Genomic DNA, 143,013 nt, shown 5'->3' with positions numbered 1-143,013 from the left:
GCTCTCCACGCTTATGAACTAGGAGCAGGGCAAGCCTGCCATGGGTCATGCAGGTGGGACTTCTAGCCATTGTCTTGGGGCACCTATGCAGGTGAGTCCAATTATTTAATAAATAGTAATGCACATAATGCATGTGGGTATTTTCCTCAGTTGTCTAGGGCCAATTTGCTAGCTCAGGACTCAAGAGCAGCTCAGCTGAGGGATTCTGACCCAGGGTCCTTCCCAGTCATTGAAGTCACTCAAGCTGCGGGGCTGCCTGCTGTTACTCCGCTTGGACCAGGGGATTCCCCACTCCCAGCTCCCTCCAGAATGCTGCTCCCTCCATGGGCTGCTGGTAGCGGCCAAGACATCTTGAGATACAGAAGTAGCTCTTCCTGGCAGGTTGCCTGGCCTAAAGGATGCCCAGTCACAGGAAAGGAGAACAGGAGGAAGGGAGCCACGCAGGAAGGAAGGAAGGAAGGAAGGAAGGAAGGAAGGAAGGAAGGAAAGAGGAAAGCAGGGACCAGTAAAGGAGAAGAAGGAGATGTTAACATCTGTTTCAAATTCTTTTTTTTTCTTTTTTTCCTGTTTCAAATTCTACTAATTCACGTAGGGCACCTGTAGCGTAGGGTGCTGAGGTCTGTAAAACAGACTGGGCTAGGGGGCAACTGTGTCCATGTCCTCTATGCTGGGGTCTGTCTGTCTGTAGCCCTGGCTGTCCTGGAGCTCAGAAATCCACCTGCTTCTGCCTCCCAAATGCTGCGACTAAGGCGTGCACCATGCCCAGCTAGGGGGCTGGACTTTTGAGAAGGGCTGATCTATGACCAGGGGATATGGATAGAATGCCCACCCCTTCTCTCTCCTCAGTGGTCAATTCTTCCAAATTACACGGCCAGGAATATGACTTTTCAGGGCCAGAGAAGCCTCCTGTGTCTTTCCAACCAAAAGACCCCGCTATCCTGTGACTCTAAGGTCATTGTCATGCGAGCGGATGGTTTGGGATGCACGGTGCTCGAGCTAAAGGTCACCTTGTAATAGGGAGTGAGGGCAGAACGGTGACTCAAGACAGTCACTAGTTACTGGGAGGACTCCAGGCCTAGAGCCTTAGGCAGGATATACCCCCCAAGAGAGCTGGGCAGTTGACAAACTGGCTCTACCCTTCCCCACAGCTGCCCTCAGGTTCAGCACAAAGCCATTCTGTGGTTTTGGAGACTGTCTCAAACAATTATCGGATAAAAATCCCACATTCTTTTACAAGAGTCCAGTTTCCCAGGTCTTAAACACAAGTGTAGCCACTGAGACTACTGGCTTCAGTTCAGGGAGTTTTCTGATATGTTAGGATACTCACAGCCTTTCCACAGTCCACTGCCTGAAAGAAGCCACAGTTACTCAGGAGTCCAACATCAGAACTCAGGGTACAGGGTCCTGAAAAGCTCTGGGGAGCTTTGTGGATGTGGGGCATCTCCACAGCCCATGCACTCACCCCTCATGAACTATCTACTCCCTCAGTTTGTACAGATCATGTGCCCGAGAGTCTGCTCCTATCCACAGGAGCATCTTATCAGCAAGATGGCAAAGTCTCTCCTCTTCCTCAGCATTCATGGCCTCTGGAATATTGAGCCCTCTGTTCTGCTCCCAAGCCTGCCTCTCCTTCAAGACCGCCCTTAGTATGACTGAGTCTGTTTGCTGAGATGTGCTCTTTACTCAGGAAGTGCACTATGGGACATCTTATGTTGGATGTAGCTGTTACTGCACTGAATGTGGCTATTTTGTTGGTCCTTCTCTCCCTATTGCTTTTTGCCTACCTGGCCCATGACCTTGACTTATAGACTCAGTGTGGAAACTGAAAGCAGCAAACGAGTAACTATTGTCTGAGACCAAGTAAACACTGGAGCTTGATGAAGAGAAGGGTTACTCTCTAGAGTGAGGCCAAGTGATGCCATGGGGACTTGCCTGTGATTGTCACAACGCCGGCCTGAGACTCCAGAGGAAGTTCTCATGGGTTTCCTAGATGAAAGCGGAACTCCTAAGGGAGTGGTTCTCCCAGGATATAAAGAGCAGGGCAGGAAGGGGAGGGGCTATAGCAGAGCTGGGAGATGGTCCTGCATAAAGACCTGAGGCCCCAGATTCTGCTCCAGCTTTGTTGTAAGATCCCCCATGTCCTCTAAATACCAATAGGTCCTCAACGCTTCCAGAACACCAATAATCCTCCATGAGGAATGAAGGCAGAGAAGGCCAGACCGATGGGCAGCAGCAGGTGGAAACCCAGGGCACCAAGGGTATCAAAAGCAGTCCCTAAAGTCAGATAGGTGTAGAAGGCTCCAGAAATCCAGGTGAGTAATAGGGCCTGTGACCTCAGTCTTGGGCCACAGAAGAACTGTCTCCAAGCGATTAATGTTACTAGGGGGCCAAGAAGCCCAGGGTTCAGAACATCTCACCATTATGATGACTGCTTTGAAGGGAGGAGATGAAAGTGTGTGTGTGTGTGTGTGTACACCAGGGGTCAGCCTCAGGTGTCATTTCTCAGGAGCCACCCACTTTGTTTTTTTGAGACACAGCCTCTCAGTTGGCTGGGAGCTCACCATTTAGGCTAGATGGACCAACAAGTGATCCTCCCCAGCACTAAGGTTATAAATGTGTACCACAGTGCCGGGCTTTTCTACACAGACATCAGGTATCTGTGTACCCTCCTGTTTTTAAGGCAACAACTTCATCAAGTAGGCCTCAGATGAAAGTCTCATGCAAACAATATGGTAGTTTTACTATAAAATTGTACATATGCAAACACTGCTCACTCACTTACACACACACACATGCACTCACTCTCACACCGTACACACAGACATGCATACTCGATGTGCACACAGATACACCCTCCAAGCACATACCAGGTCCTATGCACACTAAGGCATGTACACATGGCCATGGCCTTACATGCACAAGCATGCATACATAGGCAAGGATGTGCATATGCTGCCCCCTACTTTTGTCAACTTTTAAGTTCTTTGAATTTGGAAATTAAGTTGTCTGGTAGAGAATCATCCAGGCCTCCTTGGCATAAAAAGTGTGTCTATGAAAGGATCAAGTTTTGGTTCTTCTGTCTGCTCAGCAGGTCTACTCCACCTGGTGCCTGGAGACGAGGCTGTGAGGATCATCAATCATGCTGGGATGTGGGAGGTGACAGCATGTCTGTTGGGGGGCCTTATTCCAAGAAGATAGGAGAAGGGGGTCACAGGATGCATGGGTGGGTGGCTGTGAGGGACCCTCCCATCCTCTGTCACTTTCTTCTTTCCTCAGTTTCTGGTTTTCTTAAAGCAGAAACAGGCAAACTGAAGTTCTCAGTCCCTGATGCCTACACACTGTAGGGACTGGTATGGGTGGATTGATAGATTAGTGGATGGAGATGGGTAGATGAATGGCGAGGAAAAGAGGCAGAGAAAGGGATGTTTATGGCATTGTGGGAACCTCCCAGTCACTGTGAGCTGGAACCGTGTCTTCTAACGCAGTGTGCTCCCACCCCCTCCACAGGACCACACCACACCTCTGCCCGGCAAGAATGACATGACAGTGAGTGTGGGCCTGCAGGGTCCAGGCATATAGACTGAGATCTGCTTGGACGTCTACTTTGTTGAGTTACTTGGAGAAGCACAGCTCTCCTGGAGTAGAGTGCCAGGGCTCCCAGGTTCAGGGTACCTGAGCTCCAGTGAAGACGGGGAAGCAAACCTGGTCTACACTCTTGTCAAGGGGCATAACTGAGCCACAGTGATGTCACATCCCACAAGTGGAGACTCTCCGGTTAGTCAGCCCCACACAGAAACACAGTGGAGCAACGACTCAATTTTTGCCTCAGTTGGCTTCATTTGTTGGTGTCATGGAGACACACACCCAAGAATGGCCTCCAGTCAGAGACTCACACACAAGAATTCCCAAGAAAGGCTCCATTATTCTCATCTCTAGAGACTCTGTGGAGGATATTTGGTCAGTTTTGAGTAGTCATATTTGTGGCCGGAAAAAGACGTTGGGAAGACAGATATCCTGAGGGCCTGAAAGCTGGGTGGTTTTGGCACCAGATGCCACCAAAAGAAATAGAACAATACTCTTATTTATACGCATAAACTATCTCTGGAATAGTGGGAAGCTGCAAGACAGGATAAAGAGGTTGCCATCCTTATGAAGCTCAAGCCAGTAAACGCCTGACACTAATCTTTGTGTGTTTTAACAAACTCTTCAGGTTGGAGAGCCCTTTGTTCTCGGTTCCCAAAGGCAGCCAAGGGAGGCAGAGTTGTCAATCTGAGCTGAAGTTTACTAGAAAGTTCTGAAAGCAGAGACGTTGATTGCTTTCAAAAAATAGCCAACAGTTAAGATGAAAGGTTAAACAGCAGCTTGCTAAATGTTGGGAGGCCCCGGGGTCGACTTCTAGAGGGACGTGCCTTCCTCGTTTAGAAAATTAGAGCCATGGACATTTCATGGGACATGGCGTCTGCAGATGACAATGTTTCATTGTCCAGAGGAAAAAACGACATCGAGCAAGGCCCACACACCCTCATTCCACCGTCTCTCGCAATCCCTTCCCTCGAGACAAAATCACCAGGCATTTACTGGCTCCAGTCGCAGCTGGAAACATGGTTGTTTTTTCTGCTTTGATGAAGAAGTACTGCTTTGCTTTTTTTTCTCTCTCTCTCTCTCTCTTCAGGACTTTGAAGTTTATTTATTGTCGCTAAATTGCATTAATTATTTTTGAAGCTTATACTTTTGTTCACAACTTAAGGGGTTCTAAAGGGTATACCATCCGCATAAACTTGAATAATTTGAAGAAATAGATCCAACAGTTACTTTTAATTGGCAGCAGAGCAAGGCCTCCGATTTATTACAAACTTACACGCTATGGCTTAGAACTAATTTTAGGTTCCCCTTGAAGCTGGAATTCAAAACCTCACCGTGGCTCCACATGGAATTATCTGAGGAGAATGTTTGCTTCATAGTTTGAAATAAGAACCTGGATCTTTTATGAGGCCAATATCATTTCCATATGAGGGCACAGAAATGCAGGAGCCACTGGGTTGAGCTGACATGCTGGGATCCAGTTGGTCCCCAGTCTCCCAGCTGTGGGCCCTGCTGTAGGACCCTAAGGTACAAGTTTCCACAACCCTGTGTCCCTGGTCAGCTAAAACGCCAGCCAGGATCCTGAGGTTTTTGGAACCTTAGGGCCAGGACAGTAACTGGAAACCTTCCCTCCAACCATGTCCTGTAGCCACAGCAGCAGCATGCCCAGCCACAGCAGCAGCAGCAGCAGCAGGCAGGCAGGACCATGGCCTCAGGCTCCACCGTGACCTGCTTTCCACCTGGCCCTTCAGCAAACCAGAGAACCCATGGCCCATCCCACCACATCCTCCTCCATCCCTTCTCTCCTCTTTCTCAGCAACTCCAGCCTTTGGAAGTGAGTGAGATAAGGACCATAAGCCTCAAGAGGCCCCTGTTCCTATGGGAGAAGGGAGATGGAAAATGCTGAGCTGTGGGTGCAGGTCAGAGACATAGAGACTAGCCTCAATTGACCCCAAGACAAGGACTTAATATACAAAGTGGATCTGGGAAGGTGATCCCGGGGAACGGAAGGGAAGGCAGATGGAAAGGGACGTGGGGAGAGGTCTTTGAACTGTCTCACCATGTACAGAACCAGGGGAGTGTTCCACTCAACTTCAGCTTGCGGGGCACTGAGCACACTGCCGTGGCACTAGATACTGCTGTGTAGTGAGAACTGTGAATAGTTCAATGAGCTCTGATGAGACCAGGAGCCTGGTGATAGGAGACTTAACACACAGCAGCACACTCAGTGGGCCTGGAGGGCCGAGGTCAAGGTAGAAAAAGAACCCAGTGAGGCTCAGGGAATCTGGTGGACTCCAGCTCTTCCTGGGAGAGGCTGAAGGTACTGAGCACGTGGGCAAGGAGTGGCCATGTTTGGCCTTCTGTTTAAGACAGCATGCTTGTTCAGGTGTCTCTCTGCTCTGCAAAGGGATACTCCCGGGCTCAGAGGTAAAGGATGCGCTCTGTGGTGCAGCTGCACTGACCACTAGGGGCGCTGGTGGGTTCTATGGCTTTGGAGCCAGCGGATGAGTCACAGCGCAGGAGTGTAGAGCAAGAAATGGGTCAAAAGACTGGCTCTTCTGGATCCCCTCCTGTAGGCAGGTGATGATGGTTCCTAAGAAGGGCAGAACCCCGGAGGTAGGGGGCAGGAGGTGTTTTCTGTGACACTGTGTAAGCATATCACAGGAAAGGTGGGCATGAGACAGCCAGGGTTACAAGCCCTCAGGTAGCTAGCTGGACAGCGCCTTCCCTCGGAACTACAGGCACATTTGCAGGGCAAGTTACAAGACTTGGGAGCAGAGAGGAAAGCTGGGCAGATGAGAGGCAGAATGAAGGGCATCTTGCAAACTCCACGAAGGCCCCGTCCTACACTGGAACCCTTCCCTTCTGAGGTGGTTTCCGTGGGGTCTCCAGGGCCTTGTTCTATCTAGAGGCAATACCAGTCCTGAGCTGAACGCCTCTGTACTTCGCACCGAGTTAATTCTGGTTTGCTCTGCCTTTCTCGCTTCCCTGTTCTTGTGTTCAGTCTCTGGCTGACATGATTGTGAGGCACCCCTGTCCAGACGCGCTTTTGGCCACTCTCCTCCCCACTCCTGCCACCCTTCTGTTAGTCTGGCTGGGGCCCTTGTTTGCGTGTGTGTGGTTTTGGCCGTTTCAAAGTCAACAACAACCTTCATATTGTTTTAATCTTGCTTCCTCCCTTTTCGTGCCTTACATCTTTTTCCTGCGCTCGTTTTTCTTTTCGTTTGGAGGCTTCATTGTGGCTCTGCTGGCAGACCTCCTGAGGCCTTGTGGGAATGTTTTTATTGTGTCTTAAGATAGTTCTTTCTTTTAACTCTTTCACGCCTACTCCCTCTGTCCCCACGTTGGTCTCTTTTCAGAGTACTTTTCTTTTCGTGCTGTTAATTCTTGCCTCGATTTGAGAACTGTGGTGTACATCTTCTGGGCCCTGTGTCCCTCTATCTGAACAGCCACTTCACCTGCCACTGGCTTCTAGTTTGTGCCCATTTATCATGTGATGTTTACATTTCCTGCTGCAGTTTCTTTGACTAAGAGCTCCCCTTGCCCCGTAAGTGTATTTGATGCCCTTTGGAGGGAGATGCATCATCTAAAACGCTGTTTTTGTGGACAGCACTCTAAATGCACACTTTACAGGGAGACCAAATGGCCAAACACTAGGAGGAAATAAGCTTCAGGATGTAAAACTCAATAGAGACAGAGTTCGTATGCTCCAAACATGGTTTTAAATTGTTGTGGTTCATGGAGACACGATATATAATAAAACAGCAATTTCACAGGAGCATTGAAATAACTCTTTAATCAAATCAAAGTGCTAACACTCAAAACATCAGCTGAAATTAACTAGCAGAGCCCCAGACCCAGTGACATCTCTCTGTAATCTGAGTACTGAAGAAGCAGAGAAAGAAAGGTCTCTGGGCATCACTGGGCAACCAGTCTACCCAGCGCGCGCGTGTGTACACACACACACACACACACACAGAGAGAGAGAGAGAGAGAGAGAGAGAGAGAGATCAGAACTAACTTAGCCTGGGACCCAAGATGAGCAGCAAATACTTGACACTACACCATTTGTCTGAGTGCATGGAGAAATGAGGTGATTTTCTTTTTGGTGGCATCTGGCATTCTGGCCTCCATTTAAAAAAAACAAAAAACAAAAAACAAAAACAAAAAAACAAGACAAAAAAAAAAACCCAAACATATGGTGTTTTTGTTTTCTAAGCATCTATCAAGGCTAAACCTTGATGAAAGAGGATGAAAGTCTAAGTCCCTGAGCTGCTCCAGGACTCCCTGACTCCACTGTGACTGGAGACATTTCCTTTAGGGTACTTGTCTAAACAACTTTAGTCTTTTCTGATTGGCTCAGGAGTATCAGAGATCTGTCTGCTTGCTGTGGAATGGCCTAGCCTAAGCTTTTAAATGTTTAATCTTAGCGCTTATAAACTGGGTACCGTGGTGCAGGCATACAATTCCAGTACTCTGGGAAGAAGAGGCAGGAGAATGAGAAACTAAAGCTCCTCCGTAGTTAGATATCAAGTGTGAGTTTAAGGAGAGCCTGGGATATGTGAGGCCTGTCAAAACGAAAAGCAGGGCACTGATTCTCTTCCTCCCTAGGAGGGGAGCATCACCATACCCACTGCGCTTCCTTTGCTGGCCCATGGCGGATACTCAGCTATTCAGAACCCCAGCACAGACCAAGACCCCAGCTCTCCCTTGTCCCAAGCACAGCTTCACCAATCCATCCCCAGTGAAAATCTAGAGTCTTGCCAGGCTTGTGACCACACTCTGTGGCCCAGGCCATCTCTTAATCTCTTAGGGTGTCTTTCAGGTATTATTATTATTATTATTATTATTATTACTATTATTATTATTATTATTATTATTATTATTATTATTATTATTATTATTATTATTATTATTGTTTTTCGAGACAAGGTTTCTCTGTGTAGCCTTGGCTGTCCTGGACTCACTTTGTAGACCAGGCTGGCCTCGAACTCACAGCGATCCACCTGCCTCTGCCTCCCAAGTGCTGGGATTAAAGGCATGCACTACCACCGCCTGCCTGGGGGGGTCCTCATTTTTAGGTTTGAAGGTGTCCACTGCTTCCTGGTGGACAACAGAACTATGAAAATCCACTGTGCAGAGTACACAAGTATGGACTTGGAGTGTGTGTGTGTGTGTGTGTGTGTGTGTGTGTGTGTGTGTGTTTATGGGTATGCATGTGCATGTGTGTGCACCTATGTGAACATTTGCATGCATGTACATGCATGTGGAACTGTGCAGTTGCTGTGATGGTCCTGCAGAAGCATGCTACTTCTTGAACCCTCACTACCACTCAGTCCTCTTTATCTTCTGAGGTTTGGGTGAGACATATACAGTGAGTGGATAGAGGAAAGCGTCAGGTGGGCCTAGGAGTGATTTTGGGGGGGAAGGGGGGGTAGGTTGTGAATGGGAAAGGCCTTGGCAGGAGGCCTGGCCAGAGGACGAGGAGAGAAGCTATGACAAGGCTGCCTGTGGGGTTGAGCCCTAGAAAAGGAGTGAGGGTGGGGTGGGCAGGAGGATGGTTGGGGTTCTGAGTGGTGGCTGAATGTGACTGAGACATGACAGAAAGACATAAGAAGGAAGAAGGAAGAGAAGCCCCTCATCCCAAAGTCCAGTTGATCTTCCTTACCAGCCGGGGGGAGGGGGGGGGGAAAAAAAAATCAAAGAATCCAGCACAATTAGCATTTGCTGTGAAAGGTTTGGTCACACAGACCATATTCCTTTTATCTGCAGATACAATATGCAAAAAAGCAATGACCCAGATTTAAGGCCTGAAGGTACACGCCCTTAGGTGGGATATCACTATTCACTTGTTTACAGTGGAGATAGTCTATCTTCCTGCTTTCCTGTGAGCCACAGTTGGACCATTTCAATTGTAACCTTGTCAGTGCATCCACCCCCCCCCCCCCCCCCCCCCCCGCCCCTAGGAATCATGCTGTGATCTCATTTAGGTTTCTTAGCCATTCTCTCAAGACAAGAGCTCAGGACCCTCCAGCATCCTATACACAACCCTTGTAGAAGCAGCCAAGAGTGACTCTTCCTGGAGAAGCCCACACCCACGCTGTTCTGTGAGCGCCTTCCTCTCTGTTTTCAATCACCTCCAACTTTGCTTATTCCCAAACTCTGGCTTTACCTAGAGATTAAGGAAGCTGTTCCCACTGCTGTGGGCCACAGGATGGAGCCATGTCTCTGCGTCCCCACTGTAATAGGATGCAAGCATTGCAGTGGCTGCAGGCCTTGCTCTGGTACAGTTCTCACGGCTAGCCAATGCTTTGGAGACTTCCTGCGGCTTCAGCAGCAGAGTGGGAGCACACAGGGGAGCTGCGCATAGACTGTAGTTTGTCTTGACTATCTTATTGAGCAATGCCTAAGGGATTAGGAAAGCACATCTCTAGGTATCTGTGGGGGCTGTGGGTTAACCAAAGTAGGGAAAGGCCTGCCTGAATCAGTGTGACTAATCTACAGACTAGAGTCCAGTTAGAGTAAGAGGAGAAAGGAGAAAGCCCGGGAGAGCAGAGCGAGAAGCCTGCACTCGCTCTGCTCTCCCACTCCCATCCCACATGATGGGCTAACACCTCTGAAACTTAGCCAACATAAACCCTTTCTCCCTGCAGTGGCTCCTCTCAGGAATTTTGTCACAATGAAGAAAAAGCTTACTAATACAATGTCTGTCTTTGTCAGTGTTCTACTGCTGTGAAGAGACACCATGGCCATGGTAACTCTTATAAAAGAAAGCATTTAATTGGTGGCTTCCTTATAGTCTTAGAGATCTGGTCCATTAGCATCATGGCGGGGAGTGTGGCAGCACACAGCCAGCAGGAAGAGGGACACAGGGGCCTAGCTTGGGCTTTTGAAACCTCAAAGCCCACCCCCCAGTGACACACTTCCTCTAACAAGGCCACATCTACCCCAATAAGGCCTGATTTCCTAATCTTCTCAGGTAGTGCCATTCCCTGACCACTAAGCATTAGAATATATGAGCCTATGGGGGCCATTTTTACTCAAGCCACCACAACGACCAACAGAACAGGAGAGCAGGAATCGAAACCTGAGCTTTGCCTTTTCTTCCTCTCACTCCCCAAATCCCATGAGGGCAGAGTTACTGACCCAAGAACCCACAGGTACATCTGCGAAGTGTGTCCACAGGAGGCCTAGCTTCTGTCATCCTGCTTCCTGGTGTTCACCACAGCCGTGACTAAGGATGGCCCAGCCAGGGTGCTGAGGGAGGCTGTGTACAGGCTGTTTGGGTTTGTTTGTTTGTTTGTTTGTTTGTTTGCTTGTTTTTTCTTTAGCTGCTTAGGCAAGTTTAGGATACATGAAATGACAGCAGAGAACATGTTCCTAGATGTGGCCTTTGCTTCCTGCCAACATGCATGGCTGCCTTCCTGCAAAGATGAACTGGCTGCCTGCCAATCTGCATCCAGGGTGATGCCAATGTCAAACAGAGAGGCTGGTCTCCTAGCTGCTGGAGATGCCTAAAGGCATCCCCATCCCTGTAGGTCTGTCCCCATTCAGGTCTGTCCTCCCTGCCTCACTCTTAGGGATGTGTGTGTGTGTGTGTGTGTGTGTGTGTGTGTGTGTGTGTGTGTGTATTTTTGTTTTGTTTTGGTTTGGTTTGGTTTGGTTTTTCAAGAGTTGCTTTGTAGACCAAGCTGGCCTCAAACTCATTGCAATCTGCCTGCCTCTGCCTCCCAAGTGCTGGGACTAAAGGCATGCGCCACCATGCCCGGCTCTTTGTTTTTTTTAAGATATATTTGGTTTTGTTCATGTGACCATGTTTTGTCTGTGTTTTTCTCACAGGTGTGTGGGCAGCTGTGGAGGCCAGAAGAAGCCACTGGGCCTCCTGGATGTGGCACTACAAGCACTTGTGAGCCACCACGTGGGTGCTGGGAAATGAGCCTGGTCATCTGCAAGAGGAGCAAGTGTTTTTAACCCCTGAACAGTTTCCCCAGGACTGGCCCCCTCAACCCTGGTCCATCTGTTCCCACATCTCAGGAAGAGCTACCATCTCCCTCCTTTGGCTGCTTCCAGGGTTTTCAGGTATGTACCTCAAGCTTGATACCAGCCTGTCAGTTTCCACTGTGCTGTCAACCAGCAAAGAAGAAAATAGCTTCTCCTGAGAGAAGGGAGGGTCCTTTAGGGGTGACCAGCCAGCCCCCCTTCTTGATTCTTTCTCTCTTCTGGGCTGCCCCCTTTCATCCTGATGTAGAGGGCACTGTAGCTAGCCCACATGCTGTGCTCTCCCATGACCGCCCGGTGTCTCTTGTGTCCACGGCAGAGTAAGGGCTCAGACTCTGCTGCCAGGAGATGGAACCCTGAAGGGTGTGTCAGTAACTATCTCATGTATCACAGAAAGAAGTTCCTTTGATGGTGATAGCATCAGTGTGCCTTCCCTAAGCTGTTTTGGCTGATGGGTACAAGGCCCTAGGGATGGCAGAGGCCTTTCCAGAAGCCTAAGAAGACAGCTGGCCAAGTGCTTTGTCCTTACACACCAACTGTGTCCCTCATGCCCCTTGCCACAGTGAGGAAGACAAGAGCAGTTACCACAGGACAAGTGTGGCATGTTCCCTTTGCCTTTGGAGGGCTGAATTCCTCCCCCACCCCTTAATTCTGATGTTTTCTTGCAGGGAGGAGAGTGCCTTTTTTCCTAGAGGCTTGAGGAGTCTGCGAGACTAGACATAGTCTCTTCCTTCTGTCTCTAATTAACTCCCTTTCAAAGCTGAGCAGGAGAAAGAGCCTCCTGTTTGGGGGCACTGTCCTTGCATCAGCCTCCTGGAGAGCAGCCCTGGGCTGTGAGAGCATAGCCATAGAAAACAAGAGAATCCCAGAGAGAGGGAACAAAAGAAAAACACTTTCCCTCTCCTTCCATTTTTCTTCTCCGTGCCATGTACAGCTTCAAAGTTAGAAAGAAAAAAATTTTTTTTTCCTTTTCGTTATTGACAAGGAAAAAAAACCACTCTCTCCACTACATTTTGCTTAGAAAGGGAGATAGATGTTTCGTGCCTGATGGTTTATGAAGCCACCTAAAAAGCCATTCCCAGAATCTGCCCTGGGGCCCCTTTTCCTCTTCGCTCCAGCTACAGAAGTTCCATGTCCAGGACCAACCCCATTGGTTGTGCCCTGGGAATCCTGCCTTCCCTCTGTGCCTTTAATAAGATCAACTAGCCTTTGGGGTCTGGGTGGGGGCCAAAGAGGAAGAACTGAAGCCTCAAATCCGGCTGTTTGAGGCCAGCTAGGTCCTTTGTTTCCAGTGCTGCAAATGTAATGACATCATATAATTAATTCTTGATTTAAAAAAAAAAAAAAAAAAGGAAATCTGTGTGCTTACTTTATGCATTTAGAGCAAATTGAATGATAAAGGAACATAATCGCAGACATCAAAACTCAGATTCCATAGACTTGTCATCACAGCGTCCGTTTGCCCTCCAGGTTGTAATGTTTCGAATGAGAGTGGCTCCCATGAAGCTCATAATTTCAAATATTTGATATCCAGTTGGTAGAACTGCTTGGGAAGGATTAGGAGGGGTGGCCTTTTTGGAGGAGGTGTGTCACTAGGGGTACTCTTTGAGGTTCAAAAGCCATGCCTTTCTCAGTTAGTTCTCTCTCTCTCTCTCTCTCTCTCTCTCTCTCTCTCTCTCTCTCTCTCTCTCTCTCTCTCTCTCTCTCTCTCCTTGTACTTGTGAATTTGATGTAAGCACCCATCAGTTGCTCCAGAGCTATGTTTGCCTGCCTGCTGACATGCTCCCTGTTGGTGGTTATAGACTACCCTATGGAACCAGAAGCACAAATTAAGCTCTGTCTTTTTTTCTACCATCCTTTGGGAAACAAGGAGCCAGCCTTCTTACCTCTGCACCCAGGCCACTGCCCAAGACTCACAAGCTAGGGCTATGACCAGACTGAGCAAGGCTTGGGGCTCTGCCCAGGGCAACTCCACAGAGTGAGTGGTGTGCTTTGCCATCTGCCTCTTTCAACATTTTTTTTTTCTCTGAGACAGGGTCTCACCATGTAACCCTATCTGGCCTGGCGTGGAATCTGCTATTTAGAGAAGGCTGGCTCTGAACTCACAGAATTTCCCTTGCTTTTGCCTCCCAAGTGCTAGGGCTAAAGATATGTGCCTTTTAAATGGAATTAAACACAACTTTTAGTTTTAATTTTTTGTTTTGTTTTTTGAGACAGGGCTTCTCTGTGTAGCCCTGGCTGTCCTAGACTCACTTTGTAGACCAGGCTAACCTTGAATGGACAGTGATCTGCCTGCCTCTGCCTCTGCCTCCAGAGTGCTGGGATTAAAAGCGTGCACCACCACACCTGACACACAACTTTTAATTTTTAAAGAGATTTTTCTCTTTACCTATTAAAAAGAGGTGTTACTATAACTATAAGATCAGAGCTAAAACAAGTTCTAAAATGAGTAGCTTCCATTAACAGTCAATTGTGCATCTGGACACTGACCACATGGTAGAAAAAATGGTTATTTAAAGTGTAGTGATTTGAATGAAAATGTTCCTGCAAGCCTATAGAATTAAATGCTTAGTCACCACATAGTGGAACTATTTGAGATTATGAGGCATAACATCGTGGGTTGTTTGAAGTTTCAAATAACTATACCAGTCCCAATCTCTCTGTCTCTGTCTCTCTGTGTGTCTGTCTCTCTCCTTACATGTCTCTCTGTCTCTGTCTTTCTCTGTTTTTCTCTGTGTGTGTCTGTCGCTCTCTATCTCTCTGTATGTCTGTCTCTGTGTGTTGTGCATCTCTATCTCTTTGTGTCTCCCTCTGTGTCTCTGTCTGTCTGTCTGTCTGTCTGTCTGTCTGTCTGTCTGTCTCTCTCTCTCTCTCTCTCTCTCTCTCTCTCTCTCTCTCCAGATCAGGATGTATCTTATGGCAGGATATTTGATCCCATTGTGATCACTGAGATTGTGAACTGTAAAAACCTGGCTTTTGTTTGTTGTGGCTGAGCCCTAACACACACCTTTAATCCTAGAATTTTCTGTACACGGGATTTAGTTAAGTCAACCCTAGGTCAAGAGGTGGAGCAAGAAACCAGCTGACAGGGTTTAAAGAGTAGGAGGGGCTTTGAGTTGAGTGGTATTTAAGACAGCCTGGAGAAGTAGAAGGGGCTTTTAGCTTTTAGCTCTTTAGCTCTTCAGCTCCTTGACCTCTGGCTTTTTGGGCCTTGAGTTAGCAAGCATTTGGCCTTGGGTTTCTTTGCCTTTTCCTCTTGGGCTGTCAGCTGACCTAGTGAGCCTTTTTTTCCTTTTCTATCAGGACATGAGCTGAGTAGGAAGGTCAGCTGGGTGCTTTCTCTGCCTCTCAGAGCTGGCAGGTTTTCACCCCAGCATCTGGTTCCTGAGTCTTTATTAGTAAAATAGAATAATTGGGATTTTCATTTAAAACCAACAGGAGCTCTCAACTATTTCTGCACCATACCTTCCATGCCTGCCATACCTGCTGCCAAGTTTCCCACCACAATGGTAATAGACTAAACCTCAGAAACTGTAAGCAATCCCTTAATTAAATGCTTTCTTCTATACGAGTTGCCTTGGTCATGGTGTCTCTTCACAGCAATAGAACAGTGACTAAGACACCAAGTCTTGATCTAGCCATTTCTAAAAAGCTGATTAGTACTCATGCCAGTGACATGATCAGTTCATATTCAACCCCCCCCGCCACAGGTGACCATCTAATGTTCCTAGTGTTTAACTCTGTGCGTAAACCTGGCTACAGTGAGCACACATGACACTTCAGCTCATAAGTTATCTGTTCCAACTCAAATATCCCCACAAACACTCCCAGGAGAAGAAAGCTGCCATTCCTTCCACATCACAGTTTGGTCTGGTGCTAGCCAGAGAGTGGGAGGGATAGCGTGTAGAGGGACAGCAGTAGTAAAGAGATGTGGAGCCTATAGCAGTAGGAAAGAGTGTGGAGCCTATAGCAGTAGGAAAGAGATGTGGAGCCTATAGCAGTAGGAAAGAGTGTGGAGCCTATAGCAGTAGGAAAGAGATGTGGAGCCTATAGCAGTAGGAAAGAGATGGGGAGCCTATAGCAGTAGGAAAGAGATGGGGAGCCTATAGCAGTAGGAAAGAGATGGGGAGCCTATAGCAGTAGGAAAGAGACGTGGAGCCTATAGCAGTAGGAAAGAGATGGGGAGCCTATAGCAGTAGGAAAGAGATGGGGAGCCTATAGCAGTCCACCTATACATTGAGTATAGGTCATCATTTCCAGTTGGTAGACGAGGGACAAGGATGAGGGTGTTGGGTTTTGAGAAGGCAGCGTCCATCTTTTTGTTTTTATTTGCAACTTCTGAAGCTAGTGTTCTCCAATGACTCACAAAACCCTGTTCTCAGGCCAGTGACAGCCCACAAGAAGCTGCCTCAGTCTACAGGAAGATGAATCCCAGTGAACCCCATGAGGCCAAGAGCCTAGTGTAGGGACAGCCCTGGGCTCCAGACCATTCCTGCCCCTCTGCAGGAGACGGCAGCAGGGCTGGCTACTTGCTCTCTGTTTGAGAGTTTTCCTTAAGAGCTGATAAAGGTTGGAGAAGAAATTCATGGACACTCTCCACACAAAGGAGTATCTCTGGCCCTTCCGCTGAACTTGGGGAGGCAGCAGACGTGACTTCCTTCACTTCAGAGCTGGTTAGAGAAAGCCCAGACCTGTTTCCTTGGGCAGTGTAAGGGCATCCAAGGAAGCAAAAGTTGAGGTGGGGAGGGGGAAAGGTGGAGATGTAAAGTCAGAGATAAGGAGGATACAGAGAGGCAACCGAGAAAGACTGAGAGACAGAAAAGGATACAGAAAGACAAAGCGATAGAGAGAGAAGATAGGGTAACAGTCAAAGTCAGGCAGAGAAGGGATACAAGACAGAGAGATGAAAGCATCTTACAGAACAAGAACGGTGGTGGTGGCACAGGCCTTTAATCCCGTTCGGGCAGGTAGAGGTCAGCCTAGCCTACACAGCAGTGGTATGAGGGTTATGGATTGCTATGCACCCCCAGAATCTCAGCATGAAAGCTCATTCAAGGTGAACTGGCTAGAGTGGTTCAGTCTAACATACCAGTGTCTTTATTAAAAGGGGGACTTTAGATGGACTTGCAGGTGGAGAGTGGGCAGTACTTGAAAACTGACAGCAAGGTCTACAATCCAAAGGCCTCAAGGACCGTAAAAGCCTGAGGAGCTGGGAAGGGTGGGGCCAGATGTCCCCAGCCTCCAGGGGACAGACCTGCACACTCCTTTTCTTTGACTTGATGGAAAGATTGTGAGACAATAAATGTTCCTTGTTAGAGCTGCCTTTGTGTTGGTGGCCACAGGAATCCCATTTGCAGAGATCCCCACCCCTGACCACAGGCTCTCACAGGTGGGGCTCCCCACCCCTGACCACAGGCTCTCACAGGTGGGGCTCCCCACCCCTGGCCACAGGAATCACAGCCAGCTCCCCTTTCTTGCGCTCTGGGCTCTGGAAGGTAAGTTGAGGCTGAGTTCATGAACCTATAGTGCATGTGACAAGGTTGGTGAGTCAGGAGCAGTGCTGGCTCCACGCTCAGTCTCTTACCTCACAGTGTAGAGCATAGGCAGTTAGCCTGCCCTTTTGGGGTGGAGGAGGGGGTGTTGAGACAGGGTCTCTCTACATAGTCCTGTTGCTGTCCTGGAGCTATATAGACCAGGCTGCCTCAAACTCACAGAGATCTTACTGCTTCTCTCTAATGCTGGGATTAATGGTGTGTGCTACCCTGCCCAGCTAAATTAGTTTGTCCTTAGTTGGAGCAAATCTGAAATGTAGCTAATTCCATCTACAAGAGACTCTCCCAAACCAAATGCTACCAAAGAGGAGGAAAAATCTAGGAAGAATTGAGCAGGCACATATGAATCACACACACACACACACACACACACACACACACACACACACACACACACAGTGGTTTTAAAAAAAGTCTCAAAAGAAATCAGATGGAACAAGGTAGGCACTGCATACAAGACTCAGGCCAACATGAGGGAAGAACTGAGCTATAAGTAATAAAACATAGCTTTGAAAATATACAATATGAACTAGGACTCATTGACAGATCCATAGCTGGAGATTAACTTGCCACCTTCCATAAACTCATAGTCAGTGAATTAAAACATAATACTAGATGAATTAAATGTGTGGTTATGAATTTTAAAGTATTATCTACATAGAAAGTCAGTTACCCATAAAAACAAAAGTACAAAGTTTTTTAAACACTCATGGAATTTTACCAGTGCTAACAAACAAACAAACAAAATATAGACAGACTAGATAGCACAACACAAAGAGCTTTAACTAGTTAGAAAAAGAAAAAACAAAAAATTCATTCATATACTTAATAGCTATTCTGTTGAGCTGATAAGAAATAAGGATTAGTACATAGGCAAAGTAGAACTTACCCAGAGCATAATCTTTACATACCTACAAATATTGTCAAAGCAGCTCTGAGAGGATTGCACATAACAATATTGTATTCAAGAGACAGAGAGTGACTGAAAACAAGTAGACTAAGCACTATACTTTTAAGGGATAGAGGAAATGACAAAATAAACACAATACAAAGAGAAGGTTTTTACAAACAAAATGTAACTATACCTGATCAATAAAACAGAAAGCTGGTTAAAAAAAAAGCCAAAAGGACAACATAGAAAGACGTTGTGCTCTGCCTGAACATAATTTTCAGCTCAAGTGTTCTAACCCTCTGCCTTAAACACAGTATAGACTATCACTGGGCTCATCCTCCTACCTGAATACTAAAGTATCAGACAAAGTAGATGAAACGATACATTTCCAGATGCAAAGCATGGGACCACAAAGGACAATGACCCTGGAGGGAGAAGACAAGGAAGAGAGCCTGATGTCCTCAGTACACTTTCTACAAGTTTCTAAGCTTCCAGGGAGAGAGCTCAGGCAGAGCTCCAGGGAAGCCTCATTAAGCAAGGAAGGCACTAGAGAAAACAGAAGGCACAGGGGGCCAAAGCTGTTTGAAAGAAGACAGGAGACATGGGTCCCTCAGCAGGACAGTCAGTGGGCCCCACCTTCCAGACCTGCACAGGATAAGCCCAGTTCCCATGTCACCCACCAGTCAGGAGTTTGCCCTACAAGTGCATGGGTTTGCTAGGGCTTACAGTAAAAAGCACAACGGAGCAAATAGTGTAAGTAAAATAAATGATTCAGCCCAGCATTCTGGTATCCAGAGGCTGAGAAGAAGCCCGGGCCAGGCTAGCTCCCCTGGTGATAAGGAGACCTCCCCTCCTGGTCCTCCCCCTGCCCCTAATAGCTTTGGCCCTTGGCCTGCAGGAACACCAGCTGATGCCCTTTGTGTTCTCCAATGTGCATCTGTATCCTAGCTCACATCGCATAGGAACCAACCTAATGACCTCATCCGGACCCTGGTTGTTACAAAGACTCCATTTTCAAATAACAGTCTGACTCGCAGGTCCCATGCATCAGGATTTCAACAAAGGAGTGAGAGGAGATCAAATTCAGACCCCGATAGCAGAGTCCCAGAATTGTCACCAGGCTGAAAACTGTCTGATCCCACTTTGCAGGGCTTCAAAGCAAGAGTAGAAAGAGCCAAACCATTTCCGCGTAACTTTAGCCCAGAGCAAAGCTTAGGGTGTTTACAGAAAATGCCCAGTACCTTAGCAGCACACAGTCCACAATGTCTGAGAGTCAGTCAGAAACTGGCAAGCTGCAAAGCAGCAGGAAAATGTGACTCATAATGTATCTCCAAATGACACAGATTCCACAGACAATGACATCAAAACAATGTGACCACATTTCAAAACACCAGAGGATAGATGGCTTAAACAGGCATGTAGAAACACAGGAGAGTTTTATTGGAGTGGGTGTAAGGGACACAAAACAGATGCCGAAAGAGTAACATCCATGACCTGGAAGCTGTAATGAAGGAATCTGTCCAAAATGGCACAGGTAAAGGAAAACAAGTGAGGGGGGTTGGCGGTGGGGGGAGGCGGGGGTGAATTTAGTATGAAACGCATGGGAAGTTTGAATTTGGAGCGTCCTAAGTGTGCTCCATATAGATGCTACCTTCTGAAGCGAAACATTCTCTCCAAAGCTAAGGAAGCTTACAAGGCAGAGGGAAGCCAGTAAGCTGCCAGGCTCGCAAGGCCCCACCTCAAATAATAACAGCAGCCAATAATTGTCGAGAAGAGGAAACTCCATATTAAGTAGGATTCCCAAAGGATGGGAATATATAAATATTCGAAGTAATAATAGTCTGCTTTTTCAAATTTAATGAAAACTACATACCCAAACATCTGTGATCCTCAACAAACTTCATGCATTAGAAACAAGAAAAGGACAGATTGGTACATCACAGGTACCTGTATGTATGTATGTTTGTCTGTATATCTATCTGTATGTTTGTATATGTGTGTATGTATGTCTATATGTATGTATATATGTATGTATGTATGTATTTTGAGACTGGTTCTCTCTATATAGCCTTGGCTGTCCTAGAATTCTGTAGGTAGCCCAGGCTAGCTTCATATTCACAGAGACCTACCTGCCTCTGCCTCCTGAGTGCTAGCATTAAAGAAACGTGCCACCATGCCTGGCACAGACACCTATTTTTGTTGCAGATGCCTGATTTTGTTCTGTTCATTTATTTGTTGAGACAGGGTCTCTCCATGTAGTCCTGGAGCTTGCTATGCACCTCAAACTCAAAGAGATCGGTTGGTGTACTTTTTAAGCTGTTTTATTGGGTTCTTATATTGACTACCCTTAGCCCCAATTGCTTCCAACACCCCGATATTAGGTAGGTGAGGAAGTAGGTTAAAGGGGAAAGAGGACGTAGATCTCTTCAGACTACTTCCTGCTGATTAGGGGCATTGGGTTCCTTGGGGCAAGTCCAACCTTTGTTGTCAGGACGTCTCCAAGGTCTCATCAAACTGCAGTCACAGCCACCAGGAGCAGCAGGGGGAGCAGCAGCTTCCTACCCCACACCTGGGATTAAAACAAACCCATATTCATATAACATAACTGGGTGTAAAAGTATCTCTTATTCTCCTCACTCAATTGTTGGCTGTGAGGCTAGCTGCATCCTCCTGCTAACCTAGGCCTAATCCTGGAAGCTTCTAGCCTCCATACAATCTAACCTAGGCCTAGAATGTTTTAGACTCGGAGACTTACTGCTGAATGAGCTCACCCTCACTTGTTCTTTCTGAGCTCTGACTGGTTCAGCTGAGCTGTGCTGGCTCAAACTCTTCTCCCAGATGACTTATTCAATCTGGCTTCTCTCTTGGTCCAGAATTGCTCTGCTTGGCCTCAGTCTAACTCAGCTATCTGCTCTAATCTTCTGGCTTCTTCTCATTTTCTGGCTCAGTCCATCTTCACCTGAGTTCTCTCACTGCAACCCATCTCTCTATTCCTGTCCTGGTAAAAACTGCCTCTTAAGTAGCTTCCCTTTCCTCTCTATTCTCGTGATGTTGGGTGTATCCTATTCTGTCAAATCTTCTCTGATTTGTCCCCTTTCCTGCCACTCAATTAGACATCACTTTCAAACACGGGTGCTTCCTTCTACAAACTAACTTTACCTTTGTTTGAGATTACCAGATACTTGCTCTATACCAGGCTGGCCTTGAACTCAGATCTGCTTGCCTCTATCTCCTGGATTAAAGGTGTGCTTGTATTCTAGCCAGATCCCACAGACCTAGAAGATCTTTGGATGTGATCTCTTGCCAGAGCAGCCATGTTCTGAGTTAACATTCCTCTACAACTAGGTTTTTTTGTTTTCTTTTGTTTTTAGGCACGGTTTTTCTGTGTAGCCTTGGCTGTCCTGGACTCAGTTTGTAGACCAGGCGGGCCTCAAACTCACAGTGATCCGCCTGCCTCTGCCTCCCAAGTGCTGGGATTAAAGGCATGCGCCACCATCCCCGGCTACAATTAGGTTTTTAAAGAAACCGAAATTCTCACGGAAGAGATTCCCGTGCTCTGCCTCCTGAGTGCTGGGATCAGATATGTTTAAAGTCAGGAATAAAGAGAAAAGTGTTAGTAGAAACCAGTAAGTCCCATTATGTACAAGAATTCATGTAAAATGACAGCAGGCTTCATGCCCAGAGCTAAGAGACAAAAATGCAAAAATCTTTAAAGTGACAACATTAAGAATCCATCAGTGTTGGGTGTGGTGGCACACTCCTTTAAGCCCAGAACCTGGGAAGCAGAGACAAGTGGATCTCTGAGTTTGAGGCCAGCCTGTCTACCGAACTAGGATAGCCAGGGCTACACTGCCACAGGAAAACACTGCAACAAAAATATATAGATGATAGGTAGATGATAGAGAAATAGATAGATAGATAGATAGATAATAGATAATAAAATATACCAACTAAACCAGTGTGTGGTGCATACCTTTAACCCTAGGCCTCAGGAGACTGAGGCAGGAGGATCTCATGAGTTAAAGGCCAGTCTGGTCTCCATGGAGAGCTCCAGGCTAGCCAAGGCTACTTAGTGAGATCCTGTTTCAAAACAAACACACAAAATATCCATCAGCTAAAACATTTTACCTAATACAAATAACTTGTAAAGCCAAGAGCAGGCACTGGGGAGACGTCTCAGTCAGTAAAGTGCTTGCTATGCAAACATGAGAATCTGAATTCACACGCACACACACACACACACACACACACACACACACACACACACACACACACACGCACGCACGCACACACACATACACACACACCTGGAGAAGGCAGCTCCAGCTTTTACTCCCAGCTCTGGGGAGGTAAAGGCAGGCAAATGGGTCCCTGGAGTTTGCAATCTATCCAAATTGGTAAACTCCAGATTCAGTCAGAGACTCTGAAGACACCAGATGTCAAACTCTGGCCTTCACGTGCGTGTGCACATGTACACACATGAGAGTGCCCATGTACTCCAGCACACACACACACACACACACACACACACACACACACACACACACACACACACGTAGTGATTCCTCAGACATTAAAAACTATGGTAATTCTAAAAGTACATGCATTATGAGGAAGGTTAAAGACGGTCAAGAGGGAGTGTGAACTTAAAGAAGGAGTTGAAGAGCATCAGTGGTTGAGCAAGCGAATTGGAAGGTTCTCACTACATAAACCCTTACAGACAGTTGACCAACAGCCTCCGGCCAAAATGGAAACATTGTAGCTGAGGTTTAGAGCTGTGTAAAACAACAGCAATGCCAACAGGGCAGGAGAGGAGATGCCAGGTAAGGGACCTGTTTTTATACTCATTAGTAAGCCCTGGGTTGCCTAAGGGCAGTCATAGCCCCTGAAGCAAACAAAACAACACAGCAGCTGAAATCTGTTTGCTGCACTGCCTTGCAAGTTCTGCAAGATGATGACTGCACCTGGGAGGCCAGGCCACCTCTGCCATGTCCTTCACAGCCCCTGGTGCTGCCCACCAGCAGCTACTCTGAGCCTATTACCACCTGAACCTTTCCTTCAGCAGGAGCCAACTCGCTAACAATGTTCTTTCTCTATTCAAAGTCCCAAGAGATCTTTATTCTCATGAGGTCAAAGTCACTCCTAACACAGAGGGTTCTTTGTTAGTTACTTTTTTTGTTTGTTTGCTTGCTTGCTTTTTGCTTTGTTGGCTTTTTTTTTTTTTTTAAGCAAAATACGGAATTGAAACAAGAGGAGAGATTTACTGGCTCCCAGTTTCAGAGGGTTGCAGCCCACTATGCATGGAGAAAAGGGTAGAGTGCAGCAGCTCTTGAGGGCAGGAGCCCTCAGCGTGCAACATCATGGTTACAAAGGAATCAGAGCCTTCAGTGAGGAACCAGAACTAGGTGTTGTCTTCAAAGCCCACCTCCACCAGCCAGGATTCTCATTCCAAAGTTCAACAACCTCCCACAACATTGCCACCAGCCAGGGAGCAAGTGTCCAAACATGAGCCTGTAAGGGAACGGGACATGTTATATCCAAACCTCACAGGCATGGCGTGATTTTTTTTTTCCCCTGCCTATTCCTGTCTGGGAAGGTTCTAGTAAGTGATACAGATCAGAGCTGGATTTAGAGGTTCAAGCTTCTGTCTGCTGCACTGCTCTGCAAGTTCTTTGGGATGGTAACTGCCAGGCAAGTGCCATTGCTAGAAACCCAAAGCTAGAAGCGGCTGGAGGCTTCCAGAGCACCTTGGAAAGGGAACTCTGTAGCAGGAGGCAAAAAAGTGAATGGCTATAGTCTATGCTCTTCCTATGCAGCCCAGCCTTGGGTCCATATGCTTCAGAGGACCTGCTGGTACCTGGCCATACCGGTCTACATGCACTTGAGACTCTTTGGTCTTAGTTGATGTCTTCATCTGGACTCAGATGTTCCTAGAATAGCTAGCCCCAGAGGGGAAACTGGGACCCTCTGTCCCCAGTGAAGGACCCTGGCATCTTCTTCCTCCGGGGTTTAGCAGGTCCATATTATTCCAGTAGTAATTGAAAGGAGGTTCTTCTGTAAAATGCTGGAATCCACATGGCGTTCAGAACATAATCACATGTTCTTCCCCTAGTGTCCCCTCCATCCGATTCTGGTTTTACCTATGCTAAAGTACAGACGGGATAGCACCCATAGACCCTAGCCTGAGGAATGGCACTAGACTGAGGCCTAAGGTCCCTAGCAAAGAAAGTACACATGAGCTTAACATGGCTCCTTATGTCAGGAGGCATCCAGTGATGAGGCCTGCCCCAGGGCGATGGTAGCTGCCTAGCAGGCAGGCCACCTGATGCCCAAGCCTCCTCCAAAAGGTTCCAGGTACAGCGTTCATCTGTGAGTCCCTGGAGACAAGTGGCATGTCTTAACATGACCTCTGTGACCCAGGCACAGCATAAGGCCTCGAGAAGAGAGAGCGAGGAAATGGGGTTGAGGTGATCCTGGCAATCACTGACCATCCAGAGCCTCCCCCACCCCCCCACCCCCCACTCTGCACTGGTGTCCAGATAAGGTTAGGTTAGCACCGGGGCAAGGTGGGGCAATGCTGGCTTCCTGCATGTCCTTGCTAATAGTTGCCTTGGTCTATCCTTATAATCAATCTGTTGGCTGGAGAGGTCCGTAATTATGCCTATTACCAAACCACAAAGTGAGGAACCTGCCCAACGTTTCACAACTAAACAGCCCTAAGCCAGACCCCACCCTGACTGTTCACAAGTGCTTTCAGAAACACAGCTGTGTGGGACCTTGCTGACACAAGACCCTAAGTCTGGTTTCCTGGGCAGCCTAGTCTGGGAGTCCCTGGGTAAAAGGAGCCCTAGCCTTTCAGTCCTACATCCTCAACTCTAGGTACCTGATAAGAAGATACAGTTATACCCTACAGTAGTCTGGGAAGGGAAGATGCGCGGGCAGTACCTAGAACCTTACAGATCCTCTGGGGGGTTGGTTTTTTTTTTTTTAACTTAGTGACTTATGTATCTGGAATCCACGTGGAACCTTGGGGATACTGGGAACCTTGCTCAAGGTTACCCACATGGAGTTCTACTAGGTCCTGGCCCTCGGGTAACTGGAGGCTGAGCATGTTCTGGAGCAGGACTGACCAACCTCCTTGGGCACTCCTAGGATATACTCCCAGTTACTGGGAGACTTCCCCATCTCTCTCTCTCTCTCTCTCTCTCTCTCTCTCTCTCTCTCTCTCTCTCTCTCTCTCTCTTTCTCTCTCTCTCTCTCTCTCTCTCTCTCTCTCACCACTGAGGAGATCTAGTATCTCCTTGAACATGTAATGCGACCTCCCACTCACACCTGCCACCCTGCCTTGTGGAGAGCTGACCCGAAACTCGCTGTGGGTAGATGGAGCCCACTTGCACAAGATCCATTCTGGGAAGTCTCTACTGCCCTGCCGGGTAGGGTGGGACCAAGGGGCAGGTGTCAGGGTCCTCAAGTGCTGGATCACATCAGTCCGATGAGAACAAGAACACAGATGTGCATCACCTCATATGGTAGTCTGGAAGAAAACCTGCCAGACCTCTTGCTTGCTGCAGGATCCACCAGATTCCCCCACCCACCGAGGCCAGGCCAGGCCTGCTCCATGCTGTCTCCATCCTGTCTTTGCCAGGCCTCAACCTCCCATTCCACGGGATTGAGCCATGCTACCTCCCTCCTCTCCACAGTGGTCTCAGCGTCTCTGTCTGACATAAGGGGATGGAACGCCCAGAGCTGTGGGAGACAGGCACATAAGAACAAGCACAAGCTTCAGATTTAGTCTGTCTTCCCAGGAAGTAAAGAGAACAGAATCTCAAGCCGGGCGTGGTGGTGCATGCCTTTAATCCCAGCACTTGGGAGGGAGAGGCAGGCAGATCGCTATGAGTACGAGGCCAGCCTGGTCTACAAAGTGAGTCTAGGACAATCAAGGTTACACAGAGAAATCCTGTCTCAGAAAGAAAAGAAGAGAGAGAGAGAGAGAGAGAGAGAGAGAGAGAGAGAGACCAGACTCTCACTACCCTAAGGACAGTCCCCTGCCCAAGTCCTGTCAGCTAAGACTCAGCCTCAGCCCAGACATATTCACACAGGATCACATGCCACACAGAGACTAGTAAGCACCATGTGGTAGCCAGCTGTGTGTGAGTCCTGTGTTATTTTAATCACCAGGACCTTATAACTCTGAACTATGGGATTGGTATGGTTGTAGAGTTACAAGCTCTGGCCATATGGGGCTAATGAGGCTGAGCTAAGTTGCCAGCCCTGAGGACGATGCATCCTGCAGGTGCTACTCTGGTCCCGGAATCCTACCAGGTGGAATCCTGAATTTAGGGCTGAGGTCATCATTTTTCACATGAAGAAAATAACACTTGGACTCTAAGGTCCAGGCTGAACAAATGTAGGGCAGCATAGTCTAGCACAGTCACCTTCTGGGGAAGGCATTCAAATGAGTTTACACATTTATACACACATGCACACATGCATGCACACACACATGTACATGCACACACATGAACACACACTCATGCACACACACATGCACACATGTGTGTATACACTCACATGCTCGCGCGCACACACACACACACATGCATGCATGTTTACCAAAGCAGGTACTGTGTGTACCTGCATAAATATTTAGGGACGAACGAAGAGCAAGGCTATCCCACGTAGTCTTGCTTTGCCATGGTGGGCCCTAGGCACACCCTCACATTGAGGGAATACAGTGAGGGCCACCTTTCAGGACCTACCCCCAAGAATTTATTGAGGCTGTGCAGAGTGCTGGCTATGTGTACCTGGTCGCTAGGAAACAGATGGCCCATGGCCAGGGAACCTTATGAGAAAGTTATATGCTGACACTTCCTTTCTGGCTTGATTCAGGCACAGACTGTGCTCAAGATCACTTCTTGCTAACACCACGTGGATACTCAAGGCTAGTGAGCCCAGTCACCTGGGAGGGGGTAAGCTCTATATGCCCCACAGAGCTCTGACCACCTAGCCAGAGTGTCATCATGCCCCTCCCAACACCACAGCCCCCTGGATCAAAACTGCGCAACCATGTCCCACTGGCCTGGAGAGTTCTAATCTTGGCCTCACGCCTGGCCAGTCTCCTTTTGCAAACCAGGTGTTTTCTAAAGAAACGAGAGCATCTGGGAGAGAGCCTGTGCATAGAAAGAAACCTTGGTGACCTGAGCCTACTCACGTTTCCGCTGAGGAATTTTCTGGACCCTGGCCTCTCTGCCCTGCTCTTCTAGACATTCTTTCTGGAGCCTTCCAGTTCCATTCTGAGCCCCAGATCAGACTGCGAAGTGCTTTGTGGCACAACCTGGTTTCTCTCTGAGCATCTACCTGCCTGCTTGAGGAGCCTGCTGCTGTCCCGCTGACTCAGCCTGTAGCAGGTGCACATGGCGGCCAGATTCTTCAACTCTAGTTTCCACTGGCACAGGGTCAGGAGTCTAGGATAACTGCAACTCTCTCTCTCGTGCAGGGAAACACAAATATTCTAATAATAAACACTCTTAGAATAAACAAGTGGTCAGGCACACACTTGTGACTCCCCACACTCAGGAGGCTAAAGAAGAGGATCACGAATTAAGGTTACCTTGGTTACATAGTGTGGGGGGGGGAGGAATTAAGGCAAACATCTTTTTCTGTAAACACCTCATTTGCCCTTAGGTTTGTTTGCAACTTTAACATAAATGAAAATCTCTCTCCTAAGCATTATGAACATGCAGCGGCAGAGATGTAAGCACAGACCTGCATCTCATATGCCAGCCTCTGCACAGCCAAGACTGAAAGCGCCAGTGACCCACTGCTTGTTCCTCAGTGTCTCAGTCTCCTCAGGTGGTCGAGCATGGGTTGCTGATGTTAACTGGCAAGAGCCTTCTACAGCCTAAGAGGGAAAGCAGTTCTTTCTCCCTCTGGTAAAAGCGCCCTGGAATATTTAGCTAGCCATCCTGAAGGATAGACGGTACGTCAAGTAGACGGGGGGGGGGGGAGCAGTGACACCAAGCCCCGCAAGGTACCAGGAGAGCCAGGCAAGACTGCAACTATGCTACTACACAAGCACAAGAAGGAATAGTGAGGCCGTTCTGATCAAAGTGGAAGCAGTAGCCTGAACTGCAGCTCATTGGAGCCAGTTGGAGAGAGATGGAGTTGGGAGAGCATTGTATTTCCCAGCTGATACTCTTCTGGGCTTCCTGACTTTCCTGCATAGTCGTGCAGAGCTGGTGTTGTAACAGAAGATAATATTTCATCTTTAAAAACCTGGGAAAAGTGACCCTGAGAAACCTGCCTGTGAACACTGGCAACCGTCCTGAGCAGGCAGCGTCCATCACTTTGGATGCTTAAATCTAGGCTAAGGCTTTGGAGTGCTCTCTCAGTGCTGGTCTTGGTGGTCCTAGGCATCGGGTGGTTCTCAGTCCTTCCTATGGAGCTGGATTGTGGGAGAGACACACACCAGGTCTAGGCACAGCCAGCTGTCTCTCAGTCTTTGGCTCTGGGGAATACACTGTCTGGGTGGTACCAGCTCTCTGATCTAGCTGGGCATGGGGGCCTCAAGGCTACCTAAAACTGAGCAGATAACACCTTAACTGACAATGCCAGCATCATGATGTCCAGCACAGAGAGCCTTCTGAGAGAACAGAGCATTTCCCAAGCTTTACTGGGACATAGATAAGACACTATATCCTTTGGGGAGCCTGCTGGAAAGCAATGTGAGAACCCCACTGACCTGAATACATCAGGAAGCATAGCCAGCTACTGAGCCTAGTCTAGAAGTCCAGAGCTCATAGGTTCCATTACCACAGGGAAGGAGCTGTGGTGTGGATGAGGCTGAACAGCTTTTGCTCTAGGGAAGGCCCCTAGGGCTACAGATGACCCTGAGTCTGCAAAAATGAGCCTTCTTCTTGCTCCAACCTGTCTAGCCTCTTCCCTCTATATTCACTTTTCACACAGTATATTCCACAAGGACATTATCTCAAACGCACTCTCCCCAACCTGTGTTTTCTGTAGGAACTGCCTTCCTGTGCCCAATTCTCCTGCTGGCATCTGCACTCTGCCTGGGAACTCTACAGGCCATTTTATGCTCATATCTGTGACTTTCAGAGACACTGGCACTCTCCCATCCAAGTACTTACTAAGCAGGGCCTGAACCTGCTTAGCCTCTAGGATCAGATGAGATGGTAGTTACTGACCTTCTAAAAGATTTGACACAAGTAGCCCCTAAGTTGGGGCGCAGGTCTTTAATCCAAGCACTCAGTAGGTAGAGGCAGGTAGATCTGTGAGCTCCAGGCCAGCCAGCCTGATTTACATAGCAAGCTCAGGCCAGCAAAGACTACAAATGAGACCTGGTTTGGGGGTGGGGGGGAACAGTATGGAATGTATTTCCACAGGTCTAATATATTCTAGGCCCTAGTCTATAGACACTGAGACAGGCTGACAGGCCAATTGGCTAGGGCAATCTTTCTCCACAACCAACTGAACCTGGTGAAGAAAGGCTGTACCTGCTATAAGCACCCACTAGGAACCACACTGTTATCCATTAAGAATGGGTGTTTCCCTGCCTGGAACAGGATCGTAGGTTTAGCAGTGCTTTCCCTAGGCCTCAGGCTTTCCACAGGCTATGGCATCCTGCCTAGCTCTAGCGCTCTGGCTGCCTCCCTGTGCCCTGGTGCTTCCTGGCATGGCTACATATCTCTGTTAGAGGCCACTCCCCAGGCTTTGTCCTTGTTGATCACAGAGCCCAGGCTTGGTTCTGGCTGCTAGAGAAAGGGAGATGAGGAGTGGTCTAGATCGGGAACAGCCTGGAAAGTCCACTTTGCCCTGGCACCTCTTCAGCTCGCTGCCCCAACGCTAGGCAGTGACCCTGTGGTGTCTCCTCCTTAAATCAAGTCGTTTTCTAGATGACAAAGTACTTCCTGTTGTCTCATTACTGTGAATATTTATTTCACTTAGGTACATCCAGATTAAGATAACTTCCTCCTTTAGAGAGAAGAAAGCCTGAGGAAGAGGCAGAACACGCCGGGTGCCACCAGCCACAAAGGACAAGGCTCCCAATTGAGGTGAAAGTCAGAGACAAAACAGGCCACTCCGGCTCCCCCAGAGGCCAGCTGTACAGATCTTCACCCTCAGCCATACACAGGTCTTATTAGACTGTCACCTCCCTAAATAAATAAATACGCTGTCCAAATCTGTTCCAACATCTCTGCAAGATGCCAGCCTCACTACAGGCAGTAGTGGGAGGGAAAACAGAAGGTGAGAGAGTCCCTCAGCTGTTCAGCCTAGAAACCTTGCCTTCTGTGTGACAGAAAACATCCGGGCAGTGCATGGGGCTGTGAGGAGACTCAGCCTTTGCTGCTTTGCAAGTGTTTCAGAGAGTTGGTGGCCTGGGCTGGAAGCCTAGCGGGCTTGGGGGACAAGGCACATCTGACTTGAGCAGTGGTATGAATAACTCCAACAGGAAGGGGTGAATAGCTCCAGCCAGCCACAACAGGGACTCTGTCCATGTCACTCTCTTGTTTCTTGTGTCTTCTTCACACTCTCAGGCCAGGAGAGGGTGCACACAGGATGAGTGCTGTGGTTTCTGTCTTCGCTGTCTGCCTGCCTTGGCCTTGGAGTTCCTCAAAGCAGCTCCATCTGGATCCACTCCTAGTCAGCCTAAAATTTCTGGTCCACAAACTGCCACCATGTGTTCCTTGCCCCAGACACCTCGGGTGCCTGTGTGCAAACGTTCTGTATGTGAAACGCAGTGAGGAGATCTGGGAGGCACAATGTTTGTGAAGTGGTTCGTGTTTGCTCCTGGGTTCCACATCACCCTTGCTGGGATGACGTTGCGCTTCATATCCAGGGGGAAGTGACACAGCACTGCTATGTTCCCACCTCCTGTGTTTGCTGAGGCCTCCTCCTCTGGCAGCAGCCCACTGTCAGTCCATCCTCATCCCATGGTCAGCTCTGTCCAGCACCTGAAACATGGGGCCTGAACTATAATCTGAGAATAACAGGAGTAGCTTGCCCATAGATCTGTATTACCTTCTGATTGGAGTCTTCTCCACGTAAGAGCTGATACAGCCACAGAGAGCAAACCACCTGAACTTCTGTGTGGATGGGAGTAGCATTACAGGTATGCAAGTGGTCAGGCCCTAGCCATTATCTACCGACTCTTAAACCCCCTTCTCAAACATCTGCCAGCCTCATGCACCGCAGACAGGGCAGGCTTTCAGAAGAGAGTGCACGGCGCTCCCATTCACTGCCATATATCTTTCCGAGAGTCATGGCTTTTATATATGCACCTGCCAGTGCATGTTTGCACTTGGGTCTGAGATGGTTCATCCTCCATGACCTCTATTGCTCACTCTACATTCCACATGTCCCTGCTTTACAATCCACAAAGTTTAATTGAGATTAAACTGTCCCCTCTTGGATTTCTTTTTTCTTTTTTGGTTTTCTTTTCCTTTTTTTTGTTTGTTTTGTTTTGTTTTGTTTTGTTTTGTTTTTTTTTGTTTTTTTTTGTTTTTGTTTGTTTTGTTTTTCAAGACAGGGTTTCTCTGTGTAAGCCTTGGCTATCCTGGACTTGCTTTGTAGACCAGGTTGGCCTCGAACTCACATTGATCCTCCTGCCTCTGCCTCCCAAGTGCTGGGATTAAAAGTGTACACTACCACGCCCAGCTATTATTTTGGTTTTTCAAGACAAGGTTGCTCTGTGTAGCCATGGCAGTACTGGACTCTCTTTGTAGACCAGGTTGGCCTCGAACTCACATCGATCCTCCTGCCTCTGCCTCCCGAGTGCTGGGATTAAAGGCATGTGCCACCACGCCTGGCTCCCTCTTGGATTTCTAAATACAATTCTGCGTGAAAGAGTTGTACAAATATTGCTCGACATGGAAAGGTACATCTGCTTCCCATCCATAAAAAAGAGCAATTCAGCCTCTATGAGGAACAGTTCACCTCACTTATTGGGGGTGACTCAGAGTTGGTGCACGCCTTTAATCTCAGCACTCAGGAGGCAGAGGCAGGTGGATCGATGTGAGTTCAAGGCTAGGCTGGTCTACAGCCAAGGCTACACAGAGAAACCCTGACTCAAACAAAACAAAACAAAACAAAACAAACAAAAAGAAAAAGAAGAGAAAGAATTTCCATGTGTAGAAACCTCCAAGCACCCTAAGATAGGGATTTGTTACCTCAAATTCACTTCCCTTTCGCTTTCAGCAGCTGCCACATCAACAATGGCACTGTTCCTCATTTGTGCTCAGGGTAAGCTCTTATGTGGTGATAGTCAGGAGGACACAGCTTGAAATATAAGACACTTGTGTTTTGTGAGTCAGTGTTGCCTTTTCTATCAAGGCCTTAGAAGGATCTGTAGAATACCAGAGCATGTAGGTGGGAAGGGAACAGATGCCTGAGGAGAGCTGCCAGCTAATATTTCACAAACAATCTCCGCTGTAGCAGAACTCTGCATCAGAGGAGAGGCCAGCAGAAAGCACAGGGCTAGCCTGGGGACTGAGGTCATTCTGTACATCAGCCACAACATGGAGCACATACTGGGTGCAGGAAACAGTCTCTCACACTCAGTCTCTGCGTGTGTGTGTGTGTGTGTGTGTGTGTGTGTGTGTGTGTGTGTGTGTGTTATCTTCATTGAAGAGGCTGAAGCGATATACTGGCCTATTCACTCTGACTTTGTCACCTAATGTTTTGTGTTTGTCCCAAAGCAGACCCTGTTTCTTAAGCAAGACCCTCTGGAGGCTGGCCTGCATGCACCCTGGTCTACAATTCCAGCCATTTTCCTGTGTGCTGAGCAGCCTCCAACAGGGCAGGAGCAGTAGTCCTCAGTTCTGGGCCCTAGAGCCACCTTCTACCCAAGGTGCTCTGCTCTGCCCACACACCACACACCACACACCACAGACCTCCATTCACTTCTGAAGAGGGGAGAGTGGTGATTAACAGCAACCACAACAGAGACAACCGCAGAAACAGGACAAGTTGCCTCACTGTACAGTGAGGCACCATGGAATGGCAGCCCATTCAGGTGCCTCAGCTAAGAGGCGGTCCAAGCTGTCTCAGCGAAGAATTCCTCTTTCTGAAGAATTCATGAAGGCAAGTGTTCCCTGCTCCTGCCTGAGACAGACCCAACTAGAGATCACCACCACAGGCAGAAGTGAGACCCCCTCATATGGAGGACCCTCCCTGGAGGCCCCCCCTCATTTAGACTGGGACTCAGCCTTAAGAGCAGAGTCACCCACCCTGCTGCTGGAGATCTTGAGCCTTCGCTGTTGGTGGTGGCACAGCATGGGGCACCAGCATGGACAGACATGAGTGGCTGTAGCTTGGATGCAGAGATGGGCGCCAGGCAGGGCAGCGTCTCTTCATCTTAGAGATAAGGGCACTGCCCTACCCACCTGACAGATAATGACAAAGTGCTTTGAAAAGCTTCAAGCCCACGACTTAATGAGACAGGTGTGGCCACAGCACAGCCTTGCTCTTTGAAAGTTCTGAGAATTGATTTTTATCAACTGATGGACTCTTCCCAGAGCCTCAGGCCTGAGCACTAGGTGTGGGTGCAGGACCCAAGGTGTTAGAGCAAGGATGCAGGATGTCGGGTACTGGGCACAGTTGAGTTCTCATATAGCCAGCCCAATTGTGTTCAACCATCCCACACTGGGCAGCCAGGGGAACAGGGACATTTGGGCAGAGAAATTGCCTCTGCAGCCAGAGGGACCCAAGCTCAGGCTGTTCCAAAAGATGCCAGTGAGAAATGGGAGGTAGAAATAGGCTGAGAAGAAATTAGAGTCTACGGGCAAGAAGAGAACCAGAGAAAGGCCCAGCGAGGGACAGGTCAGGCTGTCTGCATGTAAGGAGGGTGCCAGCTCCACAGGACTTGAGACCAAGCCTCCAGTCCAAATGGGCTTTGCTTTGACACTGGGATTTGCTGTGTAGCATCTCCTCCAGGTTGGAAACGACCACTGCTGTCTTGAATCAGGGCAGCCGTGGCCACCTGCCCTGGATCCTCACTTTATATTACTTTTCCATCATGGAGGGAAGGGGAAGGGTCATGAGGGTCAGGAAACCTTCAGGGAGACCTCCCTAAGCTCCTTCCCTCTCTGATATTATGTAAGAAGCAAAGAGTTGCCAAACATTGGACTACTTGGTGGTGCAGCTGCCTGGCACCCCTGTGAATAAACTAATATGCTCCCTATAAACGAGTTGATTCGCCAAGCTGCACTTGGATGGAACTGTCTTTGGTCTGTCTGTGCTCTCTTTGGGGCAAAACATTTCTTTACATCTCTTCGGGGAGCCACACAACAGTCTTGGTGTTCTGTCTTGACATCAGTACGCTTGGTTCAAAGCTCAGAGAGACCACAGCAGTACTGGGGAGGGGTTGACTTCCAGGGGCAGAGATAGGTCGAACACAGGATCACTAAAGGGAAATTCACTCCTACCTACCTCGTGTTGCTTCCTGGGCTTCAAGTCCTAGCCTCTCCATGAAGCCCAACCTGAGGCTACTGTTAGGTCTCATCTCCTCGGGCCAATGATGTACCTGCCATCGGCTCTGGGAGTGGGGCATGGGTGAGGGTAGGAAGAACAGCCATTTCCTGGAAATTTCCATCCAGGTCTGTCTCCACCAACTGGGAAGCCACTCTGCCTACACCTGAACAGGATGAAGTAGAGGATATAGACCAAGTCAACCTCATCCGGCTTGCCCAAAGGTGAGCCTGGATCGTGGGAGACAGCGGGGCACAGGGAAGCCTGTCCTTGTTGGAACTCCTCACTATGGCTTCAGTGACTGTGACAGCTGTGTGGGCAAACACTCCCCCACAGCTGTGGACACTGATCAGTGAGTCCTTCCTTGGGACTCCTTCCTGCTTCCCCCGTTGCTGGTTGTGCGTAGAACCCTTTCTCGGATAAGGGCGGGTTGAGGCTAGGTGAGTGACCTGGTAGGTAAGGAGTCCATAGTTAGGAGTCCATTCCACTGCTGTCATGACTGTGGCTGTGGCATGGTCCTGTTTAAGGTAGGCAAATTTGCTTTTTTTTTTTTTTTTTTTTTGGCAGTGATGAATCCTCAGTATAAACATTTCCAAAGGACTTCAGAAGTTCAAGGTCATCCTTAGCTAACAGTGAGTTCAAGGCTAGCCTGGACTACAGACTTTGGGGGGGATGGGGGAGGGAGGGGAAGAGGGGGAAGTGGGGAAGGGGGAACGGGGAGGGAGGGAGGGAGAACATAAAAGACCTCACATCAAATGAGTCGATTTGTAGGAAATGCCAGACTAGGGAAATACACAGAAAGAAAGGAGATCTGTGGTTTCCTGGGAGAAGTGTGCTAAAGGTAAGTTCCAGAGCTGACTGTCCTGACACATCTGCAAACTGACAAAGGGCCACTGGGTCATGAACCTTGTGTTTCAGGAGAGTTTTAAGTTATGGGAACCACATCTCAAGAAAGTTGGGGGAAAATGATGTGTTTGTTCCTGGAGCCGTGTATGCTAAGAGGACAGAGCTCTGTGGGTAAAGCAGGGAGCCAAGCAGAGAAACAGCACCAGAACAAGCTGGCGCCCAAGGAAGGGGGGAGAGAGAGCTCTCTGAAGATAAGCAGGACAGAGAACAAGAAAGAACAAGGAAGAAGGGAGACTGAGAGGTTAGCCAGCTACGGAGGAGCTGGTCTGAGCCAGATGGACCAACCACAAGACCAGCAAGGACCCTACCCCAGCCAAAGTCAAAGGGAAGGCTGCAGGGCCAGTCCACACTGATGGGTAGCACTGGTCCTTCATCAGTGTGGGAGGAAAGGAACTTCCAGTGGCCTTCTATCTCCGCACTCCCACCTCCACACACCCAGCCTGTGTCTAAACATGCCCTCTTCCAGCCAAAGGAATCAAGAAGAATCTCTAAGACCTACATGACCCCAGGATTCTCTTCCAGAGGAGGATTCTAACACTGGAATCTCAAGACCAAAGTTTGGTGAGGGGTGGAGGTTGTCCCCTACAAGAAACCTCAGAGAGCAAGAAACCTGGGGTCTACTGCAGGCCATGAATGCACTTGCAGGTTCCCTGTGCTAGTCTCTTTGGCTGCGTGGAGCGTGGTGGAACTCAATCGCGTGGGTTCCCAACCGCCTGCCTAGTAAAGTCCCAGTGTAAAGGAGACGCTCCGGTCCAGTGTATTACGGTCCGCGGCCGCGGGGGGCGCTGCGAGAAGCGATGTTAAAGCCCCGTCGCGGGCGCGCGCGCTCAAAGGGAGCCCGGCCGCTGCCCGCGCCGCTGTCTCCGGCTGCCGGGCCAAGCCTCGCCCGACTGCCCCACCCCGGATCCAGGCTCCACGAGTCGCTCTTGGCGCGCGCTTCACGCGCCCCGGGCTCGAACCTCGGACGTACACCTGAGAGCTCGGCGGGAGGGTGGGTCCAGGCCGGGCGACGACATGGGGAAATTTCAGTCCAAGCACGGTGAGGAGCGGGCCGGGGACGGGAGGCGGGGAGGCGCGGGTGGGCGCCGCCACTCACTGTCCCTTCCCTCTTCCCCGTGTCCTCCCGCCGCGCCGCAGCCGCAGCAGCCTGCAAGAGGAGAGAGAGCCCCGAAGGTGAGTCCGGGCGCGGTCAGGGCGCGAGGCGGCCCCGGGGCCGGATGCGCAGAGCTCCGAGCTTGGGGCGTGCCTTGCCTAGCGCCCTCGGGTGGGACACGCCTTGAGTCTCCGGATGCCCGTAGCCCTGGGGCTCTGGGGACTGACCGGGTGGGCGCCGCGAGGCTGGCTGGACAGAAGCGCACCCTGCGAGGCTCACGGTTTCCTTCCTTCTCCGTGGGTGCCGTGGTTCCCGCCGCGTTTGCGGGCGGGCCACAGGGGACAGCTTCGTGGTGTCTGCGTACCCGAGCGGCCGCAAAGGAACGGAAGAGACCGAACGGCGCGCGGGCGGCGGCGTGGAACATCGCGCACGGGACAAGCAGGTAGGTGGCAGGGAGGTGGGCGGGGTCGCGCAACCACCGGCTTCGTAGTACCAGGAGATATGCCCGAGTTGTGCCTGTTTACCACTGGGAGATGCACAAGGCACGGCTCAGATGGCTGGCCAGGATAGCCTGTCCCTTCCCAGCATCTGGCACCCAGAGGGGGCTGGGTGGAGGCACTGAAATCCCCAAGCCCTAAGTTTGGAGTGGACTGGTGGCTCCACCCCTCAGGCAGGAGGAGCTGGTTAAGTTGAGATGGGGCTCAGCTGGAGGCCATGATCTCAGTATTCCAGACTTGAGGAGTTGAGGGACCACCCCCATCCTTTGGTGAATGCTCCTTGCACAGTGAAGTTGTCAAAAGTTAAGGGCTACCCCTGCCTTACCTCTTTTAGAGAGCTGACCACAGCCCCCGCCCCCAGGACAGATGGGCAGTGGGAAAACTGTGCCCCTAAACTACAAGTGTTACCCAGTGTTCTGAGAGTAGGTTATCCAAGTGTCCTGTGTAAGAGCAGAGAACTGCTCAGGGAGGGCCAAGGCCCCTGGGGTGAGATGTAGTGGAGCTTTGATGAATCGCCCATATATCTACCGTCAAGAGGGTAATTGGTGTTTGCTCTTCTACAACTGGCTCCCCTCTGCTGCCTCTTTAATGGCCAGAGCTCTGTGAGGTTGATAGGAGGAACTTCTGGGTGTTTGTGAATACTTTGTGTGGCCCTGATCTGAGTTTGGATCTGTGCTTCCTGGGATGATCCACTGTGACCCTAAACGTGGGTATGCTGGTGTATTGTGGGTCCAAGTGGAGCTCCAAATAGCTATGTCCCGGCCATTTCTGGGAGAGGAGGCCAGGCCAGGCATCCAGAGCTGCCCAGGTCCATCTTGCTCCCGCTCACATTTGCTGAGGAATTCTTGGTGGCAGCTTAGTTCTCAGATGCATGTTAGCCAGAGATACAAATTTGGGGCTGGTCTCTGGGAACCTGTCTGTGCCATGGGAGAGCATGTAGGCTGGCCCTGCCGCTTAGCTGTCAAGCCTGGGCTCTTTCTCCCTAGCAGCAGGCCTAGGCTCGGCCCTCGGGATCCCCACTTGAGAGCAGTGGTGTTCGTTCGGAATGGGGCACAATTTAGCTGATGAGGATGTGTGTGTCACTGGAGTGTGCGGGCCAGAGCATCTCCCCTAGCGAGTGCACAGCTTCCTGTGTTGTTGTGGAATTACTGAAGTGAAGCTGAGATCTTAGGACTGTGAATACTGCACTTTGGGCCACTTTCTGTTTTGTTCTCATTGTCTGGGCTCTGGCTCTGCATTGTTTCTCTCAGCTTTGTCCTTTTATGATAAGGCCTTTCTAAAGTGGGAAGAGCAGGGTCTCAGGAGGACTGGACCAGCTTAAGTAGCTCTAAGCAACAACACTGGATTTCCTGGGGTTTCCTTATCTAGCTATGGCTCCTGGCCAGCCATCGCCCTCACTAGGGCCAGGTACCTTGAAGCTGCATTGCTGCCTTTGTGCCTGGACGCTTGAGCTGCGCTAGGCAGCTTTTGCCCAGGTCTAGTAGGGACCCTGTCCTCACACTGTTTCTTCTGTCTGGACAGTCAGTGCAGACAGTCAGTGTTGGGTCTGTGTCCTTTCTCAAATCCTTCTTTTCACAGTCCCCAGAGTTCTGTTCAACTTAATGTCCTCCCAGGAGCTGTGTCCTGAGGAAGGCCAGCCCGATCATGCTACACAACACTCCGTACCACCAACCCCCAGTGACTTGTGACAGGTCCGTGGCAGACTTGCTTTTGACTCTGTTGCTGAGCTGTATGGATCTATGCATCTATGTCCGTCTGAACGTCTCCTGGGTACCACTAGAGTCTGCCTCGAGTGGCCATCGTTGCTACTGCCAGCAGCTCTGCTGTGGGTCAGCACCTGTGTGGCTCCTTGCCGGCGGGGATATGGAGGAGGGGTATGGGTTTGTTAGCAATGGCCAAGTGATGGTTTGGAGAGAAGCATGTGACATCAGAACGACTGTGGTCACAGGCTTTGAGACAGTACCGATGGGGTTGTAGTTCAGCCAGCAGTTGTTGGTGGCTTTGCTCAAAGTGGCTGAGGCTCCACACAGGATAGTCTCCTATGTGTGTCACTTCTTCCACCAGACTGTCTTTAATTTCTCCAGCTCCCCCTGAGGCTGGCAGGAAATTACTAAGAAGACAAGAGTCACTGTTTTGTTGTTGTCGTGAATTAAACACAGATTTTCACTGAGCCCGAGGAAGGAGTATGCTGCTCACTCTAATGGTGGGGTTTTACTTGACGCTGAGGGAATCTCCTGTGTGTAAGTTAAGGAGGCCACCAAGAACTGTGTCCATGGCTTTCTGGCCATTCTACAGCTGTCCGTATTTGCAAACAGGAAGGACACGCTGCTTAGCCTGTTGAGGGCTATGTGTGGCTGGCTGTCTTGGGCAAACTGGAACTTCGCAATGGTACTCACCAGCTCCACCCACACTTACATGGCCACTCTCTGTGTGCTGACATGCTATGCCTTTCAGAAAGAAATGGATAACCTTGTAAGATACGCGAGTCCCTATAGTGCCTTTGGGGGCTGAATCCACTGTGCAGACCTTGGCGTCTAGCAAAACCTATCAGCCCTCATCCTCATGTCATCCACAGGTTCCTGAGAAGTGGAAAGCTTGCCCACTCATCCTTTGATTCCTTTTCTCTGGCTAGGATTCTCTGGAGCTGGCTGTCAAGCCTTAGCCCCTTAACTCTGCTGCTCCTGCTGTGGCAGGGATGGGCTGGTCATTTACTGGAGCTGGGCCAGGAGCCGCCTTATCTGCAAATGTACATGCTTCTGTTAGGGAGATGTTAGCCTTTGAGAAACTCATGTTTTTGTCACAGCCTGAATACTGGTTGACACAGAAGCATGGCACATGGACCATAAGACATCTGCAGGGGGGATATGGAGCTCCGGGGCGATGACGGGGACATCATGGTTCCTCCTCAGCTGCTAAGCTCTATAGCCCCCAAGAAGAAGCAATATTTCCCTGGGACTGCCCACAGAGCAGCTGGAAGGGAGGTACCAGACTTAAAGAGGGATAGCTTGCCACCATTGTTATTCCTTATTCTTCCTGTGCCCTCTGTGTTTGGCTTTTGGGACCCAGTCTGACTCTTGAGATGTTGGCACACAAGTGCATAGGGGCTTGGGGGCTCACTCTGATGTAGGAACATCAAGGGGGAACAAGCCTGGGGGACCAGCAACCTCAAGGAGCACTGAGGATCCTCAAGGTCAAGTAGTCAGATGGCACTGACTTCCTGCCCCTTCTATGCTTCTGGATTTGCAGGTGTCTGACTGACCCCCGCATCACCTGTGATGAGTGAGCTGAGTGGTTCTTACCCAAGGGGATTAGAATTAGCAGAGGCCTCAGGGAACCACCTGACTGATTTGCAGGAACTGCCTCTAGGAGAGGGGAGGCAACCTGAGGGAGCTGGGAACCATGTTTTTAGGCACCTCCCAAGATACAGATGGAGCTAAACAGAGGAGGGAAGGGACACACAGACCACTGGGCTATCCCTGTGTTGCAGAGATGTTAGAGTTACCTCAGGGGTGAAGGCCTCAAGGACTAGCCAGGTGCCTTGCAGTCAGTGTATCAGTGACCCAGTCTGGTACTTGTGGGAGGCCTTGAGACTGCTTTGCTATACTCTGCCACTGAGGGACAGTGTATGTTTGGCTAGTATTCTGGTGTCTTATGACAGGAGCTCTGGGACACTGAGCATATGAGGCCACAGTTAGGGTTGTGGCCACAGAGGCTGGAGGGGCAGATTCCTGATTTCTACATTAGGGAATAGGGCTGGCCGGCACAGACTCTCCCTGTGCAATTTGGTCACTGGAGGTTGTTCCTGGGATTCAGCTTCTTTGAGAGGTTCCCAGGAAGATCATCAAATGCTCTCTGCTGGGGGCACCTCTGCACCGGAAAAGCATCACCATATAAAGTCAAAGCTCTGAGAATATGAGGCATTTTTCCCCAGGCTGCCACTGGATTTGGAGGCATTTCACAAACAGCTAGGACTAAGGCTTGGACCCGGGTAGCTTGTCATATCTAGGTTTCTGAGACAGCTTCAAGTCACAGCTGTTCATTTTGCGACTGAGGGAGCTAAAGCTTTGGCTTGCTGGAAGTATTAATAAAAGTGGGGAAGTGGCTTCCCCCTGGCCTTGTGAGCAGATGGGCCACTGTGGCAAATGGCACGACCTCTCCAGAACTCAGGTTATCTCCTTACAGTTCCACTCATGGCTGAGTAATTTATATGTGGAAATTTTGTGCGTTCTGTGTGTGTTTCTGTATCCCTTGCCACTTGCTCTGTAGCCTCGGGGATGGGGGTTGGTGGCCTCTGTTTCTTGGTAAGCCAGAACTAGAAGGTAGAGCCATGATTCCAGTCCCAAGCCTCTCAGTAGTGACATCAGCGGTACCCACTGGTCATCCGCACAGAGGTTGTCGAAATCTTGGTCAGAGCTAGCATTGGGAGGCCCACTCCAGGACCAACTAAAACATGACTTTTTCCCTATGATCAGGAGGCAGCAAACTGGCCCCAGCCTCCATGCTATGCCTTAGCTATGTGGCCAGGCCTTGTGGCCTGCTCCACATGTCTCTGGCACTCAGCTTAGCTTGTTTCCTGTGGCCTTGAGGCCATGTACATCTCATAGTCATATCAGGAGAGATGAAGGGACAGATGTGAGGGTCTAGCATAGGGTGTAGGAGCTTGGCAGAGGCTGTCTCATGTGCTTCATCCTGGCCAGGCCCTGCCAACATGCAGTAGGACCACCCACATGTGGTTAGGAAGCACAGTGGTCAGCCTTGTGCTTAGGAAAGCTGAGCCCTGTGGATATAGACCAGTTCTTCCTACAGTTAAGAGGGGCTCCCAGGAATGTTGCCTGTGTCAGAAAGTCTCTGGGTTATGAGGACAGGCTTGCATCACCTCAGGAGACTATGCAGAAGCTGACCCACAGTGGCTCATGAAGGCCGATGTCCTGACTGGACATGGAGGAGGTCTATAGAGCTGTGTGTGTGTGTCTCTGTGGAGTGTTTGTGGGAAGCCCACGTGGACAGCCCCTGCCTGCATGCTGTACTACTGAGGGTGAGGTTAGCATTGGATGGTGATCTTGTCTGTTCATGGAGCTGCTGTGGGTGATCTTGTGGCCTGCTCTTATGCGGACAGCACTGAATGGTACATGTCCCCATGTCATCTGGCTCCTTCACAAAGGCTCGGCTCTGAGGAGAACTCGAGGCACAGGAAAGCAGCTCAGGACAGTTGTGCCTGGAAGGTTCTGACTTCCATGTCTGCCTTCCCTTTATAGTCTCCTGGTGGAGTTTTCTTCTTGCAAGAGGGGGGTCCTGAACCCGAGATCCCCATCCCTCCCACCCAAACATTTCTGAGAAATCAGTTCTGTGCTTCGGCAGAAGGACCCTGGAAGCAGGCGGAGTGCAAGCCTGTGGGGCAGGCCCCCAGAATCTCTCCTGGATTCTGTGAGAAACTGAACCCCCACCCTGGTATGAAAGGGTGGGATATGCCCTCCTGCTACAAATAATTGTCTGGTCCTACTGGGACACTGTTCATGTGCGTCATCCGTCAAGTACTTGGTAGTCATGCTGACAAGCAGGGCTGGGTGGGGCCCAGGTGGCCATAGATTCAGGAAGAGCATGGGGCTGTGGGATAGCTCCAGTCACTGGAACGTGTGCCTCAAGTTGGGCACCACACACTGGAGGTGGCAAGTGAAAAGGTGATCCACACAGCCCCCGCCCCCTTCCCAGCCCTTTGCTCGGTTAGCTTTCCGTCCTTATCCTTGGGCTGTCAAAACATGAGTGCTCCTCTGTCTACTGTGAACACCCAGCATGGGGCAGAGCAAGTGGGCTCCTCTTGAGCCACCCAGTGGTGATGGTGGGTCATCCTTAGACTTTGTTCTGTTTTATTAACTGAGATTGGTGCCAGGTAGCACGGAAGCCTGGCCTGGAACATGGGCGGCTACTTTCAAAGAGGACAACGTTGTCTCAGGCTATGAGATGTGAGAGTGATAATCCCATGTGCCGGCCTCCTCACCAGGCACACACATATGGCCTGTTGAATGCTCAGGACCATCCTGGGCAGAAGCACAGCACTGGCTGGGGCAAGAGTGGCTTGCTGGAGCTGCTACTTACAGATAAGCCTGTTAGTGATCAAAAAGCCCTTCCTGGCCCCCAACCTGCCTCACAGCAAGCTACACCCACTGCTGGGCTGGCGTGTGCTGTAATCAGCTTTCATGTTGATGGGAGACTTGGCAGCATCCGGCTGGCAGCCCTTCATGCCAACATTGAACAAATTGGGTCTGTTCGATCCTGTTTGCCACGCACAGCTGGAATGCACTGATGGCAACGAAGCCCAGCAGCCAGAAGGGAGGATTTGTTTTACTTTTGTTCCTCAGAATCTTCTCAGTTAGCCGTGGCTAGTTTTGAGCCCTGAAATCAGAGAAGCTAAAAAGCATGTAATATTTTAATACGGAAATTCAAATGGAGATTATTTTAACATACCATTAGGCATCCTGGTGGATCAGTGTCCAGAGCTCTGTGAAGGCTGTTCTGTGTGTTATAAAGCATAACCTTTCTGCTGTTTGTCCCCAGAATCTTAGATTCTGCTAGCCTCTGTCTGGTGGGGAGGGGGGCGGTGGCAAGACCCTCCTAGCTTTTGTTATGCTTGTGATGTGGAGATCCAGAGTTGATGTTGCCACAGAAGTGAAATAAATATTTGTATCTCCTCAAAGTGAAAGCCTGACTGAATCCTGACTGGGGAAAAACCTGCTCAGATACCACACACACCTGGCAACATAGTACTTCTCTCTTGCCACCCTCACTGCAGGGCCCTGCAGTGCTCTCCCAGAGAGACTCAGAGTACAGGTGGACTGGCCAGACCCTTCCCCTCCCTCCTGCTTACCCTGCACAGTGGCACTCACAGCCTTCCTGTCCTGTTTGTGCTCTTGGTAAGGAAGTCCTGGCTGCTCACCCAAAACTCAGTGTCCCCTGCCCACTTAGTCCTCCTTTCCCATGGCTGACTGGGCACCTTAGCTAGACTGTACATCAGTCTCTAAAGCTCCATCCAACCCTGGCCCTTGCCCCTCCTGTTTTGTGTGTGTGTGTGTGTGTGTGTGTGTGTGTGTGTGTGTACATGTGTGTGTACTCTCAGAGCCCTCTATGTACCTTGCCTAGTTCAGGAAGTCATACCCACCGGTCTCCCAGATTAGTGGAGTGTCTGTGGATTTGGCCTGTCCTTCTTTCCTGATGCTCTGTCTCTGTTAGCTGCTACCCCCTTGCCAGCAGGGTCAGCCCTCAGACTCTATAGTGACTTACTAGATGGAGCTGCTGTCTGTTTCCATCAACACTAGGTCAGCCTCACCTTTGCTGGGAGTCCTGGAGCCTAGTTCCCCGGGGCTTGGGAGAGCCAGTTCTGATCTGCAGGTGGCATTGTGTTTCAAGAAAGATTGGCAGGGGGGAAAGAGAAACCACGCTATACTTGCTTTGACAAATTCCTTGGAAAGATGGGGGCAGGGGGGCCACTCCATATGTTTCAGAATTGTGCCCAGGAAGCAGTGGGTTCCAGAAGACCACAACTGGTGAGTGAGCAATAAAGGGAGAAGTGGGTGAGCCCGAGCGGAGCTCCTATAGTGCAGAGTCCAAAAAGATGGGATGACACTACAGAGGGTAGACATAGCTCAACATAAGGTCCTAGAAGGTCCTGGGACACATACAACAGAATAGAAGCTGCAGCAGGCACCATCTAGCAGCCTAACCTGTGTGGACCGGAGTGGAGGTAAGGAAGATGCGAAGAAAGTATTTGGGAGAGAAGCGAAATGTATTCCAAGCAGGTAAGAAAAGCCACATCAGGGTGCATCTGAAGAGAAAAGGTCAAAGGTCAAAGAGGAAAGGTCTTCGGAACGAGGCGAGAAGGAGAGGAGGGTACTCAACCTGGATACAGACCCCATGTGCTTGAGCTTGTTCTGCCCCGAGACCTCTTTAGAAAGGAGGCAACTCAGGGACAGTGGGACTTGGCATTTCACTGAGTCATGCTATATTGAGTCGTGGAGCGTGGACCCTAACCTGTGAAAGGCTCCTGAGGTCCCACCACCCCCACCCCGTCCCCCATATCCCCCTAGCACTCCTGAACTGCTGTTCTGCCCCAGGGTTGCCTACCTGCTCACCTCAGCTATTCCTAGGCTGAAGGAGAAGCCAGACAAGGGCTCCTGCACGGTGCAGAGAGTGTACTAGATGGTTAGGGTACTGCCCTGGTGTGGACATCAGAGGACAGGCAGCCTTGACATCACAGGGGCCCTGACAGTGCAAAGGCGCCCAAGGCAAGAGTAAGCAACACACATTCCAGAAAGAGGGGACGTATATACAGAGAACTGACAGTGGCCTGCCTCCTAGAAGCTATGGTAAACAAAGACGTGTACCAACCTTCCTGTGGCTCCAGGAGGGTACTTACTGTCTAGGACAGACATAACAGCTGGAAGGGTACAGGGAGCCCTTGAGGAGGTTCATTGTCCCCTCCCCCACCCCCCTGCAGCTGGCCTGATGGGGGATTCTGGAACCCACTCCATGGCTGTGGAGCAGGGAGGTGGGATAAACTCTTATCTTTACTTCAGACTTGTTTCAAACAATTTGGGCTTCCTTGAAAACACAGCTGGTGTTGGCTCTGGGAAAATATCCCATTGGTACTTTATCCTCAGTGCGGCTGGCTGGGCTTTGGGCAGTAGCCAGCTGTGGTGGAGTCGGTTGTGGCTGAACATGATCAGAATGAGGAACCAACCCCATCTGATAACCTTAGGGGGCAGAAGTGTCTGTGGGGAGACCCTAGGGACCCCATCCCTCCCAGGCATGGCAAGGCAGCAGGAGCTGGCCACTGGCTTGGCTTTGTATATTCACATCCTGACAGAGAGGGGATCAGTTCATCTGTAGGGAGGAGAAGCTGCCCAGAAGGTTCTTTGGACTTGGTCTCAGGGCTCGTGTTGTTCGTGATGCATAAAGGACTGAACAGGAGCCTCTGCCCCTCTCTCCCTCTCCCCCCCACCCATGTATGTGTGTGTATGTTGGAGCTCCTTAAGCAGTGAGGGGTCAGTGGGTACCCATATCTCTGCCCATGGTTGGTGGGCAAAGTAACCAGGTCAGAGCTCTCATCTCTTCCTGGCCATCTTCAGTCCTGGCAGCCAGAATATCCTCGGCCTGCTAGCCAGTCCCTTGGACCTCATTCATATCCCAGGAGCCCCTGCTATGTCCAGGCTTTTTTCTGTGTCTGGATGACCCTGGGCTTGCTTCCCTTTAGCTCTCCCTGCGGCTGTGCGGCCTTCAGCTGCCTGGAGCTGGTACCATTTCTAAAACAGTATTATTCGTTAAGAGGCCACACTGCAAGTTTGTTAACAGGGACCCCACTAAATTTCCTTAGGGTGGGTTTGGAGGACCAAGGTTTGTCCTTTTTCTCTTTAAGGCCTTCGTGCAGCTGCTGCCAGATAGGGTAGCTATGAGGCCCGCTTTGATCTCCACAGCCCAGCCAGGCAGCAGAGCCAGCGAAGGGTATGTTTCCACAGAGCTCTACAGAGAGCACTTAACAAAAATGAACGCCATTTATTGCTTTTCCTGAGTTGTGAGCTCCCCAGGGGCCTGGCGCCGGTTTTCAGCCTGCTTATCTCGCGTAAGAACACCACATCACACAGTACCCTCTAAAGTAAAACAAAAGCTAACTTAGGGTTCTCTTCCAGCTTTGGAATTAATCTGCCTTTGAAAGGAGAAACATAAAGGAAACAAAGATGTCCGGTGATCTCCTGAGTAAGAGTGGAGGTGGAGAGATCTGTGTGGGGTCTGCGTTAAAAGTCCACAGAGTCCACCTTCATCCAAGCGAGTCTGGCAGATGAGCTGAGCGTGGCTTCCATTTTGTTACTCTGCAACCTCTGTGGCCTGTGACCCATGAGTAGTCAACCATCAGGGAAGGTTGGCCAGCCCTTGGTCATCATTTTCTGTGAAGGACAGTTGTAGTGTCAGCATGCCCAGGTGTAGACCACTGGCAAGGTGACTGTGGAACGCTGAGGTCTAAACCAAAAACAGCCTCAGTGTGCTGAGAGTGAAAACAAGGCAAGTAGTCAGCATGCTTATGGCTATTTAATTCTCCGGGTAAATATGCATGCCTGTGTTCGTGCATGCATATGTGTGCATGCGTATGTGTGCATACCTGTGTGCGTTTGCATGTGCAGTGAGTACAGACATGCTTGTGTACAGGTTTCACACTCATGCATTTAATGCGTGTGCTGACAGTACTGTGTTTCAAGGTGGGTCCTCTGTGGATGTCTTTGTTGGAGATGGATTCTTGGGAGGATGTGGAGCCCCCTTTCTTTGCTGAGGTATGGAGCTGGCAGCACTCTGCTTTCCACTTGTGTGGGTTAATGCAGATGACACAGGTCACCTGAACCCTTCTCTCTGACTGAGAGGTAGAGAGTCTTAGCTGCCAGACTTTATTTTATTTTTTTCCCGTTTTTTGAGACAGGGTTTCTCTGTTTAGCCTTGGCTGTCCTGGACTCGCATTGTGGACCAGGCTGGCCTCGAAGTCACAGGGATGCACCTGCCTCTGCCTCCCGAGTGCTGGGATTACAGGCGTGGGCCACCACCGCCCGGCTAGCTGCCAGACTTTAAAGGAGGCTGCTGACCACTTGCAGATGACCTTCCTGGCAGCATCTCACGCTGCACAAGTTTCTCCAGCAAGTGGTCAAGGCGCATCCTGCAATGCATTCACCAGCGACACATTCACCCTCTCCCTCCTGTCTAGAACTCTGTGCACGGGGACAGTAGATGGCCTGCTCCCCATGGTACGAGTGGCTAATCAATCCCTATAGCAAATGTGAGCCCTTTGAGGGACCATTTTGGGGATCAGTGTATTTTTGGGTGAGTCTTGGGAATGTAGCCCAAGTTATAACTTCTATCATTAATCAAATGGTGGGAATGCTGGGAAACTGGTAGGAACACGAGGAAGACGATAATGGAAAAATTTGTTTTCTCTGGCCTGGAGGAGGACAAAACAGTGCCGTGGAGGATGAGTGTGTGTGTGTGTGTATGTGTGTGTGTGAGGAAACCCTGTTACTCTCCCAGTTACTCATCTTTTATAAATTCCATTTTTTTTTTTTTTTTTTTTTTTTTTTTTTGTTCTAGACTCTCTTCCTCAATTGAAAAAAATGAGTGTGTGGAGTAAAAACGCCCTGCAGATCTTAGAAAGAAGCAAGAAGCCAATGTGCACTTGCTGTTTTCCCTTCTGGGATGGCTTTGGATTCACTATCCGTAAAACAGCTTGTTTTAGATTCAGGCACTCAGGGCTTCATGGCCCTCAGCCCCTGCAGAGGACCCGCCAGGCACCACAGGAACTCCTGGGCCCCTACTGCACATGTGTCGGAATTATTAAGCCCATAAAACTAGATTGTCACATCTGAAACTGCTTAGCTGCTGAAACTGAGACGTGACTTCAAAGCTGGTCAGGCGTTTCCAGACAGACGAGCCGGCCCGCACCTGGAAGTGGAATTCCAGACCCTGGCGGCAGGCAGAGTGGCCTCCTCACCTTTTCCTAAGAAAACATTGTTCCTCAGAGCCTGGTGCTAGATGCCACGCCTGGAAAACTGTGAGAGGAGCAAGGCCCCTGCACTTTAGTACTTTCAAAGCTCTAGTCTCTCCCCGCCCCCACCCCACATCCCCCTCCGGCATCCATTGCTTCCCTGCTCCAAAGATGTCTGCAGCCCACTTTCCTCACTGTCTCCTCCTAGGCTCCTGTTTCCTGCTTCTGGTCCTCGCTCCATCTGGTACCTTCTGCAGCAGAAGAGGCCCTAGCCTTCCTATCTCTACCCTACAGCCTCTTCCTTCATTTCCCTCCTGACCCTACTGGCTCCAGTACTGTGACAGACCTGGCTTCAGACACCGCAGGCCATCACAGCTCTTTGTGGCTCTCCAAGTGTAGTCTGTCTACGGGCGATGCCCTAAACTTGAGATGTGTGATGCCCACATTAATTCCACACCCAGCATGTCAACAGCAGAAGCCCAGGTGTTCTCCCAGCTCCCTATCCTCTTCTGCATAGCCCTCAGGTAGTTGCAACCCACACTTGAGGGCACTACTGGCCACTCTCCTGTATGCCCTCCACCTTCTGTCTGACCCCACAAACATGGCATAAACCTCACGTAGGTCCTGCAGCTCTGTCGTCCCACCAGCGAGCTATTCTTAGCATGGCCTCAAGCTCCAGCACCAGCTTTACAGAGTGGCCAGGACTAAATAATACTGCAGAGATGCCCCACAGGTCATCCTGGTGGCCTCTGCCTTATGTTTCTGGAGAGTTCTACATCTGGGTAGGATGGCTGCAGGGGTCTGCCGGGAACTAGGAGGTTAATGTGGGTGATTTTTTTTTCTGATGGTCAGGAGCTAATGCGGGAGTGAGCATACATCCTAGTAGTTGGTAACCATGTCCTAGGCCACACACCCTTTGCAGGGGCTCTATGGTGTCAGCTGCCCTGTTGGGCACAGTTCTGGATAGTGTCAGTCTATTTGCCCTGGCCTCACCTCCTCCTCTCTCCTCTACCCTAGAGTACCCACTAAAGGCCTAATCTCCACTTCTTTCTCTCCCCATCCCTGCCTGTTTCTGTCTTGGTATTTGTTTACCTGACTTTATCTGTAGTCTTTTGTGTGTCTCTCCCCACAATCTCACCCCATCTCTGAGAGAGACATTGACAAGATCTGGCCCTTCATCCCAGTCTGTTTGAGGATGGACAACTGGGAACTTAAAAATCGGCAGGTGGAGCCAGAGCTTCCACAAGCCTAGAGGCTGTAGACTTGGTCGAAGGTCACGTGTACTTCGTCACAGAGAATAGGGAATTGTGGGAGCTTTTACTCCCACCAGAGGCCTGAGTTTTTCCTCTGCCTGGGCCTGTATTCTCCTGACAGCAGAAGTCCTTGGGCCTGGCTTCAGGAAGGAAGATGTAGTCGAATTTCTTAGACTAGACATCCAGATTGTTTCCTGGACAGGAATAAAGGATGCTTGCATGGGGCCCAAGTGGAGACAGGGTTCTCATATTTCTGTGTCTGAGGACACCTCAGGCAGTGAACAGGTCACACACATGGTTGTCCCGAGGCCCATCGCCCTGTGCTGTCCCGAGGCCCATCGCCCTGTGCTTGTTCTGTTCTTCAGTCTTACAGCTGCCTATGGTGGATGGGCATTTGGAAGATGCTGAGGTATGGTCTCCCAAGTACTGCAGGTTCAGGCACGTGATGATTCAGGCACATGACCCTCTTCAGAGGTGGGTGTGGGTGCCACCATCTCTGATCCTACTGTGTGCTGACCGTAGGCCAAGTATGCCCTCTGATTTAGGAAACTAGGACTCCAGGTTTGTTGGGGGAATGTCCCCCACTTGCTGCTGCCACCCAGTGGCAATTCTGGGAAATGTTTGAGGACTATGACCTGGGTTGGTCCTGAGGCCTTGTCGGCCTCTTGAATAACTTGTGGGGTGATGAAACAGGGCAGGAATGTGGAGAACAGTGGACCCCTCGTTTTGGATGTGAATAAAGGGGATATGTGTATGATGTAAACTATCCATTTATTTAGTAGCAGGGTGAGGAGCTCCATAGGCCACCAGCACAAGTTAGTCCCAGACATACCATAGATGCTTGTCACCATAGTCATGGGTCATGTTTCCACGGTGGCATGGGCTCCACAGTCATGACACTGGTCCCCAGTGGATAGGAGAGCACCCATCACAGACCGGAAAATGAGCTGGTGATTTTTCCACCTGGAGTAGGGCGAGTACTGGAGGAAGATGCCTGTGGGTCAGGCACTGAGGTGTGCAGAATGCTACGCTGGAGCCTCATCAAGAAGCTGGGGTCCCTGCTGACCTGGCTAGGACACCTGGGGTAACCTGGACATCAATGTCTAGCAACGGAGAATGTAAAGCTTGACCAGAGAGGAGTGACTTCTCAGAGGCCAGAGCAAGAGGTTCTGGCAGAGGATGTGGTTCTTCTGGTTCTTCAAGAGGAGCTGGGGTGAACGGGGCGGGGGGGGGGAGGATGTGGGACACACAGGAGAATCTGCCTGGGCCTGAGGTCACTGGACTCTGTCACAGCAGGGGTGTGTAATGTTGTCTGCTTTTGACAGCCTTTCCTGTGAGCCTAAGTTACAGGGACTTGGCTGCACTGGGGAGGGGCTGCATGTCCAGCCGGTGGCCCTGTACAGGTTTTATATGATGTAATTAAAGCTCCTGGATCTTCTACTTAACTAAAACAGGGCAGATTAAAGGACATTTCTATGTAAGCAGGACAGATTTGACTTAAATCACCAGAGAGAGGCCAGAATTACCCCACAAACATTCATTTTTCTCCTTTGATCCACAGTCTCTCCAGCCACCTCTGGACTAGTGTTTAGAATCCTCATGTTCTGGGGTTTGGTGTGTGCTGACCGTCTCAGCAGTGGCCCGCCCACAGATGCTGTGGCCTTGGTCAGTTATAGCAGCTCTGGCCTATGATTGTAGCCTTGGGAATGTCCCAGGAGACCAGTCCAGTCTAGAGTTTGTGCAGCAGCTTCTTTATTTTTCTTCTTTTCTTGACAATGCTGGGCACTACACCTAAAGCACGCTGCCTTCCACTAAGCTCAACCCCTAGCTCCCTTTCTGAACTGAATGCCCTTGCTTTCCCCACCCAACCATGCGTTTAAAGCGTGCAACCCACCTAAGGCTCCAACATCTGTTATTCAAGGTTGTTTTTCAAATAAGAAATGGAAGGTGTCCATGAAAGCTAGAAGTTCCAGCCTCACGGACAGGATGGAGTATGACACTGGTGACAGGCATCTGTAGCAATTCAGAGACTGGCAACTCTAAGGTCTAGCCTTGCATCTGGATCTCCATCTTGGGGTACAGTACCCACCAATTTCTTAGTAAGACGAGACTTAGCTGTTCCTGAAGGATTCAAGCTCTCTGACCAAGAGTCTAATGGGGGAAGAAATAGTCCCAGGACTTATCAGAATCTCGGGGATCCTCCCCACTCTCAGCTTTTCCATCACCTGAAGGTGGGCACAGCTGGCTCGGGAGATGTCTGCTTTCACATTTGCTCCCCTTGCCCTTGTGCCTGGTGACTCAAGTCACAGACCCTCTCCCTGGCCATCAGCCAGCTTTGGTTTCCCTGCGTAACTGTGTTTTCTCAGCAGTGACATGAAACCACTGGACTTAAAGTCAGACACAGGACTCGTTAGCCACGGCGCCTTGCGTCCCTTGATCTTCCATAGCTCATAGGACCTAGAACCGAAGCTTTTCAAGTTACTCTGGCTTCAAAGGGGGAAAAACCCCAAATCAGGTTTTTAGACGTTCCTGAAATTCGTTTTATGTTCAGCTGGGACGAGCTGCTCCCTGTTCCTCTAGGCTCAGGCATCCAATCTCAGGACACGGCGCTATGCATTGCAGACCCGAAAGAGCTTCACAGAGCAGGACGGATTCCTTGTTGCACCCCATTAAAGTCAGATCCTTTGAGCCTTGAGTCTGTGGGTTATCTGATCAGCGAATGAATGAAGACTCCCGCTTCCCCCCACCGCTCTTCCTTTTTGAAAAGGGGTCTCATTATATAGTCCTCGTTGTCCGGGAACTAAGTAGGCCAGGTCACCTGCAAACTCACAGAGGTCCCTCGCCTCTCTGTCTCCCAAATGCTAGGATGAAAGGCACATGTTACCATAAGCAGCTGTAGAGGAGACTCTTTAGTAATTAGGAGGTTTTCTCATTAATGTACTCTCCAGTGTGGTCCCTTAAATGACATCCTAAGAACAAGCTGTGTACGCACACTATCCCTTATGGTTCCTATGAGTTGGGAGGTGCAGAGAGAAAAAGACTCTGGTGGTACTTATATGACGCAGATATGAGCAGGGGTCTCCCCTACTTCCTGGCCCTAGTCATTCAGCCTTGACCATTTTGGTCTCCTGCAGTGAGGGCTCCTCAAATGTTGTTTCCCACAACTGTTGCACAGCCCCCCTCCCAAAAAAGCCTAGAGAGAAGCTCCGCCCTATTCCCCTTGTTGCGGTTTGGGCCAGTTCTAAGGAGCCCCCAAGCCTATCCTGGTTTCTCCTTTCAGTAGGACTATCACTGGGTTTCTCCTCACACAGCTAACACTGCCCAGAATCGTGCTGCGCTCCTGCCTCTGCCCCATGTACCTGAGCGTGTCTGCTACTCTCCATGGTTATTGTCTGGTTTTGCTACTAGAGACAGAATGCTTTCCCCATCCCATCCCAAAGACATCAGGTTTTTAAACATCCTCTGGGTCTAAATGAGATGCGTGTCCTTTGTGATCTGCAGATGGGCATGAACCCACAAGGTTGTACTAGGCAGCCTTCCAGGCACCCCATGTTCTCTACAGTGAGGAATGGGGTAGCAGGTATTTCTGGTTCCTGTGGTCACTGACAGGGTGAGACTGTGACAAACTGTCCCTGGGATGCTTGGCTTTCTGGGTGAGATATAAGATTGAGGAACTTTGGCTTTCTCCTGCCTCCAGCTACAAACCAAAAGCATCCTTTGGCCCTTGCTATCCCCAGGGACATGCCAGCTGGCCAGATGGAGGGGTCTTATCCCAGCTCCCCATCTACTTGAGGGTTCTCAAAGCTTTGAAGCCACCTGGAGTCAAACAGAAACGCCAGGAAACTGGTGGGAAATACTCCTGGCAGCCTTGAGTTCCCCTGCCACGGAGGGCCCTTTGATGGCAGATGGCTTCCACGGCACATTTTATATTTCCTTTTTTCGTAGCCTCCGCTTCTGTGGATTATTTACAAGAACCATGTGAGCTTTTGTTCTGCAGACTTTCTTGGCTTAAACATCGCCTGGATGTGTTTGAAGTCCTTCCCGTTTTTTCCATAACTGATCTTGAGATCAGCTGTGGACTGAGGGCGTTTGTTGGCAGCCATCCCTGCTCCTCAGCTCAGCCCTGGGGGAGGCGGTGGCCCCTTTGCAGCTCCAGTGAATGTTACCCTGAATTCATCCCATGGGTACTGGGGGGGAGGGGCAACTTTGGTGGAAAGCCCTGCAAGCTAGGCCAGGAACAGAGTGTCACATAGGGTTCCTCCTGCACTCGAGGCTCCTCGTACTTGTGGGCTAGCAGGGTTGTGGCTGAGTTCAGGGAGATTCCCACTTGGAAAGTGGGTTTTGCTTGCAGGCGATGAGGCCCAGTCCTGGAAATAACTCCAGCACACGGTACTTGTCCATTCTGCTGTGTGAAGCTGGGAGGGGCTGGTGTTTGTGAGCCCAGAGAATGAGACGCTTCTTGAGCTCTGATGCTGGTGTTTATTCAGGTCTTAGCCTCACATGGTCATAATGTTGCTCTGTTTTTTGTTTGTTTGTTTGTTTGTTTGTTTTTTGGCAGGACCTGCCCAATGGAGACCTCAAGGATGGGCCTTTCTGGGAGGACAAGGGCTCCCTAGAAGGTGAGTCTAGTTTCAGCAGATTTTCCCAGACTTCACCCTGACCCTAGGGCTCACACCACAGAACCCTCGACGCTGGCATGCAAGAGCCAGGATCAGTTGCTTCCTAGTCTCAGAAGCACTTAGCTCCTGAGTCAACAGCAGCCTCAATCAGCTGTGCTTCCTTACCAAGCCGGGAGCTTGGATCTGTCGATGGAAGCAGCAAAATGTTGAGCCACAGTGTCCCCAGACACTTGTTTATTCTGTGTTTGTAGTTACAGGACTGAGCAGGGAGGGTCGGGCTGCGTGGACCAGGGCTCTTGAATTCTGAGCTAGCATCATGGCTACTTACTGCACCAGCTGTGGAGTGGTGGAGCAGTCCTGATGAACATGCCACCTGTGACTTGAATTCCACTTGAGTCACTGCATTATGCCTGCATCTTTGGTGGGAGTTAGTCCCACCAAAGATGCAATAGGTTCTTACAGGCTACTAGTAAGTGCACTGGCCTGTAGATCCATCCTCAGACATCTGCTGAAGCCCAGAGGTGCTCCCAGCATTGCCTGCTGGAGTCAGGCACTGGGCTTCCTTTCAGCTCATACGTGGGCAGACACCTGGCCAACAGCTCTGGGCCCATCTCCTGAGGACACAGCTTGAGACGCAGAGAATATATGAGCCACAGAAACTTCTTATCCATCCACACTGGGAGTTACAGAAGACTAGACTGCTTGGCCAACAGATAGCCCACACGTGGCCTGGTCAGTGGGTTCTGGATTGAAGGCATTGGAAAAATCACCGTGAAAATGAGGAGAAAAGCCTGGGGATTCGGGGATTGCTTTCCTTAAGGACTCATGGGTGGAGGGCCCTCTTGTTTTGATCTTGAAAGTCCCTCTCCCACCCCATCTGTACTATGTCAGCCTAGTGGGGACAGACTGCTCACTGGGAGCCACTATGGGCTGCATGCTAACCCAGGTGAGGCCTCTCTCGACTCTCTACTTAATTTACAGGAGCAGGCTCTTAGCTCAGGGCCACGCAGAAGAAAGCAGAGTCAACCCAGTTCCCCTGTCCTCACGCTACCCACATGAGACAGGCCCTTGCATCACTTCCTCTTGTCCCCTCAGTTGTGCTGCCCCCTGAGAAGTCTGAGGGCCACGAGGGCCAAGGACAGCCCTTCAGTGTGGATGATGGGGAGAAGGCAGCAAGCCGAGAGGGCCCACTGAGACTCAGCAAGAAGCACTTGAACATTGACGTAAGTCCTTTCCCCTGCACACCTGCACGAGTGGGTGCCTAGGGCCCAAGATGAATAGTGGTGGCCCTCAATGGGGACCATGGCCATTCCAGCCCTGCGGTTTCCTCAGCTTCTCTGAGGCCTTAAAGCAGGATCAAAATGTGCTCCTCTGGTGTTCTGCATGACATTGCTGTGACCTTGGCAATGCTGGGCAGATGGGTGCCCAACACTACTGGGAACAGTAGTGGGGTCTCCTACCCCACAGGCATGGGAGCAGCAGGAACACATGGTTCTAATTGCTCTTATTCAAAGTGATCCTGAGTGTTTGTACGAGCAGAGACCTATGCGACAAGGGAGAAACTGGTCATAGGCATGAAGTGAGCTCCACGCACTAGGAGGGCATGGGTGGAGCTGGGCAACGGCGGGCTTTGAGGGTTGCAGACCAACCCGCCCTTGAGCTTCCCCTCCCTGGCTGGAAACTGGGGAGGACTACATATGGGGGGTGTCCCAGTCCCAAGTCCTAGGTGGCTCTTCCTTGTGTCTTACCCCTGCACACTGCCTACAGGCCCTCCAGTGTGATGTCTCAGTGGAAGAAGACAACCGCCAGGAGTGGACATTCACACTGTATGACTTTGACAACAGTGGGAAAGTCACCAGAGAGGTAATATGCCCACATGTGTCAGACGCTCGGTAGACACATCGACAGATAATGCCAAGACAAAATGAGCCCTGACTGGAGAAAAAGACGATGAGAACTTTTCTGATAGGAGAGGCAGAGCCCACTTTCACATCCTCCAGCTACTGTGTCTCCTTACACTGGCAGACTGCACATGGCTCCTTACCAAGTCCAGAATGGCCTTTCTCTATAGCTGTGATGTTCCCAGGCCAAGCCGGGGCCAGTGGTCCCTCACAGGGCAGCCTGGAGTCCTTGGAGGGCCCCCTACTCCATTGAACTGTGAGCAGGAGGGCCAATGAAGCATCTATATTGGCCACATGACATTGGTGCTGTGATGTGTTATCAGATAAGCTTCTCTGTTTGCTTATTTAATATTTTGGAGTATAAAAGTCAGAGTTGTGTTGTGGCTTCAAGGATATGTAGCAGGGCCACCTTTAAGCCATGTATGACATGCTGGGGGCAAATCTAGGTCTAATGAGGAACAAGTGGACCCAAGGTGCCTGCTGTGGCCAGGGGTTGCATATATGCTTAGTAAAGGAAGAAATGTCCCTTGAAGTATGTCATGTTGGTCCCAGGACATGTCCAGCCTGATGCACACCATCTATGAGGTCGTCGATGCCTCTGTCAACCATTCCTCGAGCAGCAGCAAGACCCTCCGAGTGAAGCTAACTGTCAGCCCTGAACCGTCCAGCAAGAGGAAGGAATGTCCTCCCACTGGCCAAGGTGAGGGCATCTTATGCCAGGAGCCTTCCTGGTCACATGGTGCCATCTCCCTGAGCACCGCCCCTGAGACAGACACGGAGGGGCGGGCCACTTCCACAGCCACCTAACTTGGGCTTCACATTTGCCCTTCCCCAACCACTTCCTGTCAAAAATTTCTTGTTTCCACTTGACCCAAACAGAACCTGGTACTTTGCAGGGGACGAAACTGTTTACTTAGTGAGTGGATGGATGAATAGCGGAAGGCGTAGTGGTCTAGGCCTCCAATTCAAGCACTAGGGAAGCCAACGGGATTAAACATTCAAGGCCAGCATTCATTATAGCATGACCAATGTCCTAAAAGAAACAAACAAATGTTTTAAACAACAACAAAAAACAATGTCTCAAAAAAACAATATGATAGCCGGGCAATGGGTGGCGCATGCCTTTCATCCCAGCCCTTGGGAGGCAATGGCAGGTGGATCGCTGTGAGTTCAAGGCCAGCCTGGTCTACAAAGTTAGCCTAGGACAGCCAAGGCGACACAGAGTAACCCTGTCTTGAAAAAAAAACCAAAAAGGGGCTGGAGAGATGGCTCAGCGGTTAAGAGCACTGACTGCCCTTCCAAAGGTCCTGAGTTCAATTCCCAGCAACCACATGGTGGCTCTCAGCCATCTATAACGAGATCTGGTGCCCTCTTCTGGTGTGCAGAACACTGTATCCATACAAAATAAATAAATAAATAAATCTTAAAAAAAAAAAAAGAAAAAGAAAAAAGAAAAAAAACAAAACAAAACAATATGATGACAAAAAAAAAAGTATGGATTCATAAGGCCAACGGGCAGAAGAATGCTTGAGGGGAAGCATGGATAAGCAGGTAAGTCGGGGATGAGTGAATGGCTGATTGCAAAGGAGTGAACAAATGAGTGAGGCGTGAGAGGGTACACCACCTTTCTTTCAGAACGGGAGCCCACTCGTGGCCGAACAGAGAGTGAGCTCACAGAGGACTTCCGAGTGGCCGACAGAAGGCTGTCTGCCTATAGCAGGTGAGGTGTGGGGCCAGGTCTCCTGATGTCCTGTCAGGCAGAGTGATGAAACAGGTAGACCTTGGGTGCTGTGAAGGGCGAGGGTGGGGCTAAGCACCATGTCTCTCCAGAAGAAGGGAGCAGGGGCCATTGTGGCCAGTTAGGTGACCAAAGAGCGCTGTAATGCTGAGGGCCACTCAAGCCTGTGAAACTTGTGATGGGATCCTGGGTCCTGGTAGGCTGCCATAATGAATTGGTGGACCTTTAATTCTCTGGATGGTGGGTACATGTCAAAGTCCCTGCTTAGGCCTCCTAGAGCACTGTCCCCCTCTGCAGACACTCCTGCCATATGATGATTGAAGCTCTGGCCTTGAGCAAATGGTCAGGCCTCTCCTCTCTGCTCCACACAGGAAGCCCAGCGTTGATCCCCAGCCCTGCTCTGTAAGAGTGCCCTACTGTGTGGATGAGAACACAGAGCGCAGAAACCATTACCTAGACCTCGCTGGCATCGAGAACTACACGTCTAAGTTTGGTCCTGGTAGGTGCTGGAGGACTCTCGTCCTGTAGCTAACGGCTGTGTACAGGGCCTCCCTGAAGGTGCAAGCAGGCACGGGGCTCTGAGACTCCCATGGTGTTGGGTCTTGGGTATCCCTACCGTCATCCTCTGCCTGGTTGTGGACTCATGGGTTACCCTCCTGTCCCTGGCAGGGGCCTGGAAAGGAAGGTGGTTTTAAACATCCAGGTATGTGTTTGAGACATACTCTAGCTTAAGGAAGATGTAAAAGTGCTAGATTTAGGTTAAGGAGCCTTCCAGCTGGGGGAGCTGGCGTGTCAGGCTAGAGTTGCCAGCTTGTGTAGAAGTGGGCAGCCGTTACTGTAAACACTTGTAGTTCTCTCTACTCAATGTTCCTTCCTTGTGCCTCTTGTAGCCTTTAGAGATTCATCATGAACTGCAGCCTGCCTGGCACTCTGACAGCTGGGGTCCACACCCCCCTATCTCCACTAGGCGTCCCTGAGAGTCTGACGTTGTGGCAGTAGCTCTGATAAGATCCTTTCCGAGCTGTCTCAGACAACCTGGGCTAGAAGTCCCTGACTAAAGTGACCCTCACCTGGGATGGGCTGGCCCCATATGCTTTGCACTAGAATGTCAATCCTCTGATGATAGGGGCATCTGAAGAGATAGATGGGGTTCCCAGGGTTTTAGAGGGGAGCTTGACCCTAGCTGGCCTCATGTACTAAGGCCACTGCACAGGGCTGACCTTAAGGGTTTAAGCATTTCATGAAGCTGTGACCAGGTTATTGTGGAAGTCTGTGATCTCTGTCTGTCTGGGGCTGGGGAGGAGGGGGGATATGTTAATGAATTACGCTCCTTCACTGCAGTGTCGCCTGATGTGACTCAACTTTCTGTCACCCCAGCTTATATCCTAGACAGGGTTCTGACTATGCAGTAGAGAATCTCCCTAATAGGACCCATAATAGGGACAAGGGGAGAGGTGGCCAAACCCCTTTCAGGACTGACACTGAGTCTCTAATGAGGGGCTGATCCCAGATGGTGTAAGATGTGCCTAGGACTGAGCTGTTACTTCTTCTGCATGCCCAGCTTGGGGTATGTGTCCATCTGAGCTGTGACCAGCCAAAAGGTCACCTCTGTTGCAGACCCATAGTGCAGATATGACATGTGTCCCAAGCCTTACTCTGGGCCATCACTGTGTCTTGTCCCTAGGGTCACCACCTGAGCAGGCCAGGCAAGAACATCACAGCAGAGCCGCACACTTTCCCAAGCCGGTCCCGATCGCAGGAGTCGGATGCTCACGCTATACACCACCGCAGGTCCCAGGTCCTGGCTGAGCATGTTGTACCAACCAATGAGCCTGCTGCCCGGGCCCTGGCTGCGCAGTCTCGGCTCAAGGGACAGGAGAAGCAGTTCCTCAGGTCTCCCAAAGGGTCAGGAAAACCTCTTGGGGCACCAGGCAGCAGTAAGCCAGGGAAAGCACTCAGTTATGGCCTGCAGGCTATGCCACTGCCCCAGAGTGCTCAGGATGGCCACCACCTTCCACAGCCCCCACCGCAGCCCCCACCACAGCCCTATGGTCACAAGCGGTACCGGCAGAAGGGCAGAGAAGGTCATTCGCCACTCAAGGGGCATGGCCAACCTACTGTGGTGGAGCATGAAGTGGTACGGGACCTGCCTCCCATGCTGGGGCCTGAGGGCTACGTGGTACCTGTGATCCAGAGGCACGAACACCACCATCACCATGAGCACCACCACCATCACCATCACCACCACTTTTCACCCATCCTAGCACTCAAACAAGCACTCTGCCCACATGCCCTCGGGGACACAGCAGGTGCTGGCATGTGCCTAGAACTGTACCGCATCCCCTGGCAGAACACCAGCTGCAGATGTCAAGAGGGCACCAGGCTGGACATTCATGGACAATACCTTCTTCTCCATGCCATTTGGATACCATTTGATGCAGCTGATGATTTTCAGTAACATGTGTTCCTGTATGATGCAGAAAAGTCCACACACACCTGCTCTTACTTTGGCTGCATCATGGCCTGCAGTGTCTGAGGAACTGTGTCTAGACGTTGTGCCCTTATGGTTCTTCGACCTTTGGGTGCCTTGGGTTGTTCCTGGCACAAGGCCAGGAGTGAATGGAAAAGGCGAAGCTTTCTGTGAGGTTTATTCATTGTAAAGCCAGCGGGCTGGGCTTTAGGAAGTGGTTGTTTGCCAGTGTACCATGTCCTTAGTGTCCCACATGGCAAGCGTAACAAAGAGGCAGAGTACCAGGATTGGACAGAGCACAAGTAAGCAGAGGGAGTGATGATGCCCATTGGGCAGTACGAAGCGTGGTCTCCAGAGCTTCTAGCATCCTAGATGGATGTGGATAAGACCCAAACAGGCTGGGATGGGATGGATTAAGTACCATGCTGGAGGTCCCCATGCAGGCTCATTTTGTAGCATGGCCAAGTGTCCCGCTTATAAGGACTGCAAGGGTGGGGGAAACGCAACAAGCCATGGTCTTTGTAGTTCCACCAACAGGACAGTGCAAGGGGAGCTGTTTACCTCTTGTGCGTTTGTGCAGGTGGCATCATGCCTTCCTGGTATAATAAAAAAAAAATGTGCATTCTGTAACATGCCATACCCTGTATTAAAACACATTTGTGAGAGCTGTGGTGAGCCTACCTGTACTGTGTAGCTGCAGGTGATGACAGCGGGTACATGTTGTGGAGGGTGAGTGCTGTAGTCATCTTGGCTTATGTTGGTCAATGCACACTTCATAGTAACACTCCTTACTTAACAGATTTTTGGACTAAGAAAAATTAGAACACTAAAATCAGAGAGCTGCTTATGATAACAGGAACACTAGGCACCGTACAGGCTACCTGGGCCATGGCTTATGTAGACTGTTGAGAAACAACACAACCCTGTGCTTCTCTTTCTCCTTAAACATTGTGCCTATTCTAAGGAATTCCTGAAGGTGTGGATGTCATTTCTCTTCTGACTCGGCCCCACATACACAGGGAGACCTGGGTTTGTCAGCCCTCTGAAGGCCATTGCTGGTCACTTCACAGTTTAGAAATAACCTCTGAATACCAAAATGACTAGAGTGTGCCCTTTTCCTTCCAACATAACTAAAGTCCCCATTGTCATAGATGTAGGGATGGTACATGTGAGGCTCCATCACCCACACCACAGCAGAGGAACTGGACAGGAATCTGTGTGTCCACCCAGCATGCAGCATTCCTATACTAGGCTGTGTTAGGAGGTCCTTTCAGGGGGTGGAGAGATGGCTCAGGGATTAAGAGCACTGGGTGCTCTTCCAAAGGACCTAAGTTCAATTCCCAGCAACCACATGATGGCTCACAACTATCCATAATGAGATCTGGTGCTTTCTTCTGGCTTGCAGGCCTTACATGCAGGTAGAACACTGTATATATAATATTGAAAAAAGAGGTCCTTTCAGGCTCTGAGAGGAATCATATGGGATATCCCTAATGAGATCTTGGGCCATGTCTCAGCTGAGCACCTAGGGAAGTGGGGGAAGGTTCTGCCAAGTCTGAGCATTGACTTCATGTTTTAAAAATTCAGGCCAGGTGGAAACCCTAACAAGCTCATGGCAGGGCCAAGAATCTGCAACTATGTGAATTGGTAAGCAGGAGTCTGCAGCACTCCAGTCAGTGACGAACCAAGCCTCAGCAGGGTCCTCAGTGCCAGTGCTGCACATGTGAGGCTAAAAGAAATAGGAAAGCATTTGTGAACAAAATGAAAAACAAAACAAAACCCCAGATCATTTAGCTGGGTGTGGAGTGAGTGCTTGTGGGAGGCTACATCAAGAGCTACAGTTCAAGACCAGCGTGAACAGTCTAGTGAGACTACCCCCCCCAAGTTGCTTGTGTTCTTCAACAGCTACTCTGGACATGGTCGCTAGTGTCTACACATGTAGATGAGAGCAGTGAGTAGGTCTGCTGAGGTGTAGTAACTTGGCCTGGGTTGACTCGGGTTCTCCAGGACCGCCTAGAAGTAAAACTGAAAAGCTGCAAGTGGAGACAGAGGCAAAAGGCTGGGATGCTTGGTACTCTGTGCGGGTACCAGGACGGTGCCTCCATGGCAGTTGGCATTACCTGGTAACAGGAGAGGGTGGCAACTGTGAGGTTGTAGCTACTGTGTGTTCCTAACCCTGAACAACCTGATCTTTGTACACTGCCAAATAAAAGACAGAAAGGGAACAAAGGTATCACCAAGAAGATGCCGCTTTCTCAGCAGGTGCGCCATCACTTTCAGGATGAACCCTTTGACTCTGGGTTCTATTCAAATACCCTCTCAAATGTGAGGGCTGCCCTGAACTGGCCACGTGCTCTGTTAAGACATGGAGGTCTCTTAACCATCCCCCTGCGCCCGCCCCCTTTCCTAGCAAATTCAGGCAAGTGTAGGGTCCTTGTCCCTCTATACCTCTGTCTCTTTAGGGCTCAGACCTGGGCACACAGCCGTACCGCTCCTGCCTGCTACCCAGGCCAGGATGATTCTGGGGTTCCCATCCTTAAGCAAACCCTAACAAGCTGGCGGGAGAGTTTCCCTTAGTATTTTTGTAGCACTTCTCCAATGCAGGAGGTTGACCCTGAGCGACCAGTTCTGCAGTAGACCTCCAAGAAGCTGGGAAGGGTTGGGGAAGTGCATCTTCTCCCACCACTGAATTTTATGGTAAATGAGACACATGAGGTTCTTCAAACGCTTACATTTCATAGAACTTTACTCTTCTACTAACAAAGTCATACAAAGACAAAAGCCTATAAAAAGGAAAACCTGAAGCTGATTCGAATGGCCACAATTACCAGGAACACGGAGTTTGCAAGAGAAAGGAGGCCAGACACTGACTGGAAAGGCCAGCCACCCAGGGCATTCCTAACCGCTGGCAGAGGCACCCCACCTGCCCTGCTCTGGGCACTGAGGGCTCAGGAGTCTGAACCAATGTCAGAGGTGAGCCAAGGCAGGAGTGCAAATCACTGTGCTGATGGGGTTACGTACTGGGCTGTGGTTACCCTGGTGAGCTGACCTCTGGCAGCCTACCAGTCTCCGAGGAACCCGTGCAGGTGCAAACTTGGCCTCTACCCCAACAGAGACTTTGTAAATGTGGACAGGGTTGAGTCTCTTGGAGGAAGCCAGAGATGGCCCCAGTGCATGACAGCACGGGACATCCACACAGAAGCGATCTCTATCACGCTTCCCCAGGAAGGGTTAAATAAATAAATACGCCATTACAGAACGTGAGGAACGGACTGCGGCTGTTGCCCACAGCCTGTGAACAAACCATGACCTACAGAGCAGAGTGCTCAGGGGTAAAGTGCAAATCATCTGCCAGGCTCCTGAAAAGTACAGAGGCACCTGTGGCCCCAGCTCAGTGAAGCCGGAGACCCAGGGCTGTGGCTGCTGCTGCTGACGGCGTTGGGCTGGGCCTGGTTCTTCTCCCCAGGAGGAGGGTGAGGGATGGGACGGCATGTCGTGTGCAAAGCTGTATGCTTGAGCCACATCGTGGTCCACACTCTGGAAGGCACCTGCTGTCGTGGACTAGGTGCAGAAGAATCCTCAGGGTTGCTGCTGTTTGCTGTCACACTGTGGCTCTCTGCGTTCACCTGCGTGATGTTCCCAACCCAGTGCTTATGAAATAAACTGGCCAGGTCCCCATGAAAAGAGAAAGCGGACTAGCTGCAAAAGGGTCCTGGCTCTGCAGAACAAAGGTTCGCTCTGCAGAAGCTCCTAGGGCATTAAACTCAGGTGGGAACACAGCTGGCAGGCACCACCGGCCCAAAGGGTGACCCGCTCCAGCCCTGTAAACACTATCTCACTGCCCAGTGGTACTCTGAGCCATGCCTGAGGAGTGTGGGCACGGAATGAGGACAGGAGGGTAGACAGTCCTCAGCTTGCTTACTGTATGGGAAGTACAGCAAGGATACTCAGAGGAACAAAAAAGGCACAAGCCAATCCCCATTGCCAGCTCACTGGCATTCTATTCCCCCCAAGGAACTGTGTGCTTGCTTGTGTAGAAATGAAGTGTTAACTGCCACAAAATGCTGGACAGTCATCCTCAGAAAAGTGATCCTAATATCTGGAGGTAAAGGCAAGAGCTGCCCCAGAGTTCCTGGGTACACCAACCATTGCCCACAGAGATGCCGCAGCCATTCCTATCAGAACAGCTCCAGGTACTCCCCCGGAGCATCTTCTGTTTGGAGGAAGCCTAGGGGGTGTTATGTCTGTGGGAAGCCATGTGTGGCAGGTGGCCGGAATCACTGCAGCATCTTGGTAGGCCAGGCAACAACTGCCAGGGCAATGACCAGATAGCACGCTGGTGGGCCCCAGCCTGGCCACAGGCTGCTAGCAACAGTCCTGACCCCATCCAGGTGTGTCTAGGCGGCAGGGTTAGGAGTAGATGGTGATGACTTCCCGGCCGCCACCCCTGACCAGGAGGACCCTGTTCAGACCCTCGGTCAAGACCTCAAGAAATTCCATGTCTGGGTGGGTCGTTAAGGCCATATCAATCTTAACTGGCCACACCAAGGACCCCAGTTCATACTACAGACTCAGCCTGAGGAGCCAAGGCCAGGTGGCAGATGGGCAGACCTCAGGTCAGGTGTAAAAGCAAATCAAAGGTGCGCCCTGGGGTGGTGCTGTGGCCTGGGTAGAGTTGCTTTCTACCGTACTCAAGGCCCTGTGTTTGGTCCCCAGCGCTAAGGAAGGGCCCATCACTCATCCTCAGGAGCTCAAAGGCAATGTCACTTCCCCCAAAGACTCCCATCTCCAGGGTCCCCAGGGTAATTAGTTAATGCAGGGCACACAGCAGGTAGAAAAGCATGTTCTGGCACTGAAGGGCTCAGGTGGACCTTCTCACTGTACCCCACATCACTGCCTGTCTTGCCCCCCCCCCACCCCCTCACGCTGCATGTCTTCCCCCGTCCCCTCTGAACGAGAGGAAGGATGCCTGGCCGTGTGCCACAGCTGCAACCCTGCTCATGCCGCCGCCAGCAGGAAGCACTGGAAAAGGATACAGTTCTCATCCCCCTGCCGATTTTTCGGAGGGCCTGGCATATTCAACAGCACCAGCTGGGCGTCCTGGGACTTGTTGAGAACAACACCATTGAGCTTCACAGCGGTGTGCATCCTCCTGACGTTGGACTGGTCCCTGGGAGGAGGACAGTATAGTGGGCAGCACAGTGGGCTCGTGGCCTGCAGTCTGCCCAGGCCTTCCCATTGTGTTCATGTGCGCTAGGAAGGGCCGGGCTCAGCAAGTTATCTGAGGATAGGGTGTGTGTGTGGGGGGGGGGGGGTTGACTTAGCAGCAGAAAGCATTTGGTTCTAGACACTGTAGAACAGAGCATCACTAAACTGCTAAGCTCCTAGGGACCATGAGGTAATAATGCAGGTAAACTACAACACAGTAAGCTGCACTTGCGAAGCAGCCATTGGTACAGGCAGAAGTGGTAATGTCATGGCAGGTGAGGGCACCGCCCTGTGTCTTAGGGCAGTGGTATGACTGCTGAATCCCTGGCACCCTCCTGACAACACACGCTTCCCCGTAGCCTATCTGTTGAGCTGAGTACACAGTACTAAGGTGTGGCTGGAACTAGGTGCTCAAAAGGAGAGGCTAGTGTCCTCTAGCCAGTCACGATGGCACCATCCAGGTACTGTCAGGTTCTGTGCTGTGGCTGGGATTCAGCAGAGAACTGGCTCTGGACTCGGTTGCCCTCTTTCCTGCCCTTAGCCAACCCAGATGACACTGCCAAGCTGTGACTATCAAATAAGAAGCTTCTAGCACTGCATGGTCCAGACTTGCGTTTGCAGCCTCTGAAGTGAGCAGAGCACCACTGACTCCCATCACTTTCACACTGTGTGTGCTCTGTGGCTGTAAGGGGCACAGTACTCCTCAGTGTCCCTGGGTAGTTTGAGGACACTTGAGATTTATACTCACTAGCACATATAAGTGCTCAGGCAGCCGAAGAACCGGACCAACCACACACAGAACCAATGTTCAGAGCACTGCCTGTCCCAGTGGATTTGTACTTCTGTCTGCACTGGGACATCTGGCACATGCTTGAGTTCAGGACATAGGGCAGAACTTTGGCCACACAGTCTTGATTGTAGCCCTTCTGAGAGGAGGCATCTGTGCCTCGGATACAGGGACAAGCAGATGAAGCTGCCATTTGAGAGGGTCACGGAGAGGTCCTCAGATGCCCCACAGTCACACCCATGATCAACTCAACTCTAAGCCAAGTAGTTCAGCTTGTAACTGCCGTTCTCCAGGGAAGCAAACAGTCGTCGGCCCTTTGTCATCTCTCTTCAGTTTAATTTGATAAAATTATAGGTCAGTCTTTGTGGCACCATTCAGGCCTTTCATTACAGGAACCCTGAATTCAGTACGTGGAAAGGGCACAATTACTGTGTGCTTGGTCCAACAGCAGTTCCCAAACTGCATAAAATGCAAGAGCCTAGGGGTGAGAGAGTACAGCAGTCACGTGGAACCTAAGTTCTGGGTTGGCCTGTTATCCATTCCAATATGGCATGCCCTGTTGAAGCTAGAAAAACAACAGAGGGTCCAGGAAAGGTCCTTGAGTTCTGAAAGCTAACTGAACCCCGCCTCTGTTCCCAGTAACCCAGCAGAGTTAATCAGTAAAATGTCTTGTACAGATGAACTTTCTAGACAGTGTCCAGACCTGGGAGCGCAAGTCTATACAGCAGTCTTGGCAGCAGGAGGTGAAGTCACATGTCCTTGGCTGGCTGTCAGCAGAGCTGTCCAAGACCACCCAAAATAGAAAACCCATGCATTCAAATGCCTACAAATGCTAACAGGTGCACACCAACACACATGCAGGTAGGTACACTCGTGTGTACACAACACAAATGTACTCAAACTAGCACACATGCTCATCTGGTAACACATGCATGAGCTTTCACTGGGGCACACATGTTCTAGCCAGTATACATGTTCTCTAACTTGTACTCACATGCCCTCTAACCGACACACAGCCACAGCCATGTATGCTCCAGGGAAATTGTAAAAGGAGACAACATCTCTTGCTAGACTCACCAAGACACACAGGCCCGAACTCTAACCACATCTTCCTGACCCTGGCTGAGCCTGGGACCTGAAGGATAGATAAGTACACCACCAAGAGTCCCCGTGTGTGTCCAGGCATCTGTATGTACATGTGGGGACATGTGTGTATAGGTACATGTGCACAAGGGGTGTGGGGTCAACCCCTGTTCCTATGCTGATTATGTGTTTTAATAAGCTGTGGGGGTGGGATGGCTTTTATATTTTGCATATAGCAGGGAGCCTGGGGTGCTCTCAGCTTTTCGAGGTTTACTCAGGGTCTGAGTAATTCTGGTACACTGCCTTGTACACTACCTGCCCGTGAGGGACAAGGGCACAGAATGCTCCTGCCCATGGGCTTGCAGGGGGCCCTCAGACTACAGACTTTGGATCCCTGCTCCTGACGTCCAGCCCCTTAGCTCACACACAGGAAATCTGACTACACAGAATTCATCCACAGCCCTTTCTCACTGGAAAGGATGGCAGCTTCCCGGGTGGGTGCAGAGCCAGGGAAGCAATGCTATATTGACTGAGTAGACTTGAGGGATGTGGGTGAGCTTGCTCATTGCTGCAGGAAGCACACACCTGCCCCTTCTCAGAGCAGCTCAGGGCCAGCCCTCCCGTACTCTCTTTGGTGTCATTTAGAGAAGGACATCTGGGTATGTGCCCTGAGTCACTCTGAGTGGAGGCAGTGAGGGGTCCACAGGATGCTCTATGCACACAGGGCTGTACACACGCAGGCATGCAAGGCAACTCGGTCTAAGAGGCAGCCTAAAAAATTAAGGTTCACTTACAGGTTTCCCCACTCTCTACATGGAAGAAAACACAAAGAGCAGGTTACTCCAGCAGAAGACACCACACGACTGAACCAATTCAAGTACGGCTGACTAAGTGGTAAGATGGCTGGCCTTGGCCCTTCAACGGACGCCCACTCCTTCCCCTCCCTAGGAAACTGGAGCTTTAGCATTATCCTGCCATGAAAACCCAGTTAAAGGGGGGCTCTGGCCCTCTTGTGGGCTTGAAGGCTGTGTCACTAAGACTTAACTGAACCAGTCATGATGGCGTCGCCACAGCTCTGTGACAGCCACAAGGACCTAACGGACTTGAGATTCTCAAGTCAGCCAAGATGGCAGGACCCCAGAGGTCCATGGCGGCAGCTTAGACTATAGGGGTCGGAAGCTCCACCTTCCCAAGGAGACTAAGCTCATCTCTCCCAGCCAGAGAGTAAGGCTCATAGCTCAGTCCCCTCATGACCTGGCTCGCTGGCACTGATAGCACACACAGCCTTGGGCTGGTCCCAGTGCTCTGCAGGCCTGTGGGCCAGTGCCCTCCAAATCTCCTTAGAGGCCAGGGATGGTGTTCTCTCTCTGTGTGCTGGCCCAGGCCGCCCAGACACTCACGGTTTTAGGCTGAAGAGGTCTTTGAAGCCCGGTGCGCCGGTGTCCTTGTTCCTGTGTTTTTCCGCAATGAGTTTCTCTTTCGTCCACGTCATCTGGACTTTGTCGGGTGTTGGTGGGGCTTGGGTTCTAGCGGCCGCTGTGGTATGGGATGCGGTGTTCCTGTCGTGAATCAACTGGGCCTGGTGAGGGAACAGCAGAAGGTCGGATCAGGGAGTGGCTCTTGGAAGCCACCCTCGCGAGAACATGACCAATGAGGCAAGCAGGCTGCAGAAGGAATCAAGAATGTTCACGTGCCAACTGGCTAGGACCCCTCCACACAGGGCCCTGGCCCTGCCCCCACCCCACAAGCATCTCCCCTATCTCTTATATTACCATATGGACTCCTGGTTCCCTCCACAACCTCTTTATTCCTCACTTTCCTGCCTTGACCTGGGACTCTGCTGAGCTAAAGCAACACGGGTACCAGACTCTCCTTACTTGGTATAGCCCTGAACTCTCAATCATCAACCCTGATGCACACGTCAACCGGACACACCATGGTACATGGCTTCCATCAGGGGCCCTGGAGGGTCATAAGTGTGTGGTGCCTGGTAGCCCTGGGAGGACGAGCAAGGGAGCGTCTGCCTACATGGCCCCATCCCATGGCTTAAGCATCAAGGGAGTGAAGTGAATGTTTAAAGATCTGAGAGGGTCAAAGGTCAGAGCAGTTCTTCCCCTTATCTGGGCTCTGCGAACCATCACAGATGCTCTGAATCTGGGCTGTCAACAGGCAAGGACAAAAGGGAACATGGTATCTGTCTCACAGACCCACAGCTAAAGCTCAGAGACAGGGAACTTCTCAGAGTCCAGTGAGGACAAAAGGCTCTAGGAGACCTTGTTCCACTAGGCATATCTACCTACGTGGAGGCTAAGTCGGGCAACATGCAGATGAAGACACAGAAATCCCCAGACACCCCTAGGACTCATAAATGTCCCCACATGACAAATCGATGTCCCCAGGGGAGCAACAGCGAGAGGTAGCAACTTGTCTTCTTCATACTTGGCAATGTAAGCCACTGGTAGATGAGGACACATAAGGACACATACCCTCTGTGTGATCCAAAGAAGTGAATCTGGCTGACTGAAGACCTGCCACCTGCTTGACCCTCGTAGCCTTGGCCTGTGTGAGTAAGGACTTACTACTGCCTGCTCACCTGCAGAACCCCAGCCAGGATGGGTCAAAATCCACCAGGGAATGCTACTTAGCCTGAGCCACTCAGTGTTGTCTATACAGCAGAGGTTATCGTGAGGGGCCTCCGTGATGGACATTGAAAGACCCATAAGGTAAGGCTCAGCCTTGACTTCGTCAGACCCACGGCAACATGGGTCAACTCAGCTGTATCTGAGCCCCATGGTCCTAGTGTCCTCATTTCCAACATGGGCTTAACTTCCCCAGTCTCCACAGGGAAGAAGAGCCTGTTGGTAACCTACCACAGCATACCCAGGAGATTCTAGCAGCGCAACTGAACGTCCCCACCCGCCCTGCTCCAATCAAACTAGAGGCCTCTGTCTCGCATGGAAGAACATCTCTGCTGAAGTCAGACTCTTGAATGCCAGCCTCCTACCCCCAAAACCCTTCTTTATCCGAGTGTAGTAATTCTCCAGGTTAAAGATGCCACTTAACCTAGTATGGGTTCTTTGTCCTGGCTGAGGCCAGAACAGACTGGCTGGCACCCTGAAGCCCACAGGGACGGTGACAGAAACAAAGCCACCGAGTCTTCCCAAAGAACGCTGGAGCCAGCTGCCAGGCACCCACGCTGGAGGCTCTGTCCACAGTCATGGAGGGCATCCTGTCTGGACCCTAGGTCTCCTTTGCCCCCAGCTCTCCTAGGAACCTGAGGAAACTCTGCTCTGATTCCAGCAGTTAGCCCTGTGACCCAGTGAGGTGACAGGGTGGTGGGAAGCAGAGGGTTCTTATGCCACTGTGACCACAGTGTGTCATCAGTGATCCCATAAAGAATCACTCCTTCCATCCTGCAGGGCTACAGGTCAGATTCCGGAATATGTACAACAAAAGACGTGAGGGGCTGAAGTGACCACAAAGACGCCCCAGCCCTCAGAGTCACGCTGTAACAACGGGCACAGGTTGGCCTCACTCGCTTTCCATTAACGACCCATGCCAAATGCCACTGGAAGCGTGTGAATCCAGAGGCATGTGTTGCCGGGTTGCTCTGTGCTCCCATTAACACAGATCCCATGATTGGGGCCAGAAGGCTGTGATCCCCCCTTTCTTCTCCCCAGCGCACACACCTCCCTCTCCCGCTCATTCTTGGACAGCTGCATCTGTTTCAGCATCTGTGACCTCTGCTCCATCATTAGCGTCTTCTCATAGGTGAATGCAGAAATATCATTTTCAACCTAAAAAAGTGCCAAGCCACAAAAGTCAACGGTGTATGCAAAACATGGGGTCACTGACAAACCCGATCTACCCAACCCTCTTTGTCAAGTGGAGCCGAGCGAGCAGTGGCCATGATTTCTGTCCCTGGAGTGTCGGCACTCTATCCCAGAGCAGCCTGGGAGAGCATGAGAAAGTGTGACCATGGGTGGAAGTATGCAGTCTGCAACAACAGGTGGAAAAATACTACAGCCAACTAGCATCCCTGCCGGGGACTCTGTAACACAGGCAACGATGCTACTGTATATCACACTGACCAAGCACACAGCTGGTCAGGGTTATGGACAGGGTATTGCTGGCTCATCTGCAGGAGCTGGTCCTAAGGGACATATACTTCCAAGTAACTGATGTCATGTCCTGTCCAGACAAGCTTACTCTTCAGAGTTACTAAATTCATAGGAAAGAGATACCAAACCAAGGGACGCAGCGCAGTGTTTAAGCACTAGTGACCTGAGGATACTGGCAGGTGGCGGCCAGCGCCTGGTTGCTGGTCTCCACCCTTAGCCCTGGGCTGCCTGGTAAGACCTCTTCTTCCAGGACTCCTTTCTGGGCAGCTTCTGTTACTTAGTCAAAAGGATCGTGTCTGACTGCTAATGATGCTATTTCTATGACTTGTAGATGCCATCTACAGAGGTGGTTGCAGGTAGAAGCCACAGAGAGTGAGTCTGCAACTCCAGATGGCTGGGAAATGGCCAGATGTAGATATGCGCTTCTGAACAGCACACCCAGAGCACAAAACCCAGCGATACGCAACCTGCCCTCTGACTTACACAAAGCTCTTACAGAGGGAGAAGAACACAGCCCTGTACCACAAGGTTCCCTGGGAGCTGACAAGAAAATGCAAGAGGTCGTCAATAATGCAGAGAGATGCCAGACCTCATCCATGATTAAAGAGACACGGGCAGAGACAAGCAGTTTGCAAGCTCTAGCAAAGAAGTGCCTCTGTGGCCCTAGGGCTGGGCTGGGACTCCTCCATGTGACCATGGGAGGATGGTGGGAGGCCCCTCTACCTAATGTGACACTCCACATAGCCATAGAAAGGAAATGGGCCCTTTTGGGACACCCTTCACCAAACATAACCCCTCTGTGGAAGAGTAGGCCTCTCTGTGACTATTTCTACTAAATGTGACACCCTTCAGTGCTACTCCAAGGAGCGGGCTGCACCTACCCAGGCACAGACTGGGCAGGGCCCCGATCAAGTCAGCCATGATCAAGTGACTGAGGAGTAAGGCATATAGACCACACAGGTGAAGACGCGGCATTCAGAGAAAGCAGAAGACAGTGAGGAGAAAAGAGCACATAGCTCACCCACATGGGGCTGCTCAGTCCATAGTCTGACCCTGGATCGTCAGGGACAGCTGGAGTGGGCATCCTTAGGCATTCAGACACAGTAAACTGCATCGACTGTGGCCCATGGCCGCTTTATTCTGCCTGTTAGCTGCAGCATGACGTCACACGTGGCCCTATATACCCACGGATGGGCAGGTCATTTCTAGCTGTGGAACCGTGAAGCCACAGGACAGAAACAGAGCAGCAGGCCCCAGACCTCTGGGCAAGCCTCACCCATGGGGCTTCTCCACTGAGCTGCTGTCAACTGAGACATGCTCAGACACGGAGTATGGATGGGGACAGTAAGACTACGCAAGCGTCACCCAGAGGCATGTGTTGGGATGTGTCATCTATGACTGCAGAGGCGTAGCGTGACATCCAGGTTCTGCCTCGTACCCACCCGCCCAGGGCACACAGCCGTGTACGTACCATCTCCACCACCTCCACCTCAGCGCTGATCCTGAGGTGGTACAGGAACATCTGCAAGTCTTTCTTCATCTGGATGCTGTTGTCATCCTCTTGGGCCACGGTGAAGATGCGCATGCGGCACTTTCGCCACACCTGGGGAAGGGAGGGGACGTTTCTGCAGGAACTCGGGTGAGGCCATACCCTCCACGCTGCAGGGCAGTCCCTGTAGCCTAGCTGCTGCCCTGCAGCCCTAGGGCGGTCACCTTGTGCTGGCGCAGCAGGAAGGGCAGCAACATGAGCATGCCGCCATCGTGCACGATCCACCACACATCGATGTTCCCATTGCTGAAGCGCTCTTGGTTCTGTGGGAACAAGTCGATGTTTTTGGCCACCAACAATGCTTGATGTGCTGCTGTCGTGTCCCGGACAGTGTCTGTGGAGAGAGGCGCCCGTGGGTGAGTTGCCAAGGGCCAGGTGGACCGTGGGATGTCATGGGGGGGGGGGGCAGCTAGCTTTCCTCCAGGCAGTGGGGAGACTGTCACAGGCTAAGTAGGCAGGGTGCCATGAAGTCATCTACCCAGAAAGGGCATCAAAGAAGAATTTTCATGTCACCAGCCACTCTGTGATCTCCAGGGAACTGTGTGTCACATTCTAGGAAAATCCCTAAATGGGGATTGGGCTTGGACATGAGGCGGGAAAATATTAAAGATTGTAGAGCAGCCATTTGCTTTTCCAGTGACAAACGACTTGGCCAGCACATCCAAAGGTCCCAAACATATACTCTCTGGCCAGACACTTGGGTATGACAGCAACACCTGTAGGGCTACCATGGAACCTAGGGGGTGGGGGGAGGGATTGGGGTGGGTGGGGAATGGCTGCCGCACCCACCCACAAAGTTCTTCCAGGAGAAAGGGTTATCTGCCTGCTTCCAGGCCTCTGGCCAGGCCATGAGGACAGTGTTGTGCTTCATGCCACCGAGGCCAGCTGACTGGATCAGGTGGGATGCACCATCTCGCAGGTTGGAGGACACCACCAGTTGGCAGAAGCCTTTGGTCTTCTCTGCACCCATCAGAGACCGGATATTCTGTGGGAGTTGAGGGGGGTTAGGGCATCAGTGCGTGATGCCAAGACACACGTCAGGGGCATCGCGTCCATCACCACGGCAGTGTGGGGGTCCACAAACATGCCACAGCCTGGTGTTTAGGGATGGAGATGTTGAGGAGTGCTGAAGAGTTGCTGGCCGTGTGTGTTTATACACACGTGTGGTTAAGAGACAGAGTGAACCTGATACCATGAGGTACAGCTGAGCACAGGTGTCAAGCAGGGTCACCACCAGGGTGCCAGGTAGTGCATTAACATCATCTCTGACGTTATCAACCATCCACTATTGTTTGGATTGGGGGGGGGGGTGGTTCATATGAGACAAAAAGCATCAAGTGCTCACGGAGTCATGTTTCATGGGTTGACCTTAACAGCCTTTGAGCAAATCAAGGGCTCCAGCAAGAACTATCAGACAAGACACAACGTCAGCGTCCACTCTCGTCTACTTCTGTCATCCCATCACTATGCCAGGCATCTACCAGGACAGCTCCTCCCTCTCCAGAGCCGCTTGGGGTCAATGACTCGGGGCACACCATTCAGTATTCAACAGCCCCTAGGGATGCTGTTCTCCTTCTACGGCTCCTAGGTCCCACTGGGTGCAGGGCGTCAGTGGTACTGAGAACAACAGCCCTACTCGACTTCACACTTATGTGGATGGTCACCCGCACGCCTCTGCACTCTCCCCTTAGGCATCCATTTTCCGCATCTCACGGTAAACACAGAGATGTAGCCTATGATGAGATTCAGACTTGGTTATCGATGCTGCGAGGGTCAAGACTTTGGAGACCCCATAATGAGCTGGATGAGGTTGGCATGGGAGGCAGATATGCTTGGGGAACTAGGTCTGTGAGTGGCTGAATGGTGTCCCAAAAGGGGCTCATTAGGACCATGTTATAGCCAAGATGGGAAAATGTGACCTTATTTGGAAAAGCGTCCTTGCAGAAGGAATCCTGACCCGTTCAGTGGGACCCTGAACCCAGTAACAATTAACCCTGAAAAGGCAGGGAGAGATCTGAGATAGAAGGAAGGCAGCCAAGTGGAAACAGAGGCTGAGGTTGAAAGGTGCCACCTCCAGCCTAGGGACGCCTGGAGCCCCGGAACTAGAAGAGGCAGGAAGTACAGCCCACCCTGCCCGCACCTCAAATTTAGTCTTCACCTGGTCTGTGTTTGCTCCACAAGTCCCAGGACACTTTTCTCCCTCCTCTGCCTGATTTCAACTACCTCCTGTGTGAGCCCCACAGTGACACTGCCCTGTATCACAGCTCCACAACTAGAGCTGTACTGAGAATACACATGGCTCCCAGCCATTCTCCTTCCCCTCCTCCCCAACTTCCTCTTCACTCCCACCAACCGCCAACCATCCAGGGTAGAGGAGGCTCTCACAAGCACGTTCCACTTATAGAATTCTGCATGAGTCAGGAACGATCTAAACACACTGTCCTAAAAGGGGAACATGCCAGTAAGTGGGAGGCAGCCCAGGCAGGAGGTGTGGTCACAGGGACACAGCTGCTCCCAGGCAGGCAGGGAAGAACGGTGCCCACAATGGGGGTTTCACAGGAGAAGTACTAGAGAGGCTGAGTCAGCGTGATGGCATGTGGCAAGGCTACCCTATTCTCCTATGGGCTGAAGGTCACAGCACAGAGGTGGCTATGGAGTACTGTCCGGAAGGGCATGCCTACCGTACAGGGCAGCAATGCACCGCGGCCCTGGCTTTGTGATGCTTGTGTCCCTGACACTGGTTGCCATATTGCTTTTCCTGTGCTTAGAATCAAGGAGCTGGAGCTGGGTTTTAGCTCTTGCCTTACAGAGAAAGCCTGGCCCAGTCTACTGCTTTAGAGGCCAGAGCCCTGACCAGGCAGGCACCTGGCCCAGACAAGAAGTCGGCACACCTGCCAAGGCCACTGTGAGCAGAGAGAGAGACTCGCGGGAGGAGAAGATGGGATGCTCGGGAAAGGATGAGGTGACTCAAACCCTCAAGCCCTCTCATGCGATCATTGCAGCCGAGGGAAGGTATATTAACCCTGGTAAGTTAAGGAAACACCAAGCAGCAAGTTTCTTAAACACACTTTGAACATTTAAAAAGGCTTTCCCAAACTGCTTTCAACTTTATACTACCAACACCAGTCTGACTGGAGGACAGAGCTCCATCAGAAAAGTGATGCAGGTCCCAGATGCTGGCATGAGGGACAGATGGGTCCTCAGGCAGCTCCTTCATGCCTTTGCTGATCAGTAGGAATGACTAATTCCAACGCTAAAACCTTTCCTGTGGTCACCAGGAGAGGCAAATGCTTGGCTTCTGCTTTTCAACATGTGTTCTTCAGAACCTTCCGCCTAAAAGCACTTAGATTAAAGTCATCCAACCAAGGTTTGGTTGTGGCTCAGTGGCTGGGCACTTGTCTAGCACGTACGAGGTTCTGGGTTCCAGCCCCCAGCACTACAAAATAGAAAAGGATTTCCTTTGACACATAAGTAAGAAAGCTAAGGATGTTCTTCCCGTGTCTTATCAGATTGGAGACGGAAAGCGGGTCAGAGGGTCCCCCCACAGAAGCTCACATCAACACAAATGCCTTCCCCTTGTGCTGTGGTCCATGCACACCCTTGCAATCTGTCCAAGGGGCGGCCTTAGCTCTAGGATTTCCTCGCAAGTGTGGAGGAGACACCTGGACAAGACATGTGCACGGCAGTGCCTAAAGCAGGCACTGGTGTCTTTGTGCCCAAGAAATATCACAGAATAAAAAGCAGAGTCTCTCCAAAACAGAGCCACCGCCTCCCCCATAACAGAATGCCCCTCAGACCAGCGGCTGGTCAGACACCAAAGGACAAGACAGACAACCACCCATCCTTAAGGACAGTCGCTGGAATGCTTAAATTCACAGGTGTGCAATCAACAGCAGCCTGTGTTCAGATCCAAGGCTCCGCAAACTGAAGGACAACTGCTGCCCCTTCAGGGTGCAAGAGATGGACCCACGGCTTCTCCTGCCCACTTTGAACTTGACGGATCTCACAGTGGCCTGAGAGGCTGGCCAGGCAAGTGATGCCATCATTGAAAATGCCATAGGATTGACTGTCACGCTGGATTAGGCCATCAACAGCCATTACCATCTGTGCCCAGTCGCTCTTTGAACAGTCTTATTGCCTGGCAGGGGCTGAACTCAGAAACTGGGCTGCAGCTTGCGGACACACAGACAGCAGGAAGCCTAGAGGCACAAGCAAGACTGGATAGGGATGGCCGTAAGAGAAAAGCTGGCTGATCACCCCGCTCCAGAGGAGAAGGTGACACCCAGGCACGGCAGCCATGACGGGGCCCTAGGTAAGGTTCACAAACAAATGGAAAGAGAGAGGAGTAAAACAGGTTTCTGACAAGCTGAAGATGACAGGACACTGGAGATGACAGGACACTGGCCTCGTGAGGACAGCAGAGGCTAGAGGTGGACACAAGGTGACTGAAGACACTACTGGCTCTGCTTCTGCTTAGGCTGGAGGTTTCCTGTCACAGTCTGAAGGCACATGCAGGAACCCGGGAGTTACAGGGCCAACAAACTGTGGGCAGCGGGCAGCAGAGATGGCGCCAGTAAGCTGCAGGAGCAGGGTTGAAGACTCACCCTTCTGGCAGCACACAGCCTCGTTACCCACCATCTCTAACTGCTAGGAGAAGCTGGGGTACAACAGAGAGCTATGACAGACACCAGGAACAGAGTGCCAAGGCTAGGCACGGGGTTTGTCAGTGCTTCAGTCCCACAGCATGCTGAGGGGAGCTGCCACTGCCCCTCTGTCTCAGGAGACCATACACACCTCATCTCTTCAAGTCTTACTTCAGACCTAGTAGCCACCTTGACAGAAACCAAGTGGCAGCTTGTACAAACTGTACAAACAGCTCCTAAGCCTCGAGACGTAGGATATGGCTTAGCCCGTCTTAGATGGTTGTAACCCTGACCTCACTCACCCGCCCCTCCACCTGCCTACCTCTTCAGCACGCTGGGCCTCCACATGCTTGTCTAAGTAGGTACCCTCCAGCACAGAGCCCACGATGGTCAGGCCCTTGCCAGCCTTCAGCTGCGAGGTGAAGGACAGCAGGCGGGGGTGCTTTACACACTGCTCGGAATCCAGGTTCAGCATCACCAACACCTGGGGCCTGTGGACAGTCAGGCAGGCACAGGAGTTACAATGGCAACACGCACCCAGGGCTCCAGTGCTATCAAGCTAGATGGGACAGAGATGGGGGAAGAGCAAGTAGACAGCACAGGAAGAACAGGTGGGAGATGACAGGTGGGAGATGACAGGTGGGCTGGGGAAGACAAGGGAAACGGGAAGGACAACAGGTGGGGCAGGTGCAGGTCTTGTGTCTGAAGCTCCAGGTGTCCCAGCTAAGGGTGCTTTGCTCAGCCTTAGGACAGAGGAAAATCCCTTAAAGGAGTATGCCTCTGACCCACACTGCTGGTCACTAATTGGATGTCAGGACCCATAGCTGGCTATTCTTCCATCATCAGGAAGTGATGTCCTGCCCGATCTCTCCCCAGGGGGACAAAAGCAAAAGCTTCTGAGACAGCACCCAGTCAGAGGGTAAGGGTCTCTGCTCTATTCTGCTATCCTGGGGCTGGGGCTGTGGGGTGTACTCACCTCCAGTTCTTGGTATGTGGGGGCCCATGTTCCACACGCAGCAGGGCATAGCGGGCAGCATTCAGCGACAGGCCCCTGATGCCATCACCCCATTCCTTCTCAGCCCTGTGTGAGTACAGAGGAAGGCCACTTTGTCCCAGGAGCACTCTAAGAAGGTTTGCTTAGCTGGGCCGTTCGCAGTTTCTGTAAACCCAGGACAGAAAGGGGCTTCCCAAGACAAGCAGGGGCTACTGGGTAAAATGGAAGGGTGTCTGCAGCAGGGCTTCCTTTGTTGTACTGATCACTGGGGACACCAGGGACAAAGGGAAGAATGACGGTGACACTATGACTTGAATGCCCTGAACTAGATTGGTCTCAAGGCCCAGCGAAGGGACAGAACTGTCAGGGAAGGGCAAAGGTAACTTTGTAAGGATGGAACCCTGGAATGTAATGTAGCTCTTGGGACACACCATCCTGGCATAGGGTGTGTGAGTGTGTGTAAGTGGGTGTGAAGAATGTGTGTTAGTGTGAGTGTATGAATGTAAGTGAGCGTGTATGAGTGTATGTGTGTATGACTGTCTATATGAGTGTGTGAGAGTATGTATGTGAGTGTGTGTGTGAAAGAGTGTGTATGTGAGTGTGTGTGTGAAAGAGTGTGTATGTGAGTGTGTGAGTGTGAATGTATGAGTGTGTGTATGTGTTGTATGAGTGTGTGTGAGTGTATGTGTGTGTGTATGAGTGTGTGTGAGAGAGAGAGAAAGTGTGTGTGTGTGTGTGTGTGTGTGTGTGTGTGTGTGTGTACACATACACATGTTTACAGTGGGCATCACACATCAGTGCTACGGTTGACAGAGTCCAAAATTCCTTAGATACACTGTTTACAGCTACAGTTACAGCTGTCATACATGTGCCACAGATGCAGCCGTAGATGTGCCTGTTAATAAATTAGAACACACGTGAAACAAAAATAAAATAAAAATTAAAAAATCTGCCCCAGCTATTTGGACACTTGATCCTGCACACACCTGAGCAAGTCAGTCTGGCTGGGGCTAGGGGATGACACCGATACCTAGGACTCCATGAGACCTCATCAGCAGCGCCCAGACTCATGCCCTGGGGAGGCCCCTGGCTCTGTGTGGTCATGAGGAAGTGTGGAGAGGTCACAGCCATCTGGGGGTCTGCCACTCACCCGCGGTACTCAATGTACTTGTAGATGCAGCCAGCGATGAGCATGGCAACCAGGGCATAGTACCAGGAGCAGATGAACATCAGGGCGAGGCAGAGGCTCATCCCGAGGAAGGAGAGGGTCCTAATGCACACGAAGCTCGGATCAGGGCCACACAGCCCCCAGCTAGCACCTGGAAGACTTTCCCCACTATGAAAATCAGCCCATAACCCCTGGCAGTCAGGCCTGCCACTCAGTCATCCCTGAAATATGAAATGCCTCCCAAGGACTCTGCAAAGCTGCAGCCTGAGGACAGTGCAACTGCCTCTTTCCCTCCTGAGGTGCACGACAAGACACCCAGCCACACGCAGAACACAGAATGCCCTCTGTCCACCCACGCAGCTCCGTGCTGAAAAGGAGCCTCAGGAAGACCAGCAGCCTCCAGAACAGATTGCATGGGCTCAGGCACGTGGGCCTCTTAGGGCAGGCATCCACACACAAGGCCTCACCAGTGGTAGAACTTGAAACGTGGACGCCAGTTGGGGGTGCGCAGCAGGGTCTGTACAGCACAGGCCAGGTTCACAAACATGTAGCACATGAGGAAGAACCTGGAGCAGAAGGAAAGTCCAGGGAGGCTGCTGACCGCCCAGGGTGGCCCAGTAGTATCCTGCTGCTACCCTACCACCCACTGCTCGCCGCCTTCTAGGGAGACCCTCCCTGCCTACATATGGCGCCTCCTCTATGGGCCTCCACACAGCAGCTGAAAACCTTACAAAAAAGTCACACCCCTACCATCCCTGGCCATATACCACAGAAGCAGCTATTGGCCCCATCTGTCCAACCACACTGGCCTCAGCTGACCCAACAGCTATGTGCCCCACAGCACATGGCCTCCTGTGCCTGCCCTCTATGTTTATCCCTTACTCCACGTCCAAATAGGAAGGAGCAGTAGCTAAGTCCTCACACCCGACACACTGGTGTCCTTGCAGGCTACTCACATGGACAGGATCGGGGCCACACTGTCCAGGGAGGCGATGAGGATGCCTGTCTCACAGATGAGGGCGGTGAGCAGCAGGGCCCATGTGGGCTCCCCATTGGCTTTTCCATGGCCAAACACCTGCAGCAGAGAGAGAGAGAGGTCAGTGGATGGGGCAGGAGGATGCCTTACTGTGTGTGAATAGAACATCTATGAGGCAACGTCATCTGAAGTCTTCGGGGACTTATGTGCAAAAATCTAGCTTTAGTCACATGTCACCCTACTGTATGCAGCCAGGTCCAAAAGAAAACCCAACAGCTGTACAGGCAGGCTCAGTGGACATCCCTGCCACACATGGTCTTCCATGTCTGCTTGTTTGTTTTGGTATTTTTGTTTTTTGTTTTTGTTTTTTTCCTATCCTCAGACCACTTCTGTGTGGTCAGTACCCTCGCTGGACCGGCAGTCTCCAGAATTTTTGGAAAACAACTTCCTTTGGTTTAAGCCATCGGGCTATGACACTCTGATGGGTCCAGGACTCTCATTACATCCTGCACCTCTAGGGTCACTCTGGGAACTTCAGTCCCAGCTGTAGAGGCCAGGTCCAGGGGTACCAAACCCCTGGCTAACATCAGTGTGACCATCCTTGGCCTCAATAGGTCACCTGAACAAACATGGCCCACTGGAAAGGTGTGTTAACAGCGCTGGGCAGGCCCTGCCCTGGGACTGCACCCACAGCCCAGCAGCTAGTGTGAGATATAACCAGTGTTAGCGTCCAAAGGCAGGGCAGATGTCCCCCATCTCCATTCTACAGGTCCCAGCTCTGCAGGACAGACGCTTAAGGGAACCCTACACACCCAAACCTGATGCCCAGCATTATCTGCTGCAGCCTGAGTGAAGGGCTCACCTGCAGGAAGGGGATGATGCCATCACGGGCAATGGCCTGCAGCAGGCGGGGTGCCCCAGTCAGGCTCTGCAGGCCAGCGCCACAGGTGGAGAAGAAGGAGCCAATGACGATGACCCAAGGGGATGGCCAGGCCAGCATGCCAATGACTAGGTTCCCTTGCAGGGCCTCCCCAAACCTATAGGTGAGCAGGAAGGTGGTCAGTAGAGCTCCCAAGGAACAATCTGAAGACAGGAAAAAAAATCTTGCTCCCCTATTTGAGTGTGAGACCCTGGGCTTGTGGAGAAGGAAGGTAAAGGGCCCATGTTAGAGGCCCAACTCAACTAGGACCCAGCCAGCTTGGCAGCCTCTCTCAGAGGGGCTTTGGTTTCCCTAGAATCCTCTCAGGAACAGGAAGCCCTGGCTGATACCAAGGCGGTGCTGGCCACTGCCATTTCTGCAGAGGTCGTATCGCTGTAGGTCTGGTGGCGCGCTATACTTCTTCACCATGCGGTTTGTAAGAACCCTGGAAGCCCTGAGACTCTGACAAATTTGTGCCCTAAGAAGGAAGGGTCCACAGTAGTCCACACTAAGGTCCCTCTGACTCAGCAGCAGAGCTGGGGTCCCTCGGTCCCATCTCTCCCTTTACCACAGCATCACAGCTGTGTTCACTCTCCATCCCCGGCTTCATCAGGCCTCTACTTTGCTCTGAGCAGTCCTCAGGTCCAGGCCCAAGGAGTGACACATCAATGCTTAACTGGGTAAAAGGCAGCATGACCACTCTCATTCCCACCCCCCACCCCCACCCAACAAGACCTTTTAGCTCAGGTACAACAACTGTTGAGGCCCAGGGGTAATTTAATTTCAAAGCTGAAGTCTCCCTCAGGAAAGACAATACCATATAGTAAAAAACCCAACGTACTTATCTCGCAAGACCACACCTTCAATGCAGGCCCCAAACAGCACGATGCAGGAGAGATCTGAGTTGATGTCAAGGAATGGGCAGTCCTCGGGGAAAGGACAGCATGCAAGCTCCAGGGTGACAGATGCATGTCGGCCGGTGGGTCACATCCCATGGGCCTGGAGCAACGCGGTGAGATAGTCTTATACCCTGTGCCCACACTTGTGCCCCGTACCTCCACAGTCATGTGTGTACGGTCCTCACATCAGCCTAGCTACAGAGAATGTAGCCACAGGGTACTTAAAAGGTGCTTGGTTGGTGGCCTAACCACCCTGCTGGGAGGACACAGGACCCCTGAAAGGTCAGTCTCACAAAAGCAACTGTGGTCTGTGTTCATGCCACATACCACACTATACCCAACCAAGGCTGTACATCTTTAGTGTCAAACGCCAATCCAATGGTATGTTGTATTTCCTTTCCTTTAGGATTACTGGAGATTTGAACCCAGGGCTTTGTACATGCCAGACAAGCACTCTAAGCATGGAACTATAACTCCTACTCCTTTCTTGGATTTTGTGAGACACTGTGTCGGATGCAATCATAGGAAAACAGGAATCCAGATGCCATGTTTTAATATGGCACATCACAAAGGGCTGCCACAGCTACACACATAGGACAGGCTGTTATCAGGACCTAAATCTGGACAGTACACCACATGTGGGTGCAATGGAGATGTGAATGAGGGGACTTGAGCAAAGACAGCAGGGCTAGAGTTTGATGCCTCTGGCCAGGGCCCCTTTAAGGATACAAATGAAAGACGTGGTCACAATGGCCAGAATGGTTCCTGTTGGGATGGACTTTTGGGCATCCTTGAGGTCCCCAGAGCGGTTGGATCCTGCCATGATCCCTGCAGAGTAGACAGGAGTGACAGTGACAGAAACCTACAGAGGATGCTGCCCACAGAAAGATTTATCTGTAGGTCAGAAAAGATAAGCCAATACCACTACCGCTTGCTAGAAAGGTGGTCTCTGAGGACCAAAAGACAGAAGCAGAGAGACATACACAGAGACCAGAAAACAGAGACAGAGACAGTAACAGAGAGATACAAAGACAGAGTCAGAGAGAGAGAGAGAGTCATGGGGGAATGACACAGGGCGGGAGGGAGGGAGGGAGGGAGGAAGGGGGGATGGGGGCCTCACCAGTTACAGAGGGGAAGTAGATGCCAACTAGCATGGTGAAGTAGGTCATGATGTCTGTGAGGACATACGGCAATCCACTAGGACGGCTCTCCTCAAACACAGGCACTGAGGACACACCCTTCTTTTCCACAAATGCCCCCTTGTCCGAATATGTGCTCCACAGGTTATCTGTAATAAGAAAAGTCAGGACCAGTGGGCCTCCTATTAGGGCTCCTCAGTCTTCTGTCAGGGTGCTCACTGGACTGTCCATGCCCAGAATCGCCACTCAGAACTGCAGGTAGTTCTTCCATGGCTCTGATTGTGAGGATCTTGTGCAAGAGGCCACTCTTCCCCAAACCTCACGAGGTTTCAGCACTCACGTGCTCCTGAACAGCTAGCTGCCCAGTCTTGGTGCCCTTCCTGCTGGGCACCACCAAGGCAGGAACACAGACAGAGCCTGTAACTAATGCTGCTCCAATAATCCAGGAAGTGTGGCCACCTTCGCTCTCCACTGCATCCCAGCCTGGCCCAGTGCCATTCTGCACTGACTGTGAACACCCGCAAGGGGCCCCTCCATAGGTGGCCTCCAGCCAGCAACTGGTGTCCTCTATCCACCCATCTACCCATGCGCCCTTCCTGCCTCCCTTGAGACCCTTTAGGGGTTGCTTTCTCCAAAGACCTTGCCTCAGAGTCTCCAGCAGGTCCTGTGAGTGTGGGACCCATGTGCTTCTCTCCCACCACCCAAACACAGCCTTCAGCTACCCACTGACACCACACACCACACCATGGGAGCACAGAACTCCAACCTCACACAGGGTAGACTACTATGGCCAAGGGGTCAGGCTCCCCAGGAATGGCTTCTTCTCTCTAAGATGAAGTTGCCCCCTACTTGTTATCCCGGTATGTGGAAGGTTCTAGACCAATCAGGGCTACCCAGCAATTTGGCCATGAGGGGCTGCAAAGTGAGTGCTTATTTCAAACAAAGAAAAAACTGAATGCCTGGTCTTTCCCAGATGACTTGCAGCAGACGGAGGCCAGTCCAGCCTATGGTTTGGCTGGACAGGACCACAGGAGTTTGGCTATCAAGAGGAACCAAAGCCCTAAGAGTTGCCTCACACATCCCAGGGCCATGACCATAGCCTTCCCCCACCAGCACTCACCCAGGAAGACACCGCTGGCCACACCAGGGATCCCCTGGATCTCAGTGACGTTGTTCTGTGCAAAGTACTCGTCACAGGTGGCACTCAAGCTGGAGCCATTGCAGAAGAGACGCCAAAGTGCGGTGGTCACCGTACCATTGCTGACAACCTGCATTTTGGCACAGGTCTCAAAGTTGCGGTTTGCCAGCGTGCGGTTCCCAAGAAGACAGACCCTGGAGCGGGAGAGGGTGGAGTTCATTTTCACCACTCTGCTCAGGTGACTTGGCAGTGGGGATCCACGCCTCCCTAGTAGCTCTGATGTGCTTGGCCCGAGTTACTGCAGGTGCCATGGGTCAGAAGCAAGCATCAAGCCAGACTCCAGCAGTCTGGGGACAGATCTGACATACACACATCCTCAATTGGTCAGGGCTGTCCTCCCTCTGCCTGGGGCAACTCGCTGTGGAAGGAAGGTGGCTAGACCCTCCACAAAGATGGTGGAACCACAGTTATGGGGGTTTCATCCTGGCTCTCGCATTCCATTCCCTACCAAGGATCATGGCTTTGGTCAGTCTGAACATGCCCAAACCCCACCTTGGTCCTGTGTCCACTCACTTGCTGTGACCCTGGCCACCTTGGTTAACCTCCTCAAGCCCAGCCCATTTGAGGGCCTCCTATGAAGATAAGGAAGCCATGTCTCATAGGGTAAGAATGGGCTGGAAAACGCAACCATCTGACTGATGGTTTGAAGGAGAATGTTCCCATGAGCTCAGGCATCTAATGCTTGATCTCCACTTGGTGGTGCTGTTTGGGGACATTCAGGTCTTTGTTGGTTTTATTACTGGGGACAGACTTTGCACTTTGTGCTCCAGCTCTCCTCCCCTGCCCCTCTGCCCCGCACCCCCCCCCCCCCCCCCCCCCCCGGGCCTCTGCTTCATGTCTGAGGTTGAAGAAAGTGTTCTCTCAGCTTCCTGTTCCTGCTGCTTATGCCTGCTTTCTGCTTCCATTTATCCCGGCCATGAGGGACTCTTACCCGTCTAGAACCGTAGACCAAAATAAGCCCTTTCATCCATAATAGTTTCTAATCAAGGTGCTTTGTCACAGCAACCAAAAAGTAACTAATACACTGTCCACAGGGCCACTGGCCACCCTGAAGTATGGGCAACCTTCCCGGCCTCCTGACCTCAGAACCAACTGCATGGGCACTGTGACTAACCCCACATCCAAAGTTCCTAAACGGCACACTGGAAGCCAGGGGTGAGCGACTCCAGGACACCTCCATGCTCTTCCCTACAGAAGCTGGGAGGAGAGAGAACCAGGAGGCCCAGCCCCCAGGAGAACACTGCAAGACAACCCATCGTCAGATCAAGTGCGCCACCACCACCGCCACCTCCACCGCCCCTGTGACTCACGGGATGTCAGGCGGGGCGAAGGCTGTCTTGATGACCCCAGCGTAGATGGCCAGGATAGAAAGCACAACGCAGGCTAAGAAGACCAGCGCCAGCTTGTTGACATATTTGACACCAACAAAGACCACTACTGCCATGAGGGCCAGCGCGCAGCTGCCATACACCCGCATGTTGTTCAGCAGGGCCGCTGCCTCGCCATCTGTCGTCTCCGCCTGGAAGATGGCTGCACTTGGAGAGATGTAGGTCTGTGGGAATAAGGTGGGTCAGAGAAGAAGGTCCCTGCCCAGGTACTCGGCCCTGCCTTGACCCTCACACTGGCTCTCTCCCTGATGCTGTCATCAGGCTTGAGGCCACTGGGAACACTGAGACAGAATCTTGTGTGCCATCCAAGATGGACCCAGGGCATCAGGCCTGCAGTCATGGCTGTCCAGTTCCCTGAAACTGCCCGAGCCAGATTGTAAGCGGCAGTACAGGAGACGGGCACATCCGGGAAGGAAAGCTGCCAGCCAACTCTAGTGCACTATCTTTGTGGCCAGCCTGCCTTGGTCAGGTTACTCACAGGCAGGGGAGAACCCTTGTAGTGAGGGGCCAGGGACTCCTGTCAACAGCCTCAGCAGAGCTCAGTGCAGCTCCTCTGTCTTCACTAATGCCAGCGGCTGCTGAGCACCATCTCCAGAGCGCTACCAAACAGCCAGCGTGCCCTTCAAGCCTTTCTACCATAAGAAATGGACTCCCTTAGAGACCAGCCAGATCCTAGGGATGGGCATGACAACCCACAGCCCCCCTCCACGGTGTCTGCGGCCTCGGACCCATATGCATTTTCCCCTGTTGAAACCTTCCTTAGAAAGCGTGGGAAGGCTTCCCCACAGGTTCTGGGACAGCTGGGTACCAGAGCAAAAAGAGGCAACTCTATGGAGATGGCTATAGTGCTGGTTGATAGTTATTATCAGTTGGCAGGACCTACACTCACCTAGGAGAAAAGCCTCTGGGAATACCTGTGATCCACATTAGCCTCTGGCCAGACCATCGAGGGATTATAATGAGCTAATTAAAGGTGGAAAAAGATTCATCCTAAAAGTGGATGGCACCATGCTCTGGCCTGGGATTTTTAACTGTATGAAAAAGATAGGCTGGGGGCTGGAGAGATGGCTCAGAGGTTAAGAGCACTGATTGCTCTTCCAGAGGTTATGAGTTCAATTCCCAGCAATCATATGGTGGCTCACAACCATCTATAATGTAATCTGATGCCCTCCTCTGGCCTGCAGATGTGCAGGCAGAGCTGTGCAGGCAGAGCACTGTGTACTTAATAAATAAATATTTAAAAAAGAAAAAAGAAAAAAGAAAGAAAGAAAAAGATAGACTGTCTGAGCACCAGGATCCATCTCTGTTTTCTTCCTAGATGCCTTGGCCAGGTTGCTCTTTGTACATGCACTCTGAAGCAATGTGACCAGCTGCTTCAAGCTCCTGCCCCATGATTTCCTGGTCTCGATGAACAGCACCCTCAAACTGAAAGCCAAGATAAACCCCCTTAAAGTTGTGTTTCCAGCAACTGGAAAATAACTAGTACAGAGAGTAAGTTCCCCAGGCTTCTGTGAGATAAGCCAAGGGCCAGCCATTGCCTTGTCTCAGCTTCAAGGTTCACAGAAGCTAACCATACTGCACCTGGGGGAGGGGAGCTACACTTAGCTGTAAAGCCCACCAAGGCATTGAGCACAAGCCCAACTTCAAGTCGCAGGCCACCCCTTCTGCAATGGGCGCTGCACGCCACTGTAAGTCTGTAAGAAGCAGTGCTGAGCAGGGCTGCTTAGCCTTTGAGAGCCCTGCTCAAGGAGTTACACAAGTTCAGCTCTAGCCACACCTCCTGAGGCAGCACAGGCTATGAGGTCTCACCCATCAGGGGACCCAGACCCTCAGCCCAGAGAGCAGCTTTGAGAGCCCAGATGTTCAGAGCAGCAGAACAGAGAGGACAGTCAGAGGCAAAGCACAGATGAGCTCAAAGGAAAAAGTGCCCGGAAAGGAAGGTGTGCAGAGACGGACTCACCAGGAAGATCTCGATGGTCCCCAGGATGTACATGGCGCCTGCAAACGTTGTGCCCAGGTAGAAGCAGAGGCCAACAGCCCCTCCAAACTCAGGCCCCAGCGCACGGGAAATCATGTAGTACGAGCCTCCCGCTGTGAAGACAGCCCAAGGGAGACACAGGTCAGGAAGTGCTACTCACTACGGACACTGAGAAGTCCTGAAAAAAGAAGTGTTCGCAATGAAGGGACAAGCAGCTTTAGTCTTCCCTCGAAACAGAACTACTAGGAATCCTTGGGCTATGGTTGCATGTCTACCCTGCCCGTGGGCACAGGCCACCTCAGGTGTGATGAGAGCCATAGCTTCAGAAGGACCTACACTCTACTTAGGTTTGTGTCCATCTCTAGGATGTGAGAGTGTGTCTACACCAGAGCTTCTAGTGAGAGGGCCACACTCTCCTCTACACAGGTAGCACAATACCTCAGTGCCACATCAGTGCCAATGGCTTATATCACTGTTACCGTGCGCCTAGGGCAGGAATGGCAGACACACACGCGCGTGCACACACGCGCACACACACACACCCGCACTCTTGTCCTATACTGTGAACAGATCGATAAACCAACTCAAGGGCCACAGGCGCCGGCACCCTCACCTGGGACCACCCCGTTGGTAGCGATGGCACTCATGGAGATGGCAGTCAGCATCGTCTGCAAAGAGAGACAGTTCTTTCAGGAAGCATTTGCCTCAAGACGCTCCAACATGCTGAGCCCCGGGAGCAGGAGTCTGACCTCAAAGAAGGTGCTAATGACCAGGGAAGACAGCCTCCTCACTCTTCCATTTCCACAGATCCATTCCCAAAAGTCATAGGAAACGCAGGCTTCAGACCCTGCTCAGTCCAGCCCTGAAAGCCAAACCTCCTCTAGGTGCCTGACCCATAAGGAGTCCCAACTATGTCTCTATCAACCCACAAGGCAGCAAAAGGGACACTTCATCTAGATGTGCACCCAGCAGGGAACAGGGAAGCTCACCTTGTATTCAACCACACTCTGCTCAGAAAAAAATCATCTGTGGCTACCAGAAATGCCAAAAGCCACAAAGAGTGGCATCCAGGTGACAAATAAAGTTAGTAGCCTGAGGTGCCCACACAGAGTACCCAGAGGACAGCCTTGGGGTGGCCACATGGAATGACCAGTCAGGAAATATACGCAAGAGCCCTAAGGTGGCCATGGCAGGGCAGACACATGAAAGTGACCAGTTGGGAAGCATGGGCTGGTGGCCTGAAGTGACACACAGACTGACCAGTCATGGGACGGGAGAGCAGGCAGCCACAAGGAATGCCCCAGTCAAAGGACAACAGGTAGCCTGGGAGAGTGGTCAGATGGCCAGTCAAGGAAGCTCCCATTCAACCACAGTATTTGAATTCCCTACAGAAAAGACCCATGTTCAGGTGACACTTGGGTAACTAAAACAAATTTATACCCCTCCTCGCCAGAAAAAGGGAAGGGGAGAGAATAGGGCTGGTAGACGAACAGGCTGTGAGCATAAGAATAGGTAAACCAGGCGTGACGAAAGTGTCAACAGAAATAAGGAGACAGGTAAACCAGGCATGACAAAAATGTCACTAGAAATACGGAGACACGCTGGAGGCCTGGACTTGAACAAGTTACAGACCTGTGTCCCTTTCTCTACAACAGAGACCCTGAAAATGCCCAAACCAGAGGTAGCCTTGTCATAGCCCAGTAAGAGGTACCTGCCCAACTCAGTCCTCAGCCCCTGATGTCCCCAGATGTAGAAATGCCACCCTCAACAGATACAGCTAGATGAGGTCCTCAGACTAGTGGGAAAGCTGGCCTTTGCCAGGGTGGGTGGGCAGGCCAGGATTTCCCAACAGCAGTCTCTCAGGGCCCCAGCACCAGCTCCTGAGAACCTGCCCCTGGGCCAGCTGCGAATACTCACACAGGTACAGCACATGGCCACGATGAGGAAGGACTCCAGGACACCAGCTGCCCCCACAATCCACGTCAGGCGCAGGAAAAGGATGACACCCAAGATGTTCTGTAGGCAGGGCAGGTAGACTCCAATGAAGGTGCCCATGCGTGGGGCCTGGAACAGAGTGCCACATGTCAGAAAGGCTCACAGCCTGGACCCAGGAACCCAGCCTGGAACCCTACCCCTGTGCTTTGGTTTGGAGGTCACTGGTAACAGCGAAGCTACAAGGATAGCAAAGATGCCTGACAGAAATCTATGCCCCAAAGAACATGAGGGTCCTTGATTCTAGAGAGCGGACCCCAGTCGTCCAGGACACGGTGCTGAAGGCAAGGAAAGCCATGCTAAGCAGGGCACAGGGACAAGCCTCCTGGCTCTGCTTTCCTGCTGGGGAGAAGAAATCTGAAACAAGATAGCTGTGAGACAGTGAGGAGCCTGAACCTTGGAGCCAGGAAGCTTGAGGCATGAAAGAGAGGAGGCCGGAAATAAGCTAGATGCAGGTAAGGTTGCCGATAAAGTTCAAAAGTCTCAGTGTAATAAGAAAGGAACCAGGCTCGGGATTTGGGGGCATAAGAGCTGAGAAGCCAGACCCCAGCAAAGGAAGCTCATCTCAGGTCAGGTGACCACAGGATGAGCATGGAGGATGGCTGCAGCACCTTCGCTTTGGACGATTACCACAAGGCTGGTACAGACCAATGCCAGAGAGTGGACCCCAAGGAGAGCAAACTGACCCCCTAAAACTGAAAGGACAGATGGCAGCTCAGGCCTGCACAGGGCTCTCCCACTGAGAGGCACCCAAGGCAGAGCAACCTCACTTCTACCAACTCGAGACCATAGGTTTCACAGGAAAACAGAGTGTGGAGAGCTCTGGGCTTGAAAGCCTGGTGACCTTAGACTAAGCCCGCAGCCAGCGGGCATCAGTGTTCACACTGAAGGGAGGAATACATTAAGAAAGAGGCCTAAGCCTTGACCTCATGCCCTCCTGTCTTTAAGGTCTGTACACTGCATTCTGCGATCAGAAGACAAAGACTTTATGGATTTGAATTATGCAAGCTGGTAGATGGAGATAGGCCTTTAGGACTTTTCAGAATTATTTTTATCTTCATAATGTTAGGTGTGTTGGTATATGCAAACGAGTGCAAGTACACTTGGAGGGTAAAAGAGGGCACTGGGTCCCGTGGGAACGGAATTATGTGGTTGTGAGCCATCCAAGAGCCATCCAACACAGGTCCTCTGGAAGAGCAGCAACCACCCTTACCTCCTGAGCCATCTCTTCAAGCTGTCTTTTGAATTCTTCAGTTAAATGAAAGAATGTATGTGTACAAGCCCACAGCGTGAGGTGGACAGTAGAGACAGCCAATGTCTCTAACAGAAACATGGCAGAAAACAACTTGTCTAGGCAGCTCATTGCTGGGCAGCCTGAGAGTGCACAAGCGGCTGCCAGGTCACATGACATAGCTTCAGAGCCCACTGAGACAATGGGCTCAGGAGCTTGCTGTCTGCCTGATATCTGAGTGTCCGGGGTTCCCAGATCCTTCTAAAGGGGACTCTTAGCTTTTGTCCAGATGAATCAGAACTGTTTACAGCCGAGAAGACAGCTCAAAGGAAAGTGACTCCAGTCTCCGGGGACAGCTTCTGTGCCATCAAAGGAGTCACAGGGGCAGGCTCTACTCCTGCCCCGCCAACCCAGTGGATCCCTAAGTGGGGCATTTGCTCACTTTCAACCAAGATAAGCAACTCTGCTGCAGGCCTAACCCTTCAGCAACTGAGATCCAGGCCAGAAGCAATGTTCCCAAGGCAACACTGCCCAGAGAATTACCATACGCTGGGTTGGGGTAAACTACACTAAGGCCATACAAAGTACAATCTCCCCAATCCTGGATGCTCTGTTTGCAGGGAGGTTCTTTCCACTGTGCCGTAGTGGGCAGCCGAGCCTGCTGGGCGCCACTCTTGGGTAATGAAGACTAAACTGTGGGACCAACCTGAGCAGGGCCTCGATTGTGCGGAGTGGAAGCTGAGGGTCAGTTCCAAGGTGCACTTAGGCCAATGTGTATTCCCTAGCACAGGCCAAGTTCTCCTTGGACACAAATTCCGGAAGATAAAACAGATAGGCAGATGGACAAATGGACATGTGTACTGTGGACAGGGAAGGCCTGGGGCCATGAGGCACTGCTGGAGCCAAGTAAGCCCCACTAATGCATGTGAGTGACAAACCTACCACTGCATCCCCTAAATTCTCCTTCGTAGACCCTCATTCAGCACTGACTTTGCCATTTCAGCAGGGTCAGCTATGAGTGCCCAGAGGACCTGGGAGGTCGCAGGAAAAGGCACAGCCTAGAGAGAGCTTCTGAGGAAGCCACTGCACCACTGCCAGGAAGACGGTCCATGTCCCAGAGACCACGTGGCCCCAGATCTGAATAGTCTCAAAAGCACTGAACACTACAACACTGCGAAGCCTTGGAAGACAGTACCAGCTATGCTGTGTTCACAGCAGGAGGGAAAGAAGGCAGCCAATGCCACTCTAGAGCCTCAGTCAGGCTGGGCACTGGCTCGTGCACCTAGCAAGCAGCCAGATGTGACACACAGGGTAGATACAGATGAAGGAAGAGGTGGAGGGCAGATGAGCTGGCTGTCACCCCATTTGGCAGGTGTCACACCAATGAACACCTTCATTTGTGTTCACCAGTATTGAACTCCTCCCCCCACCCCCCCAGAGAAAGCAGGGGCCTCTGGGAGCTAGAACATAAGGCGAGGCTGGGAAGTGGTGGCGCACGCCTTTAATCCCAGCATTTGGGAGGCAGAGGCAGGTGGAACGCTGTGAGTTCGAGGCCAGCCTGGTCTACAAAGCAAGTCCAGGACAGCCAAGGCTACACAGAGAGACCCTGTCTCAAAAAAAACAACAACAACAACAAAAAAAAAAACAACAACAACAAAAAACAAAGAATATAAGGTGAATAAAAATCAAAGTCTTTAGTGAAGGCTTTAAACCAGACATAGTGGCACACGCCTGTAATCCCAATACCTGGAAGGTGAGGCAGGAGAACGACCCTGAATTCAAACCCAACTTAGGGTGACACAGTGAGCTCCAGGTCAGCCTGGGTTACAGAGTAAGACTCTGTCTCAAACACAAACAAACAAACATCACAACAAAATAATAAAATGAAGCAGGCCAGGCATGGTGGCCTCCCAGCACTTGGGAGGCAGAGGCAGGTGGGTCTTCCTGAGTTCGAGGACAGCCTTGTCTACACAGCGAGTCCAGGACAGCCAGGACTGGCCTGCCTTGAAAAATCAAAAAAGTAAATTAAAAAAAAAAATTAAAAAAAAAAGAAGTGAAATGAAACAGAAGGTCAGCTCTCAGGCAGGGCTTAGCGCCCTTCCTCTTCTCTCTGGAGCTATATGGCCCCATGGACAGCTACTGAGTGTGCAGAACAGACGTCCAGGATTGTCCCTTTCTCACCCAAGTTTGGGGTCATCCAGAAGCACAGAACATCGGAGGTGTCCACTGAGACACAGTAACAGAAAAACGAAAGTTGGCCAAGCCTCACGAAGGAAAAGGGTAGGTGTGATCTGAAAGCCTGGCAAGGGTGTTCATTCCCTGACTATAAAGTTCCAAGGCTGCTATTTACATAGAGGGCAGCAAGTGTACCTTGACCTCCCGCCTCCGGCTGTCCTCATCTTCTTCATGCTCCACCACGCCCTGGCTCAGGTTGGTGTAGTTGGCCAGCTTGTTCAGCAGTGATGACACCATGGGGTTGCTGTCCATCTCTTCCTACGGGTGCAAAGCATCAGATAGGTAGGAGCCAGGTGCATCAACATCCCAGGGCAGCAGGTCACTGGACCAGCAGATCCCTCTGTCCCAGGGCCGTGGGGAGCCCAAGAGCCCACAGCAAATGCCCAGAATCCCTCAGATCTGTACACCCCAGGACATCTGCCCAGCAGTCCTGGAACTGGAAGTCAGGGCCTCTGAGAGAACCCCAAGGCTTCGGGAGCTGTAGGGGGTGAACCTGCCCAGGCTGCACCTCACTTAGGTAAGCTCGGTGGGTCTGAGGCAAAGCATCCTGCACCTTCCTCATCAGAGCCCTGGCCGCCCACACCTGGGACACAAGGGACGACCACTCCTTTACTTTCCCACATGAAAGTCACGTCGCTAATGTTACCTTCTTTGTATAGAAACTAAAATAAAATTACCTCAAAAAGTGCCATGTTCTTCCCCTCGAAGTAGCTCTCTCTTTCCACCTCCACATTGTTGATGAACGGGCTGCTCTCCCTGGGGTTTCCATCTCCTGTGGAAGGCAGTCAAGTCAGGTCAGCCTCAGGAAGAAAGGGCAGAAGCAGAGCTCGCAGCTCCAGGAGGCAGGCACCAGGCAGACCTTGTCCCCAAGCCATCTGCACACGTGGTTGTGGCTGGCTTTGTCTAAGCTTTCTTTCTACTCCCGTGCCCACGTTCCACAAGTGTCTATGCTGCCCCCACTGTGGACTGTGTGTCTATATGACTAGGTGTCAAGCATCTGTCTATTTGTCTACACTGCCTACTGAGGACTGAAAGTCTCCCCCATCCCCCACCCACCCATTTGTAGGTACCTTTGTTGAAGAGCACCTGCAGGCCCTCCCTGCACACCCCACCATTTCCGAAGGAAACTGAAAGGTTTCTCTACACTTCCTGTTGTGGAACCTAACAGCCCAGAGCTGAACACTGACTTCCATGTTCAATGGTTCCCTATGTATATCCATGAGGGGCCCAGGAGAGGCATTACCCAGAGACAGTGGCTTCTCAGGACTCCTGGCCACAAGACAGCTGGGATTCTCAGCCCAAGTGGCAGGCATGGCCACACAGTCAGCCTTCTCAGACCACCCACAAAGGAGCCTTCGTGTGTCCTCGGGTGGCAAGATGCCAACACCTGTCTCATCTTCCTTTGCTAAACCTTCTACCCCATCCACTCCCGGGGGCCACTTGAATAACTCAACATGATTCTGTCCCAACCCTCCAGCACAGCCAGCCCCACACCACGCAGGCCCTGAGCCAGGGAGTGGCCAAGTCTGTAGGAACAGGACCCTGTATTTTAACTCCTCTCGTGTCAGGGTCCTGGCAGACATGTGTCTCCACGGCACTCCTTCATCCTTGCCACACAGGGCATGCCTCATGATGCCAGGATCGATCTTAGATTAGTCCTCTCTGCCTCAGTTTCCACACGAGATGAGTCTGAGACACATACTGAAATGTGGCCTTACTAATACCTCCGGGAGCTGAGAGTGAGGCTGGGTACCCAGTATGTGGTCACTTACAAACCTAGACCGAGCTGGATCACACACGGAGGTTACCACATGGGGCATCCCACAAAGGGGAGCTTCATGGGAGAAGATGGGCAGTACTTCTCTGGACCCCCAGTAACTTATGGTCTAAGGGCCTACATTCAAACATAGGGGAATGATATAAGGAAGGTAGAGAGCTGCCACACAGAGCCTCAAAGGTCTTGGGGAGTAGGAACAAGGGGTGGCAAAAGGGGGACCAAAAAAAAAATAAAAATCAAGAGCAGCCTTGACAAACAACAAGGAGGTGGAGGACATGGTGATGCCGACAGGTTAGGTCCTACACTCTGGTCCACACTAGTACCCTACAGGGGAGCCTGCCCTTGGAGGCCATTCTACAACTACCCTTACCAGACAGGAGCCTCAGCTCTGCTCCCTCTACATGGCTAGAGAGCCTTGGACACTCACGGCCCTTGACAGGCAGTTCCAATAACCAGCCTAATCTTATGGAGCCTGGGATGAGAAGAGATCACACCTTGGGGGTTTGGCTTCCTGAGCAGGGAATACCCAGGCCATTATTGGCACATGGCCTGGACCCCTCGTGTTCTAGCTGCCTGTGGATGGAGACATTCAGTCACAAAGGACATATGGGCTACAAGTGGTATCAACTGAGGGATAAGCAGGGATCCTGATGTACTGCAGTCACGAGTCTGCAGAAGCACCTTTGGCGAAGGAAGGAAGCTGAAGGCAACCTCTGGTGGGTGACCTCTCCTCCTGGAGCCTAGGTCACCTTTCAGCAGTGCTCAGGCTCAGAACCTCAGATGACAAAAACCAAAGGGCTTCAGGAGGACCAGAACGTGATTCCTGAGGTAACAGGGTTGAGCCCCCTGTGCTGGTGTCTGGAACCAAAGCCTTGATTCCCTAAGCATTCCCTGGGCCAGCAGCACAGGGTGGAGAAGTCGGGAAGCAGGGCCGTGAGCAACCTGGAAGAAGGAACCAGGTAAAAAGAACTCTGAACAGCCTCCAGTTAGCGAACAGCACGTTACAGTATGTCCCCTTTCAAGTCCTACAAATTACGTGCACATGACACTTCTGGGGACAACTATCCTAAAAGCCAACAACTTCACAAACACATTGGCCCCATTAAAGACTAAAGCCCTCTTTGAGGGAGGACAGCAGCTTTGAATTTCAAATTCCTCAAATCCCAATGGGATTATGCTGGCCTTCTGGACACACCCACACACACCTCCTACCCTATTAGCTGGTTCAGAGCCCGGCTTCACAGCAATCTGGAACAGCACCTGAACCGAAGGAGCTGACGCAAGTCCCTGAAGCTCACTTGACCCTTTCTGTCTCAGGGTACACCTGACCCAGGCCCTGATAACTAACCCCAATAATCAGGGTCATGGGGACAGAGAACAAAAGAACACAACAAAGTGCTGTGCCCTGCCCTGAATTTAACTAGCCCCGCCCCACCCCCAAATGTGGCATCTGATTACATATGCTAAACCAAAGCAGAGGGAGAAACCCTCCTTAGGGCCCACAGCCCACAAGCAGCTTTGTTCTAATCAGAAATTCCCTCACCAGTACTCACCTAAATGCTACAAGTCCCCCTAGTGTCCCTTAGCCTCCCCCAGATCACCAAGGAACCGCAGTAAGGCAGGAACAGACCTCTGATGACAGTCCTCTGCAGAGAATCCATGGGGCAGCACAGACAGCTGAAAACACATCCACATTATGCCTCTCTGCAGTGCCAGATAGGACAGGGGCTGTGAGGATGCAGAGGGATACAGATAGCAAGGCACAACATCCCACCCAGAGATTATACCTTGTGTGTTCTGTACACATGGCCTATGCTCCCTAGTGAGGACCTTACTTCCTTCAAGTTCCACTCACATCAGGACTTCAGAGCAAATAGGAGGGGATAGGATTGTAGCCACTCCGTAGAATGAGGCTGAAAATATGGCTGACTGGTCCTTTAACTGGATGACTAGGGAAGCTGGGGCAGCGTGAGGTGTGCAGATCTACCTGTGCACACATGCTCACCCTTGCATAACCATGCAGAGCTTTTCGTACAAGCGAAGGCTTATAGGCCAAGGCACAAGCTCCCTGGCTACCCATCAAACCCATACCTGCCATTACACAGACACCAGACCAGCATCCTCCATCTGGAGGTAAGAACCTGTACTCTCAACTATCACCACTGTAGGATCTCCTCATCTCACCAGCTTCAAATCTTATGGCATGTGGCAGATACAAGACAGTTGAGTGACAGATGAAATGGCACTGAAGGACACAGGAGAGGTATATCACAGCAAGGCAGAAACTTATCAGGTATAAGAAACCCTGGCAGAGAGACAGCAGAGCAGTGTAGCTCAAATCTTCAAAGGGAAGAGGCATAAGGTGACGGGTCTCCTCGGCCAGCTTAAGCGTGGCGAGCCTGGCTCTGGCAGGCCTTGCTTGCCCTTCTCCCGGATTCCCTCTGCCACCAGGGTCTTTTCCTGTGTTTGGTCAATCCCTCCCCCTGAGGCTGACTACCAAGGTCCAGCTATCAAAGTACTGAAGTCCAGCAATTAAAAGCCCCTTTGGCGCACTTAAATTAACATGCCCAATTAAAATTAGACGCCTCATCCTACTATGGGCCTTCCTATGTAAACTTTATAAACCTCCATTTGCCAATGGACCACCATCTGTCTCCTCTCTTCCAGAGGCAGTCCTTTGTCCTCTGGGACAAATACCCCTCCTCCCTGTCCACTGTCCCTTTCCCCTTCTCCCTCAGCCTCTATCTCCTGTCTTTGTCTCTTGTTCCCTACAAATAAATCCCCCTTGTGCTGAGAACTTGGTCCTGGAGGTCCTGAGCCAATACTTTACCTTTAATAACCTTTGACCCTACATAAATGTTACCTACCCAAAACACTACAACCAAACACAGAATCCTCATTCTTAAGTTTTTTTCCTCACAGAGTGTGAGTAAACCATACCAGAAGAGCATCCCAGGTCTTCTGATAAATGTGATATAAATTTAGCAAACACTCAAGTAGACTGTGGACAGTGGAGGCCAGTTTTTCCCCCGTCCAGGAGGGGGAGGGCCAGATGATCACTGAGGTCGTGACACAACTGAAGTACGAATGGAAACTCTGGGCTTTTCAGGGTGTATGTACATGTTACCCACATGCACACACTTGTGTAGCTTCCTAGCTCTGTCAGTTCTAACAGGCCAAGAAGCAGCATGGACACTCTGGTAGCAAAATGCATACTCAGTACCCACAGCTGACTTGCTAATCTCATTTTCCACTTAGACCATCTCAGGAGAGCCATCAACTACAGGGCTACAGCAGGGGGATGGATGCTAAGACTAAATGTAACCAGGAAACGTCAGTGACATATCAAAAGTCAAGAGGCACCATGTGGATGGTCTCCCATGACCACTTCTGAGGCCATCTAAGCATCAGCTGATTAGAGCACAGATACACGTAGACATCTGAGGGCCACAGGAGCCATGGAGACCTCCTGCAACACCTTGGTGTGTAGACTGATAGTCAGGCTAGGAAAAGAACCTGCCTTGGGATGCAGTGGGTCGGGGGGGGGGGGGTACACAGCCCAGTGGGATAGGCGCAGCTGAGTCACTGAGGGATCACAGCTATCACATCACAGTCAAGGGTAGCTGGAAAGGAAGCACTCTTGACCCTACATATCAGTGGGGTGTTCTCACCATGCCACTATCCAGACTGTAGGACCCACAGACACAAGCCTGCAGTTCCCGCTGCCTAGACAGCAAAGGCAGACAAGAAAACTCTAGAATGATGCAAGACAGCAGGCTTTCTGTGGTGACATCACAAGACTACAACCCAATGAAACTCAAAAAAGATCTCTGTTGTGTGAAAATTAATTCTATCACCTGGTAACCGCTATAGAGATCCTGAAAGAAAATGTGTGTTTTTTGGGGGGGAGATTATGCCCTCAAAAGAACCTTACATTCTCTGCATACTCTCAAATAATTCAGTTTAGGAACAAATATATGCGTGAGGGACAGAAACAGGAGAAAGGGAAAGAGAATATTTCATCATGGAGAAGTGTCACATGCAGAGAGCTGAGGCCAATTGTATTCTTACAATTTTCTGGTGTGTGGAAATAAAGTAATATCAGGTTTTAAGGAAACCAGATGTGGTGGCACAGGCCTTGAATCCTAGCACTTGGGAGGCAGAGGCAGATAGGAGTTCCGTGAGTTGCAGGCCAGCCTGGTCTACATTGTTAAGTTGCAGGCAGTACGCCCTGGTGTCACGAGCTCTGAGGACACAGAGGACCAGGGTGTGACTCAGCCCATCTACCCTTCAGGGGTCAGGAGACAGGGTTTCAGATTCTTCCTCAGATGCTAAGATGGAGCCGAGCTCATGACCTTGAACAAAGGCTCTAGTGCTTACCTCCAGTGCGGCTCAGGTTGCCAGTCTGGGGGAGGGGGGGGTTGGGGGAGGACATGGAAGGACACAGAAGGGCAAAAGCTACTCGGAAGCCATCCCTCTGGCACCCACCCACTGCCTAGGTCTTTCACAAAGGACAGCCATAACGCCATTCTGAGCAGTCGGTCATAGCTGTGTTCTCAAGATTCTTATCTGACCCGTTGCCCAGATATGTAAGGTATAGCAGTGATCACTCCTCTAAGGAAACACCACTCCCCATAGCCTGACCTACACTCCTGGGGAGAGGCGGCACTGGTGCCCTGTACTAATGAGGTGGCCGGACACTTGTGAAGCTGAGGACTAGCTATCTAAACAGCCTGTCCAATGGGATGGCTATACAGGATGGCCGAGGCTGCTAAGCCTGGACACAAACAAAGGCTGGGAAGACTGAGGTAGACATGACACAGGCCTCAACCTGGCTCACAGAGAGCCATTCACTGTGGTAGCTCATACACAGCTGACTTTTCATTTTATCAGTTATCAAAGTAATATATTGAGTGCATAACACAGAAAACACACACACAACAACAACACCCCTTAAAGACAGCAAAACACATCATCAGAATTGTACTAAGCCTAGTTGGGACTATGATAAAATCCTGTAAGCTTGCAATCTCGACCACAGCATTCTCTCTAGTTCCATCCCCATCCCCCGTACCCAGTCACAGACCACAACTACACCAATTCTTTAAAAGATACACCTATTCACCAGGTGTGGTGGTGCACCCATGTAATCCCAGGGAAGCAGATCTTTCTGAGTACAAGAGCCAGCCTGGTCTACAAAGTGAGTTCAGGACAGCCAAAGCTATACACAGGGAATCGCTGTCGGGGGTGGGGGGGGGGGGGGGGGGGGGGATGGGGGTGGAGGGAAGGGTGTGTGGGGGAGGAGATTACACCCATCATCAAAGCCCAAGCATATGTTGCAAAGTGCTCTAGCTGGGCAGATAGGAAGAGATTCTATCACAGCTGGGCTCACACCTAAGCCAAACAGATGAGAAGTGCATATGGTACCTCATCCACAGGGCATCCAAAGGTCCTCTCTTCCTAATTCTACCAGAGTCACGAGATACTTAAGAATCAAATACTTGCCAGGTGTGGTGGCGCACACCTTTAATCCCAGCACTCGGGAGGCAGAGGCAAGCGGATCACTGTGAGTTCAAGGCCAGCCTGATCTACAAAGTGAGTCCAGGATGGCCAAGGCTACACAGAGAAACCCTGTCTCGGAAAAAAAAAAAAAAAAAAAAAAAAAAAAGAATCAAATACTTGCCAGGTGTGGTGGCACCCGCCTTTAATCCCAGCACCTGGGAGGCAGAGGCAGAGGCAGGCGTATCTCTAAGAGTTTGAGACCAGCCTGGTCTACAAAAGCGAGTACTTCCACCTGAAAAGTACACCTGCATTAGCCTGAAAGGAAAGCACCACGAGCCATTTTGTCATCTAGATGATCGTTAATTTTCAGATCTCCCCTAATTACTTTCATATCTAAATAAACAAATCTGAATCATAAATTTTGGGAGGATATGTTACCACTTAAAGTCTGCATAAAAGGAAACTTTGATTTAAACACACCCTCAGAGCTCAGGAGTCTCCAGGTCTTCCCAGCCAATCCTTTCCGCACACCCAGGGGCTCTGACTGCAGTGCTGCTGATAGTGGGGAGCCCTCATATAGGACAAGCCCCTCACGGTCCCCACAGGCAAAGCTACTCACCTGAGGTAGTGCTTTCCCCCGCCGTGTGTGTGTGTGAGTGTGTGTGTGTGTATACACACATGCATTGCACACATGTGTGTATGTGTGTATCAGACTACATATGTATAACAACCAGAAGCATTCTGGGTAGAGGACAGATGAATATACAGCTGCCAAGGAGGCAGAGGGATGGCATGAGGAATGGACACTACGTCAGGTATCCACTGCCAGCCAAGCACTTAAATACAGGCCTCATCACCAGCTAGGAGAAAAATCCAGGCACCTGGGCGCTGCAGGCAGACAGACTCTCACCTGGGTAAGATATAGCCAGGTCACAAGTCCACAGGCTAACTCTCTAACAAAGCTAGCCTTCCCTCCATACTTAAGGATCAGAAGTGGTCAACTTCCCTCATCTACAGAGATACTTTTAAAAAACCTGTCTGTTTCCCACCCAGGCAGCAGTGGCCTGCCATTTACTCCATGACGGAACAACTGGAAATGGTTCACTTGGAAGTCACAGTCAGCCTGAGCCCAGGACCCTCAAAGGCTGAGAGGCATCAGAATTTAGAAAACTGCAAAGCCATGTAGTCTCTCTAAATGCAGAGCAGGGAGACAGAATAGCACAACTCGGAGATAGCTTGGGTCTGTAAGGGTGGGTGATGGGACAGGGGCAGAGATGCATAAGTCACTCAAACCCACCCCCCATTTTTATTTTTTCCTCACAGTGTCTATCTCTATTGACTGCTTTTGCCACTAAGAAACATGACAAAAGCCGGGTGGTGGTGGCACACGCCTTTAATCACAGCACTCGGGAGGCAGAGGCAGGCGGATCGCTGTTAGTTCGAGGCCAACCTGGTCTACAAAGTGAACCCAGGACAGTCAAGGCTACACAGAGAAACCCTGTCTTGAAAAAGCAAAACCCAAGAAACATGACAAAGCAGGGTGTTGGGTAGGTGTAGGTGGGTAGATCCCTGTGAGTTCAAGGCCAGCCTGATCTACAAAGAGAGTTCCAGGACAGCCAAAGCTATTACACAGAGAAACATTGTTTTGAGAGGAAAAAAAGAAAGAAAGAAACATGACAAAGTTTGGCAGCAGTGGCACACACCATTAATCACAGCACCCAGAGGCAGGCTGATCTTTGTGAGTTTGAGGCCAGGCTGGTCCACAGGACAACTAGAAGTACATAGAGAAACCCTGTCTCACAAAAACGGGGGGCCGGGGGGGGGGGGGGGAGTGCTGGAGAGATGGCTCAACGGTTAAGAGCACTGTCTGTCCTTCCAGCGGTCCTGAGTTTAATTCCTGGCAACAACATGATGGCTCACAACCATCTATAATGAGATCTGGTGCTCTCCTTCTGGCTTGCTGGCACACATGCAGGCACAATATTGTATACATAATAAATAAATCTTTTAAAAGCAGTAATAGCTGGGCAGTGGTAGCACACGCCTTTAGTCACAGTGCTTGGGAGGCAGCGGCAGGTAAATCTCTGTGAGGCCAGCCTGGTTTACAGAGTGGGTTCCAGGACAGCCAGAGCTATACAGAGAAATTCTGTCTCAAAAACCAAAAACCAAAACAAACAAAACACAAAACAATAGGACTGGAGAGATGGCTCAGCAGTTAAGAGCACTGGTTGTTCTTCCAGAGGTCCTGAGTTCAGTTCCCAGAAACCACATGGTGGCTCACAACCATCTATAATGAGAGCTGGTGCCCTCTTCTGGTGTGCAGGTGTACATGCAAGCAGAACACTGTACATGTAATAAATCTTTAAAAAAAAAAAAACACACACACACAAAAAAAAAACAATAAATGACAAATAAGATCTCAAAACAAGGATCTTCAGTCAAAAATCTAGACTAGAACAAATGAACTATGGATGCACCCTCTCCCTTCCTGCAAGCCTTGCTCACAGAAAACAACAGAAAGGTGAAGTCTGTGTGGCTGAGCTGTCATGGATCTGCTGCAAGCCCCCAGAGCCTGCGAGCACAAAGACCCAAAAGAATAGTACACAGAAGAAAGTACCTAAGGCATTGAGGGGATAGAGGGTGCCACCAGCCATGGAAGTTCCTCACGAAGGCGTGCACTTCTGTCAAGCCTCTCAGGCGAGTTGGTGCCTGCATTGGCAACATCATAAATAAAACTAGGACTGAGTTGATCACAGAAATAGCAAAGAATCTCAAAAAGAAGGGAAGCCAGCCAGACCCCTAGAAAGAAACAACTGGCGGTTCCCAAAAGATACAAGTGGAATAACCATGCCTCTCATGCCTCATTGTTTTCTGACATCTGTATCCTGTGCCTTGAAGATGCACATTTAAGGGTCTCAGATATCTCCTGCAGGCAGTGGCTCCAGAATCCTTCACTGCCATTTGCGGCCAGAGCCTACCCCCCCCCGCCCCCCCCCCGCACGGTGTAATACCCACAGCCTGCCAGCTGATGCAGCAAAGGACCATTCCAAGGGCTGATGGCCTGAACAGAAACTAGAGAGCGACAGAATATCAGCGCAGTGTCCATAAGTCTCATGTCATTTGCTGGGAAAAAAAAAAAAACTAGACAAAGGCTAAAGAGGCTGACTGTGGAGAATTCAGTGAAGAGACAGGGACAGGCAACTCCCTAAGGGAGATACCCAGAGAGAAGGTAGTGTAGAGGGGCCTCAACAGCGCTGAATCATGGGACAGTGGATGACCCAATGTGATACCAGAGGACAAGCATCCACCCCCTGAATCCTTCCTTCCCAGACACAGACCCAGGAGGGGGGAATATTAAACAATCCCTGCAGAGGATCTCCAGGATGCCTGACCTCACTCCCAGGACTATCAGGTTATCAGAAATGAGAAACGAGATAGCCTGTGGAAGTCTGGGACCGGATCAAGACACTAAGAACTCTGCTCTTTTGGAGGACCAGGATTCAATTCCCAGCACCACAAGGTGACTTACAACCATCTATATACACCAGTTCTGGCCTCTCTGGCCTCCATGGGCACCAGATGCCCATATGGCACAGACATACATGTAAGAAAAACCTCCTAGGACCTTGGCATCTGTAGACAGAGACCCTCCAGAATCTGGCAGCCCAGCAGGGAGAGGTACTGTCGTGATGCTTTGGTACTGACTAGGGCCAGCCCAACCTCACAATCCCACCTTGATATCAGGCTGGAGATATCTTTCCTACCTGGCACCCGGGGAAGCCTAGCTCCTGCTCATACACCCCAACAGCTGCCAACCTTGCAAGCCCCCAGGGCTTTACAGGACCCATCTGCTCAAACACCCTGCTTCTGACCTGGATGGTCAGGGTTTCTGGACATCCTGTCTATGACATGACACTGTCACTCACTCCTTTCCTCACCACACAAGGTCTAGCAGTTCTGTGGACGCTGCCCACAAGCCCATCTATCCTCAGAGGCTGGAGGTCTTCACAAGAAAAAGCCACTCCAAGGCCTCCCAAAATAACCCATATTGTCTGGTCAGTAGGCCACACCAGACCAGAGTTCTAGGCCCTCAGAGATGACGGAGTTTTCTTATGAGTGGATCAAAGGCTTCTTCAGGAAGGTATGTTGTAAGCTGCACAAAACCCTAGCAACTCTGACTTTTATTATAAAGGCTACAAGGATGTGTTTCAACTTGGAGAAAGAGTTTCACCTTAGTTTTCCACTTTTGTCATCTTACATGGGGACAACCCTATGTTAGCCTCGGGATGGCAGCTCATATACGCCCACCATCTGTAGGCTGTCCTTTCTTCACAGACGGCCAGCTGAGGCCTGATGCATTTTAAAGTACACAAACATGACCAGAGATAGTTGTAAGTACAATGCCTGGAAAAGTTACCATGCTAAGGCTCTGTTTGGGTGACTCACCTATGGAAAAGCAGATCTGTACCTACCCATCTTCTACTTGGAAACCCCTCAAACACCTTCTCATTAAGACCCTTGTCCTCAGAGGCAACCTCAAGTCTAGCTTCTCGATACATCTTTTTTGTTGTTGTTGTTTGTTTGTTTGTTTGTTTTTCAAGACAGAGTTTCTCTGTGTAGTCTTGGTCGTCTTGGAACTCACTCTGTAGACCAGGCTGGCCTCAAACTCAGAAATCCACCTTCCTCTGCCTTCCAGAGTGCTGGGATTAAAGACGTGCAACCCACTCACTGCTCGGCTTCAAATGTATCTCCCTCCTCCCCCCGAGACAGGGTTTCTCTGTGTAGCCTTGGCTGTCCTAGACTTACTTTATAGACCAGGCTGGCCTCGAACTCACAATGATCCGCCTGCCTCTGCCTCCCAAGTGCTGAGATTAAAGGCGTGCGCCACCACGCCCAGCTCAAATATATCTTAATGGAGTCCTCTAAGGCATGCAAACGCAGCATCCCTTTTTAGCAAGCAGATAACAAAATGCCTTCCTGTAGCCACAGTCAGTCTCTCGGGTCCCACTGAAGGAGGGGCTATGGGCTACAGGCTTCAGGAACTCTGTCTTGTCCCTTCAAGAGAACCTGACCATGCTTCTAAGAGAGGTGTGTGTACAGGCCAGAGGTGACCAGGGTCCTGGGCATGAGAGGAGACAACCTCTCCACCAGATAAGCATCAGGTATTTGTGAAAGTCAGCCAAGTTTCATAGGCATAGCCAAGCAGTACCCAGTCACTGCTGGCCCACAGCCCAGGATCTGCCCCAGGACAGCAAGCTGAATCCCCACTCCCAGCCTGCTCCCTGCAGAGTGGTATCTTAGAAGGGAGAAGCCAGGCACAACCTGGCAGACACTGAGACCCATTCCCAGGCAGCCAGGCCTTAACAGCATGACCCTGGCATGGCCTCTTCCGTGACTGCAGTCAACACACTGCCCTCCTCACACCCCCATTCTTCCTGGGGCAGGGTTCCAGGGTATTACCACCAATCCCCCAGTGGAGGGGGTGGAAAGCAACCTCTGAGACTCTGCCATATCCCCTGGTAGGCTGAGTCGGCTGGCCAGTAGAGCTGGCTGCAAAGTCCAGCAGCCTCCTCCCTTTCCTGCCATCAAGTGTAGGCGGAAAGTCTACCTAGCTTAGCAACCCTGGAGATGGGGCATGGGTCACAGAGAACCCAGTCTGTGCAAAGGCCTGGGGGTGGAAATGGACAAACTGCTTAGCTGATAAGGCTGGCTACTAAGTACTCACAACAAAATGGAGTCCCACCTGGTAACCTCGAGGTGCTATTTGGCTTCCTAAGGACAGTCTGGCCCGAGCCAGGAACAGCACCATACAACCACCTTGGTGGCTGCGCTGTGAAATGGTTATATGCTAGAATGGGTTTCAGAGCTCCAAGGCCCTTAAAAAAAAAAAAAAAAAAAATCAAAGAATGACTACTGGCTCTTGACTGTGCTCCAGATTATCTGAACCTTCATGCATCCTAGAATGCAGCAACCTAGAAGATCTGGGCCAGTGGAACAGACTACAGAGCACAGGCTGATGAGAGCGAACCACAGGCTGACTGATAGGCCCGGGGCTGACAGCCTTTCCACTTCCAACAGCAAACTGCTGGCTGAGCGAACAACACATTCTAAAGAGAAAACAAAGGAAATATTGAGAAACAAGAACCACCCACAACTCCAGCCCAAGAGGTCCGCTTACTTCTCGTGGCATTTTCCATGCACATTCTTCTAAGCCTTGTCTCCCATCTCAGGCTTCCAGGACAGTGAGGTCCGGTAGAGGGCCGCTGTCCTTCAGGGAACAGGCCCTGCCCTTTCCCACCTGCCCCAAGTCCTGCTCAACACTCTCAGGCCCCACTTGGCCTCTCCATCACCCTGATTCCGTGTGGGAACTTTTGAAGTGAGTGGCTGAGTGTTTCCTCTGCACTTAGGCCTGGCCCCACTTTCTTCCTGCAAAACACCACCCCTAACTTCAAGGCTGCACGGATGGTGAGCAGATGCACAGGCCGAAGAACATTTGCCCTGACATCACCCACACGCTGAGTGGCGGCATCCTAGCCTCTCTGGGCCCCTGCACCACATCCCTCCACAAGGCTCCATAGGCGCAGGTCCGGGTTTGAGCAGAACCAAGTGCATGAGCAAGGACTGGAAACCCTGCGACTTTGTACAAACAAACATGCACAGATAGCTCTCCACTCTCCTGCTTGCCCCAACTCAGCAGCACCACATGTCTCACACGGTTTAGAAGAGCAAAAATTCTCAGAGGCTTCCCAAATGATGCCACAAGCCAGTTCCACCTCCTATCCTGGGACAGGTAGGACTAGCCCCAAAACTGGCATTCTGTATGTCCACTTACAAGGCAGCCTGGGTAGGCATCCCTTCCAACAGGCTTTTAAATCTGGCATCCAAACCAGACTAAAACCCAGAGAGACAGAGGGACTTTACAGCCTGCCATGCTGAGAGGCTCTATGCAGAGATGCAGCCAATGCAGCCAGGAGGCCAGAGCCTGACACACCATAACTACACTCTTTCAGCCCTAGAAGCTGCCTGAACAGTGTCTGGGACTTTCAGTCTAAAAGCCATGCCCTTCAGGAAAGAGCCTTTGGTGACTTTGCTCTTCAACATCCCGTGTCACACGGCTGGTGCTAGCCATGATCCAGTCTGTCTTCCCCGGAGACCAGGGCAGCACTGGGGCTGAGAAGGGGTATGCTGATCCCCAAATACCAAGGACAAAGCAGAGGAGGTCAGGGCCTGTGCTTGCATCAGTGCCCCCAGTGGACACCAGTTAGACCATCCCAGGGGCAGCTTCAGTTACAGGCTTGTCTGGGCTGTGGTCAAGTCCCTCCATTAAATGAAAAGGGAAACCCAAGAGCCACTTGGCATTCTCTCCTCTGACCTCCAGAGAGCACTCAGCCCTCCACCGTGACCATCAGATGTTTCCTGGGCCTCGCTGAAAGCCAGGCCCAGGCTGCTGGCGCCAGAGACCCACAGAAGGATGGGCCAACAGACGTGAGGTCGTGGCCTCCTTTGTAAGAGGCCAGGCCCTGGTGAGGAAAACTGAGGCACAGAAAGAAACTCAAGAGTCATTTGCCATCTTCAGAAATGGGTCACCCTAAGGTAGACAGGCATCTAAGACAGGAGTTCAGGCTACCATTAAGGACAGAGACGGCAACTCCCTGGTCCCAGCACTGAAAGCTTAGAGCCGCTCAAACCAGCAGGAAAGACAAAGTGTATATAATTATGAAAACACAGGTCTGGGGCTGCCACCTTTTTTTCCTCCCTAGAAGACCCTTCCCTCATGGGGCTGTGGGTCAGGAGCTTGTGTGGTTCTGAAAATACCAGATCAAGAAGTGACCATACCAGGTCATATCCTAGCACAGCAGCCCAACTCTACACCCTGACCTAATGGTTTTCTTTCTTTCTTTCTTTTTTGTTTGTTTGTTTGTTTTCGAGACAGGGATTCTCCATGTAGCCTCGGCTGTCCTGGACTTGCCTTGTAGACCAGGCTGGCCTCAAACTCACAGCAATCCACCTGCCTCTACCTCCCTGAGTATTGGGATTACAGGCGTGCTCCACCCCACCCGGCTCCCAATGCTTTTCTTAAAACAAACCTACCCAAGAAGGAAGAAACAGCCTAGGCACCCTAGCAGCTGGCATCCTAGACCCCAAAATATCAGCACCAGCAACAAAGGCCCTTACTTAGCAGGGACATGAATTCTATAGAGACCTCCAGCCAAAGGGGACATCTGACATGCCTACTCAGCAACTCAGACCCAGGGACCCCCCCAAAATGACATGCGGAGAACCTCCAAACCCAGCATGGACATACACATGACTAGAGAGCTGGAAGCCTAATCCCCAAGGTGGGCCTGCTATAGACCAGAAGTGGAAAGCTTTTCTGCACAGCCCAGACCCTACCCTCAAGGGCAGCTTCCTTCCTTTCTTAATAGGAAGGTAGCAAGCTTCCCATGACTGATTGATCCCTAGTGGGGACTCAGAGTCAGCATTACCTCACACCACCCAAGGCCCCAAAACTATATCCCCCTACTCCTGCGTGTCAACACCCACTCCTGTCTACACAAGGCTCCCTTGCCTCTACATAAAGGAGTCTTCCCTCTGGAAGGCCCAGCCCAGGAGGACTCACACTCCAGTGCAGCTGTCACTCCAAATGATGGAACTCCACCCCGGTCACTTGGCCAGGGCCTCACCATGGGAGCTTGGGAACAGTGGTTAATGCTTAACACTGGCCGCCAAACTTTGCCCTCTAGGCCTGCAAAGGCGGGGGCTTAGTGACGAGAGAGAAACGGGAGCTGCAGGCAGTCTAGCCCACTGTACTCCGCATTTATACTCCTGGGTGTCTGACCTCACACTGCACCCAACTGTACAGCTAACAAGAGAGAGCCACTGTCTAAAGCCCCAGGAGACCTCGGCCCTGGCCCGATATGTCTGCCCCTCAACACTGAAGCACAGGCCTGCCCGTGACACTTCCGGGTCAGATCTAGTCTGCTAAATGGCGGTCCTAAATCCAGTGGGCAAAGGCAAACACTTCTTCATTCCTTGACCTCCTCCTCTTCTCGTTCACTGCCAGCCAGGCAGACAGTGAGACTGCGCCCAGATGGTCTTGAGGATGGATGTGGCCACCACGCCTGCTGGGGTCTGAGAAGTTTTGATGGGGTGCAGCAAAAATCCCATCAAGGCAGATACTGCTGAGAGCTCCAGGGCTGCCTGGGTAAACGGCTACTGTGCCACCACAAAACTTCTCTCCTTCTCTCTGGGTACCTCCTCTTTCTGAGCGTTCTTCCTGAGCGCAGAACAGGTACACCAGAAGCCACACGACTCTAAGCGAGGGACATTTGGGGTCATCTACCTAAAGGAACACTCCGGAATCTATGAGCACGGCTCACGGAGGCAGAGTAACATGGTCCTTAGTGCTGTTCCACAACTGTGTACAGGACGAAAGGTAAAATGGGGGCTCTCTCCAGGATCAGAAGGTGACACTGTGTCCCTGCATGTGGCTGCCTATGTCTGCAGCTCCTCAGCCAAAGTCTAACACCCAAAGCAGCTCTTAGATTACCCCTGGGATGTAGCAGGACTAGCCGGCGACTCCATGGGACGACACCCAGCACAAACGGGTGGAATAATATGCTAAGGACACACAGTCCAGCAGCCCAGCAAGGCTACCCACTGCTGGCTTCTTTCTAGGGGAAGCCTCTTCCATGCTACAGTCCGTGAGCCCTGCTCTGCTGGAACTGCCTTGGCCCCTGTGGCATGCATGCACTTGTACACAGGGTTCCACCTGGCAGGCTCAAGGCCATCTTTCCTAAGGAATTCCCCTGTGGCCACCTCAGCACCCTGTGGGTACCCTGACTCACCATCCAGAGCTAGGCTCACCCTCGGCCTAGGCCCTTCTCATGTCTTCTAAGGCTATAAGGCTGCATTTCTGGAACCCAACTATTGGCTTGTCACTAATGGTGCGTGGTTCCTATCGGCCCCTCACTCACCCTACCAGGGCCGCTCGTTGCCCCCATGTCCCAGGGAACACATGTCCACTCTCCCCCTGCTCCAGCATCCTACATGTGTCCGCTGGACACCCAGCCCCACAGAGCTCACTCTCCATCATCTGTTGTTCCAACTGTGCCAGGATGAGGCACAGAATCATCTGGACACAGATGCACCAGCCCCAAGAGGGACACACCCTTAGTAGATGATCTTTCTAGATCAATGCGACCGCAATGCCCAGTGCCCAGACAGCCCAAGTCTGCTTGGACTTAAGGGCCATGGTATTATGTAGGACCGTTAAAGAGCCCTTCAACCCAGGAGCTGTCTCTTCAACCTTTTGGAGCAGTTCAGACATCCACCTAGCAGAGTGGTCAGGAAGCCTGGGCAACATCCCAGAAAAGGACACATTTCCAGGCCCAGAAGAGCCCTCACCATAATTAAAATAAAATTTAGAGGTGGGAGGGGAGGGCTGGGGAAAGAGTCAGACTTAGATGAAGGAGAGATAAACCTGTTTTTTAGGATCCCAAGTGCGGGATCGGAACAGTCTCGTGAGAGAACAGGTGAGGTTAATCCACTAGAAGCCCAACCACCTTGTGCGGGAGCTTGATTGTTGCCAGCTGAGAAGATCCCGTGAACAGACTCTGGGAGGAGATATATAAATGAGCCCAGAACTAGAGGCGGGGGGCTTTTTGGAGACCTGGGATAGTTTTGGCTGTTCATTGCTGCACTTCGAGACACTACTAGAGAGAACCGCTCGAGGGAAGGCTTCAGGACTCTGGCTCCTGCTGAGGTTCCAGCAGAAGAAATCCTGCTGATTACGACAGGAGAATCGCTCCTCAGAACTGATATCCTTATGGTTTTGTTGTTGTGTTCCTTAATCCTCATTTCCTATTGTTTTGGTTAGTTGGGTTATAAGTGAATATTGGTTAAGAAAATTGAGCCTACACTTAGAACATACAGGTGCCTCATCACACTCCTTAAGGACCAGGAAGAGTGATGCCAAGCCATTCACTGGGCAGTCTGACCAAGGAAAACGGCAATGCCTAATACCATGTGCACAAATGCAAGCTCACACATGAATGCATGATTCCTAAGGGAAGGAGCCTGTTGCATTGAATACAGTTGGCAAGAGGTAAGACACAGCACACAGCCATCTGGGTTCCCAGCAGTCACCTGCTCACCTTTGTTTCCTTCACATGTTTTGTGCAGCTTTGTCCTACAACACTGGGGAATCAAACCCATGGCCCCAAGGCAAGCATTCTACCACTGACCAATAATAACCCAGCACCAACTTTGGTTTGAAAAGGTGTAAACAGCCTGTTTCCCCTCCTACTCTGATTCCACACACATCAAATGTTATCTCTGTAAATGACCCTCAGTCACACCTTTAAGAACTCCCAACAAGGTGTTAGGGTCTGTGCTCACATGCTCAGCATCCCCTTCAAGGCCTCTCCGGCAAGAGGGCGTAAGTGCCACATTCACCAGGCCCTGCTTGGATCTCCAGCACCAGCATGGTGCATCCTGGTCCTGAAAATCCCGGGATGAGGCTGTGAATTCCTGCCCTAGCCTTAGCGGGGACAGAGCCTGAAGCCTCGTGCTCAGTCCACTTCTTAGCAGTACTGTTCTCTGAATCCTCATGCCCTCAACTGTGACACCCGCCCCATGGCCAAGTGGGCAGAATATCCCTTTCCTGTCAGCAGCAGCCCTGAGGGACACACAGGACACTATACCACTGCCCAGACTACACTCAACGCCCAGACAGGACAAAGGTGACGCAGGACTGTCTCAGTGTATCAGGGGACAGGGTCACCTCTACACAGGGAAGTAAGAAGTCCCCAGGTGACTAACATGAAGTCAGCCACAGAGTATGACATCACGTGGATGGAATCTGGAAGGGGACCTGCAACAGGCCTGGAAAGAGGCCTGCAGATGTGAGCCGAAGTGGAAGAGGCACCAGATAGCGATTAGAGTGCAGTAAACCCTGGAAGTACCTGTTGAGGAAGCGCCTTTCCCAGGCCTGGGGCACCTCACTAGGGGTTTCCCATAAGGTCTTGAGATTTAATGATACCCTACTCTGATAGGCAGTGTCCTGGCCCCAAGCGATATCCTCTCCACTCGACTCACTTAAGATACTCCAACAGGCCAGGCGTAGTGGCACACACCTTTAATCACAGAGGCAGGCGGATTGCTGTGAGTTCGAGGCCAGCCTGGTCTACAAAGGGAGTCCAGGACAACCAAGGCTACACAGAGAAACCCTGTCTCAAAAAACCAAAAACAAAACAAAACAAAACTCCAACAGAATGCCAAGAATGCACGTGCCCTTTCCACTTCTAGAAGAATCTATCTCACAATAAGTAAAAGCCAGGTTCAACTTCTGTCTTTCCTACGAAACGGCTGAGGGATGTGATTCCTGTGTTTCTTCCAGACCGAGTGCTGAAGGGACGGACGGGCCCTGAGAGAGTGGGAAGCAGAAGCTCAGAAACTGAGGAAACAAAATGTGGGTGGTGTCACACTTACCAAGCCTACCCCTCTCCTTGCCCAAACAATTTTCACTTACATGGGCTGGGAGGCTGGTCCCTCATACAGGGCCAAGGGCTTTATAAGTAGACACATGCTATCGATAAGATAGGACCAAATGCATTTCTGTCACTAACCTGCCAGCCCAAGCCCTGCCTGGGTCACACAGCAACAGAGGAGATCAAGGTTAAGACTCAGCCTGCTGCCAGGCGGTGGCGCATGCCTTAAATCCCAGCAGTTGGGAGGCAGAGGCAGGCAGATCACTGTGAGCTTGAGGCCAGCCTGGTCTACAAAGCGAGTCCAAGACAATCAAGGACACACAGAAAAACCCTGTCTTGGGAAAAAAAAAAAAAAAAAAGGAAGAAGAAAAAGAAGACTCAGCCTGCTGTATGGCCCAGGGGAAGGTCCACCTCCTACCCTCTTGCTACCCGCTTCCCTGGGATAGAAGCTGCAGCCGGCCCAAGAGGGCTGCGGGCTCCCTATAGCCATGCATTTATAGGTTGAGGAGGTCCCTAGACAGACTAGACAGATGCCAGCCCCTCATTCTGGTCCCAGAGACTCTGGCTGTGTAAGCTGGGATGGCCTAGGAGGCCCCAGTTCCACTGCAGCCTGATCTTTGTAGGCATACCTAATGAGGTCTCCTGTTAAGTTCACCACAAGCAACGCGCCACGAGACATGTCCGGAAAACAGCACTTCCAAGAACTACCAAGGGATCTGCATAGGAGGCAGGACAAGGCTACAGTGCACAAAGATGACTCCTGGGATCAGGCAAGCTGGCCCTGACCTGTTGCCCACACACATAGTGTAGACGCACACAGCAGACCTTTGGAAAGGCGCCTTCCCACCTACTTAGGACTTTCCCACCAAGATCCCACATGTGCGGTCCCTTTCCTACCCCTGGCTGGGGTCTGCAGCTGCTGTTAGAAATCAGGACCAAACCCCAGCGGACTTGAGACTACAGCGCGTTCACCCCCATCAAGGTGCAGCGGCTGAAGCTTCTAAAACCATCTTTATAGGGACATGAAGTGAAAACAGAACATCAAACTGCAAGTCCTACATGAGCCCAGCCAGGGCACACAAGTTCAGTTTGAGCCATAAAAAAGGTCACTAAAGCACCTAAGCTCATGATGTGGCTCAGTCAGGAGACAGAGACTTTGCATGTACCAAGCCCTGGTTCAATCCCAACCAGCAACACATTACAGTAATACAAGCAGTCAGCAGAGGCACCAGGATCATCACCAAGGTCACCTTCAGCCACTTACTGAGTTTACGGCTACATTAAGGCCTTGCCTCAAAACAATTAATAAATTAAAAGCACATGCTTGCCCTCCTATGAGTCTAAACATGTGCAAGTAGTAAGGACCCTGATAGCTACTTAGAAGCGGAATCCTCAGCCCTGACTTCGGGCACCACTTGAGGGCCCTGACAGTACAGGGAACACGAAATGAACCGAATAAAATTACCTCTGGTTGAGACACTAATCATATGGGACGTCTGCAGATATGCAGAATTGTCTGCCTCAGGCCACTGGGCACCAGGAAGGGCTGTCAGGGCAAGACTCTGGGGATCTCTGTGATGCTGCAGACCCTCCACACTCCCCTGACTGGCGGACACTGAGTCTAGACTTCTAGATTCTGCCTCCACCTTTCAACTGACTGAATAAGTTTAGCTGGGCAGCAGCCCTGGGACATAGCATGTTTTGTCTATGCAGAGAAAGCCTGGACAGTCCAGCACCCGATGGAAAGGGTCACAGAGTGAGTTGGGCAGGCTGCTGACCTGGGCTAGGCCACTTCCGGCCCAGGACGCCTAGCCTGTATCTGCAGGCTCCTAAAGTGTGACCAGAGGAAGTACGGCTTTTCCTGCCTGTGCACTGGGCAGCAGAAGCTCTGAGGCCATCCAAAAGATCCATCTCTTGAGGAGTGTATCCTCTTTTCCTTCCAGACCCAGAGCCTGGGGCCTGAGTCTCCAATGGGGGGCATGTGCAAGGCCAGCTGCAGCTGTGGCTCTGTGCTGGGTCCTCTCACCTCAACTGCCTGAGTCAAGGGCCTGTTAGGATCTGGGTCTAGAGGAGAGCTGAAACAGAGAGGCAGCAGCCAGTGCAAGGTGACTTGCCATCAGCAGAGGGGAAGCTGGGTGCTTGAAGAAGGGATGGTGATTCCCAGGCCCATCCTACCCCGCGGAAAGTGAAAGTGCCAGAGAGCTCCGAATCAGGGAACAAAGACCCGCAGAAGCGAAGCCCGCGCTCAGCTCTGAGAGCGCAGCCCCCTCCCCAGGCTTACACAGGCCTCTGTCCTTCCTCTAAGATCCCAGGGAGGTTTGGCTGGTCCAAGGTCAGGGGAGGCAGATCTGGGATCCCAGTCGAATTTATTGGATGACCGCCCTGGGCGGTCCTTTCCTGAAGCAAAGGGAAACTTGGCCAGAGGAAGCTGTAAGTCAGTAAGACCACCCACCCAGGGATCTATACTTTAAGCTCTCCCAGGTGCCACCTAGGCACCTGGGCCTTGCCGTTTCCATAGGTACCTCCACCAGCTCTCCAACTCCTCCCTAGTCCCGTCAGAGTTGCCAGACCAAGTAGTTTCCGGTGCTCCAGCCTCCAGGATCCAGACAAGATTTGCAGAGAGGTAAAGACCGCGCCCCCAGGGCTGACCGAGCAGCTCAGGCCAACAGGGAGACTTATGCAGTAGGGCTCCCCATGTAGCCGGAGCGAGAAAGAGGGAAATGGATTCTAGAGATCGAACGATCAGGGCCAACAAACCACCAGCCCAAGAATCCTCTCCCGGTCCCGGGTCACTCCTCCAAAGCAAGCAGGCAGCGGCTGGCCCTCCTGACCCTTTCCCACCGCCCCGCTACGAGCCGCCGCCAACTAACAAGCCAGTGCGGCCCGCCGGCGGCGGCAAGAGGGCCCAGACTCTGCCTTTGTCCCGCGGCAGGTGCGGCCAAGCTCACCCGGCGTAGGGCAGGCAGGATCCGCGCTCTCCGGGGACCCCGGCTCCTCCTCCGTGCGCTCAGCAGCCTCGTCCCCGGCGCCGTCGGCGCGCGCCTCCACAGGCACCACGGTAAAGTTCGTGGGCATGGCTCTGCTAGGCTCCGCTGTGCCTCGCAGCCACACGCCGCCCGCTGCTCCGTAGCAGCCGCGGGACTCCGGCGTAGGGGCGGGGTCCGCCTGGCCCGCCCCGGCCGCCACGTGACCTCACCTGCCCGCCCCCACAGCCCAGGAAAAGTTTGCCCGGGGCGGGGCCGGGTAGTTTCCCAGATGACCCCGCCCCCTCAAGGCCCCGCCCCTACAACTCCGCCCCTGTAGCCGTCGTCCCGTGTTATCCCTTATCCTCAAGGACTCCACACCCGCAAACCCAGCCCCTAGAGGCCACCGCCTAATGAACTGCCCACAGCAGCAGACCTCCCTCAGCACCTAGGAGACTCCAGTCCCGGCCCGCAGGACCGCGTCCTCCCCTCCCCCAACTCACAACACAGGCTCCGTGGCCTCCCGCCCTTCAAGAGCGGGTCACTCACCACTTCCTCAGTTTCAGTTCTCCCATTCTCACTCCAAACTCACGTGGGGTTTTTCTCCCACCACCCCACAGCCTGTCTGCAGCTCACCATCCCTACCGAAGTTGGCGACCTGGGCCCCGGCCCTGACCAGGTCAAGCTGCTAATCCTGGCCCAGCGAATGATCGAATGATCGATGGCCAGTCAGGAAGAGTTGTGCACCCAGGGCGCTTCCCTACCATTTTCAGAGACCAACACATCTCACAAAAGGCCAGAGCCCCCAGGTGCAACGAGTCACCCAAAACAGTTTTAGATGGACCAATAGAAACACAGGTGGTACCATTAGAGCCGCTCACGACTAGTGGAACAGGGCCAACCAGGATGGCCTAGCCTAGTTCAGTCAGGGACAAGATCTGAAAGGCCAGTGACCAGGCTGGGATGCAAGAGTTACAGGACTTTGCATATACTACCAATGAGAATAAAACGTTCTGAAACCAACTCAGAAAAGCCGGATCTGAGAAAGCCCAATTGTGCCCAGCACAGCCTATTTTCTGCCCTCTGCCAGAAAGGAGCTTGAGGGGAACATGGGCCACTCAGGAATGGCCCCTTACACAGCTAACTTCAGGTCCTGTAGGGGTAAGGTGCAGTAGTTTGCTCAGGCCATTCGGTCACCCCACTCCCTCCAGGAGCTATCCATTGCAAACTGGGGAGGGCTATCACCTGTTTCCCCAGACCAGCAGGACCTTAGGTGGAGACAGTGACCTCCCAACTCAGAACACACTTAGTTGTTGAAAGATGGGGAGGCATTGCTGGGAGGGAGACAAGTGGCCACTCAGTTAAGAACAGGCCCCAGCGGGTCAGTGGTGGTGATGCATGCCTTTAACCCCAGGGTGGTGGTGGCACATGCCTTTAACCCCAGCACTCGGGAGGCAGAGGCAGGCGGATCTCTGCGAGTTCGAGGCCAGCCTGGTCTACAAAGCGAGTCCAGGACAGCCAAGGCTATCAAAAAAAAAAAAAAAAAAAAAAAAAAAAGAAGAGGCCCCTGAGGGCAAGCCCTCAGTCACCCAATTATGGCTTTAGGCAGTGCAGCACCAAGACTCAACAGTGACTCTATTAGGCTCATCCCCAAAGTGAGCACAGAAGAGATACCTGGGAGGACTGGAGCCCTTTTGGAGTGAACAGACACAGGAACAAGGACCCCTGTAGAAGTGGGTCAGTACAGAACTCCTATACAGTAGAGTACAGCCCCAGAGCCCTCCTGGGACCCTCTCAAGCTCCCTATAAGTGCCCTCTCCAGACAGACAACCCCTTGATACTTAGTCCCACTCTCTCCCTGCCCTCCCCCTCTATTGCTTTTTTTTGGGGGGGGGTTTCAAGGCAGGGTTTCTCTGTGTAGCCATGGCTGTCCTAGACTCACTTTGTAGACCAGCCTGGCCTCGAACTCGCATTGATCCGCCTGCCTCTGCCTCCTGAGTGCTGGGATGAAAGGCATGCGCCACCACTGCCTAGCCCCTCTATTGTTTTTAAACACAGGGTCTCATAGCCCAGGCTGGACTCAATTTTCGATATATAGCCAAAGATGACTGAATTCCCAATCCTCCTGCCTCTGTTTCCAAAGTACTGGGATTACACACACGTTGCAGGCATACCCAGCTACAGTTCATTTCTCAAACATGTCCGTCTCTCGGCCCTGGTCCCCTGGCTGACTGACATCACCAGCAAGGTCCACAACTATGGTGTGACACCCTCAAGTTGGGGAACCACACTGAACAGTGCACCCGGTGAAACTATGGCTGGCTAACAGAAGCAAGAGCCCACAGAACAGGGCAGAGTAGTTAAGGGAATGATTTAGACCCCACGAAGTAGAGATGGAAGATCTCCATCGACCCTGTATGGAAAGCCTCAGGACCAGTGCGGCGGCGCCAAGTATGCTAACTTGAAAGGGAGTAAGTGGCCCAAACAGAGCCAGTGGTCAGCTACCACACCATTCTGGGCATGTGATGGTGTTCTGACTTCAAAGGTTACAACTGCTCCACATAGGACACCAATGTCTTGATGGGTAAACACTCAACCTATGAAAAACATATGACATGAAACCACCTGTGCAGAGGTTGAAGCGTGGTTAACTCTGAGAACGTTATTCAGTGAGCTGCAATGAGATATGTATCATATGCTCCATTGTGGCCCCTCCCTCCCTCCGTGTGTGTGTGGGGGGGGCGCTCACGTGCTGTAAGTATGCACATGTATAATGCACATGACACCTCCACTGTGGGCCCTTAGGCCCTTCTTCCCTTTGCTCCAGATAGGGTCTGTCGTTGGTTTGGAACTTTGACACATAGCCTAATCTAAACTGGCCACTGAGCTTCCAGGGGGCCACCTGCCTCCACATACCATCTTCAAGCCGTGCTGGGATTACAAGTGCAAAGGAGCACCCAGAATTCTATGTGGGTTCTGGGGTTCAGGAAAACACCTGCAACCAGACCCTCTCTTCAGTCCCTCTGAAGCACTTTTAAAGCACAAAAATCAAGAAATCCGATGCAAAGGCCTGGCCCTCCCTCAGGTCACCTATTTCCCCAGCCTAACGCTCAGAGGTGAGTCCGCCATTGCTCACAGGGACCAGCCAGGCCACACTGAAGCCCTGACCAATCCCCAGCTACAGGTGGAGTTGTCTCCACTATATGGTATCACCTACCTCAAGTTGTTAGCTTCAAGAAACCATGGCATACTGGCTACACCTACTTCTATCTGTGACCTCTTGTCCAGGGCTGTGGTGCATAGTCATAGGCAGAAAGGAACTTCCTGTAGCCACTAGGCTTTGTCACCCACAATCCTAGGCCCTGGCACCTGAGGGTGAGCCTGAGCCCTTCCTTGGGAGGCTACCTCCAAAGTAGACCAAGGCCATAGCTGCCTTCTTCTTCCTCTTCCTCTTCTTCCTCTTCCTCTTCTTCTTCTTCCTTCTTCTTCCTCTTCCTCCTCCTCCTCCTCTTCCTCCTTCCTTTTTTTTTGAGACAGGATTTCTCTGTGTAGCCTTGGCTGTCCTGGACTCACTTTGTAGGCAACCCACCTGCCTCCTGAGTGCTGGGATTAAAGGTGTGCGCCACCATGCCCGGCAATATAGCTTCTTTCTTATAGGACTTCCCCAAGGCACATTATCCCAGCAATGGTCAGGAAGCAACCACCTAGCACTGTTCTGTGAGGAGTGAGCTGGGGACAGGAGCCTTGAGCTCTTGTAAGGTCCATCTGCCTTCAATCAACCAGCTCCCCAATGCTATTCTTTCTTCATCCAAAATCCAGTCCACTTAACCAAAGGGATGCACAGAGTGCACACCCAAAAGGCCATTCAATGTCACTGTCTGGTCACATTCTCAGATTACACTGTCTATCACTGTTATCAGTTCAGGGTCCTTCTGCTCAGCTGTAGGGACTGGCAAGTCCAGTTTACTGCTCAGATGTTCTCAAGTGATGGAGCCTGGCTGGGCAGGAGACCCCATATGTGGCCCCCAGAGGCTGACAAGGAAAATTAGCTTGCAGTGTTGTTTGTCATCAGCAGCTGTCAAGTGCAGATTTTCGATCAGTATCCCTTTTTTACCTCTAAATGTAATCTTCACCCAGGGTCAATTGGGAAAATATCCTCTGTGTGAAATCTGCACATTTCTGTTCCCCCATAGCATGGGTGGAGGAGGGCGCCCAGTGTACAAGACAGCCAGTATACACATGTGGATTCTATACAGCTGGCTACAGAGCAATAGAAAAGAGGCCGAGACCAAGCAGCTGCTCTACAGTGGGACATCATGCCTGGGTAGTCCGTGTAGGCACATGCAGGAGACTGCTCCGAGCGATAGTTCCATCCTGCTGTAGCAAACCGGGTCCCCAGGACAACGGAGGCATGTTTAACTTACAGTCACCTTGGTGCACTATATGGCAGAGGCCAGAAAAGCCAATGACCCGGAAGCACCAGCTCAACAGACACCAGAGGGGGGAGGGCATGTTTACAACAGCCCAGACCGCAGACATGTTAAAAAGAGCTGCCCAGAGTATCCATACAGTCCTGAAAGTTAGAGCCGTTGCCACACATTTCACAGATACCCTCATGACCTTGCTGAGGGCCAAGGCAGGTGCTTGCAATTCTGTCTGCCTGTGGTAGAAAACTCAGACCTGAGGACCATATAGGAGACATCTCCAGCGCATGGGGGTGTCATGTTTTGACCTGATCTGGTGGGAGCAGGGGCTGTGTGCAGAGAGTTCAGACTGTAGATGTGGGTCTCACTATGCTTGAGCTGCCCTCAGTAAGAGAAAGGAAGTTGGTTCAGCCTTAGAAAGCACAGAAGCATTCTCCTAGTTCCTAATCTCAGCACCCAAAACTCACTTCAGGTTGTTACAGAGATTCCAGGACTACCTAACCCTGGGTCCTGGCCCATGCCCAAGTGACTGCCTGTTAGTCTGCAAGTTCCATATTTACTTGGCAAGGAGAGGCCTGGGTTATTTCTGACACATCCTTTTGTCAACACAACAGAACAAGCCAGCATGTTTGTTAAATCACAAAGCCGACATAGTATAAAAGGACTCATCTGGTCCCCGATCCGGGACAAAGGTGCCTGGCTCCAAGGCATGAATTTCTACAGGCAGAACTCCCAGACAGTGGTCCAGCTCACACAATGGATCTGGCCCCATGGTGGCCAGCCTGCACCAAGATCAGGAAGACTCCCAACACTATCTCCCCAACAGCTCACAACCTCTACAGCCACACTGGGTAGGGAGAACTAAATTCAAGACCAGTGCTTGCCCTCTCATCAAGATAGCAGTCTACTTTGCCCCAGGAACACTTGAAGCTCCTTAATTACCCTGGGGTGTGTGGTGCATATACGTGTGGGTATGCATGTCATATATGTGTGTATGCATGTAGGTATGTATGTAACATGTATGCCTATAAGTTCTGTTCCTCTAGAGAACCCTGACTAATACTCATCCTTTTTTTTTTTAATATAGCCCCAAATAAGCCCGGAAGAGAAGACAAGCATCTATAGGCACAATAATAATATATGCCTTCTCTGTGGGTTCCAGGGTGGCCAAGTCACTTGCTCAAAAAGGAGGGCAGGGTCAAGATAAGGAAACAAGTTCTAGGAGCCTGGAATAAATGAAAGGGTCAGGAAGTCTCTGCCCATCAGTGCCTTGCCCAGGCCCCATGGGATACATGCCCAGGCTGCCCTTAGGAACTGAGAAAGTTCTGCTGGGAAAAGCAGTCATCCTGGCCTCAGAATAGATGCTCACTCTGGTACCCAGTGACTTGTGGGTGGTGGAATGCCTAGTGTGTGGGTCCTGAACAGCAGGGTGAATGCCACACCAACCTCCTCGGCCCAGCAGTCCACTCCTAAGTAACAGCTCCCAGATGGCATCACAGCCGTGGCTGTGCACACAGTAGGACAAGGGTAGCTCTGTCTCTCATCTGTCTCAGGCTACAGAGATAGGGCCAGCTTTACCCCAATAGTGTGCTTCTCCCCTCCACCCCTGCTGCTGTAGACATGCAAGCTGCATCAACTCACCCATTCTCCTTCCAGTTTGAGTGATACTCAGGGCAAGCTGACCCTCTGATGAAGCCAGTGCTGTGCCCCCCCCCCACCCGTGGGCCAGTCAAGACCAAAGTGACTTTGGAGGTAAGACTTACAAAACCCACTCTGTATCAGAATCCTGGTTGGCATCCATCCAAGTTGAAATTTTCTCCTTGCAGAGTAGCTGTGGCCATTAAGCTGTCACATGTCACATAAAGAGCTGGCCACGGGTCACTGTCCCTCTAGCTGTTGCTGGTACCTTGTGGGAGATTGTTAAAAAGCATCTATTTAGAGCTGGCAAGATCGCTCATGGGTAAAGGCACTTAACACTCAAGCCCAATAACTTGACCTGGATCCTCCAACCCAAGCAAAGGTAACAGAATAAAGTCCACAAATTTGTGCTCTGCCCTCTATATGCATGCCAAGGAGTAGCCCTGCTCCCACATCACTCACATACACTAATGAATTAAAAAAGAAAAAAAACTTAATCTAGTCATTTCATTGCTTTCTCCTGGCTTGGGGCAGCGGGGGAGGGGGGGGGCTTGGTTTTCAGAGGGGAGTGTTTGTTTGCTTGCTTGCTTGCTTATTTTGAGACAGGCTTTTGATGCATAACCCTCATGGCCTGGCACTCAATATGTAGACCAAGCTGACCTCTGAACTTCAACCTCCTGCTTCTGACTTCCAAATGCTGGGATTATAGGCCTACACCACTACACACACTTTGCTTTTTTTTTTTTTTTTGCTTTTGCTTTTTGAAGGAATTTATTCTCTTTAATTGTTAAAAAAAAAAAAAAGAAAAGAAAAAAACAGAAGAAATGTTAACAATCATTCTGTGGTCTGAACTGCTTACCACAGCTATACGACGTCACCAATACCCACCCATCTCTAGCACTTTTTCCTCTTCTCAAACTGCAGCTCTGTCCCCGAGAAACACCAGCCTCACAGGCCCTGACCTCTCCATTCTTCCTGGTCTACGAGCACAGTGACTATAGAGACACCACGGGAATGGAGTCACACATTTGTCCTTTCATGACTGGCTGGATTCAGTGAGCACAATTGCCCCCGAGGCTCATCCATGGTGCAGCCTGTGTCTGAATGTCCTTCCTTCTCAGAGCCAGTAGCACTCCGCCATGTGACGGGCCGTGCCAAGCTTACCTGATGAGCACTCAAGCAGCTCTTTCCACCTTTTAGCTACTATGAATATTTCTTCTTGTTAAATGAGTTTCTGCTCTAAGGATTGAGCAGGACAGTTCCTGGGGTATATATCTAAAGCAGAATAAAAGTGGTTAAAGGGCACCGCTGCTTTTGTGGAGAACCATACATTCACATACAAGGGAAAAGCAAGACACAGCATGGCGGGGTCTCTCTGCTGGGGCTAGGGGATGACTTCCTGGCCTGACTAAACCAAGCATATATTGTAACATGGGCAGCACTGTCCGGAGACGTCACAAGCCTTTAAATTAACCAGATGTCACTGGCCAGAGATAAGCAGGCTACCCTCCACCATGATCTCTATCCTATAATTAACCTAGCACTAATAAGATGCCACGGGCTGGGGTTAAAGGTCATTCTTTGGTTGCAGGCAGGTGGAGATGGTAGTCTTACAGACCCTTGGGGGTGTTGTTGCTGCAGAGAAAGGCACCCCAGGAAACAGGGCAAAAACTACTACAGGACCCTCAGCCGCTGGAGGGGCCATGGAGACTAACCCAGGGCTCTTGCGCCCTGGGGCTCAGACATCTGCAGTGCAGCCCTGCTGGGAAATAACACCAGTTCCTCAAAACCCAGAGGATGGACTCCCAGAAAATAAGTAAAACTGTTTAGTCAGGTTTTACACCCTGAGGGGCAGCCGCTCAGCAAGGCCACAGCGCAGCTGGAGACTGAGGAACTGTGGGTAGACACTTCCCCAACAGGCTGTGGAGCACTCAACCTCTGAGCATTTTTTTTTTTTTTTTTTTTTTTATGTGCCAGGGGGACCTGCACGCACGTCGCTAAGGGTACTTGCCAAACAGACTGTCTTTTCATCTTCTCATATTTTAAAATTCAAATTTTGCTTTAAAGACTAAATTAAAATCTACCTCTTTACCCCAGTTCTCTTCTTCGATTTCATTAAAAGAAGAGAGAAGGAGAAATATGTTTGCCTCACAGTTGCTGACTTAGATAACTCTCTTGGCTTAATCACCTTATCCAAACCTTAAATATTTGGCTTCCGTCCCATGACAGAGTCAGACAAACACAATGTTAAAAGTGCTGCCATCAAGAGTGAACTTCTTTGTGCAAATAGTGCAAGTCATTAATTTCTTCTTCCTCGGGGCAGGAGTTAAAAATACATTTTGAAAATGAGCTTTGATTGCTATTGAAGTAAGGCAACGTCACATGGCCCTCACAGCTCTAAACTACACCAGGTCAGCCTTCCCCAAGGCAAGCTAGATCCTTCCTATGAGACAAAGAGCTCAGTCCAAACACATGCAATACCAAGAGAAGGCTGAGTCCAGAGACCAGGGGGGGGAAAAAAAGCCTCTAGAGGCAGCGTGGGGCTGAGGTGGGCAGAGAGCTTGCCCGGGGCCCTGAGTTCACTATCTAGTAGGATGAGAGGGAGAGGAGAGGAGAGAGGAAAGGATGGGGGAGGGGAGGACTGGAGAGAGAGGTCACTGAGTAGGATTGTGAATGTTTTACCACAGGGGTGGTCTATGTTTGAGGAGATCGATATACTCACCCTGACTTAAAAATCTCTCTTTCCAGCCAGGCTGTGGCGCACGCCTCTAATCCCAGCACTAGGGAAGCAGAGGCAGGCGAACTGCTGTGAGTTTGAGACCAGCCTGCTCTACAAAGCAAGTCCAGGGCAGCCAAGGCTACACAGAGAGACCCTGTCCCAAAAAAACTAAAAAGAAAACAACAACAACAACAAAAATCTCTTCCAGCCTGGTGGTGGTGGCACGCCTTTAATCTCATCACTCAGGAGGCAGAGGCAGGAGGATCTTTGTGAGTTTAAGGCCAGCCTGGGCTATAGAGTGAGTTCCAGGACAGTCAAGGCTACACAGAGAAACCCTGTCTCAAAAACAAAAAAACAAAAAAAATCTTTCTTCCTCTTTTTACCTTTGTGTTTTTAGGTATCAGTTAAGTGAACTTAATTTTAAAAAGAACAAAAGCAAAAATATTTTTAACCCCATCTCTGGCCATGGCAGAATTCCTGTTTTTGAAGGCCAAAAGAAGGTCAGACTCAGGAGCCTGAACTGTGTACTACCTAAATTACCACTCAGCAAATGTCTCCTTGCTAATGAAGGCAGGGCTTAGAGAGGTGGCTCAGAGGTTAAGAGCACTGATTGCTCTTCCAAAGGTCATGAGTTCAATTCCCAGCAACCACATAGTGGCTCACAACCATCTATAATGTGGCCTGGTGCCCTCTTCTGGCCTGCAGTTCTATATGCAGGCAGAACACTGTATACATAATTAATACATACATTTAAAATGAAAGAAAGAAAATGAAGGAAGAATTAAGACATTGTCAGGCCCATGAAACCAAAGGGTGCATCCAGGCAGAAGGCCTGGTCCTGAGAAAGTTCAAAAATATAGACCAGTGAGATGGCAGCCATGGAGGTCAATCTAAGCTACTGCCTAAACATGGCGGTAGGGTATATGTGAAACAGAGTCCAAAAGCAGAGCTGCCTTCGAAGTAGGCTGTAATTCCTAAGAGGTCTCAGGTGCAAGTGGCCTTAATTACAAGCTCTCTAAGCAAGACATGGGCAGCTGTTTCAACAAAAGCTAGAGCCACATTCTGTGATTCCTACTTATAAAAAGTGCTCTTCTGAGAGAATACAGTTCGATTGTAGAACAATTTCCTGGCACACGCCTCGGTTCAATCCCTAGCATTGCAACAAACTAATAGCTACTGCTTGTTTGATCCCAAAGGAGGCAAAAGAAAACACCCCTGGCATTCACTGCAGGGGCTGCAAACCCAATAATAAATAATTTGCTGTGAGAAGCTAGCGATTTCAAAACACTGGGCTTGGTAACTGGTTAAAACAAACAAACAAACAAAACCTGCCGGGCAGAAAAAAAAACAAAAACAGAAATTAAGACTAAACAAGACTAAACTAGCTGGCACAAGTGCACCTCTCACTCCACCATGCTACCCTTCCACCGTGGGAACAAAAGAGAATGTGACCTCTGCACACAAAGGAATGAGCCACAGAAAGACCACAAGAAAATTGTTAGAGCCTTAAGGGTTTAAGCAACACATTCCAAGGACCTGAGGTCTTGAAAGAGTCACAGCTGAAACCTAGCAGCATCTTTTCCCCAGGGTAGGGTCGGGGAGTTCCTTCCTTGTGGCTCTAGCAGTAATTATAAAGACAAGCCAGAAGGGTTAAGTTTTGCTTTCCAAGAGCCATGTGGAAATCCAGCCCCAGGTGCCTTGCTACCCTACACAACAGCTCTCACTTCCCCAGGCTGCTCGAGCACAGTGGGTCCTAGCATGGGAATCACAGGGAATGTGACCCGAACCCAGAGGAATGGACCTTGATGGGAAACTGCATCTCTGCAAACGTTTAGTTGAGTGCCCTGCGGTATGGCAGCCACCAACTCCATGCCTGGCATCCTCATGCGAAAAGGCCTGAAGACTGAAGGGAGATACGGAAATGACCCATTGGAGATGACGAAGATGCTCTTCGGCACACAGCCTTCCAGACCACTGTCCTGTGTCCTTCCTCCCCACTCTATGAAATCCCCAAGTACCCGCAGACAGAGCACCAAGAATGGCAGGCCTTCCATTTGCAGGGGCCAGACCTTGAGTAAGTCTGATCTTCCTTCCAGCTCACATTTCTTGAATACTGACCTTTGAGAAGTTGGAGATGAATCCAGCAACAACACTTGCCATCCTGGCAGAAATAAAGATATTTGAGACATTTGTGCCCCTCCCTGTGGTTATCAAACTATTGAAACTATGGACCCCCAAGAAATTTGAATTTTCTCAGAAATCTCACGCTGGGGGAAGGAAAAAGGCTAGATGAAACCTAGTGCTACCCAGAGGGAGAGGCAGGCAGACCAGTGTGAGTTCCAGGCCAGCCTGGTCTACAAAGTGAGTCCAGGACAGCCAAGGCTATACAGAGAAACCCTGTCTCGAAAAAAAGAAAGGAAAATGTCTTTGGGAAGGGGGCACAGACACCCTGACTAAAATCCACCTGGGGCGACCTAGCTTCTTCCCCACGGTACCAAATTCTGCCTCGCCTCCTCCCCTCAGGCTTGTTCTAGACTGGGCACAACTGCAAACACGCTCGCACAGGCACACAAAGGAGCCTCGGCGTCACCTCAACCCTTCCCATCTTTGCGGTGCCTTGTGGCTTGGTCTGCCACACCTTCCCTTTCTCCACGGCGTGGCTAAGTCGCCATTACCTGCTCTGATTCTGTCTTACTCGCCTCTGCCACTCCTGCAGGACTTGGATAGGAGCCAAATCCAATGGCCACACAGAGTGCTCCTCTGTGAAGGCCACACCCTCTGTGAAGGCCACACCCTCACAGGCATGATAACAAACAGCACCCTGGCTTGCTGTTCCTGGGGCCTAGATATGTGCCTCCCATGATCACATCGGCCATTGATGCTGGCTCCTTCATCCATCTTTGTGGGCCGGCCTGAGTGGCAGAAAGTGCTGCCTCAGATTCTGAGGGAAGCCTAGGATGCACTGGGGACACTTCTCCAGAACCCTCTTTCTGGGGCAAAGAGTCTTATGGAGCTTTGGCAGAGCCGCATGGCACAGGGGACCACAAGGAATATGCCCGGGAGACTCTGGTCTCAAGAGGACCACAGACAGTTCCAGTGCTTCCCCGATATAAGGTCACCTTTTTCCTTCCTTCCTCCCCAGGGGATTCCTAGGAGACGGCTGGCATCCAACCTCTTCCCAGAATATGATTGGCAGCTCTAGGCAGGGCTTCAGGCACACAAACAAACCCAAGACCTCGCGGGAACCACCCATTGTTTCAGGAAGGAGGCTGCAGCTCCATTCTCCTGGATATAATTTCTGGACATGATTAAGCAGGAAGGAAATAAAAGACTCTGGCTGAGATTACGTTCAGGAGCAGCACGGAGCCCTTGCTCTCCAGCCTCTGCATTACCCACTGCCAGAAACTGGTGACTAACCACACCTGCTGCTGTCAGAGGCAGCTCTGTTCTGCTATTGTCCCCAAACCCGAAGCCTGGCGATGACGCGGAGGATTTGGGGTCACCAGCAGGGAAGCAGAGCTCTATTCTGCCTCTCTTCTTAAGGAGGAGAGCGTAAACTCCCAGCGGGAGGCCTGGATGTTACACCTGGCTTTATTTCTAGCTGTGGGTCAGAATTCACACTGGCTCTGGGTGTGGTGGTGCACTCAACTAATTCTAGTACTTGGGAAGGGGATATAAAAGGATCAGAAGTTCAAGGCCAGCCTCACCTACCTAAAGACTTAAAAGCTAGCCCAGGCTTTGTGAGACCTCAACAAACAAACAAATCCTAAAACTGCTTTTGGTTGGTTGACCTGCAAGTTCTTTTATGAGTGACTTTTCCGCTATTCCGTTGAGGTGGCAGAAATCTCCAAGAAATGGTGGCACTTGCTTGTGCCTGTGACTCATGGAACCCTTCCTGGAAGATCCTCCTCTAACTCTCTGCCACAGCGCCTGGGCAGCAGCTTTTGAGCTGTAAGGACAACTATGGGGCAAAGGAGCAGACACTCCCTGGAGCCTGACAGGGAGGAAGGAACTACGGCTTCGCTTCCTTTTCTGCTTGCCTATGGCTGGTGGAAGATGGAGGAGGGGCCTCTGGCTTCCTCAGGTACAAGGAGGCTCCAGGAAAACCCAGGGAGCTCCACCGACCCTCAGGGAGGGACTTCTTTTTAGGATTTGCAAGGCAATAAATGACAGGAAAAGCCCCCCATGGAACTTGGACCACTCTGAGCTTCAGGCACACTTCCATAACCCACAGCTGCCCTTGCCCAATGTCTAACCCCCTCAGACCACCTGTGTGGCCTTGTTCCTCAGCAGTCCCGCCTGCCCCAGTGGCTAGGGGAGGAGTTCCAGTAGAAGGTGGCCCTGTCTCCCAAGGACTAAAAGCTACAGGACCAAGCTGATCTTCCTAGAGATCATTATACACAGAATAAAGGACAATATAGGAAACCTGCTGGCCAAGGGGTGTAGAAGGAGTGTAGACATTATCCCAGGAGAAAACAGTTGGGTGGGTATTACCTCCAGCCTCGCTGCTTGGAAACACCACTGACACCCCACTGAGATGGACATTGTTAAAGGCTAGGAGGAACTATCCTGGGTCCAAAATTCAAGAAACGGACCGGAGACCCCGGCCAGGCTATTGTGTTTCTAATCAAACTTCCATGAGAAGAGAGATCAGAGAGCGAGACGAGCCATATCATGCAGGCAGAGAGAAAAAGAAGAGGCTGCAGGTTCAGAGGGAGCAGAAACACACCCGGATAGTGGGGGTGAGGGGTGGGGGCGGGGGTGGGGGCGGCAGCGGGGAGACCAAGTAGAACAGACACCAAAAGATTTATTCATGTTTCCCTTTAACCTTTTTCCCCCTCTTACATAGGATAGTTGGGTTGTATAATAAAGTCTAATTGTTAAAAAACAGCCAACAAAGGGGTCCCTTTCCAGACACGTGAACTGCCCACACTCCCCAACCAGGAGTTGCTCCCCAGGGGCTTCATCGGCATTAGCTCTTCCACAGATAAGACAGCTCTTCTACCTGTCCCAGATAAGAAGGGGGGCATCCAGCTATCCCATCAGCCTACATATAGTGAAGCTGCACTCTGAACTAAACTCAATGCAATGTGTTTATTTATTTTTTTTTTTGCAATGTGTTTATATTAGTGAAAGCACGTGTGTGTGTGTAAATGGATTTACCAGATCCATATATATGCATGCATATGAACACACACACGCTCTCAGGCTGTGGTCCAGCTAGTCCAACAATGGCTGTCTACCAACAGGAAGTCTCCTAGAATCCAGTAGCTGTTTAGTGCACAAGGCTGGATGTCTCTCAAATGATCTTCAGTGTAAGCTGGAGTCCCAAAGAAGTTTCTCTAATGCCAGTGACGGAATGGACTTCCAGGGTGAGGTTGAACAGGCGAAGAGGGAGCACTTCCTTCCTGCATGTCCTTTATGTAGGCGGCCACCAGGTGTGGCCCAGATTTAAGATGGTTCTTCCCACCTCAAAATATCTGGATTTAGGGTGGGTCTTCTCACTTCAAATGATATAATTAAGAAAATCCCTCACAGGTTTATGCAGCTCCTTGGGTTTTAGTTAATTCCAGATGTCGTCAAATTGACAACTAAAAATAGCCATCATAGTCTTCAAGTAAACTTCCAACATGGCACATGGCCTTCTGCCTTGGCCTTTTTAGGCTGCCAGACACCCTGGACTGTATATCTCATGAAGGGCAGACATTTCTTACAGCCTTGGAAGGTCAGGGTCAAAGTGCCGGTGGCCAGCCTCCTGGTAAACAGAGGCCATTGTTAAAACACATCACCCATCCTGGGAAAGGCCCAACAGCTTGACTCTCCTGGCTGACCTCCCCAGGTCCAACCTCTTAAGACTGCAGCTTTAGCCTGGGTGTGGTGGTGCACGTCCTTAATCTCAACACTCAGGAGGCAGAGGCAGGTGGATCACTGTGAGTTCGAGGCCAGCCTGGTCTACAAAGTAACTCCAGGACAGGCAAGGCTACACCGGAAAAAACCTGTCTGGGGGGGGGGGGGGGGGGGGGGGGGGGGGGGGGGAGGCAAGATTGCAGCTTTAGAAATAGCATATGAATGGGGTGCTAATACAGACACTGAATAAGGTCCCCTCTGCTAGGGCAAGGCTAGCTCTGCTGCTCATTTCACACCTGCATCTCTGATGGACACCTAGCTGTGTCCCCCTCTGGCTTACTGGCCTGACCCCAAGTCCTTTGCAGCTCTGTGCTCTTGTTGTGCAGGACAGTTACCCCATGTCACCATCAGGAAACCAGGGTGCAATATAAAGCAGCTATCCAGCAAAATGTTTACCTGAGCTGGGTTTAAAGTCACAACTGAGCTTCCAAGCTAAACTCTTACCAAACATGAGCAAAGTGCAGGATGCCCTGGCTTAAGATAGAATTCAGGCAGGGACATGAGGGGGACATGTCACTCCCCACAGTTCCATCGAGGGCTACCTTCACATTCCTTCAGGAAATCTGGATTTGCAGATGTTTGTTGACACCCTTGAGGTAAGGTCAAGAGAAGGTATCCCATGAGGCGGGATGGTGAGGCTTTGGTGAACCAATGGGAATAATGACCCTCCTGGGTACCCACCTCTACTCCCCTCTGAGCAGATGACTTGGCCATTGTGTACCCCCTTGGCTTCCCTGCTCTGGTCACTGAATTTTTGGCTTGGGTCCAGTCTCTGGGGACTCCATGAGTTGTCCTCTCCATCCCACACTGCTGTCCACATCTCATATAGGGGCCTCATAAAGTCCCAGAGAACAAGAGCGCCACCTTCAATGGACCAGGACTTAGATGTTCAGTCTCCATACATGGGAGAGCACGGAGGACACAGTGACAGAAGGGATGAGGATGCAGTGATGGCCCTATGAGACAGGGGCAGCAGGCATGCAAATTCCACAGAGCAGGAGCGCCCCAGAAACATATCTCCAACAGGGACCTCCCTACAACATGGCCTAGCCCGCTGCAAACAGGCAACTCTCTGGGCTGTCCCTGGCAACTTTCTACAAGGCTGCTGTGCCTCCTTAATCCTTTCATGTCCCTGATCTTTTGCAGCAAATTGGCTTTCTTTAGATTCAGATCCCAGGACCTCTAATGACCTCAGTAACCCTCCTCCCATTTTATACTCAGTTCTTGAAGGGATCAGCTTAAAAAGAGATAGGCAGGAGGTCCAAGTCCAGTGTGCATTCCTGAGCAGAATTAGATACACCTTGACAACTGCTCAGCAGCAGTAGCCACCGCGCGCTGTCTCCCTGGAACTCCTTTCCCTCCCTGCAAAAAGCCTTTGGTAGCTCTGGGTTGCCCAAGGCTGAGCCTTGAGGAAGCCACTGCCTTCTCAGGACTGGCACCCTTCCTTAAATCTGACTCCTTACCAATGTGCCCGAGGACTTGGCATTCGAGCAGCTGGCTCCACATACAGGTGACCACTAGAGCTGCAGGCTGATTTAGGGTCTCTCCAAATATATAGAGACCCCAAGCAGCAGCAGGTCACAGTGGGAGCCTCTCTGGTCCTATAGCCCAGGCTACCCCCATCCCTGGGGACGGCATCCCTTGGTCTTTGCTGGTACTTGGAAAGGCTTCCTAAGAGGAATGCCGGCCAGTGACACAGTGGCCACACCATGGCTGAATGGAAAGGCAGTTCCCGAGGGACATAGGACACTCCCAGGCAATGCTGTGTCGCTCAGTATCTCAAAGGCATAACTTGTAGAGACCAGGACTATGAAGGGAGAGCTTTTATCATTTGGGCCTTGGTAAGTCTACTAAGACTCGTTTCCTCTGAGAATGGAACCGCATCGCAGTAACAGTGCCACACATGGTCCCTTCGACAACTGACTGGCCAACGGTCCCTGGGAACATGTGTGTCTAAGGAAAGGGGTCAGAATGACCTTTAGAGCTGCTTGTCAGAAGTCGACTCAGTTGTATTGCCTATTAGTGGCTGCAAGAGTCTTGCTTGAGCCAGTGGGTGCCTATTCTCCACTTCTGCACCCCTATCTCCTTCCATGGAGGGCTCAGGTGTCTCAGAAAATGAGTCATTGTGAATTAGGCCTGTTGGGGAGCCTACTGGCCCAAGAAGACCTTTGTGGTCACAGACTATGCCAGAATGGTCAGCATATGGCTCCCCCCGCCGTCCCCGCTCCCCGCCCCCCTGCATCTACAGCATCATCAAACCACACAGCACATGGGAAGCACGGAGCTGAGACCACACCAGTTGAGCTCTGCTACTGCCCAGAATACTGCAGCACGCATTGACCAGGGAGGGGGCCACATTACCTCTGCATCTGTTATAGTCTCCCCCAGGAGCCATCCTATTCTCGGGAGCCACTTGTGAAGTGCTATGTTTAGTGGCAGCTGGCTGGGGACCAGCATCTCACAGTCCAGGCTGCATTCACAATTAGTGCGAGCTGCAGAGGTGTGCGGGGCTGGAAGAGTACAAAGAACATGTCCTGGACATGCCTGCCTGGAAGCCAGCGTGGCTGGGGCCTGGTTCCTGGGAAGACATAGGTCTGTCTTTTGCCTGAAGCTGGAGGAGACCCAAGCCCACAAGACCTGCAGCCCCCTCCCCACACACACACACACCAGGGCAGCTCCAAGGTTCCAAGAATGCCCAAGGAGGACATCCAAGGTTTCCAGGTTGGTTGTAACTGTCTGCCGTAGTGCCTGTGTCCAGATCACCACTTGCCCGGGGCCTGCTGGTCACAGGTGAACTGCAGGAGGCAGCAGGCAGTGTTTTAACTTTGAGCTGCTGGTACTTCCTGTTCACGAGGTTACTCCTCCGCTTTCCCCCTGAGCCCCCTAGGGGAGCTTTGTTCTGTAAACAGAAGAGATGAAGGCCCAGGACTACCAGGGGTATTGGTTTGCCCAGGAAGATGGGCTGTCCAGGCCCTGAGCTGTCTAGTCCAGAGGGACAAGAAAGCTGTAGTTGCCAAGCAACGAGATAGAGGCATCAGAGGAGCTTAGGGCCCCAGGGAGGGCACAGGTGGCCAGCAGAGGGGATTGCAGCAGAGCCTGGTAGAGGTGGCTTCAGGGTATTCCCTGGTAAGCAACTGACAAAACACTTTCACCTGAGACGGACCGGTGCTGGCCACGCAGGCTTACAGTGACCTCCTGGTGGACCACTATGGGAAGAATGATGGGGAGGAGCGAAATGTGGGGCACAGGGTACGAGAGCCATGCGTCGGGGGTTGGGCATTGCCCAGAGAAGCTAAGAAAGGCTAGTGTCCCTGGGGCCTCTCTCTTCTGTTTTCTGATGTCCCTAATACTCTTTGTCCTTGTTTGTTCCTGCTGAGAGGCCCTGGACCCTCTCTTCTGGTAAGGTCACAGTTCTAGCAGCCCTGGGCCTCCTTGCTGCCTCCTTTGTCTCTGTTCTGGATATTTACTCAGGGGCAATTTAACCTGTTCACCAGTCCATAGCAGATGTATTCTTTATATTGATTTTCTGAGGGGTTCCCCTAACCTTCCAGTCTTGTTTCTCTGCCAGGGCTTTTGTTGGTTCCTGAGCTCCAGGTAGTCTGGCAGCCTCAAACCAACCACCCTGCACACACCTTTGCGTGCCTGTCACTGCTTAGTCTCAGCACACTACAGACTTTCCTCAGTCTGCCCAGCAAACCCAGCACTACAGCAGGGCCTTATTACTAGCGAAATCCCAGCTCAGAATAACCCAAGGGGCATCTGTGCCCAGCTACTAGACTCTAGTCTCAGCTGCCCCTTCACTTGCCCACCTCCCCGGCCCCGCCTCCTGCCCTCCCTCCCCCTCCCGAGGCAAGGAGGCCCTATAGTCTGGCTTGTGCAGGCTCATCTAACATGTTCTCAGGAAAAAATGCAGAGGTATAATTTCTAGAAAGACATCTCTAAATACCCAGCACCCACTATGGAGTGGGTACCTGACTCTACCTCAGGCCACCACTGGGGCCCCTGGCACAGAAGTGATTTCAGTGAGGAGAGCCCTACCCCTCTGCTGATGTCCCACAGACGAAATTCTGAGCCTTCCTCATCCACTGTTCTTTTTTTTTTTTTTTTTTTTTTTTTTGAGACAGGGTCTCTCTGTGTAGCCTCAGCTGTCCTGGACTCTCTTTGTAGACCAGGCTGGCCTCGAACTCACAGCAATCCGCCTGCCTCTGCCTCTCGAGTGCTGGGATTAAAGGCGTGCGCCACCACGCCTGGCTCTCATCCACCGTTCTTGATCAGCACACTGATCAGGGAGGCTTGTAAGAGGCCCTGGACTGACAGAACTGTCAGCGGAAAGAGAGGCGGTACCCTTGATTCTCACAGTGCAGAAACTGACACACCAGAATGAAAATGAGATGCTAAAGCTGCCCTGTGGGCACTTGCTTTATCAGAAGGAGCAGACACAGCAGCACTATATGGTGTACACTGATCATCTGGTTCTTACTTGCAGATTCACAGGTTGCCAGGTGGGGAGACAGTGCAAAGCCAGCACCCAAATGTCCTGTTTACAGCCCCGTCTGCCAATTTCATCACATCACAATGGCAGAAGAGCGTGTTCAATCGCTCCACACTGACTACACAATACAAGGCACAGAGGTGTGACTGGTTAGAAGACCTGTGGAGACAAGTTTATTCTCAACTCTGATTCCTCCCAGGATGAGGCTGGAACCCGCGGCAGAAGGCGCCTCACCACATTAGAGCACCAGGCCCCATCTCATGTGGTCCACACTGTTGCCTCTGGGTTGGCCATTCCGTGTGTTCTGAGTCATGGCTCTTTAGAGAGATGGAAACTGAGGCTCGGCCTTACTTTGAATCACGAGGAAAAGTGGCCACCCCACCAGCATCGGCTGTCTTGTTTTCCTTCTTTCTTTCTTTCTTCTTTTTTTTTTTTTTCCCTGTGGTTTGTTTGAGACAGAGTTTCACTCTGTAAGCCCTCTGCTTCCTGGGTAATGAGATTACAAGCATGCGCCACTCTGCCCAGACATTGGCTTATTTGAATTCCATTTGGTTGGGTCTGCAATTAGTTTTTGTTGTTGTTGTTTTGTTTGTCTTTGTTTTTTTTAATATTAGACAGGGCCCTCATTCTATGGCCTAGGCCATCCTGAAACTCACGATACAGCGCACTCTGACTGCAAACTCTTGGAAAATCCTTCTGCCTCAGCTTTCTGAGTACTGAGATTACAGGCATAGGATTGTACCCTAAGACATAATGATTTGCCTTTAAAATTAGAAAGCACAAAGCAAATAAAAGGATTTCTGAGCAGAAAAATAACTTCCAATACACTAGATAGGACTTACAATACACCAAAGACAGCTTGCCTGCCTGCACACACAGGGTTGTGCATGTGTGTGTGCATGTGTGTGTCTGTGTGTGCGCACACACGAATGCACGTGACATACCACATTCCCAACCCCACCCTACAGGACCATAGCTACAAGTAATAGGATGTAATTTGGAACAGGAAGATCCCTAGACAAAAATATCCGTTCAAGGAATGCCTTGCTGAGAGTAATTTAAAAGATAAAGGACTCCTCTGAGAGCAGCTGCCTTGGTGTAAATTGATTTAATCAGATTGACACCCCTCCTACCTCCCTGAAAGGAGTCAGCAGATGCTCTCACCTCCAGGAAGGGAGGACAGAGAGGATGTGGTTGTCTCTCTCAGGCCTCTACTTCCTGCTTGCATCTTCTTTGCTGGTGTGTGTGTGTGTGTGTGTGTGTGTGTGTGTGCGCGTGTGCGTGTGTGTGTGTGCGTGTGTGTGTGTGCGCATGTGTGTGTGGTGTGTGTCTGTGCGTGCCTGAAGAATGGTTGCTTCTTTTTAAAGGGCCTGAATTCAATTCCTAGCACCAACATAAGGTAGTTAATAAATGTCTGTAACTCCAGCTCCAGGGGGTCTGACACTCTCTTCTGGCTTCCAAAATCACCTGTATACATGTGGCTCATGCACGTGCATGCTCACACACACACACACACACACACACACACACACACACACACACCTAAGTAAAAATGAATAAATTTATCTAAAATACATACACATCTTATAAACTTCACTATTTCAACCATTCTGGGTGAGGTTCAGCAGCAGCATCAAGCACGTGGACCTGGATGAGTACCTGTGTACACGCAACCATCCACCTGGTAAAATCAATCCAGATCTCAAAGCCAAGGCTCTGTCCCCACTAAATGACATCCTACCCCCCCCCCCACCACCACCTCTGGACCTGTCTCTCACAATGTGACAATCCAGCAGCTTCAAATAAGCAGAATTATACAGATTTAGTCTCTGCTGTCACTAGGTACACTGTCCCCCAGGCCACCTGTGTCCTTCTCTAAAGGCTGGGTGACATTCCATTGTCAAAAGGCAAAATTCTAATGAACTCAGGTACTATGAGCCACCAACCCTAGCTGGTGAGTTTTATAAGCGGGAACAGGAAATAAGACCACAGGAAACACCTGATTGGTTAGCCCAGGTTACCTCTTTTTAAAAGGTTAAAGCAGCAGAGACTTCTTTACCAGCCTCGAGTGTCAGGGTGGCACCTGGGACCCGCTGCTTTTCCTGTAAGAGTCCATCCGATCATACAATATGTTGGTCTGATTTTGATTGTTGGGGCCTAGGGCAGAGGCTCGACCTAGACAGCATCCTCCACGCCTTCATTTCACATCATTACTCCCTCACTGTGGTTCTCCACTCACCCTCTGACAGACACTGGGCTGCTCCATCTTTACTGCTATGAGCAGAACTGCTGTAGGTGTGGGTGTGCAGAGATCTGTCTGTAGCACTGCACCCCAGCACGCACAGGGATGCAACTGTCGTTAATTTAGTTATAGTATAACTAAATTAAAATCTGTATTACATTTATCTGTGAGGTGTGTGTGTGTGTGTGTGTGTGCGCGCGCGCGCCATGACACTTGTACAGTGGGAGCACTATGTATGAGAGTCGGTAGTCCGTTCTCTCCTTTCACTATATGGGTCCCAGGGACTGAAGTCATGTTGTCTGGTCCGGCAGCAGGCACCTTTCCCTCTGAGCCATCTTGATAAGCCCCAAATGACTACATTTAAACCCTTGAGGAAATCTATCCGCCTTCTCCCAGGGCTATAGCCCTTGACATCTTAGCAGCAAAGCCCAGGATTCTGGTTTCCCATATCCTTGATAATAGTTGATATTTTTGACTTTTTAAAAGAATAGTCACTGGGAGTATGAAGTGACTTTTCATTATGGGTTGGAGTGTTTTGGTTTGGTTTGTATTTTGGTACTGGGATAGAAGCCAGCGGGGCAGGGGCAAGCCTTCTGACACTGAGTTACATCCTCAGCCTTAGCTCTGGTTCCAACCTGCATTTCTCTGCAGAGCAGTCAACTGAGCATCCTTTCACGAGCCTCCTTGCCGGCTATCAAGTCCTCGTGCTCATTCTGAGGTGCTAAGGATGGAACCCAGGGCCTTTTCTAGACAATGCTTTGTCACTGAGCTATGTGCCTAGCCCCTTTGTCCATTTTTAAATTGGCTCATTTGGGTATTTTAGTTGCCATTACAGAAGGACCTTCTATCCTGGGTGTTAACCCATCACCATTAGACAATTTGCCAGGGCCCCACTCATTCACATTTAACAGATTCTTCCGGGCCCTGCAGCTGCACCCTTCACCTTGTGGCTTTAGGAACTGTATTCCCCACTTTCACGTGCATACAGTAACTGGAAACACACACACACACACACACACACACACACACACACACACACACACACACACACACACACCAGCTGGATCCCCGCAGACCCATATCTGCATGTGAACAACACCAGCTTCACCCAGTTGCTTCTTCTGCAAGCAGGGCTGCTTGGACTCAGCTCGGGGTACCCTAGACACAGATATGCTCGTGTTTGTTTCTCTAGTAGGTTGGAGAAGGTGGGTGTCACCCAGACATGGATTTCTCATGTATTTGTTTCTCCCACGGGCTGGGGAGAATGGCCTGGTGTCAAGGTCCCCTGCTTTGCTGTCGGTCTGCACAGGGTCTACCCATTCTGACTCCTCCAACTCAGGCTCTTTGTGACCTAGTTGTGAATCTCCTTTGGATGTTGCTGCTTTATTTAAAGAAAATTCCTTCCCATAAAGAGATGTGATGTCTCAAACCCTAGCCTACCCCAGTGGAAAAAAAGAAGCCAAATCAAATATTATGTAGCCAAGAAGAGAACAGGGCATACATGGAGCATTGTGTTGTTAAGTCAAGTCAACAGTCACCACAGCAAGGCTTCTTTCACAGCAAAGTGACAGAACTTGAGCTGGCGCTGCTCACGGAGAGCTACAGACATCTTACCGATTACCAGGAGGGCCACACCCTATGAAATATTTAAGAAAAAGTAAACAGTCTGCCCAGCGGGCAGCAGGTTTTCAGGCACCAGGAGCCTGGCCATCACCTGGGATCAGCTCTCCAGCCTCTGCAAGCCTGAGGGGAGGCAGTCTAGTAGTATTTCTGTCCCGGGGAACCAAGACAGAATAAAATTTTCCCAAGACTCTCCCTAAGCAGGACCTAGAACTGAAGTGAGAGAGAGACATTGCCCAGTGTGTGAACCCATCACGGAACTGGCACTCCTCACAGGACTGACTGAGAAGTGTTCTCATTGAAACTGCTTCAGAGGCCACAGAAAAAAATGCTAAGCAACAAACCACAGGGCTGAGTCCACAGAGACACATGTGGTGACCACAGAGACACTGAGACACACAGGTAACATGGAGACAGGCACACCAAGGCAACACCAACTCACACGGAGACACTAGAGGCAACAAAGACAGCACAGAGACACACAGAGGATATGGAGACCACCCACAGGCACACATGCAGACAGCATAGAGACGACATGCGAACACACAGATAATACAGAGACAGGCACACAGAGACACAAAGAGAAAACGACATACACTTAGGCATGCACATCAAAGGACACTATAGGGCTCCTAGAGTCATACAAAGACAATATGGAAGAACAGAGAGACACAAGAAAACACAAAGACACACACACCGCATGGAGACATTGCAGGAAACGAGGAGACACACGGGACGCACAGACTCACGGCCACACACATGTGGATATATGTACACGTCAGCGTATTTCAGCCTGCATTCCCTGAGGACCTGACTAGAGAGGCCACTGTCATGGAGGGCGACATGATGTTCTCTTGGATCTGGGTCTCCATGGGCAGGAACAGCTGCAGGCAGGATCACTGGACCTCTGTGGTTAAGCCCTGTACTGTCACCCCTCCAAATGTAATCATCAAGGTTTGGCAGACATGTGGTCCTATCAGCCATAACAGTGACGGGAAGCAAGATGCCAACCTCCAATCAGGGATTCACAATGGCCTTTGTCCTGGACAGGGGTGAAACCACAGAGGTCTGCAAGCTCAAATGCCAGGCAGGGGAGGGAAACCAGGAAAGACAGAGAGTATTCAGGCCACCTACAACCCTTCTAGGCTGCTGTGACCTCCCTGGGGGTCCTCCTTGGGAGGGAAGCTTTGCTTATATGGCTCTTCTTGCCCTCTGGACCTCTTTTCTACCCTTTTCCTTGTCCCTTCTGTTTTGGGAGCATTCTGGGTGACAGCTCATTTTGTATGTCGGTTAATGGTTGTGAGAACACCTTTGGACTATTCCACCGAGTCATTACCGGAAGAACTTTCACCAGAGTCCCCTTCAACTGGAGAGCAGAGAGGGACCTCTCTGGACCCTTGCCATGGGGCCAGGATCTTTCCTGAGTCATTTCCCCTTGGCTCATGTGCCCTTGCCTCTTCCCCTGTGCTCACAGAAGCTGCAGTAACAACCAGGGAACAGGTGGTCACGCACCTACCAAGTGACAGACTCACTCTGTCCCTCTATGAATGTGCCGTCTTCATCAAAGCAAAGGGAACACAGTCAAAACTGTCGAGCTCTGTCTTAGGGACATAATCTGAGCAAGCTCTGCAAACATGAAACACAGCATCACACTCATAGCCCACCATGCAGAAAGGAATATGCCACCATGTGCCATCGACTCCTACACACCCCAGCCAATGAGATGAGGCCAAAACACTCATGGAGGGTGCTGGTCTGAGCCAAAAGGCCAATTGGGCGAGCATCCATGGATCATGGTGAATACAACAGAAGTGGAAAGCTTCGGGAACTGGTCCTAAAGGGAGTTGTAAGCCACAAGACCTGATGTCTCTGGAGATTTAGAAAGGTCATTGTCATCACCCACCACACATCTATAACCAAAGGTTGACTCAGGATAGCATCTCGTCCAGGGCTTGGCTTCTGGCACTGTGCCCAAGTCGGACCAATAAAACCTTTGTTTGTTTTTTCAAACTTAGTTTACACTGTGTTAATGAAACACCAAATAATAGGTCTTCTGTTCCCACGTAGGAGCATGGCACAAAAACCAATGGACTGACCGTTGTCTGGAACCGTCATACGAAGTCCCACACAACTGGAGCCAGATTCATGGACAGATTCAGTCAGCCAGCCATGCGACAGCACAGCTGGGGCCCCAGCAGAGCACTGAGTCCCACCTCCCTAGAACCCACATGGGGGTGACAGGGGTTGGCCCAGCCCTACCTCCAGCCTCCACTTGGGTCTGAGCCCTGGACCGCTGGCCCTCTGGGCCTGTTAGGCTGAAGTCAAAGACCCCACCTACAAGAGAGAAGCAGAAGGTGGAGACTGCAGGATTGGGGGGTCTGGTGGGCCCCTCCTACTCCTGCCTCACCTGCTACAAATAGGACTTTGGGTCCTGTTCTTCCTTTACATTACTTCAGCAGCCTGAAATGGGGAAGGAGGTGTGGAGAAGTCTCCATCCATACCTGTCCTGTCTCCAAGGGCCTCTGGTGGGGCTTATAGTCCGGCCTAAAGGACTTTGAAGATGAGGTACAGAAGACACGACAGTGTTGGCCTGTCCCGTGCTCCTGGCTCAAGGTGCTGTTGGTGTACAATATCCTTTTTGTTGCTGTTGTTCTTTTGTTTTTATGAGACAGGGTTTCTCTGTATAGCCTTGGCTGTCCTGGACTCACTTTGTAGACCAAGCTGGCCTCGAACCCACAGCAATCCGCCTGCCTCTGCATCCCCGAGTGCTGGGATTAAAGGTGTGCACCACCATGCCCGGTGATATACACTATTTTAAAGCATCAATCTATTGCCTAAAAGGTTAGACTAAGTCCTAGAGGCCTGACTTCCTTGGGAGCATCGGAGAGCCAGAAAGCCTAGGTGGGGGCTGGGGGGTTCAACATAGACCCCAGCCCTGTCACATCACCCAGCAGCAGATGCTCTGCTTAAATGGTGGGGATACTTGGACAGTGGGGCTCCTTGCCTCAGGATCTCAAGAGGACCCCAGTCACTAGGGCTGTCCTGCTTTCTCCCACCCACACCCTCCGGCTAGCCTGTAGACACCACAATAGCTCTAAGTCACTGTATTTGGTGACCTAACAGATCCCCAATTTGCTTCTTGGGTTCCACAGAGAGATCCGAAAGAAACGTGTCCCTTGGCAAGTAAAGAGGCAGCCATATAACGACCTTGCTGCCATGCCAAGATTAGGGAAAG

The 143,013-nt window shown here is 51.0% G+C and overlaps 2 protein-coding genes across 4 annotated transcripts; one reads left to right on the top strand and one right to left on the bottom strand.

Moving 5' to 3' along the window:
- Window positions 1–36,258: 36,258 nt before the first annotated feature.
- Window positions 36,259–60,751, top strand: Nkd2 (NKD inhibitor of WNT signaling pathway 2). Its single transcript, XM_051151083.1, is given in 11 exon segments — window positions 36,259–36,454; window positions 36,553–36,588; window positions 36,847–36,950; window positions 54,326–54,386; window positions 55,482–55,609; window positions 56,154–56,249; window positions 56,840–56,987; window positions 57,923–58,007; window positions 58,397–58,524; window positions 59,710–59,759; window positions 59,761–60,751. Coding segments are annotated over 11 exon segments (1,584 nt in total). The 5' UTR covers window positions 36,259–36,429; the 3' UTR covers window positions 60,484–60,751.
- Window positions 60,752–64,663: 3,912 nt separating this feature from the next.
- Window positions 64,664–116,925, bottom strand: LOC127193835 (solute carrier family 12 member 7). Of its 3 annotated transcripts, XM_051151081.1 has the most exons (25): window positions 116,722–116,925; window positions 94,681–94,775; window positions 94,139–94,261; window positions 90,463–90,609; window positions 89,159–89,213; window positions 88,528–88,658; window positions 86,490–86,731; window positions 85,102–85,313; window positions 83,963–84,130; window positions 83,572–83,670; window positions 82,785–82,842; window positions 81,887–82,061; window positions 81,005–81,123; window positions 80,516–80,614; window positions 80,031–80,150; window positions 78,863–78,967; window positions 78,209–78,377; window positions 74,033–74,228; window positions 73,408–73,577; window positions 73,166–73,297; window positions 71,263–71,370; window positions 68,974–69,152; window positions 68,368–68,382; window positions 65,532–65,665; window positions 64,664–64,997 (listed from the first exon to the last, which is right to left on the bottom strand). In XM_051151081.1, the coding sequence occupies exons 1-25, from the start codon at window positions 116,846–116,848 to the stop codon at window positions 64,906–64,908; spliced, it is 3,270 nt and encodes a 1,089-aa protein (XP_051007038.1). In that variant the 5' UTR covers window positions 116,849–116,925; the 3' UTR covers window positions 64,664–64,905. The 3 variants fall into 3 exon arrangements, with proteins under 3 accessions (XP_051007038.1, XP_051007039.1, XP_051007037.1); XM_051151082.1 differs by lacking the exon at window positions 68,368–68,382 and having other exon boundaries at window positions 116,722–116,924; XM_051151080.1 differs by lacking the exons at window positions 64,664–64,997; window positions 68,368–68,382; window positions 89,159–89,213; ... (2 more) ...; window positions 94,681–94,775; window positions 116,722–116,925 and having other exon boundaries at window positions 65,472–65,665; window positions 88,528–88,665.
- Between the last annotated feature and the right edge of the window lie 26,088 nt (window positions 116,926–143,013).

This window comes from Acomys russatus, chromosome 9 (assembly GCF_903995435.1).
Source record: "Acomys russatus chromosome 9, mAcoRus1.1, whole genome shotgun sequence".
Taxonomy (NCBI): domain Eukaryota; kingdom Metazoa; phylum Chordata; class Mammalia; order Rodentia; family Muridae; genus Acomys; species Acomys russatus.
Note: the sequence above shows the minus strand (reverse complement) of the source record. Positions and strands in the feature narration are given on the sequence as shown.

Excerpts from the sequence above, each read along its gene's own strand:
- LOC127193835 (XM_051151081.1), bottom strand. The coding sequence starts at position 116,848 with ATGCCCACGAACTTTACCGTGGTGCCTGTGGAGGCGCGCGCCGACGGC. Across the intron at positions 86,732-88,527 it reads GGACCATCGAGATCTTCCTG|ACCTACATCTCTCCAAGTGC; the intron begins GTGAGTCCGTCT and ends TTATTCCCACAG. Across the intron at positions 74,229-78,208 it reads AGGCCCAGCGTGCTGAAGAG|AATATCCGGTCTCTGATGGG; the intron begins GTAGGCAGGTGG and ends CAACTCCCACAG.